General features: G+C 46.0%; 1 protein-coding gene across 1 annotated transcript; it reads left to right on the top strand.

Annotated features, from left to right (window-relative positions):
• Positions 1-51,025: 51,025 nt before the first annotated feature.
• CASTOR1 (cytosolic arginine sensor for mTORC1 subunit 1) lies at positions 51,026-140,153 on the top strand. Its single transcript, XM_069760135.1, has 9 exons — positions 51,026-51,164; positions 54,113-54,183; positions 73,495-73,673; positions 103,321-103,450; positions 105,575-105,698; positions 117,398-117,505; positions 133,094-133,176; positions 136,362-136,456; positions 138,257-140,153. The coding sequence occupies exons 1-9, from the start codon at positions 51,052-51,054 to the stop codon at positions 138,359-138,361; spliced, it is 1,008 nt and encodes a 335-aa protein (XP_069616236.1). The 5' UTR covers positions 51,026-51,051; the 3' UTR covers positions 138,362-140,153.
• The last annotated feature ends 4,026 nt before the right edge of the window (positions 140,154-144,179 follow it).

Genomic DNA, 144,179 nt, shown 5'->3' with positions numbered 1-144,179 from the left:
TTTATTCACAGTCATTATATGTGGGGGGCTGCCTTTTCCTTTGGGGAATTTCTCTGAGGCAAGGTAGGCTTATTTTTCTATCTTCAGGGCTAGCTAGTTTCTCAGGCTGTGCCCGAGGCGCCTAGGTCTGGTCAGGAGCGCTCCACGGCTACCTCTAGTGTGGTGTGATAGGATTAGGGATTGCGGTCAGCAGAGTTCCCACGTCTCAGAGCTCGTCCTATGTTATTAGTAGCTATCAGGTCACTTGTGTGCTCTTAACCACCAGGTCCATTGTGGTTCTGAATCACCAGTTCATAACAGCCGCCCTGCTCGCCGCATTCTGTTCCTGTTTCAGCGAAAGTAGGGAAATCTGGTGCCGAAATAGGGTCAGAATCGTGGTTTGTAGAATTAGTGTAGGTCTGCAACTCTTACATCCATAACTCCTGAGAAACCAACAGTCCTTTTTAAGGCTAATTCGTGGGTCCCGATATTGCAGCGTTAGATAGGCAGGGCACAGCATATCCACATCAGTGCAAGGCCTGCAGGCACTGTATGTGCGTCCATTGCTCCCACTGCATCCTTCCCAAAGCTTCATAACGGCCTGCTGCTGCAGCAGCTTAGGCTTCTTTCACATTTCCGTCAGGACTCTCCCGTCCTGCAGCGTCGCCGAGACGTAGCGATGGACGTTAACAAAATAGTGTCAAAACGTATGTGACAGGTGCACTGGGCCTGTCTTTCTGACGGATCCATCGAGCCTATGTGCACCTGTTGTGTATGTGTCTTCGTAGTGGTTTTCCGCTGCGAAAACGCATACACAACACAAACCAGGTTAAAAAAAAAAAAAAAAAAATCAATATTCTCACCTACCGGCGTCCCGCGCAGCGTTACCGATGCTCCCGGCAGCTAGCGTTCCTAGTAATACATTGTGAAATCTCGTGAGAAGTTGCAATGTATTACTAGGAATGCTAGCTGCCAGGAGCATCGGTAACGCTGCGTGGGACGCAGGTAGGTGAGAATATTGTGATTTTTAAAAAAAAAATTTTTTAACATTATATCTTGTTACTATTGATGCTGCATAGGCAGTGTGGTCAGTCGTCCTGTTGGTGAGGACACGGAAGTCTTGCCAGTTAGCAGTCTGGCAAGCATGGCTGACTTCATGTTGCGCTGCATTTCACGTGACCCTCGGATTATCAAAATTTTGGGTGACACTCATTGCTGGTTGGTGACACTTCTAGTCCCACACTACAAGGAGAACTTTCAATCTCTTCTGCCTGAGGCAGAGAGTTGTACTAAAATGTTGCAGTACCACAGGGCCCTTGTAGCAGAATTACTTAGAAAATTCCCATGTGAGAACGCTGGCAGCAGACGTCAGAGTTTGTTGTACAACCAAGGACTCCAAGCGAGAGAGACAGAAGTACAATACAGCTCAGGCAGGGGAACAATGGCCAAGTTCTGGGACAGTTTTCTCAGACCCTCCCATCGTGGCGGCACAGAGGCAAGGGGTGCTGTCACAAGAAGTGCAATGTTTGTGAAGATGGTGAAGGAGTACCTTGCAGATCGTGCAAACGTCCTCTGTGATTCCACTGTGCCTTTTAATTATTGGGTATCCAAGCTGGCATGAACTGGCTCTCTACGCCTTGGAGGTCCTGGCCTGCCCTGCTGCTAGCGTTCTGTCAGAGAGGGTTTTAGTGCCGCTGGTGGAATTATCACAGATAAGCGCATCCACCTGTCAACTGAAAATGCTAACAGGCTGACTCTTAAAAATGAACAAGGCCTGGATTGAGAAAGACTTCTGTACACCACCAAGTGAGAACAGCGAAACAACCTCAAATACATTCTCTCTTTTGGGGAGGTGTATTCTCATGCACCTCTTCACAACCACACATGGGTTTATGCTTCCAGATTTGGTCTGTTTTTTTTTTTGTTTTTTTATCCTCCTTATCCTCATCCTCTTCATCCAGAACCACTATATCACCAGGGTGTAGTGTATTTTTAAAAAAGGTACCCTCATTGGGGAATTGTTTCGCAGATCATGCACTGCATTAAATGTCTCAGAGACCCAAACCACTACATTGGCCCTAATTCTTAACAATGTCTCCTCCTTATCTCCGACGACATGACCAGGGTGCACGTGCTCAGTACTGTTATAGGCCGTTGATTTTTGGGCATTGGGGCTGTGAAGGCACTATTTCATTTTGTAAAAACAGGACACCACATTGGGGAATTGGGCATTACATTACATTGGACCTACTTCTTAACTGTCTCCTGCAATCTGTTCTGCACTTGTCAGTAGATAACCAGAGTGAATGTGGTCTGTATGGGGCATTTAGGTCTAGGGGGCTGTGATTGCACTATTTTAATCAGTCCAAAAAGGACCCCGCATTTGGGAATTGGGCATGGCATTCCATTGGGCCTACTTCTTAACTCTGTCTCCTGCAATGTCTCTTGAATAACTGCCACTAGATCACCAGGGTGAACGTGCTTTGAACTGTTATAGGCCGGTGAAGTTTGGTCAAGGGGGACTGTGATGGCACTAGTCTATTTTTATAAAAGGTACCCACCATTGGTGAAACCACATTCCTGTTGGCAAATACTTCATAACATTTGTGTACCTTAAAGAGCTCCAGGACAACACAATTAGCATATTCAGACTTCCAGGGCACAGAGGTTACAGTGAAAAACCGGCGCATGCGCAATGATGTGTTGTATGCTTTGCCCACTGTTGGTTAAAGCATACTGCGCATGTGCTAGAGGCTAATGCAATGCGCAAACGCAAAAAATTAGCGCGATCTGTGCTATTCACATATTGAGTTACGTCTGGCACGCCAAGGAGCGGGGGGAGAGACAGCGATTAAGCCCCACCCATCGGACTGGAGCGGGGTGATTGACAGACGAAAACAGCGAGATTAGTAAGGTATTTTCTCTGCAAAGGTGGGGAATCGGGATAATAAAGGTACTAATGTAAAGCAGAGCTCAGGCCCAATTGAACGATATTTTTAGCTCATATTGAAAAAACGGGGTGACAGGTTCCCTTTAATCTCTCTAAATCGTGGCCCGGTACCAATCCATGGCCTGTTTCAACTCTGATACTACAGCCTGATGTGCATAGTACAGAAAACAATACATTCTGGCACATTTCATAGCAAACACAATTATATCTAAAGCATAATTACTATTTTGATCTGAACTTGAGTGAAGCACCATTCTAACCAAAGTGAGGGCTTACACTAGCTGACTGCCATGGTTAAACAGTCATTTAATAGCTGGTTCAGGAGACGCACTTCCATGCACACTTATCGATTGTTAATATGATAGTAATGGTTCCATGTGTATAGACTATCATTGCTCTTGATAGCACCTCATGTGCAAGCCTAAGTGACTTATTAGTTCATCAGGTTATTAGGGGCCTGTTTTAAATGGCGGATAATCTGGTATTGAGTGATCCTAGGTGGGAACCACACTCCTGCTTTGATAAATAGATGTAGTACACATCTCTCTCTGAAAGGCAGTGCTCCGAAGAGTAGACACAGCTCTCTCCCAACTATTATCCTCTGCACTCAAGTACTGTCTGTATCATCTGACTGAGATTTAATGCTTGATTAGCTGCCAGCACAGCCTGTAAATCACCATTGTAGTCCAGATACAAGAAGGCAGGTAAGAAACAGACATTAAAAACACCACATGCTGACTTCCTCTGCCACGTGAGACAGTGATTGTTGTGTAGGGCTGAAATTAATTCAGCTCAATAGTAACAAATTAATAATTATATTAATTGTATCACTTAATATTGAGCAGAACTAAGTATGCTAACACTCCCCCATATACAGTATGTGCTTGCACACATCCCCTAAATACAATAAGAGCTCTCACATGGCCCCTATGTATTGTAGGGGTTTGACTAACTTGGGTGCGACAGGAGAAAAATTGGAGGATCGATCCTTTAAAAGTTCATATGGGTTTCATAAACCCTAGAAGCACAAATGGAAAATAAAACTACCTTTAGATCAGGCAAACAAAGTAACCATGTCCATAGCAGGGCTCTGCTCAGCCAGGACTATGGGCACACAGGTTGGGGTAGTGTCCAGTACTCAGGCTCGGTCTGGAGCCAAACACACAGGAGGCCTTCTCCCTCCCAATACACAGACCATGTGCCAAACAACAGCCTCCATTATATAGGCTGTAAAAACACCCAGAGGTGAGGAATGTAGGTAGCCAGACCCGCCCATCTCTTAGTTACCCACAACCCAGTCCCAGATGCAATAAATGAACCTCTTAGTGCTTTAATGCCTTAGAGAAAATACTCTGGGTTACATCACAGAGACAAACCATCTCTATGACATATACCTCCCATCGACTGTGACCATTAACCACACTACATACCTCCCCCTCTGCCTAAAGCCGTAGGGTTTGGCACTTTTTTCCTACCAAAGGATTCTCCAGAGGGCATCGGCATTACCATGTAGCTTCCCTGCTCTATATGGAAGTTGAAATTTTGTAGGGCTAACAACCAGTGGCTGACCCTAGCTTTTTTTCCCCCTTTGTTTCCCTCATCCATCGGAGTGGGGCATGGTCGGATACCAACCTAAACTTTGTCCTGCCAGATAGTACTGTAATGTGTCCACCACACCACTTTATGGCCAAGCACTCCTCTACGACTGAATAATTCCTCTCACATGAGGTTAGCTTCCTACTCAGGTAGAAAACAGGGTGCTCCTCCCAGTGTATCTCCTGGGAAAGGACTGCCCTTACCCTGACATCTGAGGTGTCTGTTTGTAGAACAAGCTCTTTCTTAAAGTCAGGGACCATCAAAACCGGTTGCTTGCACATAGCCCCTTTCATTTCTTGAAAGGCAGTCTCCACCCCGTCACACTATTTGACTGTTACCGATTTCGTCCCCTTAAGAAGGTCAGTCAGGGGCTTGGCCATCATAGCAAAGTTCGGGATAAACCTCCTGTAGTATCCCACGATCCCCAGGAAGGCTCTAACTTGTTTCTTGGACAGTGGTCTCGGCCATGTCTCCACTTTACTGATACGCGTCGAACTTGGAGACCTCATTCAACTTCCGATAGTTGTTGCAAAAACTCTATTCACCATCGGGCTTTGAGACCAGGACGATCGGGCTCGACCAACCGCTCTTGGACTCCTCAATGGCCTCGAGTTTTAACATGTGCTCCACCTCCTTGGAGATCACTTCCTGACAGGCCTCTGGAATCTGACAAGGCTTCACGTTTACGCGCACAAGCTAGGTATAAAAGATGCCCGTGAGAAATTGGATGCCAAAGAAGAACATAATCTAGAAGATAGGCTCAACTATTTCAAACTCAGATCTTTATCACATTTGCATAAAACAAACAAAAACAAATTAAATGTGCAACAGATCTGTGTTATGTTTGCTAATGACAGGTGTTATGAAGGCAATCCAGAAACACAGTGTGCTTAGCGATCAGAGCGCACACAGTGATCTGACAAATACCCAAAAATACAAGAACGAGCTCTGAGACGTGGAAACTCTGTAGACTGCACACCTGATCCTATCCTAAACACAACTAAAAGCGGCTGTGGATTGCGCCTAACAACTACCTAGGCAACTCGGCACAGCCTAAGAAACTAGCTAGCCTGAAGATAGAAAAATAGGCCTGACTTGCCCCAGAGAAATTCCCCAAAGGAAAAGGCAGCCCCCCACATATAATGACTGTGAGTAAGATGAAAAGACAAAACGTAGGGATGAAATAGATTCAGCAAAGTGGGGCCCGATATTCTAGGACAGAGCGAGGACAGTAAAGCGAACTTTGCAGTCTACAAAAAACCCTAAAGCAAAACCACGCAAAGGGGGCAAAAAAAACCCACCGTGCCGAACTAACGGCACGGCGGTACACCCTTTGCGTCTCAGAGCTTCCAGCAAAACAAAAGACAAGCTGGACAGAAAAAAAGCAACAAAAAAGCAAAAAGCACTTAGCTATACAGAGCAGCAGGTCACAGGAACAATCAGGAGAAGCTCAGATCCAACACTGAAACATTGACAAGGAGCAAGGATAGCAGCATCAGGCGGAGTTAAGTAATGAAGCAGTTAACGAGCTCACCAGAACACCTGAGGGAGGAAGCTCAGAAGCTGCAGTACCACTTGTGACCACAGGAGTGAATTCAGCCACAGAATTCACAACAGTACCCCCCCCTTGAGGAGGGGTCACCGAACCCTCACCAGAGCCCCCAGACCGACCAGGATGAGCCGCATGAAAAGCACGAACAAGATCGGAAGCATGAACATCAGAGGCAAAAACCCAGGAATTATCTTCCTGAGCATAACCCTTCCATTTAACCAGATACTGGAGTTTCCGTCTAGAAACACGAGAATCCAAAATCTTCTCCACAATATACTCCAATTCCCCCTCCACCAAAACCGGGGCAGGAGGCTCAACAGATGGAACCATAGGTGCCACGTATCTCCGCAACAACGACCTATGGAATACATTATGTATGGAAAAGGAGTCTGGGAGGGTCAAACGAAAAGACACAGGATTGAGAACCTCAGAAATCCTATACGGACCAATAAAACGAGGTTTAAATTTAGGAGAGGAAACCTTCATAGGAATATGACGAGAAGATAACCAAACCAGATCCCCAACACGAAGTCGGGGACCCACACGGCGTCTGCGATTAGCGAAAAGTTGAGCTTTCTCCTGGGACAAGATCAAATTGTCCACTACCTGAGTCCAGATCTGCTGCAACCTATCCACCACAGAATCCACACCAGGACAGTCCGAAGACTCAACCTGTCCTGAAGAGAAACGAGGATGGAACCCAGAATTGCAAAAAAATGGAGAAACCAAGGTAGCCGAGCTGGCCCGATTATTAAGGGCGAACTCAGCCAACGGCAAAAAGGACACCCAATCATCCTGGTCTGCAGAAACAAAACATCTCAGATATGTTTCCAAGGTCTGATTGGTTCGTTCGGTCTGGCCATTAGTCTGAGGATGGAAAGCCGAGGAAAAGGATAGGTCAATGCCCATCCTACCACAAAAGGCTCGCCAAAACCTTGAAACAAACTGGGAACCTCTGTCAGAAACAATATTCTCAGGAATGCCATGCAACCGAACCACATGCTGAAAGAACAAAGGTACCAAATCAGAGGAGGAAGGCAATTTAGCCAAGGGCACCAGATGGACCATTTTAGAAAAGCGATCACAGACCACCCAAATGACTGACATCTTTTGAGAAACGGGAAGGTCAGAAATGAAATCCATCGAAATATGTGTCCAAGGCCTCTTTGGGACCGGCAAGGGCAAAAGCAACCCACTGGCACGAGAACAGCAGGGCTTAGCCCTAGCACAAATCCCACAGGACTGCACAAAAGTACGTACATCCCGTGACAGAGATGGCCACCAGAAGGATCTAGCCACTAACTCTCTGGTACCAAAGATTCCAGGATGACCAGCCAACACCAAACAATGAAGTTCAGAGATAAGTTTATTAGTCCACCTATCAGGGACGAACAGTTTCTCTGCTGGACAACGATCAGGTTTATTCGCCTGAAATTTTTGCAGCACCCGCCGCAAATCAGGGGAGATGGCAGACACAATGACTCCTTCCTTGAGGATACCCGCTGGCTCAGATAAACCCGGAGAGTCGGCCACAAAACTCCTAGACAGAGCATCCGCCTTCACATTTTTAGAGCCCGGAAGGTACGAAATCACAAAGTCGAAGCGGGCAAAAAATAACGACCAACGGGCCTGTCTAGGATTCAAGCGCTTGGCAGACTCGAGATAAGTCAAGTTCTTATGATCAGTCAATGCCACCACGCGATGCTTAGCTCCTTCAAGCCAATGACGCCACTCCTCGAATGCCCACTTCATGGCCAGCAACTCTCGATTGCCCACATCATAATTACGCTCAGCGGGCGAAAACTTCCTGGAAAAGAAAGCACATGGTTTCATCACTGAGCAATCAGAACCTCTCTGTGACAAAACCGCCCCTGCTCCAATCTCAGAAGCATCAACCTCGACCTGGAACGGAAGAGAAACATCTGGCTGACACAACACAGGGGCAGAACAAAAACGACGCTTCAACTCCTGAAAAGCTTCCACAGCAGCAGAAGACCAATTAACCAAATCAGCACCCTTCTTGGTCAAATCGGTCAATGGTTTGGCAATGCTAGAAAAATTACAGATGAAGCGACGATAAAAATTAGCAAAGCCCAGGAACTTTTGCAGACTTTTCAGAGATGTCGGCTGAATCCAATCCTGGATGGCTTGGACCTTAACTGGATCCATCTCGATAGTAGAAGGGGTAAAGATGAACCCCAAAAATGAAACTTTCTGCACACCGAAGAGACACTTTGATCCCTTCACAAACAAAGAGTTAGCACGCAGGACCTGAAAAACCATTCTGACCTGCTTCACATGAGACTCCCAATCATCTGAGAAGATCAAAATGTCATCCAAGTAAACAATCAGGAATTTATCCAGATACTCACGGAAGATGTCATGCCTAAAAAACTGAAACACAGATGGAGCATTGGCAAGTCCGAACGGCATCACTAGATACTCAAAATGACCCTCGGGCGTATTGAATGCAGTTTTCCATTCATCTCCTTGCCTGATTCTCACCAGATTATACGCACCACGAAGATCTATCTTAGTGAACCAACTAGCCCCCTTAATCCGAGCAAACAAGTCAGATAAGAATGGCAAGGGATACTGAAATTTAACAGTGATCTTATTAAGAAGGCGGTAATCAATACACAGTCTCAGCGAACCATCCTTCTTGGCTACAAAGAAGAACCCTGCTCCCAGTGGTGATGACGATGGGCGAATATGTCCCTTCTCCAGGGATTCCTTCACATAACTGCGCATAGCGGCGTGTTCGGGCACGGATAAATTAAATAATCGACCTTTAGGGAATTTACTACCAGGAATCAAATTGATAGCACAATCACAATCCCTATGCGGAGGTAGAGCATCGGACTTGGGCTCTTCAAATACATCCTGATAATCAGACAAGAACTCTGGGACCTCAGAAGGGGTGGATGACGAAATCGACAAAAATGGAACATCACCATGTACCCCCTGACAACCCCAGCTGGATACCGACATGGAATTCCAATCCAATACTGGATTATGGGTTTGTAGCCATGGCAACCCCAACACGACCACATCATGCAGATTATGCAACACCAGAAAGCGAATAACTTCCTGATGTGCAGGAGCCATGCACATGGTCAGCTGGGCCCAGTATTGAGGTTTATTCTTGGCCAAAGGTGTAGCATCAATTCCTCTCAATGGAATAGGACACCGCAAAGGCTCCAAGAAAAACCCACAACGTTTAGCATAATCCAAATCCATCAGATTCAGGGCAGCGCCCGAATCCACAAACGCCATGACAGAAAACGACGACAAAGAGCATATCAAGGTAATGGACAGAAGGAATTTGGACTGTACAGTACCAATGACGGCAGACCTAGCGGACCGCTTAGTGCGCTTAGGACAATCAGAAATAGCATGAGTGGAATCACCACAGTAGAAACACAGACCATTCAGACGTCTGTATTCCTGCCGTTCAACTCTAGTCATAGTCCTATCGCACTGCATAGGCTCAGGTTTAACCTCAGGCAGTACCGCCAAATGGTGCACAGATTTACGCTCGCGCAAGCGTCGACCGATCTGAATGGCCAAAGACAAAGACTCATTCAAACCAGCAGGCATAGGAAATCCCACCATGACATCCTTAAGAGCCTCAGAGAGACCCTTTCTGAACAAAGCTGCCAGCGCAGATTCATTCCACTGAGTGAGTACTGACCATTTCCTAAATTTCTGACAATATACTTCTATATCATCCTGACCCTGGCACAAAGCCAGCAAATTTTTCTCAGCCTGATCCACTGAATTAGGCTCATCGTACAGCAATCCGAGCGCCAGGAAAAACGCATCGACACTACTCAATGCAGGGTCTCCTGGCGCAAGAGAAAATGCCCAGTCTTGAGGGTCGCCGCGCAAAAAAGAAATAATAATCAAAACCTGTTGAATAGGATTACCAGAAGAATGAGGTTTCAAGGCCAGAAATAGCTTACAATTATTTTTGAAACTTAGAAACTTAGTTCTATCTCCAAAAAACAAATCAGGAATAGGAATTCTTGGTTCTAACATAGATTTCTGATCAATAGTATCTTGAATTTTTTGTACATTTATAACGAGATTATCCATTGAAGAGCACAGACCCTGAATATCCATGTCCACACCTGTCTCCAGAATCACCCAAATGTCTAGGGGAAAAAAAAAAAGTGAACACAGAGCAGAAAAAAAAAAAAAAATGATGTCAGAACTTTTTCTTTCCCTCTATTGAGAATCATTAGTTTGGCTCCTTGTACTGTTATGTTTGCTAATGACAGGTGTTATGAAGGCAATCCAGAAACACAGTGTGCTTAGCGATCAGAGCGCACACAGTGATCTGACAAATACCCAAAAATACAAGAACGAGCTCTGAGACGTGGAAACTCTGTAGACTGCACACCTGATCCTATCCTAAACACAACTAAAAGCGGCTGTGGATTGCGCCTAACAACTACCTAGGCAACTCGGCACAGCCTAAGAAACTAGCTAGCCTGAAGATAGAAAAATAGGCCTGACTTGCCCCAGAGAAATTCCCCAAAGGAAAAGGCAGCCCCCCACATATAGTGACTGTGAGTAAGATGAAAAGACAAAACGTAGGGATGAAATAGATTCAGCAAAGTGGGGCCCGATATTCTAGGACAGAGCGAGGACAGTAAAGCGAACTTTGCAGTCTACAAAAAACCCTAAAGCAAAACCACGCAAAGGGGGCAAAAAAAAACCACCGTGCCGAACTAACGGCACGGCGGTACACCCTTTGCGTCTCAGAGCTTCCAGCAAAACAAAAGACAAGCTGGACAGAAAAAAAGCAACAAAAAAGCAAAAAGCACTTAGCTATACAGAGCAGCAGGTCACAGGAACAATCAGGAGAAGCTCAGATCCAACACTGAAACATTGACAAGGAGCAAGGATAGCAGCATCAGGCGGAGTTAAGTAATGAAGCAGTTAACGAGCTCACCAGAACACCTGAGGGAGGAAGCTCAGAAGCTGCAGTACCACTTGTGACCACAGGAGTGAATTCAGCCACAGAATTCACAACAGATCTGCACACAGAACTTCAACAGCACTAAATGAAAAGGTTGGATATATAAATATATATATTTATCAACAGAAAAAAAATACCGTATTTTCTGGTGTATAAGATGACTGGGCGTATAAGACGACCCCCAACTTTTCCATATAAAATATGGAATTTGGGATATACCTGCCGTATAAGACGGGGGTCATCTTATACGCCCAGTCATCTTATACGGCGTGTGGTTCCCAGGGTCTGGAGGAGAGGCCTTCAGGCCCTGGGATCCATATTCATGTAAAAAATAAAGAATAAAAAATATGGATATACTCACCCTTCAGACGGACCCTGGCACTCAGCGCTGCAAGTGTCTGCCTCCGTTCCTAAGAATGCAGTGAGTGAATTACCTTCTATGACGTCGCGGTCACGTGAGCAGTCAGGTGAAACAGTGGGGGAGGGGGCCCACAGGAAAATAGAGGTGAAATAGTGGGGGTGGGGCCCACAGGAAAATAGAGGTGAAACAGTGGGGGAGGTGTTGTGAATTCTGTGATCAAGCTCCCTCCTGTGGTCACGAGTGGTACTGCGGTTTCTGGGTTTCCTTCCTCAGGTGACGAGGTTAAGTCGTTAGGTGCTGCTCTATTTAACTCCACCTAGTGCTTTGATCCTGGCCTCCAGTCAATGTTCCAGTATTGGTCTTGCTTCCTCCTGGATCGTTCCTGTGGCCTGTCTGCTCAGCATAAGCTAAGTTCTGCTTGTGTTACTTTTGTTGCTATATTTTCTGTCCAGCTTGCTTTTTGGGGTTTTGCTTGCTTGCTGGAAGCTCTGAGACGCAGAGGGAGCACCTCCGTACCGTTAGTCGGTGCGGAGGGTCTTTTTGCCCCTCTGCGTGGTTGTTTGTAGGTTTTTGTGTTGACCGCAAAGCTATCTTTCCTATCCTCGGTCTATTCAGTAAGTCGGGCCTCACTTTGCTAAATCTATTTCATCTCTGTGTTTGTATTTTCATCTTACTCACAGTCATTATATGTGGGGGGCTGCCTTTTCCTTTGGGGAATTTCTCTGAGGCAAGGTAGGCTTATTTTTCTATCTTCAGGCTAGCTAGTTTCTCAGGCTGTGCCGAGTTGCATAGGGAGCATTAGGCGCAATCCACGGCTACCTCTAGTGTGGTTTGATAGGTTTAGGGATTGCGGTCAGCAGAGTTCCCACATCTCAGAGCTCGTCCTATGTTTTGTGGTTTTTGTCAGGTCACTTGTGTGCTCTGAACTTCAAGGTCCATTGTGGTTCTGAATTACCTATTCATAACAGTACTGGAGGCCCAAAGTACTATGCTTCTCAATAGAGGGAAAAAAGAAGTTCTGAGACCATTTTTTTTTCTTTGCACTGTGTTTTGCCTTTTTTTTCCCCTAGACATTTGGGTGGTTCAGGACACAGGTGTGGTGATGGACATTAAAGGTCTGTCTTCATGTGTGGATCTTCTCACTGCAAGAGTACAAAATATTCAAGACTTTGTGGCTCAGAATTCCTATTCCTGATTTGTTTTCTGGAGATAGAGCTAAATTTCTGAGTTTCAAAAATAATTGCAAACTGTTTCTGGCGTTGAAACCTCGCTCCTCTGGTGACCCAGTTCAACAAGTTAAGATCATTATTTCTTTATTACGTGGCGACCCTCAAGACTGGGCATTTTCCCTTGTGCCAGGAGATCCTGCATTATGTAATATTGATGCGTTTTTTTCTGGCGCTCGGATTACTGTACGATAAACCTAATTCAGTGGATCAGGCAGAGAAAAATTTGCTGGCTCTGTGTCAGGGTCAGGATGAGATAGAGATTTATTGTCAGAAGTTTAGAAAATGGTCTGTGCTCACTCAATGGAATGAATGTGCTTTGGCAGCAATCTTCAGAAAGGGTCTCTCTGAAGCCCTTAAGGATGTCATGGTGGGATTTCCTATGCCTGCTGGTCTGAATGAGTCTATGTCTTTGGCCATTCAGATCGGTCGACGCTTGCGTGAGCGTAAATCTGTGCACCATTTGGCGGTATTATCTGAGCATAAACCTGAGCCTATGCAGTGCGATAGGACTTTGACCAGAGCTGAAAGGCAGGAACACAGACGTCAGAATGGGCTGTGTTTCTACTGTGGTGATTCCACTCATGGTATCTCCGATTGTCCTAAGCGCACTAAGCGGTTCGCTAAGTCTGCCACCATTGGTACGGTACAGTCGAAATTTCTTTTGTCCGTTACTTTGATCTGCTCTTTGTCTTCCTATTCTGTCATGGCATTTGTGGATTCAGGCGCTGCCCTGAATTTGATGGACTTGGAGTTTGCTAGGCGCTGTGGGTTTGTCTTGGAGCCCTTGCAGTGTCTTATTCCATTGAGAGGAATTGATGCTACGCCTTTGGCCAAGAATAAGCCTCAGTATTGGACCCAGCTGACCATGTGTATGGCTCCTGCGCACCAGGAGGATATTCGCTTTCTGGTGTTGCAAAATCTGCATGATGTGGTCGTGTTGGGGTTGCCATGGCTACAAGTCCATAACCCAGTATTAGATTGTAAATCAATGTCTGTGTCCAGCTGGGGTTGTCAGGGGGTACATGGTGATGTTCCATTTCTGTCTATCTCGTCATCCACCCCTTCTGAGGTCCCAGAGTTCTTGTCTGATTACCGGGATGTATTCGATGAGCCCAAGTCCAATGCCCTACCTCCGCATAGGGATTGTGATTGTGCTATCGAGTTGATTCCTGGTAGTAAGTTTCCTAAGGGTCGACTGTTTAATTTATCTGTACCTGAGCACGCCGCTATGCGGAGTTACGTAAAAGAATCCTTGGAGAAGGGTCATATTCGGCCGTCGTCATCGCCATTGGGAGCAGGGTTCTTTTTTGTGGCCAAGAAGGATGGTTCGCTGAGACCTTGTATTGATTACCGCCTTCTAAATAAAATCACGGTCAAATTTCAGTACCCCTTGCCGCTGCTGTCTGATTTGTTTGCTCGGATTAATGGGGCTAGTTGGTTCACCAAGATAGATCTTCGTGGTGCATATAATCTTGTGCGTATTAAACGGGGCGACGAATGGAAAACTGCATTTAATACGCCCGAGGGCCATTTTGAGTACCTAGTTATGCCATTCGGACTTGCCAATGCTCCATCAGTATTTCAGTCCTTTATGCATGACATCTTCCGAGAGTACCTGGATAAATTCCTGATTGTATACTTGGATGATATTTTGGTCTTCTCGGATGATTGGGAGTCTCATGTGAAGCAGGTCAGAATGGTGTTCCAGGTCCTGTGTGCTAATTCTTTGTTTGTGAAGGGATCAAAGTGTCTCTTTGGTGTTCAGAAGGTTTCATTTTTGGGGTTCATTTTTTCCCCTTCTACCACCGAGATGGACCCTGTTAAGGTCCAGGCCATTTATGATTGGACTCAGCCGACATCTCTGAAGAGTCTGCAAAAGTTCCTTGGCTTTGCTAATTTTTATCGTCGCTTCATCTGTAATTTTTCTAGTATTGCTAAACCATTGACCGATTTGACCAAGAAGGGTGCTGATGTGGTCAATTGGTCTTCTGCTGCTGTGGAAGCTTTTCAAGAGTTAAAGCGTCCTTTTTCTTCTGCCCCTGTGTTGTGTCAACCAGATGTTTCGCTTCCGTTCCAGGTTGAGGTTGATGCTTCTGAAATTGGAGCGGGGGCTGTTTTGTCGCAAAGAGGTGCTGATTGCTCGGTGATGAAGCCATGCGCCTTCTTTTCCAGGAAGTTTTCGCCTGCTGAGCGAAATTATGATGTTGGCAATCGAGAGTTGCTGGCCATGAAGTGGGCATTCGAGGAGTGGCGTCATTGGCTTGAAGGAGCTAAGCATCGCATGGTGGTCTTGACTGATCACAAGAACTTGACTTGTCTCGAGTCTGCCAAACGGTTGAATCCTAGACAGGCTCGTTGGTCGCTGTTTTTCTCCCGTTTTGACTTTGTGGTTTCGTACCTTCCGGGCTCTAAAAATGTGAAGGCGGATGCCCTGTCTAGGAGTTTTGTGCCCGACTCTCCGGGTTTGCCTGAGCCGGCGGGTATTCTCAAAGAGGGAGTAATTGTGTCTGCCATCTCCCCTAATTTACCGCGGGTGCTGCAAAAATTTCAGGCTAATAAACCTGATCGTTGCCCAGCAGAGAAACTGTTTGTCCCTGATAGGTGGACGAATAAAGTTATCTCTGAGGTTCATTGTTCGGTGTTGGCTGGTCATCCTGGAATCTTTGGTACCAGAGATTTGGTGGCTAGATCCTTTTGGTGGCCGTCTCTGTCGCGGGATGTGCGTTCTTTTGTGCAGTCCTGTGGGATTTGTGCTCGGGCTAAGCCCTGCTGTTCTCGTGCCAGTGGGTTGCTTTTGCCATTGCCGATCCCGAAGAGGCCTTGGACACATATCTCTATGGATTTTATTTCAGATCTCCCCGTCTCTCAAAAAATGTCGGTCATTTGGGTAGTTTGTGATCGCTTCTCTAAGATGATCCATTTGGTACCCTTGTCTAAATTACCTTCCTCCTCTGATTTGGTGCCATTGTTCTTCCAGCATGTGGTTCGTTTACATGGCATTCCAGAGAACATCGTTTCTGACAGAGGTTCCCAGTTTGTTTCGAGGTTTTGGCGAGCCTTTTGTGCTAGGATGGGCATTGATTTGTCTTTTTCCTCGGCTTTTCATCCTCAGACAAATGGCCAGACTGAACGAACCAATCAGACCTTGGAAACATATCTGAGATGTTTTGTTTCTGCTGATCAGGATGATTGGGTGTCCTTTTTGCCGTTGGCTGAGTTCGCTCTTAATAATCGGGCCAGCTCGGCTACCTTGGTTTCACCGTTTTTCTGCAATTCTGGGTTCCATCCTCGTTTCTCTTCAGGGCAGGTTGAGTCTTCGGACTGTCCTGGTGTGGATACTGTGGTGGACAGGTTGCAGCGGATTTGGACTCATGTAGTGGACAATTTGACCTTGTCCCAGGAGAAGGCTCAACGTTTCGCTAATCGCAGACGCTGTGTGGGTCCCAGACTTCGTGTTGGGGATTTGGTTTGGTTGTCATCTCGTTATATTCCTATGAAGGTTTCCTCTCCTAAGTTTAAGCCTCGTTTCATTGGTCCGTATAGGATTTCTGAGGTTCTTAATCCTGTGTCTTTTCGTTTGACCCTTCCAGATTCTTTTTCCATCCATAACGTATTCCATAGGTCATTGTTGCGGAGATATGTGGCGCCTGTGGTTCCATCTGTTGATCCTCCTGCCCAGGTTTTGGTGGAGGGGGAGTTGGAGTATATAGTGGAGAAGATTTTGGATTCTCGTGTTTCGAGACGGAAACTCCAGTATCTGGTTAAGTGGAAGGGTTATGGTCAGGAAGATAATTCCTGGGTCTTTGCCTCTGATGTCCATGCTGCCGATCTTGTTCGTGCCTTTCATATGGCTCATCCTGGTCGGCCTGGGGGCTCTGGTGAGGGTTCGGTGACCCCTCCTCAAGGGGGAGGGGGTACTGTTGTGAATTCTGTGATCAAGCTCCCTCCTGTGGTCACGAGTGGTACTGCGGCTTCTGGGTTTCCTTCCTCAGGTGACGAGGTTAAGTCGTTAGGTGCTGCTCTATTTAACTCCACCTAGTGCTTTGATCCTGGCCTCCAGTCAATGTTCTAGTATTGGTCTTGCTTCCTTCTGGATCGTTCCTGTGGCCTGTCTGCTCAGCATAAGCTAAGTTCTGCTTGTGTTACTTTTGTTGATATATTTTCTGTCCAGCTTGCTTTTTGGGGTTTTGCTTGCTTGCTGGAAGCTCTGAGACGCAGAGGGAGCACCTCCGTACCGTTAGTCGGTGCGGAGGGTCTTTTTGCCCCTCTGCGTGGTTGTTTGTAGGTTTTTGTGTTGACCGCAAAGCTATCTTTCCTATCCTCAGTCTATTCAGTAAGTCGGGCCTCACTTTGCTAAATCTATTTCATCTCTGTGTTTGTATTTTAATCTTACTCACAGTCATTATATGTGGGGGGCTGCCTTTTCCTTTGGGGAATTTCTTTGAGGCAAGGTAGGCTTATTTTTCTATCTTCAGGCTAGCTAGTTTCTCAGGCTGTGCCGAGTTGCATAGGGAGCGTTAGGCGCAATCCACGGCTACCTCTAGTGTGGTTTGATAGGTTTAGGGATTGCGGTCAGCAGAGTTCCCATGTCTCAGAGCTCGTCCTATGTTTTGTGGTTTTTGTCAGGTCACTTGTGTGCTCTGAACTTCAAGGTCCATTGTGGTTCTGAATTACCTATTCATAACAGGGAGGGGGCCCACAGGAAAATAAAGGTGAAACAGTGGGGGAGGGGCCCACAGGAAAATAGAGGTGAAATAATGGGGGAGGGGCCCACAGGAAAATAGAGGTGAAATAGTGGGGGAGGGGCCCACAGGAAAATAGAGGTGAAATAGTGGGGGAGGGGCCCACAGGAAAATAGAGGTGAAACAGTGGGGGAAAGAGCCCAAAGGAAAATAAAGGTGAAACAGTGGGGAAGGGGGCCTACAGCATATTGGGTGACACAGTAGGGGAGGGGGCCCACAGGAAAATAGAGGTGAAATAGTGGGAGAGGGGGCCCACAGGAAAATGAAGGTGAAACAGTGGGGGAGGGGGCCTACAGCATATTGGGTGACACAGTAGGGGAGGGGGCCCACAGGAAAATAGAGGTGAAATAGTGGGAGAGCGGGCCCACAGGAAAATAGAGGTGAAATAGTAGGGGAGGGGCCCACAGGAAAATAGAGGTGAAACAGTGGGGGAGGGGGTCCACAGGAAAATAGAGGTGAAACAGTGGGGGAGGGGGCCCACAGGAAAATAGAGGTGAAATAGTAGGGGAGGGGCCCGCAGGAAAATAGAGGTGAAACAGTGGGGGAGGGGGCCCAAAGGAAAATAGAGGTGAAACAGTGGGGGAGGGGGCCCACAGCATATTGGGTGACACAGTGGGGAGGAGGCCCACAGGAAAATAGAGTTGAAACAGTGGGGGAGGGGGGCCACAGGATATTGGGTGACACAGTGGTGAAGGGGGTCCTCAGGTAATTAACACCTTTACGACATCAGCCTTAAATGTATGGCGCATATTAAATGCCACTGTCAATCTCTGACAGCAGCATATAACACATGCCAACATGCGTGCGCATCATTCTCTCACCCATTGGCGCTCATGATGTGATCGTGGGTCGCCGATGGGTTGTCATGACAGCCAGGGGTCTTCTTCCTGTAGCCAGGCTTTAAAGGAGACTGTGATTTCTGCTATATGCAGTGATGCTGTGGCATCACTGTATATAATAGCACATGCAATCGGATGATCGCATTTTCATGTCCTCTAAGGGGGCTAACTGTACCAGTGAAAGGTAACAAAAAATGTAAAAAAATTCCTTAAAGTTCAAATCACCCCTTTTTATCACATTGAAAATAAATATATTTAAAAAATAAAAAACAACACATATTTGGTATTGCTGGGTTCAGAAAAGTCCGACCTATCAAACTATGAAAACAATTAACCCGATCAGTAAACACCGTAAACAGAAACAACTCAAGAACGCCATGTCCTTTTTTTTCTGTTCACCACAATTCCAAAAAAAGATATAACAAGTGATGAAAACCACATCTATCCCAAAATCGTTCTAATAAAAACAATGTCTCGCCCCCAACAAAAAGCTATGATACAGCTTCCCTGTGTGTAATAAAATATGCAGCAGCCGCCGTCTTCTGCCGCCGTGTCGTTGCTTCTGTCTTCTTCATTGCAGTGGAATATGGCCACCGGTAAGTATTTTACTACACACACTAGACCTACATTACTGTTCTCGTGTTTAATGTAGTTTATAGAGGATCTGTCAGCTCTCCTGTGTGGTGTAGTATATAGAGGAATCTGTCAGCTCTCCTGTGTACTGCAGTATATAGAGGATCTGTCAGCTCTCCTGTGTGGTGTAGTATATAGAGGAATCTGTCAGCTCTCCTGTGTACTGCAGTATATAGAGGATCTGTCAGCTCTCCTGTGTGGTGTAGTATATAGAGGATCTGTCAGCTCTCCCGTGTGGTGTAGTATATAGAGGATCTGTCAGCTCTCATGTGTGGTGTAGTATATAGAGGATCTGTCAGCTCTCCTGTGTGGTGTAGTATATAGAGGATCTGCCAGCTCTCCTGTGTAGTGTAGTATATAGAGGATCTGTCAGCTCTCCTGTGTGGTGTATTATATAGAGGATCTGTCAGCTCTCCTGTGTGGTGTAGTATATAGAGGATCTGTCAGCTCTCTTGTGTGGTATAGTATATAGAGGATCTGTCAGCTCTCCTGTGTGGTGTAGTATATTGAGGATCTGTCAGCTCTCCTGTGTGGTGTAGTATATAGAGGATGTGTCAGCTCTCCTGTGTGGTGTAGTATATTGAGGATCTGTCAGCTCTCCTGTGTGGTGTAGTATATAGAGGATCTGTCAGCTCTCCTGTGTGGTGTAGTATATAGAGGATCTGTCAGCTCTCCTGTGTGGTGTAGTATATAGAGGATGTGTCAGCTCTCCTTTGTGGTGTAGTATATAGAGGAATCTGTCAGCTGTCCTGTGTACTGCAGTATATAGAGGATGTCAGCTCTCCTGTGTGGTGTAGTATATAGAGGATCTGTCAGCACTCCTGTGTGGTGTAGTATATAGAGGATCTGTCAGCTCTCCTGTGTCGTGTTGTATATAGAGGATCTGTCAGCTCTCCTGTGTGTAGTATATAGAGGATCTGTCAGCTCTCCTGTGTAGTGTAGAATATAGAGGATCTGTCAGCTCTCCTGTGTGGTGTATTATATAGAGGATCTGTCAGCTCTCTTGTGTGGTATAGTATATAGAGGATCTGCCAGCTCTCCTGTGTGGTGTAGTATATAGAGGATCTGTCAGCTCTCCTGTGTGGTGTAGTATATAGAGGATCTGTCAGCTCTCCTGTGTGGTGTAGTATATAGAGGATCTGTCAGCTCTCCTGTGTAGTGTAGTATATAGAGGATCTGTCAGCTCTCCTGTGTGGTGTATTATATATAGGATCTGTCATCTCTCCTGTGTGGTGTAGTATATAGAGGATCTGTCAGCTCTCTTGTGTGGTATAGTATATAGAGGATCTGTCAGCTCTCCTTTGTGGTGTAGTATATAGAAGATCTGTCAGCTCTCCTCTGTGGTGTAGTATATAGAGGAATCTGTCAGCTCTCCTGTGTACTGCAGTATATAGAGGATCTGTCAGCTCTCCTGTGTGGTGTAGTATATAGAGGATCTGTCAGCTCTCCTGTGTGGTGTAGTATATATAGGATCTGTCAGCTCTCCTGTGTGGTGTAGTATATAGAGGATCTGTCAGCTCTCCTGTGTGGTGTAGTATATCAAGGATCTGCCAGCTCTCCTGTGTAGTGTAGTATATAGAGGATCTGTCACCTCTCCTGTGTGGTGTATTATATAGAGGATCTGTCAGCTCTCCTGTGTGGTGTAGTATATAGAGGATCTGTCAGCTCTCTTGTGTTGTATAGTATATAGAGGATCTGTCAGCTCTCCTGTGTGGTGTAGTATATTGAGGATCTGTCAGCTCTCCTGTGTGGTGTAGTATATAGAGGATCTGTCAGCTCTCCTGTGTGGTGTAGTATATAGAGGATGTGTCAGCTCTCCTTTGTGGTGTAGTATATAGAGGAATCTGTCAGCTCTCCTGTGTACTGCAGTATATAGAGGATCTGTCAGCTCTCCTGTGTGGTGTAGTATATAGAGGATCTGTCAGCTCTCCTGTGTACTGCAGTATATAGAGGATCTGTCAGCTCTCCTGTGTGGTGTAGTATATAGAGGATCTGTCAGCTCTCCTGTGTGGTGTAGTATATAGAGGATGTGTTGGCTCTCCTTTGTGGTGTAGTACATAGAGGAATCTGTCAGCTCTCCTGTGTACTGCAGTATATAGAGGATCTGTCAGCTCTCTTGTGTGGTATAGTATATAGAGGATCTGTCAGCTCTCCTGTGTGGTGTAGTATATTGAGCATCTGTCAGCTCTCCTGTGTGGTGTAGTATATAGAGGATCTGTCAGCTCTCCTGTGTGGTGTAGTATATAGAGGATGTGTCAGCTCTCCTGTTTGGTGTAGTATATAGAGGATGAGTCAGCTCTCCTGTGTGGTGTAGTATATAGAGGATCTGTCAGCTCTCCTGTGTGGTGTAGTATATAGAGGATCTGTCAGCTCTCCTATGTGGTGTAGTATATAGAGGATGTGTCAGCTCTCCTTTGTGGTGTAGTATATAGAGGAATCTGTCAGCTCTCCTGTGTACTGCAGTATATAGAGGATCTGTCAGCTCTCCTGTGTGGTGTAGTATATAGAGGATCTGTCAGCTCTCCTGTGTACTGCAGTATATAGAGGATCTGTCAGCTCTCCTGTGTGGTGTAGTATATAGAGGATCTGTCAGCTCTCCTGTGTGGTGTAGTATATAGAGGATGTCGGCTCTCCTTTGTGGTGTAGTACATAGAGGAATCTGTCAGCTCTCCTGTGTACTGCAGTATATAGAGGATCTGCAGCTCTCCTGTGTGGTGTAGTATATAGAGGATCTGTCAGCTCTCCTGTGTGGTGTAGTATATAGAGGATCTGTCAGCTCTCCTGTGTGGTGTAGTATATAGAGGATCTGTCAGCTCTCCTGTGTGGTGTAGTATATAGAGGATCTGTCAGCTCTCTTGTGTGGTATAGTATATAGAGGATCTGTCAGCTCTCCTGTGTGGTGTAGTATATAGAGGATCTGTCAGCTCTCCTGTGTGGTGTAGTATATTGAGGATCTGTCAGCTCTCCTGTGTGGTGTAGTATATAGAGGATCTGTCAGCTCTCCTGTGTGGTGTAGTATATAGAGGATGTGTCAGCTCTCCTGTTTGGTGTAGTATATAGAGGATGAGTCAGCTCTCCTGTGTGGTGTAGTATATAGAGGATCTGTCAGCTCTCCTGTGTGGTGTAGTATATAGAGGATCTGTCAGCTCTCCTGTGTACTGCAGTATATAGAGGATCTGTCAGCTCTCCTGTGTGGTGTAGTATATAGAGGATCTGTCAGCTCTCCTGTGTACTGCAGTATATAGAGGATCTGTCAGCTCTCCTGTGTGGTGTAGTATATAGAGGATCTGTCAGCTCTCCTGTGTGGTGTAGTATATAGAGGATGTGTCGGCTCTCCTTTGTGGTGTAGTACATAGAGGAATCTGTCAGCTCTCCTGTGTACTGCAGTATATAGAGGATCTGTCAGCTCTCCTGTGTGGGGTAGTATATAGAGGATCTGTCAGCTCTCCTGTGTGGTGTAGTATATAGAGGATCTGTCAGCTCTCCTGTGTGGTGTAGTATATAGAGGATCTGTCAGCTCTCCTGTGTGGTGTAGTATATAGAGGATCTGTCAGCTCTCTTGTGTGGTATAGTATATAGAGGATCTGTCAGCTCTCCTGTGTGGTGTAGTATATTGAGGATCTGTCAGCTCTCCTGTGTGGTGTAGTATATAGAGGATCTGTCAGCTCTCCTGTGTGGTGTAGTATATAGAGGATGTGTCAGCTCTCCTGTTTGGTGTAGTATATAGAGGATGAGTCAGCTCTCCTGTGTGGTGTAGTATATAGAGGATCTGTCTGCTCTCCTGTGTGGTGTAGTATATAGAGGATCTGTCAGCTCTCCTGTGTGGTGTAGTATATAGAGGATCTGTCAGCTCTCCTGTGTGGTGTAGTATATAGAGGATCTGTCAGCTCTCCCCTGTGGTGTAGTATATAGAGGATGTGTCAGCTCTCTTGTGTGGTGTAGTATATAGAGGATGAGTCAGCTCTCCTATGTGGTGTAGTATATAGAGGATCTGTCAGCTCTCCTGTGTGGTGTAGTATATAGAGGATGTGTCAGCTCTCCTGTGTGGTGTAGTATATAGAGGATGAGTCAGCTCTCCTGTGTTGTGTAGTATATAGGGGATCTGTCAGCTCTCCTGTGTGGTGTAGTATATAGAGAATGAGTCAGCTCTCCTGTGTGGTGTAGTATAAAGAGGATCTGTCAGCTCTCCTGTGTGGTGTAGTATATAGAGGATCTGTCAGCTTTCTTGTGTGGTATAGTATATAGAGGATCTGTCAGCTCTCCTGTGTGGTGTAGTATATTGAGGATCTGTCAGCTCTCCTGTGTGGTGTAGTATATAGAGGATCTGTCAGCTCTCCTGTGTGGTGTAGTATATAGAGGATCTGTCAGCTCTCCTGTGTGGTGTAGTATATAGCGGATCTGTCACCTCTCCTGTGTAGTGTGGTATATAGAGGATCTGTCAGTTCTCCTGTGTGGTGTAGTATATAGAGGATCTATCAGCTCTCCTGAGTGGTGTAGTATGTAGAGGATGTCAGCTCTCCTGTGCGGTGTAGTATATTGAGGATCTGTCAGCTCTCCAGTGTGGTGTAGTATATAGAGGATGTCAGCTCTCCTGTGTGGTGCAGTATATAGAGGATCTGTCAGCTCTCCTGTGTGTAGTATATAGAAGATCTGTCAGCTCTCCTGTGTGGTGTAGTATATAGAGGATCTGTCAGCTCTCCTGTGTGGTGTAGTATATAGAGGATCTGTCAGCTCTCCTGTTTGGTGTAGTACATAGAGGATCTTTCAGCTCTCCTGTGTGGTGTGCTATATTGAGGATCTGTCAGCTCTCCTGTGTGGTGTAGTATATAGAAGATCTGTCAGCTCTCCTGTGTGGTGTAGTATATAGAAAATCTGTCAGCTCTCCTGTGTAGTGTAGTATATAGAGGATCTGACAGCTCTCCTGTGTGGTGTAGCATATAGAAGATCTGTCAGCTCTCTTGTGTGGTGTAGTATGTTGAGGATCTGTCAGCTCTCCTGTGTGGTGTAGTATATAGAAGATCTGTCAGCTCTCGTATGTGGTGTAGTATGTTGAGGATCTGTCAGCTCTCCTGTGTGGTGGAGTATATTGAGGATCTGTCAGTTCTCCTGTGTGGTGTAGTTTATAGAAGATCTGTCAGCTCTCGTGTGTGGTGTAGTATGTTGAGGATTTGTCAGCTCTCCTGTGTGGTGGAGTATATTGAGGATCTGTCAGTTCTTCTGTGTGGTGTAGTATACAGAGGATCTGTCAGCTCTCCTGTGTGGTGTAGTATATAGAAGATCTGTCAGCTCTCCCGTGTGGTGTAGTATATAGAGGATCTGTCAGCTCTCCTGTGTAGTGTAGTATATAGAGGATCTGTCAGCTCTCCCGTGTGGTGTAGTATATAGTGGATCTGTCAGCTCTCCTGTGTGGTGTAGTATATAGAGGATCTGTCAGCTCTCCTGTGTGGTGTAGTATATAGAAGATGTCAGTTCTCCTCTGTGGTGTAGTATATAGAGGATCTGTCAGCTCTCCTGTGTGGTGTAGTATATAGAGGATCTGTCAGCTATCCTGTGTGGTGTAGTATATAGAGGATCTGTCAGCTCTCCTGTGTGGTGTAGTATATAGAAGATGTCAGTTCTCCTCTGTGGTGTAGTATATAGAGGATCTGTCAGCTCTCCTGTGTGGTGTAGTATATAGAGGATCTGTCAGCTATCCTGTGTGGTGTAGTATATAGAGGATCTGTCAGCTCTCCTGGGTAGTGTGGTATATAGAGGATCTGTCAGCTCTCCTGTGTGGTGTAGTATATAGAGGATCTGTCAGCTCTCCTGTGTGGTGTAGTACATAGAGGGTCAGGTCTCCTGTGTGGTGTAGTAGGCTATGTGCACACGATGCGGATTTGTTGCGGATCCGCAGCGGATTTTTCCACGCAGAAACGCTGCAGATCCGCACTGTGATGTACAGTATAATGTTAATCTATGTAAAATAAAAAAAAAAAGATGTGCACATGGTGCAGAAAAATCCGCGCAGAAACGCAGCGGATTTAAAAGTGCATGTCATTCATTTGAGCAGAACTGCAGCGTTTCTGCACCCATAGACTTCCATTTTGTGTGTCAAATCCGCAGAAAAACTGAAGATGTAAAAACCATCTGCAGATTATCTACGGATTTGGGTGTCAAAAATGCTGCAGGAGGAAGTGATGTCAGTGATGTGGAGGAAGTGTGTGGGCGGAGTGTAGCGAAAATGGAGTTGTACCGTCGTATGGGGATCGATGTGAGGCGTATGGTTGAAATGGTATGTAGTGTCTGTGTGTGTGTCTGTGTATCTATCAGTAGTGACTCATTGTAGTAATTCGTCAGATGGGACTACTTCTGCCATCGAAATGTGACGATGAGATAGTTGTCCCATCGTCAGGCGACTGACTACAATGGGTTAAAAACACAAACACACATAAAACACACATAAAACACACATTGCATACAATATACAGTGCCTACAAGTAGTATTCAACCCCCTGCAGATTTAGCAGGTTTAATAAGATGCAAATAAGTTAGAGCCTTCAAACTTCAAACAAGAGCAGGATTTATTAACAGATGCATAAATCTTACAAACCAAAAAGTTTTGTTGCTCGGTTAAATTTTTATAAATTTTAAACATAAAAGTGTGGGTCAATTATTATTCAACCCCTAGGTTTAATATTTTGTGGAATAACCTTTGTTTGCAATTACAGCTGATAATCGTCTTTTATAAGACCTGATCAGGCCGGCACAGGTCTCTGGAGTTATCTTGGCCCACTCCTCCATGCAGATCTTCTCCAAGTTATCTAGGTTCTTTGGGTGTCTCATGTGGACTTTAATCTTGAGCTCCTTCCACAAGTTTTCAATTGGGTTAAGATCAGGAGACTGACTAATCCACTGCAACACCTTGATTTTTTGCCTCTTGAACCAGGCCTTGGTTTTCTTGGCTGTGTGATTTGGGTCGTTGTCTTGTTGGAAGATGAAATGACGACCCATCTTAAGATCCTTGATGGAGGAGCGGAGGTTCTTGGCCAAAATCTCCAAGTAGGCCGTGCTATCCATCTTCCCATGGATGCGGACCAGATGGCCAGGCCCCTTGGCTGAGAAACAGCCCCACAGCATGATGCTGCCACCACCATGCTTGACTGTAGGGATGGTATTCTTGGGGTCGTATGCAGTGCCATCCAGTCTCCAAATGTTACGTGTGTGGTTGGCACCAAAGATCTCGATCTTGGTCTCATCAGACCAGAGAACCTTGAACCAGTCAGTCTCAGAGTCCTCCAAGTGATCATGAGCAAACTGTAGACGAGCCTTGACATGACGCTTTGAAAGTAAAGGTACCTTACGGGCTCGTCAGGAACGGAGACCATTGCGGTGGAGTATGTTACTTATGGTATTGACTGAAACCAATGTCCCCACTGCCATGAGATCTTCCCGGAGCTCCTTCCTTGTTGTCCTTGGGTTAGCCTTGACTCTTCGGACAAGCCTGGCCTCGGCACGGGAGGAAACTTTCAAAGGCTGTCCAGGCCGTGGAAGGCTAACAGTAGTTCCTTAAGCCTTCCACTTCCGGATGATGCTCCCAACAGTGGAGACAGGTAGGCCCAACTCCTTGGAAAGGGTTTTGTACCCCTTGCCAGCCTTGTGACCCTCCACGATCTTGTCTCTGATGGCCTTGGAATGCTCCTTTGTCTTTCCCATGTTGACCGTGTATGAGTGCTGTTCACAAGTTTGGGGAGGGTCTTAAATAGTCAGAAAAGGCTGGAAAAAGAGATAATTAATCCAAAAATGTGAAGCTCATTGTTCTTTGTGCCTGAACTACTTCTTAATACTTTAGGGGAACCAAACAGAATTCTGGTGGGTTGAGGGGTTGAATAATAAATGATTCTCTGAAAAGACTTTTCACAATTTAAAAAAAAAATAAACAAGGAAATAACATTCTTTTTTACTGCAGTGCATTTCACACTTCCAGGCTGATCTACAGTCCAAATGTCACAATGCCAAGTTAATTTCAAATGTGTAAACCTGCTAAATCTGCAGGGGGTTGAATACAACTTGTAGGCACTGTATATCATGTAGTACATACTCACCACATACATCCCCGAAGGCCACCATCCACGATCATCCTTCCCCCCCCCAAAAAAAAAAACTTTTCCGTCGTAATCCATATATATCGCTTGTCCCACGACGTCCTCCGGTGATACACTGCAGGAGTTAATTGCTCCTGCAGTGCATCGGAGCTTCCCGTTCGTTTCCTGAAGTTAAATGAACTTCGGGAGCTCACTTTACGGCAATTGAACTGCCGTGAAATTTTCTCACGCAGCAGTGTCGTAAAGCGAGAGTCCCAGAGTTCATTGAACTCCGGTAAACTCTCGCACATGCGCAAACACACTGCAGGAGCTTTTGCTCCCGTCAGTGGGTTTTGGCAGCCTGGATATTGGGCCTCCCCCCGGCTACAACTACTAGCCTGCAGCCGGCCCAGAAATGGCGCATCTCCAAGATGCGCCAAATCTGGCACTTAGCCTCTCTCTTCCCACTCCCGATTAGCGGTGGGATAAGGGGTTAACGTCACCTTGACATTGTAAGGTGACATTAACCCCGGTTAATAATGGAGAGGCGTCTATAAGACGCCTCTCCATTATTAACCCCAAATTACTGAACACAAAAAAAAAGACACAGGAAAAAGTATTTTAATATTCTAAGTATTACCATACTTACCAATCACACAATCTCTTCTTGTCTTTTCCGACGTAGTCCATTAATATCGATTGTCCCACGACTATCTGCCATGGAGAACAGCCACATCGGGAGATGTGACTGCTCTCCACGGCTGCCAAAAAGAAAAAAGAAGATAAAACCTCAAAAAGGGTCAATGAGACCATTGATCTTCTTAACAAATCGGCCAGAGAGGATTATCTGGATCTTTTTGGGTCTACTATAGCAAACAAGGCACGGTTATTGGCACCGGAAAGACTGAGCAAATTTATGAGCTCTGTCCATGCCCTTTTGGATGCGTTTGAGGATCCTGCAACAATTGGCCCCCTACCGGACATTGTAACAGGTATCACACAGAGTGTGAGACCTCCACCACCATTGCAGCATGACCAACGGTATCACCGGCCTACCAGCCAGTACTACTCTGATACCAACTCCGACCACTTTAGATTTGGCCCAGAGTATACTGTTACATTAGTTAAAATGTTGACAGTCATAATGCTGTTCCATTATATTCTGTCGCACTATTTTTGAATACCCATACCCGACAAGTTTTTTCTGAAAATCAACTCGTGCTATAATCGAGATTTAGTTAAACTTAATTATTTTATTAATTATTTTTTAACTAAGCAATGACTACTTTTTTCATACCTTATTTTTTTAATGATTTATAAATAAATTTGGATTTTCACCATCCCATAGCTTATATCTTCTATAATAACATAAGGGGCATATGACTTGGATTTTATTAATCACAAATTTTGTTATTATTTACTAAACTCCCTAAAATTTGCCTTTTTTATTTTTAAAATAACATTTCTTTGACCTACAGAATATACGACGAAAAAAATATCTTTCTAGGCCTACAACTAATGACTGGGCCCTGATGAAGCCACTATGGTAACCCTCCGTTCACGGGACCGCACACACACAACAATTGTCACTCAGCATTACATAATCTCTTTTTCCCATCACTCATAATTATACTAAAAAGAAAAAATAAAAGTATAATTTGAAATAAAGCGAAAAATAGTAAGATTATTATTAATAAGTGAAAAGATCCGCAACGTGGGCACATAGCCATAGTCAGTGAAGGTTTCTCTCACACACACCACCAGAGCTGGATGGTCTTCCCAGACCCACGTTGACCACTGGATTAAATACAGGCTGCTAGTGCTCCACATCTATGTCAGTGCTGTAGTCACGAGCATACTTGTGAAGCACACAGCAAGCCTTAGGCTAGGTTCACATTGCATACGTTAAACGGACTGCGCTAACGCAAGTGCCGACTTTGCACAACGCTAGCGCAGATGGAGCATCTGCTAGCTCCATCTTCGCTAGCAGTGACGGACCCGGAAACGCTGCAGCCCGCGTCTCGGGTCCGTCACTCAAATTACGGCACATCGCTAGCGCACGCCCATTGTGGGCGTGCGCTAGCGATGAGTCCGACATTGCAATCTATGGCGGCGTTAATGGACTACGTTACACCACGTTATACGTAGTCCGTTAAACGTACCGCCATAACGCAATGTGAACCCAGCCTTAATCACAGTGTCAACGGTGTCAATATCCAGCTGGATGGGTGTATGAAAGATCCTCCACTGACCGCTCAGGATCCCAAAGGTGCATTCCACATATTCATGCACGACTCAGCCGATAATTAAAAATTCTCCGTCGGGCGTCCAGTCCCCTTCGTGGGTATGGGCGCAGCAGGTTGGTCGTTAAAGCAAAGGCCTCATCCGATACCATCACAAAGGGTACTGGATGTGTGGAACCCGGCAAAGGTCTTGGGGCTGGGAGCGTTCCGGCATCTTCAAGAATTTGCATCCCAATCTGTGAAGTTCGCAACACCCGAGAATCCCCGGTACTACCATAGGCACCAACGTCAATGGCAACAAATTTGTAATGGGCATCAGCCACCGCCATCAGGACCACTGAAAAATACTTCTTCTAATTAAAGAAGCGTGATCCTGATCGTGGTGGCTGCTGAACCCTAACATGTTTACCATCAACTGCACCTATGCAGTTTGGGAAATTGGCCACAGACTGAAAGCCTACTGCAACCTGCAGCCAAGTCTCCTCGGTTGGGGAAGGCATCATGATGGGCTGCAACTTCTGCCAGATGACGGTACATGTGCACCTCACAATTTGAGAGATGGTAGATTTACCAACGGTGCACGGATGTATAGCTCTCTCCTCTGGCCAGAAATCTGCAAGGAAAAGAAAAGATTATTAGTAATGTCACCCTCAAGTTAAAGGAAACCTGTTAGCAGTTAGGGCCGCTATGTCACCTCCTTTCTGTTTTTTTCAATAACATCTTCCAATGCTGCCAATAACTCCCGAGTCAATGTAACAATGCAGTAGATAGGTCGGTTTTCAACATGTTCTATAGCGGCAAAAACTACTGACAGGTTTGTTTCAAATGTCACAATATTAACGGTAAGGACTAATTGACCAGTTATATTTGTGTACAGGTGTGTAACTGTGTCAGACATTAGTAACACATGGATGGCCACCATGGAAGAAGAAAAGCGCTGGTCACCAGCAGCAGGTGATAAAAAGCTCGTGTGCTGAGCCGGGGAGAATAACGCGATCCTCTTCATCACCTTCCGCTGGTGAACAGCACTGTGTTTGTGTACGATGTGCTCGGAAAATGTAAAAAAAAAAGCTAATTTACATAAAACCAAGCTGACCTGCGCGTACACCCAAACATTGGACCGGGATCAGACGCGAGATACGGTCGAATCTCACCGGTGAAATCACTCATCTTGCGTCTGGACTCCGGAGCGGAGCGTGCACACGCATAGCAACACATGGAGCTGCAAGCTCCGCTCATGAGTGCTGGAGCCAGAGGTGGGATTTCACCGGCGAGACTCGGACGTATATTGCGTAGGTGTGATTCCAGCCTTCAAAGGGAACTTGTACCCACCAAAATCGAGGATGAGGTAAGCCCACCAGCATCAGGGGCTTACCTACAGCATTCAAGGATGATGTAGATAAGCCCCTGATGCCGGTGGCCTTAGCTCAGCGTCGATTTTTGGGGGACAGGTTCCCTTTATATGTCCAAATGCAGAAGAAGAGAGAGGAACGCACTCTCCGATCAGGTAAAATCCAATCCTTTATTCAAGCATGGACAAACTTAGCAGGGAGGGGAGTGGAGGATGACGGACCCGTGGAAGCGCTCGTCAGCGTGAAACGGCCGTCGTCCGTCATCCTCCACTCCCCTCCCTGCTAAGTTTGTCCATGCTTGAGTAAAGGATTGGATTTTACCTGATCGGTGAGTGCGTTCCTCTCTCTTCTTCTGCATTTGGATATTTATCATCTTGTTTCCTTGGATACTGCACCACCGAGGTTGTCGGCAAGAACCTCTAGTATTACCTGGCTATCTGACATGGCGATCTAAGTTGTTACAGCTGTGCGGAGGTGCTTTTTTCTTTTTCTTGGATATATTGTTCCCTTTAAATGGTCATCTGTCAGTGTCTCCAGGACATGGGAAAAGTTTCACCACACTTACCAGAGACATGGACGTGTCAAAGAGGACTTAGGACATACAAAACAAAAAATACTTACCGCAAGGTGATGAGCAGCCTTTCCTCAGCAGAGATGGACTTCTGCATGACAGTGTCCGTGTATGTAAGTTCAGCTCGGAGTAAAGACAGTAGTCTATCAAACGCTGGTATGGTGAGCTGACAAAACACCACGAATTTATCTGAGTATCTGGAATACACCAAGGTTACTTACCGGTAGCCAGTTTTTCCGGAGCCCATGACAGCACACCTGAGAGAGGGATCCGCCCAGTCGGGACAGGAAACCTACTGAAATAAAAGGGCAGTACCTCTCCCTCGCTTCAGTTGGTTTTCAGAGCATGAGAGGCCCCCTTGGTTAGTACACATGGCAATCTACCACCACATCATAACAATAACAAAAAACACCCAGCTAAAAGTGTGCACCAAATATACAGGTGCTGTCATGGGCTCCGGAAAAACCGGCTACCGGTAAGTAACCTTGGTGTTTTCCCATCTCCCATGACAGCACATCTGAGAGATTTTTGGAGAAAGAAACACCTTAGGGAGGGACCACCGCTTGCAGCACCCTTCTACCAAAGGTAAGGTCAGTCGAGAAGGATAGATCTAGTCGGTAGTGTTTAAAGAAAATAGATGGTGAGGACCAGGTAGCAGCCTTACAAATCTGATCAATCGATACCTCTGCTTTTTCTGCCCAGGAAGTAGCCACAGCTCTGGTGGAGTGAGCCTTGATCGGGGCACCACGAGAAGCATAGGATAAGGAAATGGCCTCCCTAATCCACCTAGCAATAGTACCCTTGGATACCCCATATCCCTTCCTGCTACCCTGGAAAGTTACAAATAGGGACTGATCCTTCCTCCACTGTCAAAGATATGTACTGCAAAATAGCTCTTCTTACATCCAGTGTATGAAATTTCTCTTCCCCTGGGTTCTTGGGATTATCACAAAAAGAGGGTAATACAATTTCTTGACTCCTATGGATCTTAAGTACCACTTTCGGCAGATACGCCGGATCTGGTCTGAGTACTACTCTGTCATCAAATATTTGCGTGTAAGGAGGGGAGATAGACAGGGCTTGCAAGTCACTCACCCTACGGGCTGACGTCAACGCTACCAGAAGCATTGTTTTAAGAGTGAGTATTTTTACCGATGATTCCTGTAAAGGTGCAAATGGACTTCTAGTTAGAGCCTCTAACACCAGATTCAAATCCCACGGAGGAACCCTCTGAATTACCACTGGTCTAGACCTACTACAAGATTTTATAAAGCGGGACACCCACCTATTGGAGGCCAGATTACAATTATACAAGGCTCCTAATGCCGACACTTGTACTTTGAGCGTATTAGTTGCCAACCTTAGTTGTAAAAACTCTAAAATAGTACCTACAGGAGCCTCGTCCCCCAAAGGTTGCCCTGAAAAATCCAGAAACTTTTTCCATGTTCTACCATAAATTCTTGATGACCGGTTTTCTACTTTTCAACAAGGTGGAGACTAACCCTGGTGAAAACCCCTGCCTACTCAGTAATGCCCTCTCAAATTCAAGGCTGCAAGATGGAAGCCCTTCACCTGAGAGTGGCATATTGGACCCTGGGTAAGCAGGTCCAGAATTTCTGGTAGAATCCATGGATCCGTTATTGACATCTGTCTTGGTTAAAATCTCTTCCCTTGGAGCTTTAGATTTCAATTGCTCCTCTATCTGCTGTAGCCAGACAATAAGGGAGAGTGCGACACAAGTCCCCGCAATCGCCGGTTTTAAACCCCCTGCGGTCGCTTCCCAGGTGTGTCTTAGGAACCCATCCGCTTTTTTGTCTAAGAGATCCCTTAACACGCCAGAGTCTTCTAAGGGAAGGGATAACTTTTTAGATGATTTAGCTACCGCACCATCAATTTTTGGAACCTTATCCCACGTCTCCGAATCTTTCTCCTCAAAGGGGTAACGTCTTTTAGAAGCCAAGGGTAGATTACCCGATTTCTCCGGCTTCTTCCATTCCTTCTCTATAAGGGCTTTTACTTTGGAGTTAACTGGGAAAGTACGCTTTCTTTTTTCCTCTAAACCCCCAAACATAATGTCCTCCAGGGATTTGGCCGCTTTTTCATCTTTTAGGCCCATTGAAGCTCTGACGGCTTTTATTAACTTATCCGTGTTCTCAGTTAGAAAGCACGGACGGCCCCCAACATCGCTATCTGAAGAGGAGCCAGAGGACATGGAAGAGGAGGAGAAGGGAGATAATGGTTCCTCCTGACATTCCTCGTCAGAATGAGAAAACTCGGAAACAGAAACCGGTTCTGGGTTTTTACTACCCTTTTTCTTAAGGGCTGCTTTTACAGAGCCTTCTACTTCCGCTCTGATTATTGCCCTAAGACTAGAGGCAAAGTCAGGGGTCTCTTCCCGGATAGTCTTTTGAATGCAATCTACACAAAGACTCTTCTGCCACTGGACTGCCAACGGAACTCTACAGAGGGCACATTCCTTATGCTTTGACTTGGTGCTAGCCTTCCTCGGCGCCTGCCAAGTAAACAGAAAATGTAGCCCATTACCACCAGGGTGATATTCACGTAGATCACTCACCACTCGCTGACCATGAAGGGTACTGGATTCTGAAGCTGACTAGGAGCGTGGACAACGTCCCTCCTGGAAGCTGAAGAGTCCTGTAACGTCCGGCTAGGACGATTACCGTTCCTTCCACTCGAGCGGCTACTTTTCTTAGCACATTGGTGAGCAGGTGCATCACCTGATAAGGGCTCTTGCTGCTGTAATGGCTGCTGCTCCATACGATCCTCCATCTCTGAAAAGCTGTATGGAAGTGAGCGACGTTCTGTGCAACTCCACCCTCAATAAAGAGTAATTCGCAGTGCTCCCCACCTCTTCCGGTATCCGTTATGCCCCTCTCCCCCTCCTGTATACCACCGGGAAGACTGCATTGTCTCCGGCGTCCGTTCCATGGGCGCCGCCATCTTGGATCCGGCACGCCGCTCTGACGTCACGCAGGCACGCCCATTCCCAGCGTGCCTTGCGCGCAACGTCAGACGCGCACCTGGAAGTCACCCAGAGGGGGAGAGAGTGGCGTGGCAGACACAGAATGGCCCCAAGAGTCCGGACTGTGCTGGCCCGACGCCCGCAGGATCTGCTAACAGCGCTACCATCACCTGAAGGCCGACATACAGGCGCCCTGCCTGCCCTTCCAGCGTCGGGACAGGAGTGGGTAAGTGGAAATCCTCAATCAAGATACCGCCGTGATTCAGCACAAGGGTTTCCATCAGGACAGGAAACCCAACTGAAGCGAGGGAAAGGTACCGCCCTTTTATTTCAGTAGGTTTCCTGTCCCGACTGGGCGAATCCCTCTCTCAGGGAGATGGGAAAAAAAGGAGTAAAGATTCGGTCAGAGATGGATAAGTTTACAGGAAGTCATTTCACATAAGAAAAACGTACCTCCTCAAATCTTGATATAGAACACAAAAATGGAACTTTACAGTCCGTTGTTCAACTATTGGGTGTACCCACATTTTTCGTCTTCTTCTGGTCTGTGACTGTAGGAAAAATATGCGTTACTGCACAACACAGTCAAAAAAAGAGACATGTAATATTATTGTACGCATGGTGTAGCTTAGGCTTCTTTCACACTTCCGTCGGTAGTCGCCTGTCACGAATCATCGGCGCAATGTACTGAAGGAAGTGTGTGCTTTCACGTTTCCACCAGACTGCTGGGTGAGGAAATAGCGTGAGAGCGATATTTCCTGCTGAGCATGTGCAGTCTGAAACAGTGGATGCAACGGACAGAAAATAGTTCCCTTGAACATTTTTCAAAGACGACGGTCCGCCAAACCCGACGCATCCAGTGCACGACGGACGCAACGTGTGGCCATACGTCGGCAATACAAGTCTATGGTGAAGAAACGCATCCTGCGGGCACATTTGCAGGACGCATTTTATTCCCAAAAGGACGCATTGTGAGGGGAAAAAAAAAAGGAAATGTGCAAGTAGCCAAGGCTTCTTTCACACATCCGTTGGTACGCGGCCGTTGCTAAGAGTCATCGCAACGTACCAACCCATGTTGTTCAAATTCTGTGCAACGTGGGCAGCAGACACAGTGTTTCAACACGTCCACTGCCCATAGTTAAGCCCAAGGGAGGAGGGGCTGTAGTTCCGGTAGCACCTGCGCACTTTCAAATTGCAGGACCCAATGTACGAAAAAGGGTTCCGTTGAACATTTTTTCGCTACGACGGTCCACCAAATACCGACGCATCTAGTGCATGACATATGGAACCTGTGTCCATACGTCACGATGTGTCTGTAATACAAGTCTATGGTGAAAAAAACGCATCCTGCGGGCAACTTTGCAGGATGCGTTTTTTCCACAGAACGAGGCATTGCAACGCTTGCCAAAAGCCGGAAATGTGAAAGTAGGCTTACCTGCAATCTTTGCTGATTCAGATACTCCAGTAAAATCCCAAGCATCTGGAGGCGTTGTGACTTCCGTATCCGGACAGAAGTTTCAACATGCTGTTCGGTATGCGGTGGGCTACGTTCTTCCCTGTGTTGTTCAGTACCATTAGCACTCATAGTGAGGCCTGTCAGAAAGTGCTTATATGGCTTTCCAAAATGGAGATTGAGAAGAGGCTGGACTAGGACATGACATCACGTAAATATATATATATTTTTTAAACTTTGTCTCTTTATTTAGCTTACAAAATCTGTCAGCTCTCCTGTGTGGTGTAGTATATAGAGGATCTGTCAGCTCTCCTGTGTAGTGTAGTATATAGAGGATCGGTCAGCTCTCCTGTGTGGTTTAGTATATAGAGGATCTGTCAGCTCTCCTGTGTAGTGTAGTATATAGAGGATGTCAGCTCTCCTGTGTGGTGTAGTATATAGAGGATCGGTCAGCTCTCCTGTGTAGTGTAGTGTAGTATATAGAGGATCTGTCAGTTCTCCTGTGTGGTGTAGTATATAGAGGATTTGTCACCTCTCCGGTGTGGTGTAGTATATAGAGGATCTGTCAGCTCTCCTGTGTGGTGTAGAATATTAAGGACCTGTCAGCTCTCCTGTGTGGTGCAGTATATAGAGGATCTGTCCTGTGTGGTGTAGTATATAGAGGATCTGTCAGCTCTCCTGTGTGGTGTAGTATATAGAGGATCTGTCAGCTCTCCTGTGTGGTGTAGTATATAGAGGATCTGTCAGCTCTCCCGTGTGGTGTAGTATATAGGGGATCTGTCAGCTCTCCTGTGTGATGTAGTATATAGAGGATCTGTCAGCCCTCCTGTGTGGTGTAGTATATAGGGGATCTGTCAGCTCTCCTGTGTGGTGTAGTATAAAGAGGATCTGTCAGCTCTCCTGTGTGGTGTAGTATATAGGGGATCTGTCAGCTCTCCTGTGTGGTGTAGTATATAGAGGATCTGTCAGCTCTCCTGTGTGGTGTAGTACATAGAGGATCTGTCAGCTCTCCTGTGAGGTGTAGTATATAGAGGATCTGTCAGCTCTCCCGTGTGGTGTAGTATATAGAGGATCTGTCAGCTCTCCCGTGTGGTGTTGTATATAGAGGATCTGTCAGCTCTCGTGTGTGGTGTAGTATATAGAGGATCTGTCAGCTCTCCCGTGTGGTGTTGTATATAGAAGATCTGTCAGCTCTCCTGTGTGGTGTAGTATATAGAGGATCTGTCAGCTCTCCTGTGTGGTGTAGTATATAGAGGATCTGTCAGCTCTCGTGTGTGGTGTAGTATATAGAGGATCTGTCAGCTCTCCCGTGTGGTGTTGTATATAGAGGATCTGTCAGCTCTCTTGTGTGGTGTAGTATATAGAGGATCTGTCAGCTCTCCTGTGTGGTGTAGTATATAAATATATGTCTTTTTTCGGCCTTACTAACTATGTTACTATGATCTGGGGATTTATTATGATGGAATATAGGCTGAACTGGATGGACAAATGTCTTTTTTCGGCCTTACTTACTAACTATGTTACTATATAGAGGATCTGTCAGCTCTCGTGTGTGGTGGAGTAACATAGTAACATAGTAAGGCCGAAAAAAGACATTTGTCCATCCAGTTCAGCCTATATTCCATCATAATAAATCCCCAGATCTACGTCCTTCTACAGAACCTAATAATTGTATGATACAATATTGTTCTGCTCCAGGAAGACATCCAGGCCTCTCTTGAACCCCTCGACTGAGTTCGCCATCACCACCTCCTCAGGCAAGCAATTCCAGATTCTCACTGCCCTAACAGTAAAGAATCCTCTTCTATGTTGGTGGAAAAACCTTCTCTCCTCCAGACGCAAAGAATGCCCCCTTGTGCCCGTCACCTTCCTTGGTATAAACAAATCCTCAGCGAGATATTTGTATTGTCCCCTTATATACTTACACATGGTTATTAGATCGCCCCTCAGTTGTCTTTTTTCTAGACTAAATAATCCTAATTTCACTAATCTATCTGGGTATTGTAGTTCTCCCATCCCCTTTATTAATTTTGTTGCCCTCCTTTGTACTCTCTCTAGTTCCCTTATATCCTTCCTGAGCACCGGTGCCCAAAACTGGACACAGTACTCCATGTGCGGTCTAACTAGGGATTTGTACAGAGGCAGTATAATGCTCTCATCATGTGTATCCAGACCTCTTTTAATGCACCCCATGATCCTGTTTGCCTTGGCAGCTGCTGCCTGGCACTGGCTGCTCCAGGTAAGTTTATCATTAACTAGGATCCCCAAGTCCTTCTCCCTGTCAGATTTACCCAGTGGTTTCCCATTCAGTGTGTAATGGTGATATTGATTCCTTCTTCCCATGTGTATAACCTTACATTTATCATTGTTAAACCTCATCTGCCACCTTTCAGCCCAAGTTTCCAACTTATCCAGATCCATCTGTAGCAGAATACTATCTTCTCTTGTATTAACTGCTTTACATAGTTTTGTATCATCTGCAAATATCGATATTTTACTGTGTAAACCTTCTACCAGATCATTAATGAATATGTTGAAGAGAACAGGTCCCAATACCGACCCCTGCGGTACCCCACTGGTCACAGCGACCCAGTTAGAGACTATACCATTTATAACCACCCTCTGCTTTCTATCACTAAGCCAGTTACTAACCCATTTACACACATTTTCCCCCAGACCAAGCATTCTCATTTTGTGTACCAACCTCTTGTGCGGCACGGTATCAAACGCTTTGGAAAAATCGAGATATATCACGTCCAATGACTCACCGTGGTCCAGCCTATAGCTTACCTCTTCATAAAAACTGATTAGATTGGTTTGACAGGAGCGATTTCTCATAAACCCATGCTGATATGGAGTTAAACAGTTATTCTCATTGAGATGATCCAGAATAACATCCCTCAGAAACCCTTCAAATATTTTACCAACAAAAGAGATTAGACTTACTGGCCTATAATTTCCAGGTTCACTTTTAGAGCCCTTTTTGAATATTGGCACATTTGCTATGCGCCAGACCTGCGGAACAGACCCCGTCGCTATAGAGTCCCTAAAAATAAGAAATAATGGTTTATCTATTACATTACTTAGTTCTCTTACTACTCGTGGATGTATGCCATCCGGACCCGGAGATTTATCTATTTTAATCTTATTTAGCCGGTTTCGCACCTCTTCTTGGGTTAGATTGGTGACCCTTAATATAGGGTTTTCATTGTTTCTTGGGATTTCACCTAGCATTTCATTTTCCACCGTGAATACCGTGGAGAAGGTGTTTAATATGTTAGCTTTTTCCTCGTCATCTACAACCATTCTTTCCTCACTATTTTTTAAGGTGCCTACATTTTCAGTTTTTATTCTTTTACTATTGATATAGTTGAAGAACAGTTTGGGATTAGTTTTACTCTCCTTAGCAATGTGCTTCTCTGTTTCATTTTTGGCAGCTTTAATTAGTTTTTTAGATAAAGTATTTTTCTCCCTATAGTTTTTTAGAGCTTCAATGGTGCCATCCTGCTTAAGTAGTGCAAATGCTTTCTTTTTACTGTTAATTGCCTGTCTTACTTCTTTGTTTAGCCACATTGGGTTTTTCCTCTTTCTAGTCCTTTTATTCCCACAAGGTAAAAACCGCTTACAGTGCCTATTTAGGATGTTCTTAAACATTTTCCATTTATTATCTGTATTCTTATTTCTGAGGATATTGTCCCAGTCTACCAGATTAAGGGCATCTCTAAGCTGGTCAAACTTTGCCTTCCTAAAATTCAGTGTTTTTGTGACTCCCTGACAAGTCCCCCTAGTGAAAGACAGGTGAAACTGTACAATATTGTGGTTGCTATTTCCTAGATGCCCGACCACCTGCAGATTTGTTATTCTGTCAGGTCTATTACATAGTATTAGGTCTAAAAGTGCTGCTCCTCTGGTTGGATTCTGCACCAATTGTGAAAGATAATTTTTCTTGGTTATTAGCAGAAACCTGTTGCCTTTATGGGTTTCACAGGTTTCTGTTTCCCAGTTAATATCCGGGTAGTTAAAGTCCCCCATAACCAGGACCTCATTATGGGTTGCAGCTTCATCTATCTGCTTTAGAAGTAGACTTTCCATGGTTTCTGTTATATTTGGGGGTTTGTAACAGACCCCAATGAGAATTTTGTTACCATTTTTCCCTCCATGAATTTCGACCCATATGGACTCGACATCCTCATTCCCTTCGCTAATATCCTCCCTTAAAGTGGACTTTAGACAAGACTTTACATAGAGACAAACCCCTCCTCCTCTCCGATTTTTACGATCCTTTCTAAACAGACTGTAACCCTGTAAGTTAACTGCCCAGTCATAGCTTTCATCTAAACATGTCTCGGTTATTCCCACTATGTCAAAGTTACCTGTAGATATTTCTGCTTCTAGTTCTTCCATCTTGTTTGTCAGGCTTCTGGCGTTTGCGAGCATGCAGTTTAGAGGATTTTGTTTTGTTCCAATCTCCTTGCTGTGGATTGTTTTAGAAATGTTCTTACCTCCCTTCTGAGTATGTTTTCCTGGGTCTTCTTTGTTCGAGTCTAATGTTTTTCTTCCCGTCCCCTCTTCTTCTAGTTTAACGCTTTCCTATAGTATATAAAGGATCTGTCACCTCTCCTGTGTGGTGTAGTATATAGAGGATCTGTCAGTTCTCCTGTGTGGTGTAGTGTATAGAGGATCTGTCAGCTCTCCTGTGTGGTGCAGTATATAGAGGATCTGTCAGCTCTCCTGTGTGGTGTAGTATATAGAGGATCTGTCCTGTGTGGTGTAGTATATAGAGGATCTGTAAGCTCTCCTGTGTGGTGTAGTATATAGAGGATCTGTCCTGTGTGGTGTAGTATATAGAGGATCTGTCAGCTCTCCTGTGTGGTGTAGTATATAGAGGATCTGTCCCTTGTGGTGTAGTATATAGAGCATCTCTCAGCTCTCCTGTGTGGTGTAGTATATAGAGGATCTGTCAGTTCTCCTGTGTGGTGTAGTGTATAGAGGATCTCTCAGCTCTCCTGTGCAGTGTAGTATATAGAGGATCTGTCAGCTCTCCTGTGCGGTGTAGTATATAGAGGATCTGTCAGCTCTCCTGTGCGGTGTAGTATATAGAGGATCTGTCAGCTCTCCTGTGCGGTGTAGTATATAGAGGATCTGTCAGCTCTCCTGTGTGGTGTAGTATATAGAGGATCTGTCAGCTCTCCTGTGTGGTGTAGTATATAGAGGATCTGTCAGCTCTCCTGTGTGGTGTAGTATATAGAGGATCTGTCAGCTCTCCTTTGTGGTGTAGTACATAGAGGATGTGTCAGCTCTCCTTTGTGGTGTAGTATATAGAGGATGTGTCAGCTCTCCTGTGTGGTGTAGTATATAGAGGATCTCTCAGCTCTCCTGTGTGGTGTAGTATATAGAGGATCTGTCAGCTCTCCTGTGTGGTGTAGTATATAGAGGATATGTCAGCTCTCCCGTGTGGTGTAGTATATAGAGGATCTGTCAGCTCTCCTGTGTGGTGTAGTATATAGAGGATCTGTCAGCTCTCCTGTGTGGTGTAGTATATAAAGGATCTGTCGGCTCTCCTGTGTGGTGTAATATATAGAGGATCTGTCAGCTCTCCCGTGTGGTGTAGTATATAGAGGATCTGTCAGCTCTCCTGCGTGGTGTAGTATATAGAGGATCTGTCGGCTCTCCTGTGTGGTGTAGTATATAGGGGATCTGTCAGCTCTCCTGTGTGGTGTAGTATAAAGAGTATGTGTCAGCTCTCCTGTGTGTAGTATATAGAGGATCTGTCAGCTCTCCTGTGTGGTGTAGTATATAGAGGATCTGTCAGCTCTCCTGTGTGGTGTAGTATATAGAGGATGTGTCAGCTCTCCTGTGTGGTGTAGTATATAGAGGATCTCTCAGCTCTCCTGTGTGGTGTAGTATGTAGAGGATCTGTCAGCTCTCCTGTGTGGTGTAGTATATAGAGGATGTGTCAGCTCTCCTGTGTGGTGTAGTATATAGAGGATCTGTCAGCTCTCCTGTGTGGTGTAGTATATAGAGGATCTGTCAGCTCTCCTTTGTGGTGTAGTATATAGAGGATGTGTCAGCTCTCCTGTGTGGTGTAGTATATAGAGGATCTCTCAGCTCTCCTGTGTGGTGTAGTATATAGAGGATCTGTCAGCTCTCCTTTGTGGTGTAGTATATAGAGGATGTGTCAGCTCTCCCGTGTGGTGTAATATATAGAGGATCTGTCAGCTCTCCTGTGTGGTGTAGTACATAGAGGATCTGTCAGCTCTCCTGTGTGGTGTAGTATATAGAGGATCTGTCAGCTCTCCATTGTGGTGTAGTATATAGAGGATGTGTCAGCTCTCCTGTGTGGTGTAGTATATAGAGGATCTGTCAGCTCTCCTGTGTGGTGTAGTATATAGAGGATCTGTCAGCTCTCCTTTGTGGTGTAGTATATAGAGGATGTCTCAGCTCTCCCGTGTGGCGTAGTATATAGAGGATCTGTCAGCTCTCCTGTGTGGTGTAGTATATAGAGGATCTGTCAGCTCTCCTGTGTGGTGTAGTATATAGAGGATCTGTCGGCTCTCCTGTGTGGCGCAATATATAGAGGATCTGTCAGCTCTCCCGTGTGGTGTAGTATATAGAGGATCTGTCAGCTCTCCTGCGTGGTGTAGTATATAGAGGATCTGGCGGCTCTCCTGTGTGGTGTAGTATATAGAGCATGTGTCAGCTCTCCTGTGTGGTGTAGTATATAGAGGATCTGTCAGCTCTCCTGTGTGGTGTAATATATAGAGGATCTGTCAGCTCTCCATTGTGGTGTAGTATATAGAGGATCTGTGAGCTCTCCTGCGTGGTGTAGTATATAGAGGATCTATCGGCTCTCCTGTGTGGTGTAGTATATAGGGGATCTGTCAGCTCTCCTGTGTGGTGTAGTATATAGAGGATGTGTCAGCTCTCCTGTGTGGTGTAGTTTATAAAGGATCTGTCAGCTCTCCTGTGTGGTGTAGTATATAGAGGATCTGTCAGCTCTCCTGTGTGGTGTAGTATATAGAGGATGTGTCAGCTCTCCTGTGTGGTGTAGTATATAAAGGATCTCTCAGCTCTCCTGTGTGGTGTAGTATATAGAGGATCTGTCAGCTCTCCTGTGTGGTGTAGTATATAGAGGATGTGTCAGCTCTCCTGTGTGGTGTAGTATATAGAGGATCTGTCAGCTCTCCTGTGTGGTGTAGTATATAGAGGATCTGTCCCCTCTCCTGTGTAGTGTAGTATATAGAGGATCTGTCAGCTCTCCTGTATGGTGTAGTATATAGAGGATCTGTCAGCTCTCCTGTGTGGTGTAGTATATAGAGGATCTCTCAGCTCTCCTGTGTGGTGTAGTATATAGAGGATCTGTCAGCTCTCCTTTGTGGTGTAGTATATAGAGGATGTGTCAGCTCTCCCGTGTGGTGTAGTATATAGAGGATCTGTCAGCTCTCCTGTGTGGTGTAGTACATAGAGGATCTGTCAGCTCTCCTGTGTGGTGTAGTATATAGAGGATCTGTCAGCTCTCCATTGTGGTGTAGTATATAGAGGATGTGTCAGCTCTCCTGTGTGGTGTAGTATATAGAGGATCTGTCAGCTCTCCTGTGTGGTGTAGTATATAGAGGATCTGTCAGCTCTCCTTTGTGGTGTAGTATATAGAGGATGTCTCAGCTCTCCCGTGTGGCGTAGTATATAGAGGATCTGTCAGCTCTCCTGTGTGGTGTAGTATATAGAGGATCTGTCAGCTCTCCTGTGTGGTGTAGTATATAGAGGATCTGTCGGCTCTCCCGTGTGGTGTAGTATATAGAGGATCTGTCAGCTCTCCTGCGTGGTGTAGTATATAGAGGATCTGGCGGCTCTCCTGTGTGGTGTAGTATATAGAGCATGTGTCAGCTCTCCTGTGTGGTGTAGTATATAGAGGATCTGTCAGCTCTCCTGTGTGGTGTAGTATATAGAGGATCTGTCAGCTCTCCATTGTGGTGTAGTATATAGAGGATCTGTGAGCTCTCCTGCGTGGTGTAGTATATAGAGGATCTATCGGCTCTCCTGTGTGGTGTAGTATATAGGGGATCTGTCAGCTCTCCTGTGTGGTGTAGTATATAGAGGATGTGTCAGCTCTCCTGTGTGGTGTAGTATATAAAGGATCTGTCAGCTCTCCTGTGTGGTGTAGTATATAGAGGATCTGTCAGCTCTCCTGTGTGGTGTAGTATATAGAGGATGTGTCAGCTCTCCTGTGTGGTGTAGTATATAAAGGATCTCTCAGCTCTCCTGTGTGGTGTAGTATATAGAGGATGTCAGCTCTCCTGTGTGGTGTAGTATATAGAGGATGCGTCAGCTCTCCTGTGTGGTGTAGTATATAGAGGATCTGTCAGCTCTCCTGTGTGGTGTAGTATATAGAGGATCTGTCCCCTCTCCTGTGTGGTGTAGTATATAGAGGATCTGTCAGCTCTCCTTTGTGGTGTAGTATATAGAGGATGTGTCAGCTCTCCCGTGTGGTGTAGTATATAGAGGATCTGTCAGCTCTCCTGTGTGGTGTAGTATATAGAGGATCTGTCAGCTCTCCTGTGTGGTGTAGTATATAGAGGATCTGTCAGCTCTCCTTTGTGGTGTAGTATATAGAGGATGTGTCAGCTCTCCTGTGTGGTGTAGTATATAGAGGATCTGTCAGCTCTCCTGTGTGGTGTAGTATATAGAGGATCTGTCAGCTCTCCTTTGTGGTGTAGTATATAGAGGATGTGTCAGCTCTCCCGTGTGGTGTAGTATATAGAGGATCTGTCAGCTCTCCTGTGTGGTGTAGTATATAGAGGATCTGTCAGCTCTCCTGTGTGTGTAGTATATAGAGGATCTGTCGGCTCTCCTGTGTGGTGTAATATATAGAGGATGTGTCAGCTCTCCCGTGTGGTGTAGTATATAGAGGATCTGTCAGCTCTCCTGTGTGGTGTAGTATATAGAGGATCTGTCAGCTCTCCTGTGTGGTGTAGTATATAGAGGATCTGTCAGCTCTCCTGTGTGGTGTAGTATATAGAGGATCTGTCGGCTCTCCTGTGTGGTGTAATATATAGAGGATGTGTCAGCTCTCCTGTGTGGTGTAGTATATAGAGGATCTGTCAGCTCTCCTGTGTGGTGTAGTATATAGAGGAATCTGTCAGCTCTCATGTGTGGTGTAGTATATAGAGGATCTGTCAGCTCTCCTGTGTGGTGTAGTATATAGAGGATCTGTCAGCTCTCCTGTGTGGTGTGGTATATAGAGGATGTGTCAGCTCTCCCGTGTGGTGTTGTATATAGAGGATCTGTCAGCTCTCCTGTGTGGTGTAGTATATAGAGGATCTGTCAGCTCTCCTGTGTGGTGTAGTATATAGAGGATGTGTCAGCTCTCCTGTGTGGTGTAGTTTATAGAGGATCTGACAGCTCTCCTGTGTGGTGTAGTATATAGAGGATCTGTCCCGTGTGGTGTGGTATATAGGATCTGTCAGCTCTCCTGTGTGGTGTAGTATATAGAGGATCTGTCACGTGTGGTGTGGTATATAGGATCTGTCAGCTCTCCTGTGTGGTGTAGTATATAGAGGATCTGACAGCTCTCCTGTGTGGTGTAGTATATAGAGGATCTGACAGCTCTCCTGTGTGGTGTAGTATATAGAGGATCTGTCAGCTCTCCTGTGTGGTGTAGTCAGTGGCGTAGGAAGGGGGGTGCGGGGGGGGGCGGTCCGCCCCGGGCGGCACAATGCGGGGGGCGGCCGCGGCCGGCGCTGCAGGAGAAGGAAAAAAAAAAAAAAAAAAAAAGAAGACGCCCCTTTAAATCTTCGGGCGGCGCCGTCCGCCGCCACGACCAGGGCCAGCTCCCCCCACCCCCGGGCCCCGCCCCCCGCTCTAATACTCACCTCTCCTGGTTCCTGCGGCTTCAGCGTCCTCTGACTCTGCGACGTCTCAGAGCAGAGGGCGCGATGACGTCACTACTGTGCGCGCCGCTCTGCCTCTCTGTCCTGAGCGTCGCAGAGCCGGAGAGACGCTGACTGCACCGGACCTACGCTAGGAACGGGAGAGGTGAGGATTTTACTTTTTTTTTTTTTTCTTTATGTCTGACTGTCTGGGGGCAATGCTGGACACACTGGGGCAATACTGGAGACCATGGGGCAGATTGCTGGACACACTGGGGCAATACTGGAGACCATGGGGCAGAATGCTGGACTCACTGGGGCAATACTGGAGACCATGGGGCAGAATGCTGGACACACTGGGGCAATACTGGAGACCATGGGGCAGAATGCTGGACACACTGGGGCAATACTGGAGACCATGGGGCAGAATGCTGGACACACTGGGGCAATACAGGAGACCATGGGGCAGATTGCTGGACACACTGGGGCAATACAGGAGACCATGGGGCAGATTGCTGGACACACTGGGGCAATACTGGAGACCATGGGGCAGATTGCTGGACACACTGGGGCAATACAGGAGACTATGGGACAGATTGCTGGACACACTGGGGCAATACTGGAGACCATGGGGCAGAATGCTGGACACACTGGGGCAATACAGGAGACCATGGGGCAGATTGCTGGACACACTGGGGCAATACAGGAGACTATGGGGCAGATTGCTGGACACACTGGGGCAATACTGGAGACCATGGGGCAGAATGCTGGACACACTGGGGCAATACTGGAGACCATGGGGCAGAATGCTGGACACACTGGGGCAATACAGGAGACCATGGGGCAGATTGCTGGACACACTGGGGCAATACAGGAGACTATGGGGCAGATTGCTGGACACACTGGGGCAATACTGGAGACCATGGGGCAGAATGCTGGACACACTGGGGCAATACTGGAGACCATGGGGCAGATTGCTGGACACACCGGGGCAATACTGGAGACCATGGGGCAGAATGCTGAACACACTGGGGCAATACAGGAGACCATGGGGCAGATTGCTGGACACACCGGGGCAATACTGGAGACCCTTTGGCAGATTTCTGGACACATTGAGGCAATGCTGGAGACCCTGGGGCAGACTTCTGGACACACTGGGGCAATGCTGGACACTGGGGCAGATTGCTGGACACACTGGGGCAATGCTGGACACTGGGGGTAATATGCTGGACACACTGGGGCAGACTGCTGGACACACTGGGGAAAAGCTGGACACTGGGGCAGATTGCTGGACACACTGGGGGCAGTGCTGGACACACTGGGGCAGATTGCTGGACACACTGGGGGTAATATGCTGGACACACTGGGGCAGATTGCTGGACAACATGGGGGTAATATGCTGGACACACTGGGGCAGATTGCTGGACAACATGGGGGTAATATGCTGGACACACTGGGGGCAGGACTTGAGGCATGGGCAGAATGTAGATACGGGGCATGATTGGAGATACGGGGCAGGATTGGATCATGGGGCAGGACGGATACGATGGAGGCTGGTGGGGCAGGATGGGGAGATCATATGGGGTAGAATGGATACTCATGAGGGCAGGATGCGAGAACATATGGCTGGAGCCAGGAATGAGATAAACGGGGCCAGGGTGGGGAATAGTGTTACCATAGGGGATAATTAAGGGATATTATTACTGCAGTGATGTATTTATTTTATTTTTTGAGTATACTGTTTTAAATGGGGGGGGGCGGTCCTGTTACTGTGCAGAGTGACACTATATTGCCTTTTTATCTTCATGTGGTGTAATGTAGAAGTTGTGAAAAATTAAGTAATGTGTTCTGCAAGCGGAGCTCGAGATAACTGTGTTATTTCCTGTAGAAACGAGTCCTGGCTGGAAGGAATGATGGCGGTCTGTGCTGGATGAAAGATGAAGGACTTCACCTAGAGACATCACTGGTGAGTCAGTGTTACCTATACACTGACACTATACACTGTATACTATATAGAGGTCCTGTGTATAATGTCACCAGTGATCTCTGTATTACCTCTACACAGACACTGCATACTAAGTACAGATCTCCTGTGAATACTGGCACTTATGGTGATAGTATTGTGGTTTTTTTTTTATTACTGATCAGTATTGTAGTATTCAGTCACTATGTGGTGGTAATATGTGGTCTGGAAATGGTGTTGTGGTATTTGTCCCTTGTATGTAGTATTATTCGGTCACTATGTGGCCTGGTCATGGTGTGGTGGTATTAAGTCACAGGTTTGGCATGTGGGGGTGACACCATTAGGCCCAGTTTACATTCTACAAAACAGGAAAACCATTTTTGGTAACCTTTGTGTGTATTGAGTGGGGGGTGGGGGGCGCCAAACTCGGGAACAGCCCCGGGCGGCAAAAGCTCTAGCTACGCCTCTGGGTGTAGTATATAGAGGATCTGTCAGCTCTCCTGTGTGGTGTAGTATATAGAGGATCTGTCAGCTCTCCTGTGTGGTGTAGTATATAGAGGATCTGACAGCTCTCCCGTGTGGTGTTGTATATAGAGGATCTGTCAGCTCTCCTGTGTGGTGTAGTATATAGAGGATCTGACAGCTCTCCAGTGTGGTGTAGTATATAGAGGATGAGTCAGCTCTCCTGTGTGGTGTAGTATATAGAGGATCTGTCCCGTGTGGTGTGGTATATAGGATCTGTCAGCTCTCCTGTGTGGTGTAGTATATAGAGGATCTGTCCCGTGTGGTGTGGTATATAGGATCTGTCAGCTCTCCTGTGTGGTGTAGTATATAGAGGATTTGACAGCTCTCCTGTGTGGTGTAGTATATAGAGGATCTGTCAGCTCTCCTGTGTGGTGTGGTATATAGAGGATCTATCAGCTCTCCTGTGTGGTGTAGTATATAGAGGATGAGTCAGCTCTCCTGTGTGGTGTAGTATATAGAGGATCTGTCAGCTCTCCTGTGTGGTGTAGTATATAGAGGATCTGTCCCGTGTGGTGTGGTATATAGAGGATCTGTCAGCTGTCCTGTGTGGTGTAGTATATAGAGGATCTGTCCCGTGTGGTGTGGTATATAGGATCTGTCAGCTCTCCTGTGTGGTGTAGTATATAGAGGATCTGACAGCTCTCCTGTGTGGTGTAGTATATAGAGGATGAGTCAGCTCTCCTGTGTGGTGTAGTATATAGAGGATCTGTCAGCTCTCCCGTGTGGTGTAGTATATAGAGGATCTGTCAGCTCTCCTGTGTGGTGTAGTATATAGAGGAATCTGTCAGCTCTCCCGTGTGGTGTAGTATATAGAGGATCTGTCAGCTCTCCCGTGTGGTGTAGTATATAGAGGATCTGTCAGCTCTCCTGTGTAGTGTAGTATATAGAGGATCTGTCAGCTCTCCTGTGTGGTGTAGTATATAGAGGATCTGTCAGCTCTCCTGTGTGGTGTAGTATATAGAGGATGAGTCAGCTCTCCTGTGTGGTGTAGTATATAGAGGATCTGTCCCGTGTGGTGTAGTATATAGAGGATCTGTCAGCTCTCCTGTGTGGTGTAGTATATAGAGGATGAGTCAGCTCTCCTGTGTGGTGTAGTATATAGAGGATCTGTCCCGTGTGGTGTAGTATATAGAGGATCTGTCAGCTCTCCTGTGTGGTGTAGTATATAGAGGATCTGTCAGCTCTCCTGTGTGGTGTAGTATATAGAGGATCTGTCAGCTCTCCCGTGTGGTGTAGTATATAGAGGATCTGTCAGCTCTCCCGTGTGGTGTAGTATATAGAGGATCTGACAGCTCTCCTGTGTGGTGTAGTATATAGAGGATCTGTCAGCTCTCCTGTGTGGTGTAGTATATAGAGGATCTGTCAGCTCTCCTGTGTGGTGTAGTATATAGAGGATCTGTCAGCTCTCCTGTGTGGTGTAGTATATAGAGGATCTGTCCCGTGTGGTGTAGTATATAGAGGATCTGTCCCGTGTGGTGTAGTATATAGGATCTGTCAGCTCTCCTGTGTGGTGTAGTATATAGAGGATCTGACAGCTCTCCTGTGTGGTGTAGTATATAGAGGATCTGTCAGCTCTCCTGTGTGGTGTAGTATATAGAGGATCTGTCCCGTGTGGTGTGGTATATAGGATCTGTCAGCTCTCCTGTGTGGTGTAGTGTATAGAGGATCTGACAGCTCTCCTGTGTGGTGTAGTATATAGAGGATGAGTCAGCTCTCCTGTGTGGTGTAGTATATAGAGGATCTGTCAGCTCTCCTGTGTGGGGTAGTATATAGAGGATCTGTCAGCTCTCCTGTGTGGTGTAGTATATAGAGGATCTGTCAGCTCTCCTGTGTGGTGTAGTATATAGAGGATCTGTCAGCTCTCCTGTGTGGTGTAGTATATAGAGGATCTGTCAGCTCTCCTGTGTGGTGTAGTATATAGAGGATCTGTCAGCTCTCCTGTGTGATGTAGTATATAGAGGATCTGTCAGCTCTCCTGTGTGGTGTAGTATATAGAGGATCTGTCCTGTGTGGTGTAGTATATAGAGGATCTGTCAGCTATCCTGTGTGGTGTAGTATATAGAGGATCTGTCCCGTGTGGTGTGGTATATAGGATCTGTCAGCTCTCCTGTGTGGTGTAGTATATAGGATCTATCCTGGGTGGTATTTTTAAAGTGCATCTTGGGCTCCAAGAATGATTTTTCTCTGGTGGGCCCAAGGTACTCCAGTCCAACGCTGTCCATATTCATGCTGAATTTATGTTTGGCGATCATTTTCCGATCAAATTTGCTCATCTCTAGTCTTCAGCACTGGGGAACAGCCCTAACTGTGCCGCTGCTTCCCAGACGCCGGGAAGTGTCACAGTGATGACACAGGGATGTTATCCGTGTGTCGGTGTGCACATGTGCAGGATGTTTTGCTGCCTGCGCTGCTGTTAAAAAAATAGATGTCAGCATATTTTACGCACGTCCGTGGAAACACGCTGACATGGGCACAGACGCAGTCACTTGAATGTGTCCACGTGTGTCAGTGTCTCCGGTACCTCAGGAAACTGTCACCACAGCTCCCGGAGACAAGCCATGTGAACGAGCCCTCCCAGATATTACAATGCGCCTTGCCTCCACAGTGCTAGCTGATTTCTATCCGTTTCCCTTTCTGGATATAAATAGCCAGGACTCCACTCTAGCGATAAGTTCTTGGCTCCTTCAGGTCCCTCTCAATGCAGAGGAATTCCAGCTCGGCCACTCACTGGCTGAGCCAGTCATGTCTGCAGTGCGGGCAGTAGTTGGCCGAGGAGACTACCGCCTTGGAACTATTTATAGTAGAAAATCCGCACAATGTGCATTACCCTAAAGTCTGTGAAGAAGACGCGCCGCCAATCCGCTCCAGCCCCGCCCCTTTACATCCGATCACGTGAGCGCTCGCCGTCTGCCGTTAGCTATATATTGCGTTGCCCGGCTTCTATGGACACCGGCTGCATAGTGAGCTGTGCATAGTGAGCTGTGCATAGTGAGCTGTGCATAGTGAGCTGTGCATAGTGAGCTGTGCATAGTGAGCTGTGCTGCCGCCGAGCGCCTCCCCAGCTCTGGGACACGGCTCATAACCCGGGGGCGTGACCTTTGTAGGCTCCGCCCCTCCACACAAGTTCGGCACCTCATTGCTCGCGCTGCTTCTCGGCTTTTCCCACCATGGACCTGCAGCTGATGGAGCACCGGGTGCGGGTGACGAGCATTGACAAGTCCGGGCTCTGGTTCTACTCTCACCAGATCGTCAAGCTACTGTTCCTGCGGCATCGTACAAGGTATGTGCCCGGGGCTTCTTCCCGGGGAGACTGCTACCCTCATCCCCGGTGTAATGACCAGTGACGGCTGCGCCCATCAGCCAGAGAGCTCGCATACAGCGTGGCCTGGGGAACTACTGCTCCCAGCCGGCTGTCACACCATAAGTGGCCCACGTGGGGTGCACTGATATAATACTCCTGGCCACGTGCCGCTGGGGGATTTGCTTTCCAATGTTTATAACATAATATGCCCCAGCTGGCACGTGCTGCTGTAGTATTAGTGGGCACCGTGGCCCTGGATGCAGACGGATGCCAAAAACGAGTCCACCTTATTCTACCTCCCCCATTGTAAGGTGGTAGCTGTGGGTGAGGTACTCGTCTTCTATGCCCCAGCACGCTACGTGAAGATGGGGGTCCGCCATTGCAGGCTCCATGATGGCTTTGGCTGGCCAGGACCAGATGTTGGCCATTCAGGGAGGGAGACCCCAACCTAAGGTGCTCAGGAGCACATACACTAGATAGCGGGCGCATAGCTTCCTTCTGCCCCAAATGCCTCCTCTGCCCCACAACCCAGCACAGTACTACAGTGCAAGTGGGCGGCTAATTAGCCACTATGGCCGTTACTTAGCTTCTCTGCTTGCCGACGCCTGGGGGCCGCCCTTCGCCTCCCGTTCTCTGGGCCGCCCTTCGCCTCCCGTTCTCTGGGCCGCCCTTCGCCTCCCGTTCTCTGGGCCGCCCTTCGCCTCCCGTTCTCTGGGCCGCCCTTCGCCTCCCGTTCTCTGGGCCGCCCTTCGCCTCCCGTTCTCTGGGCCGCCCTTCGCCTCCCGTTCTCTGGGCCGCCCTTCGCCTCCCGTTCTCTGGGCCGCCCTTCGCCTCCCGTTCTCTGGGCCGCCCTTCGCCTCCCGTTCTCTGGGCCGCCCTTCGCCTCCCGTTCTCTGGGCCGCCCTTCGCCTCCCGTTCTCTGGGCCGCCCTTCGCCTCCCGTTCTCTGGGCCGCCCTTCGCCTCCCGTTCTCTGGGCCGCCCTTCGCCTCCCGTTCTCTGGGCCGCCCTTCGCCTCCCGTTCTCTGGGCCGCCCTTCGCCTCCCGTTCTCTGGGCCGCCCTTCGCCTCCCGTTCTCTGGGCCGCCCTTCGCCTCCCGTTCTCTGGGCCGCCCTTCGCCTCCCGTTCTCTGGGCCGCCCTTCGCCTCCCGTTCTCTGGGCCGCCCTTCGCCTCCCGTTCTCTGGGCCGCCCTTCGCCTCCCGTTCTCTGGGCCGCCCTTCGCCTCCCGTTCTCTGGGCCGCCCTTCGCCTCCCGTTCTCTGGGCCGCCCTTCGCCTCCCGTTCTCTGGGCCGCCCTTCGCCTCCCGTTCTCTGGGCCGCCCTTCGCCTCCCGTTCTCTGGGCCGCCCTTCGCCTCCCGTTCTCTGGGCCGCCCTTCGCCTCCCGTTCTCTGGGCCGCCCTTCGCCTCCCGTTCTCTGGGCCGCCCTTCGCCTCCCGTTCTCTGGGCCGCCCTTCGCCTCCCGTTCTCTGGGCCGCCCTTCGCCTCCCGTTCTCTGGGCCGCCCTTCGCCTCCCGTTCTCTGGGCCGCCCTTCGCCTCCCGTTCTCTGGGCCGCCCTTCGCCTCCCGTTCTCTGGGCCGCCCTTCGCCTCCCGTTCTCTGGGCCGCCCTTCGCCTCCCGTTCTCTGGGCCGCCCTTCGCCTCCCGTTCTCTGGGCCGCCCTTCGCCTCCCGTTCTCTGGGCCGCCCTTCGCCTCCCGTTCTCTGGGCCGCCCTTCGCCTCCCGTTCTCTGGGCCGCCCTTCGCCTCCCGTTCTCTGGGCCGCCCTTCGCCTCCCGTTCTCTGGGCCGCCCTTCGCCTCCCGTTCTCTGGGCCGCCCTTCGCCTCCCGTTCTCTGGGCCGCCCTTCGCCTCCCGTTCTCTGGGCCGCCCTTCGCCTCCCGTTCTCTGGGCCGCCCTTCGCCTCCCGTTCTCTGGGCCGCCCTTCGCCTCCCGTTCTCTGGGCCGCCCTTCGCCTCCCGTTCTCTGGGCCGCCCTTCGCCTCCCGTTCTCTGGGCCGCCCTTCGCCTCCCGTTCTCTGGGCCGCCCTTCGCCTCCCGTTCTCTGGGCCGCCCTTCGCCTCCCGTTCTCTGGGCCGCCCTTCGCCTCCCGTTCTCTGGGCCGCCCTTCGCCTCCCGTTCTCTGGGCCGCCCTTCGCCTCCCGTTCTCTGGGCCGCCCTTCGCCTCCCGTTCTCTGGGCCGCCCTTCGCCTCCCGTTCTCTGGGCCGCCCTTCGCCTCCCGTTCTCTGGGCCGCCCTTCGCCTCCCGTTCTCTGGGCCGCCCTTCGCCTCCCGTTCTCTGGGCCGCCCTTCGCCTCCCGTTCTCTGGGCCGCCCTTCGCCTCCCGTTCTCTGGGCCGCCCTTCGCCTCCCGTTCTCTGGGCCGCCCTTCGCCTCCCGTTCTCTGGGCCGCCCTTCGCCTCCCGTTCTCTGGGCCGCCCTTCGCCTCCCGTTCTCTGGGCCGCCCTTCGCCTCCCGTTCTCTGGGCCGCCCTTCGCCTCCCGTTCTCTGGGCCGCCCTTCGCCTCCCGTTCTCTGGGCCGCCCTTCGCCTCCCGTTCTCTGGGCCGCCCTTCGCCTCCCGTTCTCTGGGCCGCCCTTCGCCTCCCGTTCTCTGGGCCGCCCTTCGCCTCCCGTTCTCTGGGCCGCCCTTCGCCTCCCGTTCTCTGGGCCGCCCTTCGCCTCCCGTTCTCTGGGCCGCCCTTCGCCTCCCGTTCTCTGGGCCGCCCTTCGCCTCCCGTTCTCTGGGCCGCCCTTCGCCTCCCGTTCTCTGGGCCGCCCCCTCTGAGCGGTACTGTTAGGTGTCCCGTCCCAGGGCCGTCTCCGGTACATCTCTCTACCTCCACGTGTCACTGCAGTATGGACCAGGGAGCATTGCTGCTTTTATTGACTTTTTCTTTATTTTTGTTTCTCTTCATGAAACATCTGACTTCACAGTAAATGTTTGTTTTCTGCCAGATGCAAGTTTTTCAGTTTGACAGAGTCTCCGGAGGATTACACGTTGATGCTGGATGAGGAAGCATTTACAGGTACGGTTACCTCACAAATTTGTTCAGTGCTAGTTATATCGGGTCATGGCCTATAGACGCGGTGACAGACGCCGACAGTCCCTTTGGTGTAGTGTGTGTGTGGTCGTACTGCCTGCCGTCATTAGTAGGGGTTTTGCATCTAGGTATAGAATTGGGTCACACTGTTCACAAGCTGTCATATTATTGACATAATTGCCTCATACAAGTGCTGGTTAAATGGCTATAATGGTGATTGTCGCTCGATGGGTAATTTATCTGCACACGTCAAAGGACCATATGGCCATGTGCACACTAGCTGTATTTGGTCAGTATTTTACCTCAATATCTGTAAGCCAAACCCAGGAGTGGAACAGAGGAAAAGTGTAATAAATACAGAAGTGGTGGTGTGTTTCTATCACCACTCCTGGCTTTCAGATATTGAGGTAAAAAACTGACCAAATACTCAATGTGTGCATGTGGCCGACTATGTTCCCAGGCCGCATCTTCCCTGCGGACCAACCACAGCAATAAATGGAGAGATGGGGAAAGTACAAACTGACACCTGCTGCATAAATTGATTTTTTTTTTTTTTTTTTTTTTTTTTCCAATCTCAGTTTGCGTGTGTCCACGCTGAGTAAGGGTGTGTCCACGCTGAGTAAGGGTGTGTCCACGCTGAGTAAGGGTGTGTCCACGCTGAGTAAGGGTGTGTCCACGCTGAGTAAGGGTGTGTCCACGCTGAGTAAGGGTGTGTCCACGCTGAGTAAGGGTGTGTCCACGCTGAGTTTCTTTGGCCTTTTTTGAGTGGGTTTGCAGCGGATACTGCGCTACCAAAACTATCAAAAGAATGATTCTATTAACTTCTAAGGAAAAACAACTTGCTGCTCATATGGTTAGGCTATTTAAACGGCTCGGGGTTTAACCCCTTTACCCCCAAGGGTGGTTTGCACGTTAATGACCGGGCCAATTTTTACAATTCTGACCACTGTCCCTTTATGAGGTTATAACTCTGGAACGCTTCAATGGATCCTGGTGATTCTGACATTGTTTTCTCGTGACATATTGTACTTCATGACAATGGTAAAAATTATTTGATAGTACCTGCGTTTATTTGTGAAAACAACGGAAATTTGGCGAAAATTATGAAAATTTCGCAATTTTCCAACTTTGAATTTTTATGCAATTAAATCACAGAGATATGTCACACAAAATACTTAATAAGTAACATTTCCCACATGTCTACTTTACATCAGCACAATTTTGGAACCAAAATTTTTTTTTGTTAGGGAGTTATAAGGGTTAAAAGTTGACCAGCAATTTCTCATTTCTACAACACCATTTTATTTTAGGGACCACATCTCATTTGAAGTCATTTTGAGGGGTCGATATGATAGAAAATACCCAAGTGTGACACCATTCTAAAAACTACACCCCTCAAGGTGCTCAAAACCATATTCAAGAAGTTTATTAACCCTTCTGGTGCTTCACAGGAATTTTTTGAATGTTTAAATAAAAATGAACATTTAACTTTTTTTCACAAAAAATGTAATTCAGCTCCAATTTGTTTTATTTTACCAAGGGTAACAGGAGAAAATGGACCCCAAACATTGTTGTACAATTTGTCCTGAGTATGCCAATACCCCACATGTGGGGGTAAACCACTGTTTGGGCGCATGGCAGAGCTCGGAAGCGAAGGAGCGCCATTTGACTTTTCAATGCAAAATTGACTGGAATTGAGATGGGACGCCATGTTTCGTTTGGAGAGCCCCTGATGTGGCTAAACATTGAAACCCCCCACAAGTGACACCATTTTGGAAAGTAGACCCCCTAAGGAACTTATCTAGAGGTGTGGTGAGCACTTTGACCCACCAAGTGCTTCACAGAAGTTTATAATGCAGAGCCGTAAAAATAAAACAAAATTTTTTTTCCCACAAAAATTATTTTTTTAGCCCCCAGTTTTGTATTTTCCTGAGGGTAACAGGAGAAATTGGACCCCAAAATTTGTTGCCCAATTTGTCCTGAGTGCGATGATACACCATATGTGGGGGGAACCACTGTTTGGGCACATGGGAGGGCTCAGAAGGGAAGGGGTGCCATTTGAATGCAGACTTAGATGGAATGGTCTGCAGGTGTCACATTGCGTTTGCAGAACCCCTAATGTACCTAAACAGTAGAAACCCCCCACAAGTGACCCCATATTGGAAACTAGACCCCCCAGGGAACTAATCTAGATGTGTTGTGAGAACTTTGAACCCCCAAGTGTTTCACTACAGTTTATAACGCAGAGCCGTGAAAATAAAAAATCTTTTTTTTTCCCACAAAAAATATGTTTTAGCCCCGAGTTTTGTATTTTCCCAAGGGTAGCAGGAGAAATTGGACCCCAAAAGTTGTTGTCCTATTTGTCCTGAGTACGCTGATACCCCATATGTTGGGGTAAACCCCTGTTTGGGCACACGGGAGAGCTCGGAAGGGAAGAAGCACTGTTTTACTTTTTCAACGCAGAATTGGCTGGAATTGAGATCGGACGCCATGTCGCGTTTGGAGAGCCCCTGATGTGCCTAAACAGTGGAAACCCCCCAATTATAACTGAAACCCTAATCCAAACACATCCCTAACCCTAATCCCAACAGTAACCCTAACCACACCTCTAACCCTGACACACCCCTAACCCTAATCCCAACCCTATTCCCAACCGTAAATGTAATCTAAACCCTAACTGTAACTTTAGCCCCAACCCAAACTGTAGCCCTAGCCCTAACCCTAGCCCTAACCCTAATCCTAACCCTAGCCCTAGCCCTAACTCTAACCCTAGCCCTAATGGGAAAATGGAAATAAATACATTTTTTTAATTTTTCCCTAACTAAGGGGGTGATGAAGGGGGGTTTGATTTACTTTTATAGCGGGTTTTTTAGCGGATTTTTATGATTGGCAGCCGTCACACACTGAAAGACGCTTTTTATTGCAAAAAATATTTTTTGCGTTACCACATTTTGAGAGCTATAATTTTTCTATATTCTGGTCCACAGAGTCATGTGAGGTCTTGGTTTTTGTGGGACGAGTTGATGTTTTTATTGGTAACATTTTCGGGCACGTGACATTTTTTGATCGCTTTTTATTCCGATTTTTGTGAGGCAGAATGACCAAAATCCAGCTATTCATGAATTTCTTTTGGGGGAGGCGTTTATACCGTTCCGCGTTTGGTAAAATTGATGAAGCAGTTTTATTCTTCGGGTCAGTACGATTACAGCGACACCTCATTTATATCATTTTTTTATGTTTTGGCGCTTTTATACGATAAAAACTATTTTATAGAAAAAATAATTATTTTTGCATCGCTTTATTCTCAGGACTATAACTTTTTTTATTTTTTTGCTGATGATGCTGTATGGCGGCTCGTTTTTTGCGGGACAAGATGACGTTTTCAGCGGTACCATGGTTAGTTATGTCTGTCTTTTTGATCGCGTGTTATTCCACTTTTTGTTCGGCGGTATGATAATAAAGCGTTGTTTTTTGCCTCGTTTTTTTTTTTTTTTTTTTCTTACGGTGTTTACTGAAGGGGTTAACTAGTGGGCCAGTTTTATAGGTCGGGCCGTTACGGACGCGGCGATACTAAATATGTGTACTTTTATTGTTTTTTTTTTTTTTTTTTTTTTTATTTAGATAAAGAAATGTATTTATGGGAATAATATTTTTATTTTTTTTTTTCATTATTTTGGAATATTTTTTTTTATTTTTTTTTACACATTTGAAATTTTTTTTTTTTACTTTTTTACTTTGTCCCAGGGGGGGACATCACAGATCAGTGATCTGACAGTTTGCACAGCACTCTGTCAGATCACTGATCTGATAGGAGTGCAGGCTGCTTCACAGTGCCTGCTCTGAGCAGGCTCTGTGAAGCCACCTCCCTCCCTGCAGGACCCGGATCCGTGGCCATCTTGGATCCGGGGCTGGAGGGAGCAGGGAGGGAGGTGAGACCCTCGCAGCAACGCGATCACATCGCGTTGCTGCGGGGGGCTCAGGGAAGCCCGCAGGGAGCCCCCTCCCTGCGCGGTGCTTCCCTGCACCGCCGGCACATCGCGATCATCTTTGATCGCGGTGTGCCGGGGGTTAATGTGCCGGGGGCGGTCCGTGACCGCTCCTGGCACATAGTGCTGGATGTCAGCTGCGATAAACAGCTGACACCCGGCCGCGATCGGCGGCGCTCCCCCCGTGAGCGCTGCCGATCGCATATGACGTACTATTGCGTCCTTGGGAAGTAAAGCCCACCCCACATGGACGCAATAGTACGTCTAATGGCAGAAAGGGGTTAAAGACTCCAAGTATTTAAAAGAAGTAAGTATCCATTCTTCTGGCGTTTTTCCACTAGGAAGATCCTCAATAATTTACAATAGAACTCAGTAGGAAGTCCAAAGAAAACATCCGGTCGTATGTTTGAGAATTGTCTGTTTTTGCCTGGGGAAAAAAATGGCTGCAATTTAATTGTTTAATAGATATCCAGTAAAAAGATGATAGAAAGCACTGAAAAAAAAAGTTTAAAAATTCAGGCTGTTTTTTTTTTTTTTTTTTTTTTTTTGGGGGGGGGGGGGGGGAGGGAACCCAACCCAAGGCTCTACAGGTTTACAAAACTCTAGAGAAAATGAGCAAATCCTGACCTATCTTCTGTTTGAAGAACCAACGAGAATGAACATAACCTAAAGTTCCATCACTGCCCCTCCACTAAAGAAAAGCTGCGCAACTCCTATTGAAGTGGCTGTACGCGCGCCCTCTCTGGGCGGGGGGGTGGTGGCTGTACGAGTCCCTTCTGGGCAGGGGTGGCTCTATGCACCTTCTTTATGTAGTGCTTCATTTTCCACAGATAGTATCCGCCTATTCTTGCATATCCCTCAAGTTTCCTGTACCATAAATGATTGGTGATGTTTCCTGGATGATGTATTGTCTTATATTTTGCCGTATCGCCTTGTATTCTCATGGCTTGGCCTGTTTCCTGTGGTTTTTTTTTTTTTTTTTTCCCCCCCCCCCCCCCCCCCAAAAAAAAAAAAATTTCGTTTTGCTATGGGACTTTTTAAGGTGTAAGTGTGGGAATAAAGCATCTGTCCAGTAATGTAATGGCTGGCATGTGAACAGGATGGTGTTTTCTCACGTTTTGCTCATGGTGGGGGAGGAGTAGAGGGTAGACAAGATTATTTTTTTTAATTTTTTCATATCCCTAAATGATGTGTTTCCATGGTGGTGCCCTCTGCATGTGCAGTATGCTATTCATATGCTTAGACACAGTGCAGATCCAAACGATCCGTTCACAACACATTAGGAATGTTGATACTGGAAAGCATCAGAGCTGGGCAGGGAAAGGAAATGTGCCAGGAAGGAAATCGGAACCCTCGACTCTGTAATGGTGCAGCGAGCTCCTTCTTGCAGGGATTTGTACTGACACGATTGGATTTCAGAAGCGGACAATTACAAGCTACAGTACTTAAGTCTGATTCATTTTGATGTTCAGTGGGTCTCCTTAAGTAATAAAGTGTAGTTTGTTTATGAAGTAAATCGTCTCCTTGGCAATGGGCAGCATTCTGTGATACTGCTGTGACTTTAACCCCTTCATGACCCAGCCTATTTTGACCTTAATGACCTGGCCGTTTTTTGCAATTCTGACCAGTGTCCCTTTATGAGGTAATAACTCAGGAACGCTTCAACGGATCCTAGCGTTTCTGAGATTGTTTTTTCGTGACATATTGGGCTTCATGTTAGTGGTAAATTTAGGTCAATAAATTCTGCGTTTATTTGTGATAAAAACGGAAATTTGGCGAAAATTTCGCAATTTTCACATTTTAATTCTGTTAAACCAGAGTTATGTGACACAAAATAGTTCATAAATAACATTTCCCACATGTCTACTTTACATCAGCACAATTTTGGAAACAAAATTTTTTTTTTGCTAGGAAGTTATAAGGGTTAAAATTTGAGCAGCGATTTCTCATTTTTACAACAAAATTTACAAAACCATTTTTTTAGGGACCACCTCACATTTGAAGTCAGTTTGAGGGGTCTATATGGCTGAAAATAACCCAAAGTGGCACCATTCTAAACTGCACCCCTCAAGGTGCTCAAAACCACATTCAAAAAGTTTATTAACCCTTCAGGTGCTTCACAGCAGCAGAAGCAACATGGAAGGAAAAAATGAACATTTAACTTTTTAGTCACAAAAATGATCTTTTAGCAACAATTTTCCATTCGCCATGACCGCACCCACGAGAGAGAGAGGGGATCCGCCCCTAGGAACAGGAAACCTACAGAGAGATAAAAGGGGCGGCCCCCCCTCGCTCCTCAGTTGGTTTCCTGTTCCTAGAAGGGAACCCACAGAGGAACTCTATGGAGTACAGATGAAGAGGAAGGTCCGCCTGGATGCCGCCTGTCCGTCTCTGCTGAGAGACAGGGGCTCCAGGACGGATGGACAGTCGGGGGTTCCTGCTGGCTCCCCCCTCATCTGCGACAGCTTGGAACAACAATGTCCCTGCTGGGGCATCGTTGTAGGTTTTAACCAAGGAAGGTACCTCAGGTAAGGGGCTGATTTCGGTGCTGCCTGGCAGATCGGCGACGCTTCTCCGTTCCTTGATGGCGGTGGAAGCGGCCGGCAAACAGCGGGGACGCCAGCACAGGCACAGTGCTGCGGCGCTCCCGGGGCTCAGTGTCATTTCCGGTGCAGCCTTGCAAGAGCGGCCGGCAGGTGAGGACGCCGGCGCCTGCGTAGTGCAGCAGCGCTCCAGGACTCCGAGGGCAGGGCCTGACAGGGGTCGGCGCTTAATGATGAAGCGGCCGGCAAGCTGCGGGGACGCCGGCGCGTGCGCAGTGCGGCGGCGCTCCCTGAACTCCGGGGTCGCGCTGTCATTTCCGGGGGCGTCGCCATACTGATTATTAGAAGCGATCATCCCCCTCCCCTCCCCCCCGAACTACACTACGGAACTGGTAAAAAAAAAAAAAAAAAAAGGGGAGGGGGTGTGTGGGACTGGCGTTATAAATTACAGCTCAGCTGTGTAGGAAGTGCGTGTGGAAGGGAGAGGAATGTCGTCCCATGAGGAGATTTGTGAGCGCCCTATGGAGGAGTTAATTGTACCCAGTGAGAATGTCAGGAAGAGAAGTGGTGCAAAAGTGAGCGACTCCACTGACAAGTCAGGGAGGAGGTCGTCCCGTGGCACACCCCAGGCCGAACAAAATCGAGACCCGGTATATACAGATACTTCGGGGTGAGTGTTTTCTTAAGCTTTATGAAGGCTTATGTTGGTCTCCTCTCCTTATGTATTTGTAGGGGAAGAGGACTGGAAAGACCAAGCACGTGCAGTGTGCAATATGTACTGAGCCCTTACCTGATGCATATAGCAAAAAATTGTGCCAAGCCTGTATAGATAACACCCTGCGGCAGGAAGAGTCTGTTAAAATGAACGAAATACGTCTTATGATTCGGGAGGAGCTTCAGAATTTACGAGGCAGTCCGTCTGTAAATATGGAAAGGAGAGTTAGCAGGGCATCCTCGCCTAAAGCTGACACGTCGGCAGAAAGTGGGGAGGTCGAGTCAGATGTCTCTGTTATCGGGTTCATCAGATGAGGAGGACTATGTCTGCTTTCCTACTGATGGCATAAATAACTTGGTTAAATCCGTAAGGAGTACTATGGGGGTTTCTGAATTAAAGGAACCTCAGACTCAGCAGGAAGTAATGTTCGCGGGTCTGTCTCAGCGAAAGGGCCATGTGTTCCCAGTGAACCAGGCTATAAAAGACCTGGTCAAGAAAGAATGGAGTAAGGGTCAAAAGGGGTTTGTGCCAGTGTCCTGTAAGAGACGCTACCCCTTTGATGATGAGGACTTGGCCACCTGGGCTAAAGTACCGAAGGTTGATGCGGCTGTGGTATCTACCGCTCGCCGTTCCGCTTTACCGGTAGAAGATGCGGGTTCTTTGTCCGACCCAATGGACAGAAAATCTGATGCGCTTCTCAAAAAATCATGGGAAGCCTGTGTGACTGCATTTAAGCCTGCAATCTCCGCTACTTGTACCAGTAGATCCATGTTGGTCTGGCTGGAGCAGCTAGATCAGAACATCAGAAGTGGCATGTCCAGGGAGAAGTTGCGAGCCTCCATTCCATTGATCAAGGGGGCTGCGGCATTTATATCTGATGCCTCAATAGACTCTCTCCGCCTGGCAGCGAGATCAGCTAATCTCTCAAATACGGCCCGTCAGGCATTGTGGCTAAAGAACTGGAAGGGAGATGCCCAATCCAGAGCTAAGTTGTGTGCCATTCCCTGCCAGGGTGAGTACCTCTTTGGAGCTGTCCTGGATGACATGCTCACTAAGGCGGGCGAAAGGAAAAAGGGGTTTCCTAATCCCTTTATTCCTTCCTACAGAAGGGCGTTCAGGAAGCCACCATTTGGAAGGAAAGGAGCCTTTAAAGACCGCTGGAGTAACAGGGAGTTCAGGCAGAAGGGCAATTTGTTCAACAGGCGACCCTTCAAACCAGCGGATAAGTTCCGTGAACCCTATTCCACCGGTGGGCGGTAGATTGCTGCAATTTATAGGACAATGGAAAGAGATAACGGCCAATACATGGGCCTTAAATTTAATTTCGTCAGGTTTCACCTTAGACCTCATCCGAATACCTCCGGATTCTTTTCTTCTTACCTCCCAAAAATCCAGGCTGCAGCAAGAAGCGCTGGAAACTGAAGTCAAATCTCTTTTGTCCAAACAAGTATTAATAAAAGTTCCACCATCTGAAATAGGAAAGGGCTTTTATTCTCCCTTATTTCTGATAACTAAGCCTGATGGGTCCTTTAGGACTATATTTAATTTGAGGAAGTTAAACACCTTCATAAGACCTAAAGCCTTTAAAATGGAGTCCATTCGGTCAGCCATAAAAAATTTATTTCCCAATTGTTACATGGTGGTACTGGATCTTAAGGATGCTTACTACCATCTGCCTATACACCGGTTACACCAGCAGTTTCTTAGAGTGGCAGTTGTATTAGATGGTCAGGTTTGTCATCTGCAGTATAGGGCAATGCCCTTTGGCTTATCTATGGCTCCGAGGGTGTTCACGAAATTGTTGTTGGAAGTAATGTCTTTTTTACGGTTAAAAGACACACTAGTCATCCCGTAGCTAGATGATCTACTAATAGTGGGAAAAGACTCCCTACAGTGTGAACAGAGATTGGAGGAGGTAGCTTTTTCATTGCAATCTCTTAGTTGGATTATTAATTGGGAGGAATCCAGACTCCGGCCTGTTACGTGTCAGAAGTTCCTTGGCCTCCTTTTAGATTCAGTTGAACAAATATGTTGTCTGCCAGATAGCAAAAAGACCTCCATAATTGATAAAGTGAACTTAGCAGTCAATAGGCGTAGTATGACTTTGAGAAGTGCCATGTCATTACTAGGCTCGTTAACTTCTTGTATTCCTGCAGTTGAGTGGGCACAGTTTCATACCAGGCAGCTGCAGAGATTTATATTACAGGAGAGTATTGAAAATCAGGGATGTCTAGACCAGATAGTTTTTCTTCCGTCAGAAGTGGTACACTCCCTCACTTGGTGGTTAGATTGGGGAAATCTGTCAAAAGGAGTCCTGTGGGTAATCACTCCTTCAAATATAGTTACCACAGATGCTAGTCCTGATGGTTGGGGAGCACATTTTCGGGATCAGATGGTCCAGGGTCTCTGGTCCACATCAGAGTATGGTAATTCTTCTAATGTAAAAGAGTTAAGAGCTGTATATTATTCCCTGCTCCACTTTCTTCCTCAGCTGCGAGGCTCTCACACAAGGGTCCTCTCCGACAACACCTCTGCGGTGGCCTATCTAAACCGTCAAGGAGGTACAAGGTCAGACACTCTTATGAAGGTGGCGTCAGACATCATAAGGCTAGCCGAAGGTCATCTGTTGTCCTTATCAGCGGTACACATAAGAGGGGTAGACAACTTTCAGGCCGATTTTCTATGTCGTCATACTCTTCATCAGGGGGAATGGATGCTCAACAGGAACATTTTCAGAATGATAACATCTCGATGGGGCATGCCTCAGATAGACTTGTTCTCAACAAGATCCAATCGACAGGTCAGGATGTTTGCCTCCCTGTGCAGGCTGGACAATCCAGACATATTAGATGCCCTTCAGGTACCGTGGACATTCGACCTGGCATACGCATTTCCCCCATGGAATCTATTACCCACGGTGATAAGGAAGATAAGAGAGGAAGGGGCAAGGGTTCTGCTAATAGCCCCCTTTTGGCCTAAGAGGCCATGGTTTTCATGGCTCAGAGCCATGTCGGTGACAGATCCGTGGATTCTGCCTCTGGCCGACAACATGCTGTCTCAAGGTCCGTTTTTCCATCCTCAGGGGAAGGGCATGAACTTAACTGCCTGGAATTTGAGAGGCAATTACTAAGCAAGAGAGGGTTTTCTAGTGGTTTAATAGATACCCTTATGAAGAGTAGAAAGCCTTCTACCACCAGAAGTTATGTTAGAGTCTGGAAAAAATTTCTTCAGTTTCACACTACACAAATTTCTTCAGAGGTGCCTATATTTTCAATACTGGAGTTTTTACAAAAAGGGCTAGAATTGGGACTTTCAGTTAATACTTTGAAAGTTCAGGTTTCAGCGTTAGGAGCCCTCTTCAGTTATGATATCGCAGGTGATAGATGGATATCCCGTTTTATATCCGCATGTGAACGGTCGAAGCCAATAAATATTCCACAGGTGCCCCAGTGGGATTTAGCTTTGGTCTTGGATGCATTGACACAAAGCCCATTTGAGCCTATCCATGCAGCCTCGTTAAAGAACATTTCATTAAAAGCGATATTGTTGGTAGCTTTGGTGTCAGCTAGAAGAGTGAGTCTGCAGGCGTTGTCAATCGATCCTCCATACTTATCTATAACACCTGATAGAATAGTTTTAAGAACAGACCCATGTTACCTACCTAAAGTGGCTTCTAGTTTTCATAGATCCCAAGAGATCCTATTACCTACCTTTTATAAAGACCACTCATCTCCAGAAGAAGTAAGACTTCATACCCTAGATGTTAAGAGGACTATTCTAGCCTACTTAGAGAGAACTAGGGACTGGAGGAAGAGTAGGGCCCTGTTTGTGTCTTTTCAGGGTAAAATCAAAGGATCCAGAGTCACGAAGGGGACGTTATCTCGTTGGATCAGAGAAGCCATAACCTTGGCTTACAGAGCCAAAGGAAGAGATCCTCCGATGCATGTGGGGGCTCATTCCACAAGGGCCGTATCAACCTCCTGGGCAGAAAGGGCGAACGTGCCAATAGAACTTATATGTAAGGCCGCAACTTGGGCTTCACCAGGCACCTTCTATAGGCACTATAGGTTAGACCTATCCGCAGCTTCTGATCTTACCTTTGGGGTTTCGGTTCTTGACTCTGTTAACCCACCCAGTCTATAGTCTCTGAAATTCTCTCGTGGGTGCTGTCATGGCGAATGGAAAATACCGGATTACTCACCGGTAATGCTCTTTTATAGAGCCCATGACAGCACCCATTCACATCCCTCCCTTTTCTGTATATAGTTGCACGTGGTGCTTTGTTGGTGAGGTGTAAATATTAGAAGGATATAGTATAAGGTTGTAAATATGTATATATACCTGAACCTATTAACTAAAAAACCTGGCGGCGGTTCCTCCTATTCTCTGTAAAACAACTGAGGAGCGAGGGGGGGCCGCCCCTTTTATCTCTCTGTAGGTTTCCTGTTCCTAGGGGCGGATCCCCTCTCTCTCGTGGGTGCTGTCATGGGCTCTATAAAAGAGCATTACCGGTGAGTAATCTGGTATTTTTTTTCCTATCGCCACGACAGCACCCACAACGAGAGGGGATCCGCCCACCTTCCGGACAGGAACCTACAGGTTAAAAAGGGGCGGTCCCCCTCACCCTCCAGTTTTGGGTTCCTGTCCAGACGGCGGGAGCCTACAGGTTTCGTTCGTCTTACCCGGGTCCGCCAAGCCTCTGTGCGGTGTCCGGGGAGAACGGCAGAGTCGGGGGCCCGGAAGCAGCGTCGGGGGAAGTCCTGTGTCCAGCTTCCCCCCTCATCTGGCAAGGAGCGGTGACGTTCCCGGGGGATGGCACGCCGCCCTGGGTCGTTCACACGCGCGTGACGCTGCAGGAGCAGGTCGGCGCTTATGACCCGGAAGTAGAGGTAACAACTTCCGGAGGAGACCGGGAGGAGGAGCGCGGGACTTTTGAAAGGAAGCAGCGCTCAGGTGAGTGTGTGTGCGGCAACATGTCTTCGGCAGGAGACGCCGAACACCGACAGATAGGAGAGCACAGGTCTCATAGCGGTGAACGTGGGCAGCAGGACCCTGGCAACCCGACGTCACGTCGCACCTCATCCCCTCAAAAACCGGTACTCTATATTTTGTCAGCAGTGGTGAGTGTAATATGTAAGCCATTGCCTGGTACAGCTGTTTTTTCTATACTATGCTTTGTTATAGGGGAAAAAAGGTCTCCAAATCTAAGCATAAGCAGTGTGCATTATGCACGGAGCCACTACCTGACACCTATGTAAAGAAATTATGCCAAACATGCATATGCCGTATGTTAGAAGAAGAGGCCCCTCTCCGGGTATCGGATTTGAGGGAGGTAATTAGGGAAGAAACAAAATCATCCCTTAAAACCAGACGGCATGAAAAAAGCAGTGTGGAGTTGGTGTCCGATCCAGCCCTTCGGTACAAGAGGGCGAATGCTCGGAAAGTTCTTCGGCATCCTCTTCAGATGAGGAGGGAAGGCCTTGTTTTTCCACGGATGGTATGGAGACCTTAATTAAGGCAGTCCGTGCAACTATGGGGGTTGCAGAGAGTAAAGAACCAAAAAAACAACCCAGGAGATCATGTTCGCAGGGCTGAGCCAGAGAAGTCGGAAAGCTTTCCCAGTGGTGGATTCAGTTAAAGATCTGGTCAGACGGGAGTGGGACAAGCTGGATAAGGGGTTTTTGCCTTCAGCCGCAAAAAGAAGGTACCCCTTTGAGGATGACACTTTATCCCAGTGGATGAAGGTTCCGAAAATAGATGCGGCAGTAGCCTCTACTTCGAAAACAGCCTCACTTCCGTTAGAAGATGTAGGGCTGCTCAAGGATCCTTCAGACAGAAAGGCTGACATGCTCCTTAAAAAACTATGGGAGTCATCATCTGGAGCCTTTTAAGCCCGCTATCGCAGGCACCTGTACGGCTAGATCAATCATGGTCTGGGTGACTCAGCTGGAGGAACAGCTCAAAGCAAAGGTACCCAGGGATAAATTGTTGAATTCCCTGTCTCAGGTCAGAGAAGGAGCAGCTTATCTAGCGGATGCCTCGATTGATTCTCTGAAATTGGCCGCAAGATCGGCAGGTCTTTCGAATGCAGCCAGACTGGCACTATGGCTAAAGACCTGGAAGGGGGATGCTCAGGCTAAAGCTAAACTGTGCTCCATTCCATGTAGGGGTGAGTACCTATTCGGCCCGGTGCTGGATGACATCCTTGCAAAGGCAGAAGATAGGAAGAAGGGATTTCCTAAAACGTTTAATCCCACTTTTAGGAACGCCTTCCGAAGACGCATGCCCTTCAGAAGATTCCAGTCAGACCAGCAGGGATATAATCGCGACTGGGAAACATCGGATCAAAAGAAGAAAGGTGGATACTATAAGAACCCTTCATCTTTCTCAAGACGTAGGCGTAATTACAGATAAAACAGATCTACCAGTAAGGGGAAGACTAAAGTTCTTCTCAGATAAATGGAAAAAGATTACTTCTAGTGCCTGGATAATGGGGGTGGTTGAGTCAGGATTAAAATTAGAATTTTTGAGAACTCCCCCAGATCATTTTGTGATAACATCACTGGACATTCCGGCCCAACAACAGGCCTTAGAATTAGAGATTCAACAATTGCTTACAAAGCGAGTTATTGATGAAGTACCAAAACATCAGGAGAAGACGGGCTTTTATTCTCCGCTATTCTTAATCTCTAAACCTGATGGGTCCTTTAGGACTATCATAAATTTACGTAAATTGAATAAATATCTTCAGTACCACGCTTTTAAGATGGAATCCATTAAATCAACAACTAAGCTTGTTTCCTAGGTGCTACATGTCGGTCTTGGATCTAAAAGATGCGTACTACCATCTTCCAGTTTACAGAAATCACCAGCAATTCCTCAGGATGGCAGTATGGGTAAACCATCAGATTAAACATTTCCAATTTTTGGCAATGCCCTTTGGCCTGTCCATGGCACCTAGAGTTTTTACTAAGGTTGTTTCGGAAGTAATGGCCCATATCAGGGAAAAGGAAACCCTTGTGGTGCCCTATCTAGACGATTTTTTGATAGTTGGAAATTCAATTGCTCAGTGTACGTCTAGGGTAAATGCCATAATATCATCCCTACAGGAACTCTGATGGATAATCAACTGGGAAAAGTCAAAACTGGAACCCACAAGACGTCAAATGTTCCTAGGAGTTCTTCTAGACTCAGAAGATCAGTCATCCTTCCTACCAGAAGAAGCAGAAGATCATTCAAAGGATCATGGCAGTAAGAGTTACAAACTTAAGTTTAAGAGACGCAATGTCTCTACTAGGATCTTTGACTGCGTGTATATCGGCGGTGAGATGGGCTCAGGCTCATACCCGAATGCTTCAATACGAAGTTCTTCAAGCAGAAAAAGATCTTCATGGTGCTCTGAGCAGAAAGTTCAAATTATCACCCGCCACTCTTCACGATCTGAGATGGTGGCTCAATCTAGCACATTTGTCAAAAGGAGTTCTCTGGACCATCACTCCGGACAACGTAGTTACAACAGATGCCAGTCCGTTCGGTTGGGGAGCCCATATGGGAGACATTCTAACCCAAGGGCGATGGTCGATTCAAGAGTCCCAGAATTCCTCAAATCTAAGAGAGCTTGCTGCAGTCAATCAGGCTCTTTCCTTACTACCATCCCTGAGGAATATGCATGTACAGATACAAACAGACAATATGACTGTGGTAGCCTACATCAATCATCAGGGGGGACAAGGTCTCGATCCCTGACCACTACAGCACAGATATTGTCTCTGGCCGAGAAACACTTACAATCCCTGTCGGCAGTTCATATAAAAGGGGAACTCAATATAGAGGCGGACTACCTCAGTCGCCATTCCCTTCGTCAGGGAGAGTGGTCCCTAAACCAACAGATATTCGATCAATCTGTGGGGGTTGCCTATAATAGATCTATTTGCTACGAGGAAGAACAGGAAGGTCAGAAGGTTCGCATCTTTACACATAGCAGACCAACCATTTATAGTGGATTCCCTTCGTGTCCGTTGGGACTTCCAGCTGGCATATGCCTTTCCCCCAATATGTCTGATTCCGATAGTTCTCAGGGAGGAAAGAGCCAGAGTGATCTTAATCGCCCCCTTCTGGCCCAGGAGGCCTTGGTTCTCTCTCCTCAGGACAATGTCTGTGACCGATCCCTGGGTGTTGCCAGTGGTTCTGGAACTCCTCTCTCAATGTCCATTTCATCATCCAAATTTGGAGACTCTTCACTTAACGGCTTGGAACTTGAGAGGGAGCTTCTGAAGGAGAGGGGGTTCTCTAATGCTTTGATAACCACCTTATTGAAAAGTAGGAAGGAGGTCACTACAAAGATCTGCACAAAAATTTGGAAAAAATTCCTTATGTTTTATCAGCAACCATTAGGAGATAAGGCTCTGATTTCAGCTATTTTAGAATTCCTTCAGAAGGGCTGGGAATTGGGTTTAGCAGTCAACACTTTAAGAGTTCATGTTTCAGCCTTGGGGGCTCTGTATAACAGTGATATAGCTGGTAATAGATGGGTTGCTAGATTTATTAAGGCATGTCAGCGTTCTAACCCAATCCATATTGTAAGAATACCCCCTTGGGATTTAAATTTGGTGCTTGAGGCATTGACTGAACCTCCTTTCGAGCCATTAGACTCTATTTCGATGAAAAATTTAACCTTAAAAACAGCTCTACTTTTAGCATTAACGTCTGCCAGGAGGGTCAGTGATATACATGCGTTGTCAGTAGATCCTCCCTATCTAATAATTCTCCAGGATAAGATTGTCTTAAAACCTGATCCTGCATACTTTCCAAAAGTAGCAACTAAATTTCATAGAAGTCAGGAGATTTATTTACCATCTTTCTATGAAAATCCAGGTTCAGAAGAGGAGAAAAAATATCATACCCTAGATGTAAAGAGGGCGATATTAGAATACTTGGATAGGACTCAAAGCTGGAGGCAGAGTAGGGCTCTGTTTGTTTCTTTCCAGAATCGGAAAAAGGGTTCTGGTGTCACGAAGAACTCTATCGCTAGATGGATTAGAGAAGCGATATGTCTTGCCTACTCTGCCAGGGGAGTAACACCACCAGAAGGCATCAGGGCGCACTCCACTCGGGCTATGGCATCATCCTGGGCGGAGAAGGCAGATGTCCCCATTGAAATGATATGTAAGGCGGCAACTTGGTCATCACCTTCCACCTTTTATAAGCACTATCGCCTTGATCTATCTGCTAATTCCAGCTTACAGTTTGGCCGTTCAGTACTTAGTGCTGTGGTCCCTCCCAGTTAAATAGTCTTTGAAAGTCTCTCGTTGTGGGTGCTGTCGTGGCGATAGGAAAACCGTTTTTTACGTACCGGTAATAGGATTTTAGAGTCCACGACAGCACCCATACATTCCCCCCCCCCCGTATTTAGTTACTTATTCTTGCACTCTGTTGGAAGGTGTGCCTTAGAGATCACTCTATAGAGGTGGTGGTATTTAGTAGTGTTTAAGATAATATTGTCATGTACTGATTCATTGGCGGTATCCCTTGTACTCTGGAACACAAACTGGAGGGCGAGGGGGACCGCCCCTTTTTAACCTGTAGGTTCCTGTCCGGAAGGTGGGCGGATCCCCTCTCTCTCGTTGTGGGTGCTGTCATGGACTCTGTAAAATCCTATTACCGGTACGTAAAAACCGTTTTTTTATTTTCCCAATGGTAAAAGGAGAAACTGAACCACGAAAGTTGTTGTCCAATTTGTCCTGAGTACGCTGATACCTCATATGTGGGGGTAAACCACTGTTTGGGCGCAGTGTTTCCAGCCATGGCAGATGATATTGCAGCATCGGCCATGGCTGGATTGTAATATTTCACCAGTTTTAATAGGTGAAATATTACAAATCGCTCTGATTGGCAGTTTCACTTTCAACAGCCAATCAGAGCAATCGTAGCCACGGGGGGGGGGGGGGGGGTGAAGCCACCCCCCCCTAGGCTGTACTACCACTCCCCCTGTCCCTGCAGATCGGGTGAAATGGGAGTTAACCCTTTCTCCCGATCTGCAGGGACGCGATCATTCTGTGACACAGCATATGTGTCACAGGTCGGATTGGCACCGACTTTCATGACGCATACGCTGTCACAGGTCGGGAAGGGGTTAATAGCCTTTAATTATGGAATACTCCTACAGATGAAATGGCTAAGACATTTATGGTAGTTCTTTGTAATTGACAATGAGCATCTAGTAGTAGTTAGTCCAGGTGACATGCACGTCATCACAGGAGATGTCGCCTCATCTCCTCCTCTGACCTGCACTAAAAATATAAGTTTTTGATCTGCGAATGTCAATTGGGAACATCTGTTGGGATGGAAACCATTTTTCTGTTCCCATCCTAGTGAAATGTCTCCATGTGAGATTTAAATCCAGATCATTGAAACGCCCATCTTTTTGGAGACCTTATTGCTGTTTGTAAATCCAGTCTGTGATCATTTAAGGGGTATCTCAAGTTCCCGTCTTCAGGAGCGCAGCGCTCCTCAGCCTCCTGCTGGCCTCGGGGTGGCGCACTCCCGAGGATTGACCGGTTGGGGTGGCAGCATTTCTGAGCTGGTGACATGACCTTTGTGCTCCCCCATGCTGATAATAGAGACGACTTAGTCCCCACAGCATCAGAGTAGCGCAGTAAGGCCACATTCACACGTTCAGTATTTTACATCAGTATTTGTAAGCCGAAACCAGAAGGGGGACAAACACGTCACCATTTCTGTATTTCTTTTTACCCACTCCTCCTCCTGGTTTTGCCTTTACAAATACTGATGTTAAATACTGAACGTGTGAAAATGGCCTAACACCGTAGCTGGCTGGATCGAGCAGTCCGAACGATTTAGTGCAAAATCTATAGGGATCAAATTATAAGAGGTAGATTTCATAGCTGTTTGATTTTACAAGCCCTTTTGCCTATTTATGGTAATTGGATGAGAAGACCTTCTTTAAAAGAACATTACACCTAAAAATGACCTGTTAACAAGCATTTTTTCCGTGTTTCTTTTAACACGATTTGTTAGACGCATGCAGAAAATCCGGCAGACTGGCAAACCATTTATAAATCGTGCAGGGAACGCAAGGGATGATTTCATCCTTTGTCATCAGACAAACTGCTGATGGTGATAGCACTTTGCTGTTGTGTATGACTCAATGTGCCTGGTTGTCTTCTGCTCAAGTAGTGGAGGATTGGTGAGGAACCTGTAAATTTTTATTTTTTTTCCTTAACGCAAATCTACTGCTACTAATAAACAGTATAGGTACAAGAAGAGTAAAGGATTCAGCTTCCTGTGTGTATGTATGTATATGTGTGTGTGTGTGTGTGTATATATATATATATATATATATATAATATAATATAATATAATATAATATAATATAATATAATATAATATAATATAATATAATATAATATAATATAAATATATATATATAATTATAATTTTCTCACATTTTATTTAATACATGTGTACATACTTTACATAGGGTGAAGTGAATACCCTCCCATCAAAACCAACACGTTTCGAGCAGTACAGCTGGATTATTTTTATTTTTTTTTTCCCACTGGCAAATAATTTTGGCAGCAAACACATAGCAACCAGGATGCATGATTGCTGCCATACACGTCATAGCAGTGCCCATAGTGGTGTCAGTAATACGTCGCCCACTCTCTGCAGTGGTAGCAGGGCATTTATTTTCTTTACAACTTAGTCTGATACTGCTACAAATGCCATCTTCCACTCTCCTACCCCTGTAGTAAGTACACCAGCAGGGCTCCATTCTTCTGCCCCAATGTCATTGCCAACCTCTGCCGAGTTGGAGGGAATTGATGCGCTCAGTGGTTGTGGGTGACTGCCTTTAGTGCAGGGAGGAAGCCCCTGTCACCAGGAATAATTAGTGACCATACTTTATCCAGTCCTTATACAATATATTGTATGCCATGGTACGTTTTACCTTTCAGGGATGTTTGTATATTTCCTCTGCTTCTCTTTATAGAGTCATTATACTTTGAGTCTAATGGAAATCTGTATTTGACAGAGTTACCGCAGTCAGATTTCCTACATGTGGCAGACCATACTTGGAGGGTCCTAAATGTGCTGTCCAATGGGATGCATACTGGAGGCGTTATGAAGGTTGCCAAGTCTGTCATTGCTCCACTGGCAGAGCACAACGTCTCCGTTCTGATGCTTTCCACATACCAGACTGATTTCATTTTGGTAAGTTGGTGAATGTTGAAGTGGTTGTCCGATCATATAGCAAATGATGTTTTTTTTTTTTCAGTGATCACATCCCTTCTCTCCACTCCCCATATCGACTTTATCTGAGCACCGATGTAAATAAATGGCATTTTCAGTTCAGGGGTATATTTCTATTTTCTGCAAGATGCTGATAGAGCAGAACCTGCCAGCTCTCTCCGCTTCTCTACGGAGCACGAGTGGCTTATGTTCCACCGTGGAGCGGCTATGGATCAATTCCAACAGTCCCATCAGCCCATAGTCACCCCCAAGAATTGGGGAAATGCAGCAAAATGTTATGTATGTTAATTGAAAAGTGACTTTTTAATAATTTGGAAAAAAGTGGTCAGACAACCCTTTTAGCTTAGATGTATGTAGTGTAATAGGCTTGCTGTAGAACAAGAAATAAACTGTTCAATTTTAACTTAAAGGGGGTTTTCCCACAAACAATGTACATTTTAATAGATCTTGGAATAATTAATTCCACAATTGGATGTATTTAAATAAAATGTTCCTGTGCTGATAATCTTATAAATGTGCCCCTGCTGTGTACTGTGTAATGGCCGTGTCTGACCGTGCAGGAACATGGTCTGATCACACCACAGCTCCTGGGCAGTGGAGGATGCAAAAAGTATATAGACAGGACAGCAAGGGGCACAGCTGATTCTTTCTGTCAAGTTTTTAAGCAGGCAAGTGAAATGTTTAATCTCTCAGAAAAAGTAATTTGCAGTACCATGCTGTAATATCTGTGTACTACTTTCCTTCCTCCACTGCCCAGGAGCTGTGGTGTGATCAGACCATGTTCCTGTACGGTCAGACACGGCCATTACACAGCAGGGGCACAGTTATAAGATTATGTCTGCACAGGGATATTTTTAAATACATCCAATTGTGGAACTGATTATTCCAAGACTATTAATTAAAGTTTACTTTGTTCATGGGACAAAACCTTTTAACACGGTTTGTCAGTCTGTGAAAGTAGTGCATTCTGGCATATCAGGCAACATGGTGTGCATTTGGTAAGGACTGTAAAAACCCAAGCATTTTCAATGGGAAAACGATCAGGGAAAACAAATCAGATTTTGCCTTGCTGTGACTGCACATCTGCCCACTTACCGTATATACTCGAGTATAAGCCGACCCGAGTATAAGCCAACCCCCCCTAATTTTGCCACAAACTGGGAAAACTTATTGACTCGAGTATAAGCCTAGGGTGGAAAATGCAGCAGCTACCGGTGAATTTCAAAAATAAAAATAGATGCTCCATACCGTTCATTATGGCCCCATAGCTGTGCCATATAGTGCTCTGCACTGTTCATTATGGCCCCATAGATGTACCATAGAAAGCTGTGCCATATAGTGCTCTGCACCGTTCATTATTGCCCCATAGCTGTGCCATATAGTGCTCTGCACCGTTCATTTTTGCCCCATAGATGCTCCGTATAAAGCTGTGCCATTGCTGCTGCTGCAATAATAAAAAAAAAAAAAAAAAAAAAAAAGCCATACTCGCCTCTCTTGCTTGCAGCTCCCGGCATCTCGTCCCAGTGTCTCTCTGCACTGACTGATCAGGCAGAGAGCGGCGCGCACACTATATGCGTCATCGCGCCCTCTGACCTGAACAGTGAGTGCAAGAGGACGCGAAGACTGAGCGGCGCCCGGCAGGTGGAACGCGGACAGGTGAATATAAAATACTCTCCTAGTCCTGACGCTCTCCCTGCCTGTCACACTGTCTCCGGGTGCCGCAGCTCTTCCTGTCAGCAGTCAATGGCACCGCTCAGAGGAATGAATATGTGGCTCCACCCCTATGGGAGTGGAGTCCATATTCATTTCTCTAATGAGCAGTCCCACGTGACCGCTGAAGAGGGGAAGAGCTGCGGCACCCGGAGACCGTGGGATGGGCAGGGGGAGCGTCAGGAGCAGGTAAGTATGCCTCAGTGCCCTCTCCCCCCTCACCCGCTGACCCTGCCGCCCACCGTGACTCGAGTAAAAGCCGAGAGGGGCACTTTCAGCCCAAAAATTTGGGCTGAAAATCTCAGCTTATACTCGAGTATATACGGTATTTAATTGTGCTGTGATCATTGTAAAAAAGAAAAAAATGGTGCAATCCCTAGTTATAGCACTCAGCCAAGCCTGGCTTTAAAACAGTGGCTACTCTTTAGGCCACATTCACACGTTCCTTTTTATCCTGCGGGTTCTCCCGCAGCGGATTTGATAAATCTGCAGGGCAAACCCGCTGCGGTTATCCCTGCAGATTTATCGCGGTTTGTCCTGCGGGTTCCGCTGCGGGATTTACCCCTACTATTGATGCTGCATATGCAGCAATATGCAGCATCAATAGTAATGTTAAAAATAATAAAATCATGATGATATACTCACCCACTGACGTCTCAATCTCCTCGGCGCTGCAGGCGGCGGTCCGGTTCCAAACATGCTGTGCGACCAGGACCTTCGGTGACGTCGCGGTCACATGACCGTGACGTCACCGAAGGTCCTAATCGCATAGCAAACCTGAGACCGGACGGCCACGTGCAACGCTGAGACTTCAGAGGTGAGTATATCATGATTTTTTATTTTAATTTTTTTTTTTTTTTTTAATACAAATATGGTTCCCGGGGCCTGGAGGAGTCTCCTCCTCCACCCCGGGTATAACCCGCACATTATCCGCTTACTTCCCGCATGGTGTGCACAGCCCCATGTGGGAAGTAAGCGGATCAATGCATTTCTATGGGTGCAGAATCGCTGCGATTCTGCACAAAGAAGTGACATGCTCCTTCTTTTTTTCCGCAGCAATTCTGCGTGGTTTTTTTCGGGTTTTTCCGCATCATGTGCACTGCGGTTTCTGTTTTCCATAGGGTAACATTGTACTGTACCCTGCATGAAAAACAGCTGCGGACCCGCAGCGGCAAAATCGCCACGGTTCCGCAGTAAAAACCGCATAGTGTGAACATGGCCTTAAGGTTTTTTTTTCTACATAAGTCAATAGTATGTTAAGATAAAGAAAAATAATAAACAAATAAGATAAATGCTTCTTTCTCATCTTGGACTGCTGAAATACTCAAGTTATTAAAGATTGTTTAGTTGTAACCTAAGACTTTCAGCTTATTTTTCTTTTTTAATATCCTAGTAATGGCCCCATGTTTGATGGTGGGCCAGGCAGACTACACAGCTACATCTCTTTACACTGCTGCCTTTACCACTCCTGCAGTCTAGCAGGAGCAGGGCTTGTCCTTCTCTCAGCCAGGGACCTTTTGAACAAGATGGAATCGGTTTATAAAAACTTCTGTCTTCTTAGGAAGGAAAAAAAGTAGTGATAATGAGCGCTCTGTAGTGAATAGAAGCATCAGCAATTCCTCTGCTTTTATTGGAGCCAGGGACCATGTAGTCACCAACGATCTCTCTGGCGTAGCTATACTCTGCCAGTGACTTCTGTCATGGCAGGGGTGGCAGTTCTGTTCCGGTTACTCCTATGAGAGGTCCAGTTATAGGAAATCTGCACAATAAAAGTAAACAAAATTGTCCCCTAGAGATCTCCTCTATACTAGCATGTCTCCTACAAAATATGCAGCAATAGGATTTTTCCCTTCACCATGACAGCGCCGCACGTGAGAGATGGCATCCGCCCCCAGGAACAGGAAACCTGTAGCAGAGATATAAGAATGGGGCGGCCCCTCTCTCCTCAGTTTGGTTTCCTGTTCCTGCAGGTGGACGCCTGTCGCAGAGCTCCTACCTCCGGAGGGATCTCCCTCTGATGATTCCGGTCCGGAGGCCGAGGTCCGCGGGGGGGCCAGCCATAGTCGGCGGCATCGCGTGCGGTGCTGTCCGGTGTCGGGCTGCTGGGTCCGCGCCATCACTTTCCCTCGCTGGACTCCCCGGCGACCGCTCTGTGCAGGAGGCCGGTCCGGGGATATGGGGGCGTGTCCTTCACTGACGCTGGCGCCGAAGTGAAGGATGACGACTTCCGGTCGCAGTAAGTGACGTCACACGCCGAGGGAGCCGATGTGCTGGACACTTCCGGGCGGAAGCTGATCCAGTGGCGCGCACACCGCTCCTCTATAAGATACAGCAGCAAAGAGGAGTCGCTGGTCCTGCTCTTCAGACGGAGATGACCGAACCAGCGGTAGATCCGGAGCTGCTGATGCCTGCGCCCAGAATGTCGGAAGACACTCAAGCTGCAGCGGTACCCAGGGTCCTGGAGGGGTGAGTGCCTTTGTAAGGCAAGCTACACACACACTGATACCCTGTGCACTATGTTTTATAGGAAGGGAAAGCCACCTCCAAGCAAAAGAATAGGGTCTGTCCACTATGTAAAGAAAAACTCCCTAGGCTTTACAGCAAAAAGATCTGCCAGCCCTGTATCGACAGAACAGTTGCAGAGGAATCTTCTTCCCTATTACAAAACATTAAAACAATTATACGGGAGGAAGTTAAATCTACAGTTAAAGAACAGTTGAAACATCACACAAAGACACCCCCTCCCCCAACAAGTGAACAAGGGTCGGACATAGATTCAGGGGATGAGCCGGGAGCCTTAACCCCCTCTGATGCCTCAGATTTAGACTCCCCAGATGAGGAGTATGGCCACCCATGTTTTCAGTCGGAGGACATTGGGAAGCTGCTCAAACTTGTCAGAACGACTATGGGGGTAGAGACCCCTAGAGAACCACGGACAATCCAAGACACCATGTTTAGCAACTTGGAGGAGAAGAAGCGAAAGTTTTTCCCCTTCCATGATAACATAATCAAATTAATAAAACGTGAGTGGAAAAAGCCTAATAAAAAGATGTCCGTCCCTCAGGCATTAAAACGCAAATACCCCTTTGATGAGGAGGTCTGTGAAAAGTGGGATAAGGCTCCTAAACTAGATGCAGCCATTGCTAGCACCTCTAAAGGGGTTGCGTTACCATTTGAAGACATGGGAGCCCTAAGGGACCCCCTCGACAAAAAAGCAGATGCTTTTCTAAAGTCGGCTTGGGAAGCAGCGACATGGTCATTTAAACCCGGGGTTGCTGCCACTTGCACGGCACGTGCTATGGTCAAGTGGCTAGAGGAGTTAAGTGACCAAATCAAAAACAAATGCCCGAGAGAGAGGCTTCTGGAAGCATTGCCCTCTCTGCAAGGCGCAGCAAGATTCCTAGCAGACGCCTCGATAGATTCAGTTAGAAGTGCCGCACGTGTGTGTGCGTTATCCAATTCAGGAAGGAGAACATTAGGGCTAAAAAATTGGACAGCTGACTTCCAATCAAAGGTCAAACTCTGCGGAGTACCCTGTGAAGGGCAATACCTTTTTGGAAAAGCTCTAGACGAGATCCTTGAGAAAGCGTCGGACAAAAAGAAGCGGTTTCCACCTCCTTCCTTTCCCAGGCGCCGATGGGATACCTCTCGTTCGTCCTTTCGTGGTGGATATAGAGGGACCCGCGGCCGATCAGATGACAGGTCTAGTCGAGGCAGACCCTGGAGAGAGCGAAAGGAAAGGGGATTCCTTTTCAACAAGCCTCCCCCCCCCAAGCCTGATCCCAAAAGTCAGTGACGCCAGCATTCCGGTGGGGGGAAGACTCCGGCGGTTTGTCCATCACTGGGCAGCGCTGCCGGCTTCTCAATGGATAACAAATTTGTTGTCAGAGGGTCTGAGGTTCAAGTTCTCCAACCTCCCACCAAATCGTGTAAAAATGACCCAGGTGGCAGGAAAAAATCAGGCTATATTAGAAAGAGAAATTTATCTCCTCATGCAAAAAGAGGTGTTAGTAGAAGTACCCCATCAAGAGATAGGGAAAGGGTTCTACAGCACTTTATTTCTAACACCAAAACCAGACGGCTCGCTGAGTAATATTCAACCTAAAGGCCCTAAACCATTACATTCAAATAGACAAATTCAAGATGGAAACTTTGAAGACTGCAGTGAAAGTACTCGACCCAAACTGTTACATGGTAGTGATCGATCTTACAGATGCTTACTACCATGTGCCAATCGCTGTCCAACACCAACAATATCTAAGATTCGTGGTAAATCTGGGGGAAACCCCTGTCCATCTACAATATCAATGTCTTCCTTTTGGGGTAGCCATAGCGCCCCATATATTCACAAAAATTATTTCCGAAGTAGCATCTTTCGTCAGAAAAGAAGACATAATGTTGGTACCCTATTTAGACGATTTTTTGATAATAGCAAAAAACAAAGAAAGTTGCGAAAAAGCGGCCGCAAGAGTACTGGAGGTGCTGACCAGTTTGGGATGGATGATAAACCTGAAAAAATCAAGGCTTGTCCCAACTCAAACTCAAGAATTCCTCGGAATCGTGTTAGATTCAGTCAAGCAGGAGTGTGTCCTCCCACAGAGGAAAGTTCAATCTATTCAGCAGAGAGTACAGTCATTCCAACTACAACAGACTATCTCTCTGAGGAATGCAATGTCACTCTTAGGAGTCCTAACGGCAACAATTCCAGCAACGCGATGGGCACAAAGCCACACACGAGAGTTACAATGGCAGATACTAGCCGAACAAGAAAGAAATCCATACAATCTGAATCGGAAGATTCTTCTATCACCAAAGGTTCAAAACTCACTAGAGTGGTGGCTGAAAACAGAAAATCTAACCAACGCAGTGCCATGGTCAGTACGAGATCCAGTAGTCATTACTACCGATGCGAGTCCGTGGGGTTGGGGGGCACACTTAGGAGATCAGGTCCTACAGGGTCAATGGGGGAGCCCAATGACAACAGCGTCCTCCAATCTAAAAGAATTGTCTGCGGTAAGACTAGCACTTCTTCATATAGGAAAAAGGATTCTGGGAAGACATGTGGTGGTGTTGTCCGACAACAACACAACGATGGCTTATATAAACCGCCAAGGGGGCACAAGATCAACATCCCTTATGGCAGAGGCCAAAGAACTTTTTATATGGGCCGAAAACAACCTTCTTTCACTAACCGGAACATACTTGAAAGGATCAGAGAATCAAGTAGCCGACTACTTAAGCCGTCACACGTTACATCAGGGGGAGTGGTCCCTGAACCAGCAAGTATTTGGGAAAATATGTGCCAGCTGGGGCGTTCCAGACATAGACCTGTTCGCCACAAAACAAAATCGGAAGGTGAAGAGGTTCTATTCTCTGAACCCAAGAGAACACCCGGAGGGGGTAGACGCGTTCCTATATCGGTGGAACTTCCATCTAGCATACGCATTCCCCCCCCAATACCATTAATCCCGACAGTCCTCAGGAAAATTCGGGAAGACAAAGCACGAGTGATCCTCATAGCTCCCTTTTGGCCGAAAAGAGCATGGTTCACGTGGCTCAGGCGCATGTCTATCTCGGACCCGTGGATCTTTCCGGATGCCCCGGATCTCCTATACCAAGGGCCAGTTCAACACCCCCAAGTTCACAGGTTGCATCTCACCGCCTGGAACTTGAAAGAGGACTTCTGTTAGCAAAAGGATTCTCAAGCCCTTTGGTGACCACATTGCTCGCTAGCAGGAAAAAAGTCACCTCAGACAAATACCAGAAAATCTGGCAAAAATTCCTAGATTTCTCGGGGCGACAGTTGTCTAACTCTGGTCAACAGGTCCCGGTAAAGGAAATTCTTGAATTTCTCCAAAAAGGGTTGGAAAAAGGTCTGTCTACTAGCACCTTAAAGGTGCAAGTCTCTGCCCTTGGTGCACTGTTTGATCATAAACTTGCTGACCACCCTTGGGTCTATAGGTTCATTCGAGCCTCCTTTACTTCCAGACCCTCAAAATTAATACCTAAGGTAGCTCCCTGGGATTTAAATTTAGTTTTAAAGGCTCTAACCGTTTCCCCCTTTGAACCTCTTGATTCTATATCCATAAAATCCTTGACTCTAAAAACGGTTCTCCTAGTTGCCTTAACGTCTGCCCGCCGTACTTGTGAGTTACAAGCTATGTCGGTGAACCCTCCTTACACTACTTTCCATGATGACAAAGTAGTTATTAAAACCGACCCTGCCTTTCTGCCGAAGGTCAATTCTAAATTTCATAGAGACCAGGAAATTATTCTGCCCTCTTTTTGTTCCCAACCAAAATCCCAGGGGGAGAAAACCTTCCATTGTGTCGATGTCAGACGCTGCCTCCTTCAATACTTAGAGGCCACAAAATCTTGGCGTCAGTCATCGGCCCTTTTTGTCACCTTTCAGGGGACAAACAGGGGAAAAAAGGCCTCAAAGGCAACTATTGCACGGTGGTTGCGTACGGCTATTTCACTTTCATATTCTTTTTCTGGTCAAGTTCCCCCACAGGGTGTTACGGCTCACTCCACGCGTGCTATAGCCACTTCCTGGGCGGAAAGGGCTAACTCCTCGATAGAACAGATTTGTAAAGCGGCAGTATGGTCATCACCCTCTACCTTCTTCCGACATTATAGGTTAGACTTGGGTCAATCAGACTTGTCTTTTGGGAGAAAGGTGTTGTCTGCTGTCGTCCCACCCTAGGAATCTTCTATTTCTTCCTCTCACGTGCGGCGCTGTCATGGTGAAGGGAAAAATGATAATTACTTACGGGTAATTTGATTTTCCAGAACCATGACAGCGCCGCATTAATTCCCGCCCTATCTTGGTGATGGTTGTGTGATTCGCAAAAAAAAACAAAAAAACTTATTGTATATAAGTAAATGTATATATGCAAAACGTGTGTAGACAGAAGCTAACAAAAGATTATACAAGTGTAAATATGATACATAACTGTGTACTAACAAAGCGGTCATCTTCCATACTCTGGAAACAAACTGAGGAGAGAGGGGCCGCCCCATTCTTATATCTCTGCTACAGGTTTCCTGTTCCTGGGGGCGGATGCCATCTCTCACGTGTGGCGCTGTCATGGTTCTGGAAAATCAAATTGCCCGTAAGTAATTATCATTTTTTTTTTTTTTTTTGACCTTTTCTCCTGGTTGGGTGGAAATATTGAAAAAAGATTTTGTATTTTTGTTTAAACTCGTTTTATTGAAGGTAATACATCCTAACAAGGTTACACAATAGAACAGAAGAACAAACGGTATTTCTCATTGCTCATTAATACTGTCTGACAATGTTAACCTTGCCCTTAATGTACCACGGGTCTAACATCTTAACCAAAACCATAAGACGCCCATGTCGGGCACCAAATATGACAAGACTTATCATGAGCTATGAAGGACTATAGCGTTAGTTCTAATGTGCACTTTGCTGTTCATACTACAAACCCTAATTCTATAGCTACAAAGCGGCACTATCCACAAGAACCATTTATTCCTGGTGATACATGTGCTGCTCAATGAACGTAAGGTCAGTGATTGTGTATACTGTATACAGGAGAACCCACTAGTGCTATTATCGTATTGTAGAGCACTTCCTGAGGAAGTTTACCAAAACTCATGACTTTGGCTATCAAACGATGAGGAGCGTCCCATGAGATCAGTGTTTCAGTATTTAGTTCTGCTACAATATAGACAGTCTTAATGTTGTCCATCTATTCACATAAGCTCCTACTCTAGGTGCTGTTAGAACAAGGTGTCGTTATCCAGCCGGCAGCAGGTCCCCATGTGGAACCAGGAGACGATCATGCGAGAGCGCAGCAATGCAGCATTTATGATGAATTCTCCCCATGTTGGTTTTTCTAAGTGCATATATTTGATACTTCAGACTCTATACAGAGGTAGCAGGAGCCGCCAATCTGCTGCATAGTTCTCCTTATTTGGGGCACTTGTGCATTATTTTAAAGATACATTTATATTCTAACTGCAGTACTTCCCATCCTTTCAACTGAAGTAGGTGAATTTCCTTTATTTTTTTTCAATTACTATGAATTTTTTTTTTTTTCCCCCCAGAACATTGATCTTTTTGGACAGGTTTGGCTGTCTTTCTAGAAAAACACTACTACAGGCCGTCTGTACAGAATAATTGGTAGTGGTTAATTAATCCAGGGATTTAGTCTGACACATTTTTTTTTTCCTTCTCTAATAATTTATTTTTTTCCCGTGACAGAGGACCGTTGTCAAACGTCTGCAGAACAAAAAAGTTAACTAATTAAACGTGTGACTTTTTTTTCAGTTCTTTTGACTTTAACTGCATAACTACATCTTCTTTAGCCATCATGTTAACAGAAAAGGGCAAAGGACAAATTAAAAACCAGAAAGTAAAGTAAATAATTGTCAACTTGAGGTTAATAACATTGATAGAAAACTTGCGGTTGCACTCATTAAAGGGTGTAAAATAGAAATGCTAAAATGTGACATAGTATATTGGATACCTAGACTGTTCTTACCAACAGCAGTTCCAGGGAGAAGAGCACTGGTAATACTGATCATAATAATGGCCAGGTGTGGACTGGGACTATAATGCAGCCTTTACACACAAATCCCACCAGTCAACTTACAATGTTACCCCCCCCCCCAATCTCAGGAAAATCTTGCTACTTTATCAAAAAGTGATCTATTTCAGGTGTTTTTCTGTTAATGTTGATTATGGCTTACAGCCAATGAAAACCCAAGTCATTATGTCGGTAAATTAGAATACTTTATAACACCAGCTTGAAAAATCATTTTAAAATCCGAAATGTTGGCCTACTGAATGTATGTTTAGTACTTGGTTGGGGCGCCTTTGGCATCAGTTACTGCATCAATGCAGCGTGGCATGGAGGCAATCAGCCTGTGTCACTGCTGATGTGTTATGGAAGTCCAGGTTGCTCTGATAGCAGCCTTCATCTCGTCTGCATTGTTGGGTCTGGTGTCTCTCATCTTCCTCTTGACAATACCCCATAGATTATCTGAGGTTAAGGTCAGACGAGTTTGCTGGCCAAACAAGAACAGTGATACTGTTTTCAAACCAGGTATTGGTACTTTTGGTAGTGTGGCAGATGCCTATTCCTGCTGGAGAATGAAATGCACCGACTTTAGTCTTGATAAAACACAGTGGACCTACACCAGCAGATGACATGGTTCCCCAAACCGTCACTGATTGTGGAAATGTCAAACTAGACCTCAATCAAGCAGCATTGATTGTGTGCCTCTCCACTCTTCCTCCAGACTCTGGGACCTTGACTTCACAAGGAAAGTAAATTTAGAATTTCATTTGGGAGTGTGACAATGACTGCTTTCTGGACAACTGTCAAGTCAGCAGTCTTCACCATGATCGTGGAACCTACTGAAGGAAGCAGACTAAGGGACCTTTTTAAATGCTTAGGAAGCCGTTGCAGGTTTTTTTTGTTTTTTTTACTGAAATAATGACTTTTCGGTTTTCATTGGATATAAGCCATAACCAACATTAACAGAAATAAACAATTGAAATGGATCACTCTAATTACTCTATGTAAAGAGTTTCACTTTTTGTATTGAACTAAAATAAATTAATATTCTACAGGGTGGAGCGCGGTAATTTGCTGATTTGGGAATGAAATAAAAAAATTATGATCATTAGAAAAATTTATTTTATATTTTAATTATACTGAACAGTAATGGAATTTTTAAATTACATGGTTTTAAATAGTGTATCTGGCAAATGTCGACCTTCGCTATCCAGACACTGCTGCATACGTTTTCTGAAGTTTTCATGAACTCTAACAAGCATGTCCACTGGTATTCTGCCAATTTCAGCTTCAATATTGTTCCTTAGGTCTTCCAAGGTGTTGGGACGGTTGATATACACCTTAGACTTCAGGTAACCCCAAAGGAAAAAATCGCATGGGGCTAAATCTGGTGAGCGTGCTGGCCAGTTCACATCTCCCCTCAAAGAGATAAGCCGTCCAGGAAACATTTGCCTCAAACAATTCATGGTAACCCTTGCTGTGTGTGCAGTGGCACCATCCTGTTGGAACCATGTATCCTCTAGTTCCATTGCCTCAAGAGCCGGCTGAAAATAATCCTGTATCATAGACAAGTACCGTTCGGAGTTCAGTTATGGCACGATCAGTATCCTGAAAAACACGTCCGCGTGGAGGAACAGCGAATTGTAAACGAAAAGCACGCTGCACTGCAATGATCGAGTGGGCATTTGAAAAATACGCTTCAACACAAAATGACCTCTCCTCACGTGTCCACTGCATGATGGCAACTGAAAGGCAGAGGAATACAAATCTCCCATCAGCCACTGTAAGCCACACCCACTCTCCCCTCTCTCGACCGACAGTTCCGCCACAGCATGCAGTGCAAAAAAGCAAATTACCGCGCTCCACCCTGTACTTCTGAGAAGCACCTGTACCTTGCAGTCCACTTGCCATCCTGGTATCTCTTGTCTGAAGTTACTCCAGTTTTTCAATGTCTTATTAAAATGTGGTGCCCATAACTGCACACAGAATTCTAGATGAGGTCTGACCAAGGAGGAGTAGAGGGAGGGGGGGATAACTACTTCACATGATCTAGACTGCATGCTAGAACTGTTTGCATTTTTTTTGCTGCTGCAGAACGCTGACTCATGTGCAGACTGTGATCTATTAGTATATATTTATTAAACCCAGCACGCAACTTAAGTGATCAAACAGGATTTTTAATGTGTTCCACTGTAGTAAAACGTTTTGGTCTTGGTTCAGACCTTCATCAGTTAGTGTGAAATAATTCAAATTCACTGAGGGCGTAAGATCACTAGGTCAGAATTTCTATTAGAGGTGAGATACGACAGTGTTTAAGCCTGATTTCAGACATAACGCTGCATGTCACGGTGGTGCTAGGGCCTATTAAGGTAAGGGCCAACTTCTGCAGCACTAAGGCTGCATTCTGTGAAGGTGGCTGGTATGTTTTTATCCCTGTTACTGTAGAAATGACTTCTATAAATTTGGTGCCATACCTGTATTGAGTACATTTTCTCCCCCTGACTCAAGCCCACGCATCAGTCAATCATCCCCCTTTGGGCACTGTCTCCTCAGGTCACCGGCGCCTGTGCTGTGCAATCATTTTTCGGGCATGCGCACTTCCCTGCAATTTGCATCAACTGATGTATGGAGATCGCACCTGCATGTAGCGCAGACCCCATATCCCACCCTGCAGTGTTATGATTTATTCACACCGCGGGGACTGAGAATCTGGCGCAGTGAGTCTCTCTGTGCAGGTGCCAGATTGCCTGCCCCACAGGATGGAGATGGGGACAACCGCAGAAAGACTCACTGTGCATGCGCCAGATTCCCAGCCCCCAGTTTAATAAATGCTAACACACTGCAGGGCTGGATCTGGGGCCTGCGCTACACGCAGGCGCGATATCCATACATCAGTTGATGTAAGTTCCAGGGCAGCACATGACCGATTAATGATTGCACGGTGACGTGAGGAGACAGTGGAGGCAGCGCCTGGTGGCCAAAGGGGGATAATGGACGGATGCGAGGCGCTTGAGTCAGTGGGAGAAAACGTTCTCCCTGGACTCAATACAGGTATGGCGGCAAATTTATAGAAGTCATTATTTCCAGGTCACCACCTGACAGCACCATGGAGGACGTCCTTCTTATACACAGTGGGACAGGAAACACGAGAGTTTAAAAGGACCCTCCCCCTTCCACCCTTCAGTGTTTTTCCTGTCCCACTGTGGATAGGAACGACGAGAGCGTTGTCCCTACAGAGCGTGCGGATCGGGGGGGCTCAGCCTCTTCCTTCCCACGGGGCCGAATTTCTGTATCGCCGACACCCAATTAATTGGGTCCCTCAGCGACGCCGGTGTAGCGCTGCTCCTGGCGAGGAGGTCGCTTCCCCCTGGGGGGCTCTCGACCTCGGATGGCTACCCCAAGCATACCTGCGTGGAACTCTGCAGGGTGATCCCTTTGCAGACAGTCCGAAGGAGGGGCAGGTACGGCAGAGCGCTCCGGACTCAATGTTCATCGGCGGTAAGCGTGCGTTGGACTTCCGGTTTACCGCTGCCGCGTCACTTCCGGGTCACAGCGGCAGCAGGGGGGCGGCCTTCCTCATCGCTCCTGTAGGAGCGCCGGGACACAAGCGAAAGGAATAAAAGGTAAGTGAGAATAGCGCTAGACACCGCAGCTGTAATGGATCCAGGCACTATACCGGCTGTCAGCGTAGAGGCCCTGGGGAAACAGGATTCCCTTACACATGTGAGTCCCCACTAAAAGGTGCGCTCCTTATAGTCCTTTTAAGGTACTAGCAGTGGTCCCTTTATATATTCCAGGGGCGTCCTTCATCTGGGGATAAGACGGGCAAAACAAAAAGATGTCCTATATGTGCCACAAAACTTAATGCCTTGTGCCAGAAGCCTCTGTGTGAATCCTGCACCGCCCGCATTGTAGGAGAGGAACAGGCCTCTCTAATAACAAGCATGAGAGCTATGGTTAGAGAAGTGCAGGCTTCTATATCTAACCTATCTGCCGCCCAGCAGTTCCAGCCTGAGGTCCAGGATCTACCCAGGTCTAGGAAGAGGCAGAGCGAGTCAAATTCGTCTTCTGAGGACAGTCAATCAGAATCTGACATGGAGGAAGAGGAAGAAGTGTGTAGAGATCCTCCCCAGAAGGGGAAAAAAAGTATCTTTTCTCTTCCAATGATATCGACGAACTACTGGGAGCGGTCAGACAAACTATGCAGGTTGAGGAACCTTCAACCTCTCTTTCCGTGCAGGATGAGATGTTCGGGGGGCTGCGTTCGCACACTTCTAGAGTCTTTCCGGTTAATGCCCACATTCGGTGAGTCCGAGTTCAGTCTCGGCTTTGCTCAGAGATTGCAGCTACTGACCCCTTCTTCACCTCTTCCCGCAGCTCAATGATTTTGGAAGAGTGGGAGGAGGCAGAGAAGAGGATATCGATACCGAGAGACTTTAGACTCCGTCTTCCCTTTGACCATGAGGAGGTCAAAGACTGGGAAGATGTACCAAAAATTGACATCCCACTAGCAAAAATGTCTAAGAGAACTGCCATACCATTCAAGGACTCCTCGAACTTAAAAGAGCCCATGGACAGAAAGGCAGATGGTCTCCTTAAAAAAGCTTGGGAAAGTTCAGCCGCGGTGATCCGCACAAATATTGCGGCGACATCCGTGGCGAGAGCCATTCATATGTGGGTTGATGATTTAAAGGATCAATTGTCAGCCAAAACTTCTAGGGAGTCTATCATCAGTGCTATCCCTTTACTTAAACTAGCCACAGGTTTTCTAGCAGATGCTACGGCAGAATCGGTCAGGTTTTCAGCCAGAGGGCAATCGCTATCTAATGCAGCCCGTAGGGCTATTTGGTTAAAAAGCTGGTCGGGGGATGTTCCTTCTAAGAACAAACTGTTCCATTCCCTTTTCAGGTGGCCGGGTTTTTGGCCCTGTATTAGATGACATTTTGGAAAAAGCTTCTGATGAAAAGGGGTTTCCAGAAGAGAAAAAGAAAAAATTCCAGCCCTTTCGTAGACCCTATTACAGTCAGAGATCAGACTATAGGAAAGGTAAACGGGGGAGATGGAGTTACCAGAAAGGGGGGGAAAATAGGAACCGAAATGGAGATCCAGGTCCCTCAAACCCTAGGTCTGAGTTCCGGAGAAAATGACGCCACCAGGATTGGGGGTCGGTTGTTGAATTACCGGGGGAATGGGAAAAAATTACCTCAAATCCATGGGTCCTTCAGGTTATATCACTGGGTTACAGGATAGAGTTCGTATCTTGTCCCCCAGAAAGATTTTTCATCTCCAACGCCCGTCTCTCTTCAGTCTCACCGATGTGGTCAGACATTCAGGATCTCCTCTGGATGGAGGCAATATCTCCCGTACCTCCTCACCAAATAGGAACAGGTCACTACTCGGGTCTCTTTTCTATAATAAAACCATCAGGAGAATCCCAAACCATTATAAACCTCAGGCCACTAAACAGATGGCTATCGTATAAAAAATTCAAGATGGAGTCCATTCGCTCCACAATCCCCCTATTAGGGAAGGATGTGGTAATGTGCACTTTGGATCTAAAAAGTGCGTATTATCACGTTCCAATTTTTTCGCAACATCAAAAGTATCTAAGATTTGCCATAGAGAAAGACGGTTCAGTCCTCCATTATCAGTTCCGTTGCCTTCCGTTTGGTCTAGCATCGGCTCCAAGAGTTTTTACAAAACTCATCATAGAGATCGTATCTTTTCTAAGGAGACGAGGTATCTTTATAATACCATATCTAGACGATTTCCTGTTAGTGGCAGACTCAGTATCCCAACTCAAGATCGATTCTCAGTTAGTGATCTCCACACTGCAGAAACTAGGTTGGGTGGTGAATTGGAAAAAATCACACTTAACCCCAAGATCAAGGCAACAGTTTCTGGGGGTAATACTAGACTCAGACATCAGGAAGTCTTTTCTTCCGGACAGAAGGCGGTCAGACCTGGTAAAGAAGGTTCGACAGTTTGCAAGAACTCGAGTGACAATAAGAGATGCAATGAATATCCTAGGCCTGATGACAGCCTGTATCCCATGTGTCAGATGGAGCCAATTCCATTCTCGTCAATTGCAAAGAGCGGTTCTAACGACTTGGGACAGAAGACAGTCTTCGTTGGACAGACAGTTTGTCCTATCCTATCGAGTCAGAAAATCCCTACGATGGTGGATGGTGTCAGAGAACCTTCAGGTGGGGGTCCCATGGGTCCAAACCCCAGCAGTCACGGTAACCACGGATGCAAGTCAGCAAGGTTGGGGCGGCCAGGTACTCGGAAGATATTACCAAGGACAATGGAATTCGGAAGAGAGCAACAATTCTTCAAACCACAGAGAGCTACAGGCAGTTTGGAAGGTTCTGTGTGCAGCCCGGTCCCTATTAAAGAACAAACATCTGAAGATCTTATCGGACAACATGACGGCGGTAGCTTTTCTTCGCCATCAAGGGGGCCCGAGACATCCGAAACTGCAACGTCTGGCGGATCACCTCTTCGTATGGGCAGAAAGTTCGGTTCTTTCAGTTTCAGCAGTCCACTTAGAAGGCTCAAAGAATCAGGTTGCGGATTTTCTGAGCAGAGAAAGACTATCACCCATAGAGTGGGAACTGAACAGCAACATTTTCGATACCCTGTGTCAGCGCTGGGGAACCCCGTCCGTGGATCTTTTTGCGACCAGAAGGAATACAAAGATAAAGACCTTCTTCTCCCTAAATCCTCAGGAAAATCCAGCAGGGGTAGATACCCTTTCTCAGTCGTGGAGCTCGGGTCTGCTATATGCCTTTCCCCCTCTCGCATTAGTACCAAGGGTACTCAGGAAAATTTGCGAGGACAGAGCTCGGGTGATTTTGGTGGTCCCTTTCTGGGCCGGAAGGAGCTGGTTTCCCCTTCTGAAGAAGCTGGCAGTGGACAGTCCTTACCATCTTCCAGTCAGGGGGGACTTACTTTCTCAGGGTCCGATCCTCCATCAGAACCCAGGGAAGTTACGGTTAACAGCTTGGATCCTGAGCGGCAGATCCTAAGGGCAAGAGGCCTTTCAGAAGGAGTAATTTCGGTTCTACAAGCAAGTAGGAAACCGGTGACTTCAGCAATATACCTCAGAACCTGGAAAAAATTCTGCAGTTTTTGTGGAGACACAACAATCGATGTTGATCACCCTAACATACCCAAAATTCTTGATTTCCTACAGCAGGGATTTAAGAAGGGGCTCAAACCAAGTACTTTGAGGGTTCAAATTGCAGCCCTCAGTGTATTTTATGACACTTCCCTTGCTGCCCACCCTTGGATCGCTCGGTTCTCTAGAGCGGTCTCGAGGCTGAAGCCTCCAATCAGGAAGTCTGTGCCTCCCTGGGACCTTAATTTAGTCCTTAATGTTTTATGCAAAGAGCCCTTTGATATGAACAGGGATATAAATATCGCTAATCTTTCCCTAAAAGCAGTTTTTTTAGTAGCCATTACATCAGCCAAAAGATTGGGGGAACTTCAGGCCCTTTCCATCCAAAACCCTTATCTACAGATATTTGATGATGGGTTGGTTCTGAGGCTTGACCCAGGGTTTCTTCCCAAAGTAGCCTCTGTGTCAAATATTAACCAAGAGGTCGTTCTTCCATCTTTTTGCCAATCTCCTAAAAATCAAAAAGAAGCCTTCTTCCATAACTTAGATGTCAGGGAGACGGTACTAAAATACTTGGACATGACTAGGGCCTGGAGACAGGATAGTAATCTTTGTCCTATACGGGGGTCCTAATAGGGGAAAGAAAGCATCAAAATCCACTATTGCCAGGTGGATTAGATCCACTATTACCACGGCCTATCAGGTACAGGGAAAAGATCCTCCAGATAGTCTTAAAGCTCATTCATCCAGGGCTATGGCCGTGTCTTGGGCTGAGAAAGGTGGGGCCTCAGTAGATCAGATTTGTAATGCAGCATCATGGTCTAACATTAGCACTTTTTCAAAACGCTACAAATTAGACGTAGTCTCTTCTCAGTTAGCTTTTGGCAGGAAGATGCTTCAAGCGGTAGTCCCACCCTAGAACTAGGAAGTTTCCTTTGGTACTTCTCCATGGTGCTGTCAGGTGGTGACCTGGAAAACGGTAATTAATCTTACCGATAATTGTATTTCCAGGAATCCATCCTGACAGCACGGATAGTTCCCTCCCTAATGTAAATGTGTTATACTTATGTGAAGTAACATTGCTGTTAATCTTGTTATGTTCAAAATAATTTTTCTGTTTGCATCCATCCAGATGTGTTACTTTGGAAAGTCACTGAAGGGTGGAAGGGGGAGGGTCCTTTTAAACTCGTGTTTCCTGTCCCACTGTGTATAAGAAGGATGTCCTCCATGGTGCTGTTAGGATGGATTCCTGGAAATACAATTATCGGTAAGATTAATTACCGTTTTCTGCAGTAATGGGGATAAAAACATAACAGCCATCTTCACAGAATGCAGCCCTTAGTACTGCAGAAGGTGGCTTTTACCTTAATAGGCCTGGGGGGGTGGGGTGTGTGACAGGTTCACTTTAATAGAACTCCTTCCCGTTCCACAAACGATAATCAGACTTTTTCCCTGGATCAACATCCTATCCTAACATACAGTAATTATACTCAGTAAAATGCTTTTCAAGAAAGGCATGTAGGCCCTCTTTGTTTTTTTTTGTTTTTTTTGTAGCATCAAATCCGTCATTACAACATATTTTGCCACCTGATTACGATTATACCTTTTCACTAGATGTAGAGGATGTCCCCTTGTTGTCACAGGCCTAGATGTAAGGAGATCATTAGAAAGATCTGTTCTGTCCCCTTCATATATTTGTCCATTGTAATAACATTGCCCCTAAGCCCTAAAGATACTAACACTCTTGGTTTCTCCATATTTGTGCTATTCTGAATATCTAACACCCGTTTTACTATACAATTAAAGGGAGCCTGTCATGTCCCTCATGGTCTCCAACCCAGCATCATACCCTTATGTGTGAGTAAATTCTTAACCAGCCCTGACTAATGGTTTTCTGTAAAAATTAGGTTTAAAAAAAAAAAAAAAAAAAAGCATTTATATTGTCCTGTTTGCTATTCTAATGAAGGCTTTGACTAGCCGATGGGGCGCTCGTTGCCCCCCGACTAGTCAACATGAAAAAGAGCTATCATGCCCCTGTGGTTGAAGTGTGCTTCTGAAGCTGGGTGTACTCTTCCAGGCTTCAGAAGTGCGTACTGCACATGTCCAGATGTTCAGAAGATGGCTTCCGGACATGTGCAGTGCGCCCCTCTGTAGTCGGGAAGCATACACCTAACTTCAGAGATAGTGACGACGCTGGAATGAGTGGCGTGCATGCGCCAGATTTGCATGAGTGGCAATGACGCCAGCTCCTGCAAATTGTGATCACACCCACAAAGGCGTGATCACATGGAAAGAGCTGACTGGTCTGGGGCAACTACTGCCACATGAACTAGTCAAAGCCCTAATTGGCATAGGAAACAGGGATAATATACTTTTTTTTTTAATTTTTTTTTTTTATCTATTTCTACAGTAAAACATTATACGGGGCTGGTTAGCAGGGAACTTACTCATATGTGAATTCTGCTTGCTTGGAGGGCATGAGGATTTGAGGTTCTCTTTAACTGAGTAAAAGCAGAACCCCCATATAACAAAATTGCAGAATTCCAATCTTGTACTTACATTTATATTCGACTAGGAATCTTCAAAATTTTTCCCATTTTTCAGGTTATTGCATTGTAACGTTAATGGTGTCATTCAAAACTACAACTCATTCTGCAGGGATAAAAAAAGCCATCATATGGCCATTTTTAAGAAAAGTAAAAAAGTGCTAGGTTTTGGAAAGGGAGCAAAACATGAAAGCATAAAATGAAAATCAGCCCATTAATGGGGCTGAAATGTAAAGACAAGCACAACCATTAGAAAACACATGGGGCTGTGAAAATTGAACATTCAGCTAATTTGTGGTGTTGGCACAAGTCCAATTCAAGCCGTTCTCCTACGTGAGGTGAACATTGAAATGTCACCTGCAGCAAGAAAGTGAAAAACTACCTTGACAATCTGACTGGAGTGGAGGTTCAGCTTGTGCACCTCCTCTCTATTCTTTCTGAGACTGCTGAAGATCACAAGAACGTGGTACTGGGCTCAGTTATCTCATCAGACTCCTAGAGAATGAAAGGAGAGGAGGTTCAAAGACATTTATGCTTTACCTCAGCTTGATTCAATGGGGCTCTGTATAACCCCATTCTCAAGATCAGTGGCGATACAGCAGTCAGACCCTTAGTGATCAGGAAGTTAACGTTTTTAAACTTTTTACTGATAAATACATCAAGTTTATATAAAGAAAATCAATATTTTCAGCGTTTGAGTTTTATATTTCAAGACTCCTGCAATTTGCCCTATGTAGCTAGATATCTGCTTCTGGGCCAAATCTGGACTGATGACAACCCATTCTTGTCTAATCAGTGCTTGGAGTTTACCACAAGTCCTGTGTTTTTGTCGATCTGCTTTTTGAGAATTGAGATCTGGAGTTTCCTGGCCATGGACCCAAAATTTCAATGTTTGTTGACCGAGCCACTTATCAGTTTTACCTTATGACATGGTGATCCTTCATGTTGGAAAAAGCATTATTCATCACCAAATTGCTCCTGGATTGTTAGAATCTGCTCTTGGAGATACTTGGATACTATTCTTTATTCATGGCAGTGGTCTTAAGCAATATTGTGAGTGAGCCCTCTCTTGGGCTATAGCAGCCTCACACATGAGTGGTCTGAGGAAGCGTTGATGTTGGTAATACACAGGAGTCATGGTAGTGCTCACCTTTTTTCTTTACCGTCATTCTTCCAGATGTCCCAAATAGTCTGAATAAGGCTTCATCAGAGAAAATAACTTTACTCCCAGTACAGTTACTAGTCTATAGTCTGTCGTTGGTGGTTATTTTATAATTTTTAACCTTTTTGATGTTTTGATCATCCAATAAATGATTGATTACAGGGCTACATCAATGCCCTTGCCTGTAAACTTTTTGTGCAAAGCAATGATTACTGCACATAGTTACATAGTTAGTAAGGCCGAAAAAAGACATTTGTCCATCCAGTTCAGCCTATATTCCATCATAATAAATCCCCAGATCTACGTCCTTCTACAGAACCTAATAATTGTATGATACAATATTATTCTGCTCCAGGAAGACATCCAAGCCTCTCTTGAACCCCTCGACTGAGTTCGCCATCACCACTGCCTCAGGCAAGCAATTCCAGATTCTTACCGCCCTAACAGTAAAGAATCCTCTTCTATGTTGGTGGAAAAACCTTCTCCAGACGCAAAGAATGCCCTCTTGTGCCCGTCACCTTCCTTGGTATAAACAGATCCTCAGCGAGATATTTGTATTGTTCCCTTACATACTTATACATGGTTATTAGATCGCCCCTCAGTCGTCTTTTTTTCTAGACTAAATAATCCTAATTTCGCTAATCTATCTGGGTATTGTAGTTCTCCCATCCCCTTTATTAATTTTGTTGCCCTCCTTTGTACTCTCTAGTTCCATTATATCCTTCCTGAGCACCGGTGCCCAAAACTGAACACAGTACTCCATGTGCAGTCTAACTAGGGATTTGTACAGAGGCAGTATAATGATCTCATCATGTGTATCCAGACCTCTCTTAATGCACCCCATGATCCTGTTTGCCTTGGCAGCTGCTGCCTGGCACTGGCTGCTCCAGGTAAGTTTATCATTGGACAAAAGGCAGGGAGCCAGCACACCGAGGAAATGCAGGACGCACGGATGCAACCAATAAAGTGTTTAACTGGAATGAAGGCATAGACTCCTCTAAAACACCCAGATCCATTCTGCGGTTTTCCAATCGCCGCAAAAAACAGAACAAGCGTTTTGTAAGCTTTAGCTCGAGAGGGGGATTCTGACGATAATGGCTGCAGCACATCGGATGCCTCCCTCAATGAGCTCACAGATACCAGTCCCATTAGACATGTGAATAAGCCAAAAAACACAAAAGGCGCGGTGGGAGGAAGCACAAAGTTTATATGGTGTGCAGACCCGCCGCAGGAAGGGTGCAATGAGATGAATAATAATGTTATAAACTTATCATCTAGATCTTTTACACAAGACCAATTGGAAGTATTGTCTTTTGGTTTAAATTTTGCGCCAGATCAAGACTTTAATCTTTTTACAACAATTTTGGACATCAATAAATTCATTCGGAATCTTACAATTAAAAAACATTTTTTTTTTCAGCCGAACAACAAGAATATTTGTCTGAGGAAAATTATGGTACAACAAATGTTTTTCATTCTTTGGATTTTCATGAACAAATGTCCCTTTTGATTCTGCAGGATTTACAGGATCAGGATACTGAATCCAATAAATTTGGTCAATCGATCTCTAAATTTGGTAACAAAGAACCCCTTTTTTTATCCTTTGCAGTCTCGGGCTGAATGTATGACTAAATTTCAAGAAATAGTGGAGCGAGATCTTAAAACCCTGCAGAATCAAAGGGTTTCAGTTAAACACAATTTATCTATAAACCAGAAACGAGCTATTCAGGAGATAAAAGATATGAATGACATAGTTATAAAAACTAGTGATAAAGGAGGCATAATTGTCATCATGAATTCCTCTGACTATAAAAATGAAATTTTAAAATCTTTAGCGGACACTAATATTTACAAAAAATTTAAATCATTTAAATCTGAAATTGACAAAATTATTGAAGAGGGAATATCTTTGTGGGTCCTGACCATTAAACAGGCTGATTTATTTTTTTTTTTTAAGAGTTTCTCATCGTTATGCCCATTTTTTATATGGGCTTCCTAAAATTCATAAACAAGCCGCTTTTCCACCTATGAGACCCATAGTCTCTAGCGTAGGATCTCTGAATGAATTTCTTGGCCAGTGGCTTGATTCTTTACTACAGCCATTGGTATCCAGGACCCCAGGATATATTAAGGATACCAAAGATATACTGGGTATCGTAACAAAAAAGAAATGGAAATTGGAGTATACTTGGCTAAGTTGCGATGTCGTTTCTTTATATACTTGTATCCCTCACAATGTTGCAATTCAAGCGTTACAATTCCATCTGAACAAGTATAGTTCATATTCAAGTGATCTGATTAATTTTATTTTACAGGTAACTTATTTTCTTTTGACGCATAATTTCTTTTCTTTTGATTCTGAATATTTTTTACAATGCACAGGTGTGGCCATGGGGGCTAAATTTTCACCTTCCCTAGCAAATCTGGTCATGTCTTATTGGGAGTATTCACACCTTTTTGCAGTTTCCAATCCGTTTTCTGCATGTATTCATTGGTATGGCAGATACATCGATGATACGCTGTTTATTTGGCGTGGCGATGTATCTGCCATACAGGACTTTGTAAATTACATTAACGACAACAATTTGAATTTAAAATTCACATATGTTCAGGCTGTGTCCAAAATTTCCTTTTTGGATCTGGAGTTGACAGGTGTTCCTAATGAACTTATTTCCACACGAACTTTTATAAAACCAATGGCAGGTAATGGTTTACTTCACGCTAAAAGTAGTCATCCCAGGCACACAGTTAAGGCAATTCCTGTAGGTGAATTCACGAGATTGAAGCGAAACTGTAACAATAATAATTTATTTAAAGATCTAATCCAATCACGAAACAAATTTGTAAAACGTGGATATCCACATTGGATGCTAGACAGAGCAGCACATATAGTAAATCAGAAAGAGCTATCAAGTCTTATCCCCTCAGATACAGTGGAACAAGCGATAATAAAAAAAAGAAAATTATAAATAGAACTAATATAGGCAACAAACCATACATGTGTCTACAATTTAGTCCACAGTTCAATAAAATCAAAACTATTATTAATAAAGCTTTGCCCATTTTATTTGAAGATCCCACTCTTGCTCAGATTCTGTCTAAGGGATGCAATATAGTAGCCAGAAAAGCGCCTACCTTAGGCAACATAATATCTCCTAATCACTTTTCTTCTGAACATTCAACTAATACTTGGTTGCATTGTATAGGTTGTTATAAATGTAATGTAACTAATTGCACTACGTGCAGACATCTTACCACCGTCAAGTTTTTTGGTACCGGAGGAAATAAAAATCAATACAAAATTCAAACATTTATAAACTGTAATACACGATTTGTAGTCTACAAAATTGATTGTACGATTTGTGACAAATCATATATCGGGTGTACTACTCGGAAATTAAAAAACCGCATATCGGAACACTTGTATGACATCAAATGCACTACAAATAATAGTCGCACCATTTCCTCTGTGGCGAGACCTCCGCGCGGTGGGGGTATTCAGAGCGTTACTTACCAGAGAAGCGTTCTGGATCTTTAATCTAGGTACAAGGTTTCCAGGTGGTTTGAACAAACGAAATGAACTAATGTTTCATTACTAGCAATGTCCCTCCCTCTGTATTTCTTCATTTTCTTTATGTCTTTATTTTTTATTCATTGTGCATTGTTTGTTGTTCATTATCTATTGTATATATCCTTCTGCACATTATTGTTTTGAATTTATTGGTTACATTTTGGAATTTTATTTATTTTTTTTTTTTTTTAGACCTATGTATCACATGACGTTTTTATAGCATTTGATTGGTGCTATATTGTGTATATATACCAGATATGTCATTTAGCAGATCAGCTGTGATAAAGACCGCTTGGTCGAAACGCGTCTACTATGTGTATGATGCCGTCCCAGGAGTCGTCTCCTTATTTTAATATGTTGGATTAAACTTTTATATTTTATTTGTAAGCTGGATCATCTTTTCGTTTTCTTGGATAAGTTTATCATTAACTAGGATCCCCAAGTCCTTCTCCCTGTCAGATTTACCCAGTGGTTTCCCGTTCAGTGTGTAATGGTGATATTGATTCCCTCTTCCCATGTGTATAACCTTACATTTATCATTGTTAAACCTCATCTGCCACCTTTCAGCCCAAGTTTCCAACTTATCCAGATCCATCTGTAGCAGAATACTATCTTCTCTTGTATTAACTGCTTTACATAGTTTTGTATCATCTGCAAATATCGATATTTTACTGTGTAAACCTTCTACCAGATCATTAATGAATATGTTGAAGAGAACAGGTCCCAATACTGACCCCTGCGGTACCCCACTGGTCACAGCGACCCAGTTAGAGACTATACCATTTATAACCACCCTCTGCTTTCTATCACTTAGCCAGTTACTAACCCATTTACACACATTTTCCCCCAGACCAAGCATTCTCATTTTGTGTACCAACCTCTTGTGCGGCACGGTATCAAACGCTTTGGAAAAATCAAGATATACCACGTCCAATGACTCACCGTGGTCCAGCCTATAGCTTACCTCTTCATAAAAACTGATTAGATTGGTTTGACAGGAGCGATTTCTCATAAACCCATGCTGATATGGAGTTAAACAGTTATTCTCATTGAGATAATCCAAAATAACATCCCTCAGAAACCCTTCAAATATTTTACCAACAATAGAGGTTAGACTTACTGGCCTATAATTTCCAGGTTCACTTTTAGAGCCCTTTTTGAATATTGGCACATTTGCTATGCGCCAGTCCTGCGGAACAGACCCCGTCGCTATAGAGTCCCTAAAAATAAGAAATAATGGTTTATCTATTACATTACTTAGTTCTCTTAGTACTCGTGGGTGTATGCCATCCGGACCCGGAGATTTATCTATTTTAATCTTATTTAGCCACTTTCGCACCTCTTCTTGGGTTAGATTGGTGACCTTTAATATAGGGTTTTCATTGTTTCTTGGGATTTCACCTAGCATTTCATTTTCCATGTTATGCAGTCAAATGGTTGACATAACAATACAAAGATTTCGAGCACCAGCTTTATTTTTAAAGAAACCAGCCTGCTAAAAAAAAAAAAGTCCCTCTTTTAGCTTAACCCCTTCACAACATGCGCCGTACTAGTACTGCGCATGCCGTGTCACCCCCTTTGATGTGGGCTCCGGCGGTGAGCCCACATCAAAGTCGCGACATGTCAGCTGTTTTGTACAGCTGACATGTGCGCGCAATAGCGGCGGGTGAAATCGCTATTCACCCGCCGCTATTAACCTGTTAAATGCCGCTGTCAAACACAGACAGCGGCATTTAACTACCGCATCCGGCCGGAAATGACATCGCCGACCCCCGTCACATGATCGGGGGTCGGCGATGCATCAGGAAGGTAACGATAGAGGCCCTTGACCTCTATGGTTACTGATGCAGGCCTGCTGTGAGCGCCCCCCTGTAGTCGGCGCTCACAGCACACCTGCATTTCAGCTACATAGCAGCGATCTGTTGATCGCTGCTATGTAGCAGAGCCGATCAAGTGGTGCCAGCTTCTAGCCTCCCATGGAGGCTATTGAAGCATGGCACAAGTAAAAAAAAAAAAATGTTTTTAAAAATATGAAAAAAATATAATAAAATATAAGTTTAAATCACCCCCCCTTTCGCCCCATCCTAAATAAAACAATAAAAAAAAAATCAAACATACACATATTTGGTATTGTCGTGTTCAGAATCGCCCGATCTATCAATTAAAAAAAAAAGCATTAACCTGATCGCTAAACGGCGTAGCGAGAAAAAAATCAAACGCCAGAATTACGTTTTTTTTGGTCGCCGCGACATTGCATTAAAATGCAATAACGGGCGATCAAAAGAACGTATCTGCGCAAAAATGGTTTCATTAAGAACATCAGCTCGGCACGCAAAAAATAAGCCCTCACCCGACCCCAGATCACGAAAAATGGAGACGCTATGGGTATCGGAAAATGGCCCTTTTTTCTTTTTAGCAAAGTCTGGAATTTTTTTTCATTACTTAGATAAAAAATAACCTAGTCATGTTTGGTGTCTATGAACTTGTAATGACCTAGAGAATCATAATGGTTAGTTTTAGCATTTAGTGAACCTAGCAAAAAAGCCAAACAAAAAAGTGTGGGATTGCACTTTTTTTGCAATTTCACCGCACTTGGAATTTTTTTCCCGTTTTCTAGTAAAAGACATGGTAAAACCAATGGTGTCGTTCAAAAGTACAACTTGTCCTGCAAAAAATAAGCCCTCACATGACCACATTGACGGAAAAATAAAAAAGTTATGGCTCAGGGAAGGAGGGAAGTGAAAAACGAAAACGCAAAAATGAAAAAGGTCCGCGACTTGAAGGGGTTAAATTTTGCATCCCAATGAGCTGAATGTGTAAATATATACCTGAAATGAATAAACTGCTCACACAAATTTATACCATTGAATAAATTGCATAAATACCTGAAAATAAAAAACCATGAACATAAATATATACTAGCGGTAAACAAACTGTATACATAGATATTGGATAGACCTGGGTGGGCCATGTATATGGATTACACCTAAATAAAATGGGAATGGTTGGTGATATCATCTTCCTGTTTGTGGCACATTAGTATATGGGAGGGGGAAAACTGTTCAAGATGGGTAGTGACCATGGTGGCCACTCTGAAGTCAGCCATTTTGGATGCAACTTTATAAATGGCCCACCCTGCAAAACATGCAAACATATGCCAGCAGTGAATAAACGGAATACATAATTATGAACAGTAGCAAATAAACTAAAAATTTACTAGCAGTGAATAAACTTTTTTTTTTTTTTTTCCCTCACTGAAATTTTGCTTATCTGGTGATTATAAACCCTTCCCTTCCCCTCCCGGGTTCCCTTTAGTTCTCTAAATGGCAGATGTGGCCCTGGGTTCACAGGAGTTTCACTCCCACCAATTAAATATTCATGACCCAATCTCATGATGACCCAATCTCATGATGACCCATTTAAGCACATATTCGTTTATCCTGCATGTATTCAACTTGCTCCCAAATATAATCTATTGCTTTCCATTTTCGCCTCTTTTAGGCCTGGGAGAGCAGGATTGTAGTGGTCGTTTTCCTGGGTGGTTGTTCAGTTTATTTTTTGATTCTGAAATCCTCTAGAAGGTTTTATCTATAGATTTCTGAAGCATATTTACCGCTTCAGTGTCGAGTCTTGGCCGCGCTCTGTCTGGGTTGCCATAGACCTCAAACTTCCTGACCTGTACAAAATTGTTCACCCTGACAACCAAGGAAACAATGATTCAACTGTTTCTTTGTGAAGAACATGGCAGAATCTTCTGCTGAAATATGCGGTCTTTGTGCATCTGAAACTGTGGACTGATCCTTGTCACCTACTTTGTTTTTCAGTGTTTCATTCTCACATTTCATACTTGTGGTATGTGCACACGTTGTGGATTCTCTGCGGATCCGCAGCATTTTTTGCAATGCAGATCCGCAATTGACTTACAGTACAATGTAAATCAATGAGGAAAAAATGCTGTGCACACTTTGCGGAAAATCCGCTGCGGTTTAAAAAGTAGCATGTCACTACTTTTTTGTAAATCTGCAGCGTTTTTGTACCAATTCCATTATAAAAAAAAAAAACGCAGCAAAACCACACAACGCTGCGGAACCGCACAAAACGTGACATCCGCAGGTGCGTTTTCTGCCAGGAGAGGCAGAATCCGCACCAGAAATTCCTAAGCCTAATCCGCAACGTGTGCACATAGCCTTATACTGCAATATCAGCACATAATAATGTCCACTTCTGCAATGCATGCTAACAACTTTTACTTCTTTTTAAAAAAAAAAAAAAAAAAAAAAATTTTTATTAAACTTTTTAATTTTTTTTTTTTTAACAAGGGGGGGGGGGGGACACTGGGAAGGGGAGGGAGTTAATAAAAATTAGAACTCGGACAACATTTTTCCAATTGGCAGTGTAACAAAGTTTACAGCATTAAACTGTATTTCTAAACATGTACAATATTGGTTATGGTTAGCAGAAGAAATAAACAAAATAAAATAAAAATGTGTGAATCTGCTGATCATGGTTTGTCCAGAGTTATTTATTTTTTAGCCTTCTTTAACACTCAACCCCTAACTCCTGTTTTCTCTTCTGTAGATGAACGGATGTTGATTCATCAGTTTACAATCTGGAATCTGACCTATTTTCTTTCTATATAAAGCAAATCTTCTGTATTCCCCACGCCTGATGCAATAATTTCCTTTTAAGCTGCTTGTTCCTGTGCTAGTCATACATTCGTAATTTTTTTTTATTGTTTTTAATTCTCTATGGACATGGAAAAAGTTAATATAACCATAACCTTTTTTACTTTGCTGATATGTTATTCTGACTTCTCAAAGGTGTCACAACCTGGACTTGGTGATGCCTCAATCTGTCGCCATACTCTACTCCACTTTTCCTGACTTTGCAATCCCTTTAAGATAAGTGCATTTTATTTAATTGACCCTTTTGCCCCTTTTACAGGTGCGGGAGGATGACCTGCCTCTGGTTATCAAAACTCTTTTAGCAGAACTTACAATTTACAAAGAAGAGAATGGAGAGTTGGTCCGCATGAGTCTTAGCGACGTCTCCGATAACTTGAAGGTCAAGAGCAGTAAGTGACTTGTCACCAAAATGTTGTCCATAATATTTGGACAGTTACCGAAGCTTCGTGACTTGGACTTAATATGGAACAACTTGGATACAACTGAAGTGTAGCCTTTCCGGTTTAAAGGGAACCTGTCACCTGAATTTGGCGGGACTGGTTTTGGGTCATATGGGCGGAGTTTTCGGGTGTTTGATTCACCCTTTCCTTACCCGCTGGCTGCATGCTGGCTGCAATATTGGATTGAAGTTCATTCTCTGTCCTCTATAGTACACGCCTGCACAAGGCAAGATTGCTTTGCGCAGGCGTGTACTATGGAGAACAGAGAATGAACTTCAATCCAATATTGCAGCCAGCATGCAGCCAGCGGGTAAGGAAAGGGTGAATCAAACACCCGAAAACTCCACCCATATGACCCAAAACCAGTCCCGCCAAATTCAGGTGACAGAGTCCCTTTAAGAGTAAAACCTAAAATATCCTGTGCTACGTTTAGGAATTGCAACCATTTTTCTACAAAGCCGCCTCATTTCAGGGGCTCAATATAAGTAATTGGACAAATTAACTTTAACATATATAAGATGTTCATTGTTAATGGTTTTGCAGATAATGACTGCCTGATGTCTGGAAGCCATGGATGTCACCAACTGCTGGGTTTCCTCCTTTGTGATGCTTTACCAGACCTTTACTGCAGCTGCCTTCAGTTGTTGCTTGTTTCTGGGTCTTTCTGCATTAAGTTCTCTTAAAGTGAACCTGTCAGCAGGATTTTGCTATGTGAACTACAGACAGTCATATAGGTTGTTTAAAATGACACCTGGGGTGAAGAAATCAGTCTTGTGGTTCTTGTGTAATCGGTGTTACAAGTTTTCAGTTAATGAGATGCCAATGCTTTGGGCAGAACTGTAGGCAGAATCTTATCTTCCTGCTCTAAGCCAGAGAAAGCAAGGGACGACCTGTCCACAGGCCGCCCCGAAGCACAAACGTGGGAAGGTCTTTGCTTGTTTTCTCTGGCTTATAGCACCAAGATAAGACTGCCTACAGTCCGCCCTGGAGTACGTCATATCATTCGCTCCACCACCCCTTTGTAAAGATCAAAAATTTACACGATTAAAAAAGGTCAATATCTTTTGAACTATATGATGGAGTTAAAAATACTAAGGGGAGAGTAGAAATAAAATGAGCAAAAACTGGTTAGTCTTGACCTGGTGGCAGATCCTATTTATATTACATAAAGTAATTACATTTTGGAGTTTGTCAGAGCGTTGTTGAGCATATATACACCTATAGCATATGTAGAAGTGTGAAGGAAAAAACAAAAAAAAACTAATTATTCAGGTCTATATTTCTCTTTAAAAAACCAAAGTACTCCTTTTGACACTGGATTCTATGCCGGAGATGCCCAATAGTGTGTTCTAATGCAACTGCCTATTCCTATTGTAGTTGCAGTGCTTCACCACTAGATGGAGGTCCAGACCACTTCTTTTCTTCGCATTGGCGATTTCTTTTCTTTCACAGGCACAGGGGCTTTTCCAGACTTAACATATGGGAAAAGTGTGAATCCGGAGTGTTTGTTTTTTGCAATGTACTGTTTCAAATGACATTTGTAGTTGCCTATTTTTGCATCTAGAGAGTAACTACATTTTAAATACGAGAGGGTGCTGATATGTAATTGGCCTATATTAAAAAAAAAAAAAACTAAACCACGACTCCATAGCATCAATTACCAACTTTTACATTTTTGTCCTTTTTGGGGAGATGGAGGGGGGGAGAAATATTGGCATAAACATGTGAAGGTGAGCTATGCAAAAGTTTCTGGTAAAGATGTACACATGTATTGTCCTCTACATGCAGAGCTGAACCATCAGCATGATATACAGAGGGAGATGTAGGGTCTGAGGACAAAGATGCATCTGCCCCCTGGACAGTGCATAGACCCCCTGGGAATAGTCATTGTACCAGAAGATGCTGGATAATGTTAGATCTGAAAACCAAAGCTCAGGTGAAGTGAATTTTTTTTTTTTTTTTTTTTTTTGACATTTCTAGAATGTGCAAATGAAATGTTAGGACATCCTGGCAGGACAAACTGTGACCGAACACTTACATGCTGTCTGTCTAACCTTTCTACTGTCTTTTTAGTGTTTAATGTGAGAGTCCATCCTGTGCAAAGTCCTGCAAACCGATTTTGCATTCTGACATTGGACCGTGACACCCTGCCATCCATCTCTACCATCCTGCTGGATGTCCTCTTCTACTCCCATGAGTGAGTCAATGAAACTACCGTAATTTATTTTAATGAATTAATCTGTATTTTTCAGGGACGGGAAATGCTAATCTGTGCATTACTTGCCATGCACACCCCCTATTGCAGCAGTGCTGCCCGGTTGGTCACTGCTAGGTCTATAGTGGTGACGCCATGTCCAGCTGCATGTGACCGCTGCAGCCAATCTCTTGCTTCAGCAGTCATGTCTCGCTGGCGTGTACTGATGAGACCAGTAATTGGTTGTGGCTTTCATCACTGCAGAACCAGCATGACCAACCAAAGGCTGTGTTTTTGGAATGATGGCGCTTTGAGGAGAGGAGTATTGCTCATTTTCTTACGCTCTATCCATTGCTGTACTTGGCCTCATTATCTGCCTAATTTAGAAGAATGTTCTTTCTGTCACAGACCTTGGCCGTGTAGAAGTAACCTATTACAATGGCGGGTACAATAATCTGTATATAGTTTGTATGAGGATATTATACCATTTGTTAAATAGTCTCTGCAGCAAAATGCGATGCCTCGCTATGTCAGGCTTCTTCCAGATTATTCCTGGATATCACATCTTCACAGGGTGAAATTTGCTACAAAACCCAAGCAACAGAGCATTGTTTAATTGTAACCCTCCAGAATGTAATCAGGGTAACTTGCATCCATGGCACTGTTCTGCATATTTTCATAGTTGGCACATCACACTGACGGCTGAATGGCTTGACGTTTCACCGTCATTGGCAAGTAGCTGCAAATGCGATTGGTTAAAGCCCTCACCAAAAAGCTTACTGGAGTTGTTCAATTATAGACTGTGCAACACCGAGGCCGAAGACGGGAAATGGTACAAGATTTTTAATATTCAGCGGGAGCAGATGAACGAAGGGGGCTCAGCAGCTGAGCCTGACCCATTCCGGCATGCGATGAGTGTGTATGCAGCCATCATCTGCCTCTAGTGGTGCTGTGCCTGTGAAATGCTATGGTCACTGTCAAATATCATTTACAGTGCACTTCATCGCCCCCACATAACAATGACAGCCTGCTGAAGACTCTTGTGCTTGTCAGGGCAGCGCTACTATGAACACCTTTTATAGGAGGTTGTGGCTTGTGCCATGTAGTATAAACTGTCTGACGATTGCAATTTCAAGTCCTCTAACCCCATTTGCTATATAGATCTACTATATAATTGTCTAAGGGTCACTTCATCTGTCTGTCCTTCTGTCTGTCATGGTTGTTCATTGGTCGCAGCCTCTGTCATGGAAATCCAAGTCTCTGTTTGGTCGTGGCAAAACAATCAGCGACGGGCGCAGTCCGGCGGCAACATGGCCGCTCCTTCCTCCCCGCAGTCAGTGCCCGCTCCATACTCTCCTCCAGTCAGCGCTCACACAGGGTTAATGGCAGCATTGACCGTGGTGTAACACACTCGGTTAATGCTGCTATTAACCCTGTGTGACCAACTTTTTACTATTCATGCTGCCTATGCAGCATCAATAGTAAAATGATCTAATGTTAAAAAAATAAATAAATAAATGAATAAAATCGTTATATACTCTCCTTTCCCGCTCCTCGTGACACCCCTGTGACCGCTCCATGTATTGCAGTTTTGCGGTCTCGCAAGACTGCTACATCATCCTCTCGCGAGACTGCAATGAACTCTTCAGACCAGAGCGTGCAAAGAGCGTCGGTAACCGCTTCGATCCGGGGGCGAATAGAGGGTGAGTATATAACTTTTTTTTTTTTTTTTTAACAGGGATATGGTGCCCACATTGCTATATATTGCGTGGGCTGTGCAATATATTATGTGGGCTGTTATGCAGCTGGCCACGCAGTGTGAACAATCAGCGACAGGCGCAGGCCAAATGTATTCTAAAATCTTCATAAATAAACTACATGCATATTCTTACCCGATGCCTTAGAATCGGGCTACCATCTAGTGTATGTGTGTATATATGTACTCATTGAAGGGAACTTCCCCCATCAATGCAGCATACAGTACATACGTCATGTCAATAATGAGATCACGTGACTGAACGCACTGTGCTGTTTCTGACAGCAGGACGCTGGGACTTGTAGCCGTGGGGGGGGGTGTCAAATCCCCCCCCCCCCCTCTCGCAACTATGATCGCTGTGACTGGCTGTTCGATTCTGAACATCCAATCAAAACAATTTCAGTGTTCAGACATTCCTGATCCTTTCCTGACCTGTTCTTGTCCCCAGCTTTTTCCTAACCCCTTGCCCACTCCCCCTTCTGCAACAGAGCACTGAATCAGTACTTGATCGCTTTTTTTTTTTTTTTTTTTTTATTTCACTCTTATTCCTACCCCCACCCCCTGCCCTTCCTATTTTGCACCACCTCTGTGGCTGCGTCCTTCATTTGGAGAGTGCTGGTCAGCGACACATTACTGATGGGCATCCTGTTTTTTTTTTTTTTTTTTTTTTTTTTTTTCCTGTTAAAAAAAACCCAAAAAAATCAAATTAAAATAATTTATAGTGCTACATTAGGGACCTTGTAATCCACAATAAAAATATACTGTAGTGCAGGCTCTTACAAAAGAGTGTCTGTGTAGTAAATCTGCATCAGATAGTTGCAGGCGCTTGGTAATTTGTTTTTCGACATCCTTCCAGGAATTGTAGTTTCATATTTGTAGTGGTATATTTTTGTACTAATTGCACTAAAGTTATTTTCTACTGCATGGATTACGATTAGCATAATTTTTTTTGCGGGCACTCAGTATTTGTTTTTACTGTTCACTGACAGCGGTATTTAACATGTGCTTCTGGCAATTGTGCCGGAAATCTGCCCATCGGTGACCCCGATAGGTTGTCATGACAACCAGAGGTCTCTTGGAGACCTCTATGGTTGTCATTGCCGGCTTGCTGTGAGCGCCACCTAGTGGTCGACGCTCATAGCAAGTGAGTATTTCGGCTACATACAGGTGAACTGATCATCGCTTGTATGTAGCAGACTATCGGGTTATGGCAGCTTCTAGTCTCCCATGGAGGCTATTAACCCCTTTCTGACCTCGGACGGGATAGTACGTCTGAGGTCAGAAGCCCCGCTTTGATGCAGGGCTCCGGCGGTGAGCCCGCATCAAAGCCGGGACATGTCAGCTGTTTTGAACAGCTGACATGTGCCCGTAATAGGCGCGGGCAGAATCGCGATCTGCCCGCACCTATTAACTAGTTAAATGCCGCTGTCAAACGCAGACAGCGGCATTTAACTACCGCATCTGGCCAGGTGGCCGGAAATGACAGCATCACCGACCCCCTCACGTGATCGGAGGTCGGTGATGCGTCTCCATTGTAACCATAGAGGTCCTTGAGACCTCTATGGTTACTGATTGCCGGTAGCTGTGAGCGCCACCCTGTGGTCGACGCTCACAGCACACCTGCAATTCTGCTACATAGCAGCGAACAGCAGATCGCTGCTATGTAGCAGAGGCGATCGCGTTGTGCCTGCTTCTAGCCTCCCATGGAGGCTATTGAAGCATGGCAAAAGTTTTAAAAAAAAATGTGAAAATAAAAAAATATAGTTTAAATCACCCCCCTTTCGCCACAATCAAAATAAATCAATAAAAAAAATCAAATCTACACATTTGGTATCACCGCGTTCAGAATCGTCCGATCTATCAATTAAAAAAAAAGCATTGACCTGATCGCTAAATGGCGTATCGAGAAAAAAAAAATCGCAACGCCAGAACTACGTTTTTTTTTGGTCGCTGCGACATTGCATTAAAATGCAATAACGGGCGATCAAAAGAACGTATCTGCACCAAAATGCTATCATTAAAAACGTCGTCTCGGCACGCAAAAAATAAGCCCTCAACCGACCCCAGATCATGAAAAATGGAGACGCTACGAGTATCGGAAAATGGCGCAAATTTTTTCTATTTTTTTTTTTTAGCAAAGTTTGGAATTTTTTTTTTCTCCAGTCACCTTCCACGACAGCGGTACTGGAGGATGTCTCCCCGCCCTAATGGGGGACAGGAAACACAAAGAGGTTAAATACCCTCCCCTTCCTGCCATCTCCAGTGTTTTTCCTGTCCCCTATTGGGGCATGAAGAGGTCCTGCGGTAGTGCTGCCGTGGCCGGCGATCGGAGCACTCAGGTCTTACCTAGCCGGGCAGCCTGGGTCGGGATGTCTCCTCCCTGCGGCGCTGCTCCCGTCTCCCCACATGGTGCGGACTCGGGACCCTTTCTCCGCTCCTCCCGCGCTCCTTCGGGAGTAAAGCGGAGCGGTGTGGTGCGGCCGGGGTCCCCGCGCGGCTCCCTGGCATTTCCTTCTCTCCTCATGGCCGGAAACAGTGGACGCGCGAACCGGAAGTACCCGAACTTCCGGTTCTCGGCATGTGCGTTCCAGCGGTGGAACGCACGCGCGTCGGACTGCAGTTTCTGTTGGCGGCATAGCGGTCTTTCCCCTACGCCTGGGACCGGGAGGAGGAGCACAACATGGGACGCAACTTCCACGGTATTTAACCCTGGTAGTCACCTCCAGGTAAGGCCCCCTGTCTGACTGACTGGACTACAGTGCTGACTGACCATGGAGGGTGACAGATCTATCTCTGCTTCTGCCGAGCCCTGCGTCCTCCCTCCTACTGTGAGTAGTGGGTTAAGGTCCCTTTATCCCTGTATTCCTTAGGGTGCCATATACTTAGTCCCCATCTCTCTCTTATTTAGGGAGACAACGCCTCTGCCCCTAGGAAGGACAGATCTTCCAAGACAAAATCGGAAGATCGTAAATGTGGTGTTTGTGCATCAAAACTACCTTCTTCTTACAAGAAGAGACTATGCCAGCCCTGCACCGATGAAATAATTCGCTCAGAACAGCCATCCTTGTTTGAGAGCATTAAATCCCTCACTAAACAGGAAGTGCAATCCTCGGTATCGGCCCTTTCCCAGTCTCTGTTACCTCCGCCACCTCCTCCTAAAAAAAGGAAGACGGCGGCGGTTACTTCTGATTCAGATTCTGGTGAAGTTCATTCCTCCGGCTCGGAGGATTTGTGGGAGAATGAGGGCTCCACTTCCACCCCCAGAGAGGAGAGTAAAAAATATTATTTTTCCTCAGAGGACATACAGGAGTTAATCAGTATGGTCAGGGGGACAATGGGTGTTGAGGAGGAGGAGAAGCAATCGGTGCAGGATGAGATGTTCGGTGGGTTGAAACCTAAAAAATTAAAAGGGTTCCCTATACATGAGAATGTACAGAGTCTCATCCTTCATGAATGGGAATCACCTGAAAAAGGTCTTTCTGTTCCCTCTGAACTTAAAAATCGTTTTTCTCTCGATGGAGATGTCTCTCTGTGGGATACCCCTAAGGTAGACATGCAGGTCTCTAGAGTGTCAAAAAACACAACCCTCCCTTTCGAGGATTCTTCCCAACTCAGAGACCCTATGGACCGCAAAATGGAGAGTTTACTAAGAAGATCGTGGGAGACTTCTACCAATCTCCTTAAAACAAACATTGCGTCCACCTGCGTGGCTAGATCCCTATTTCGTTGGCTCCGCACGCTGGAAGACCACCTTACCCAGGGAACATCTAGGGAAATAATCTTAGATTCTCTCCCGCTTCTCCAGAAAGCTACGGGCTTCCTGGCCGATGCTTCGGCAGAATCCGTAAGAGTGGCTGCCAAATCAGCAGTTCTCTCTAACTCAGCCAGAAGAGCTCTATGGCTCAAGTCTTGGAGTGGGGATATAACGTCCAAAACAAAACTGTGCCATTCCCTTTCAGGGCCGCTATCTGTTCGGGCAGGCCCTGGATGATATTCTGGATAAAGCAACGGACAAAAAGAAAGCGCTTCCGGAACAGAGAAATCCGAAGAAACGTTTTTTTCGTCCCTCAAAAGAGCAACCCTTCCAACGGGAATTCAAAGGGAAAGGCAAATCAGGACGCTGGAGCTATCCTAAAGGGGGGAAAGGTAGGAACATCCTGGTTCCCCAGTCCCAGCAGACCCCAGAAAAGCAGTGACTACGCCCAGGGCGTTGGGGGGCGTCTATCGAACTTTATCAACCAGTGGAGGTCCATTTCGTCGAACCAGTGGGTACTCGACACTATTCAGAATGGACTAAAATTAGAGTTCGAGAGCCCTCCCCCTCATCACATGAGGATAACCTCATTACAGAGTCTCAGCCCTCAGGGCGCATTCCTTTCCGGCCTACAGAACTTACTCCAGGAAGGAGTAATTTCCCCAGTACCTCAGCAAGAAATTGGCAGAGGACACTATTCCCATCTGTTTCTGATCAAGAAGCCTTCGGGGAAGCCCCGAATAATAATCAACTTGAAGCCCCTGAATCAAGTAATAACCTACAGAAGGTTCAAGATGGAGTCGGTCAAGACAGCGATCCCTCTGATAGGACAGGACTGGGTGATGGCTACAGTAGATTTGAGGGACGCTTATTACCACGTCCCAATCCATCCAGAATTCCGGAAGTTCCTAAGATTTGCAATATCTCAGGATCGGGAGATAGTACACTATCAGTTCAACTCCCTTCCCTTCGGAATCGCCTCAGCACCCAGAGTCTTTACAAAAATCATGACAGAAGCCATTATATTCATCCGTCTTCAGGGGATCTGCATAGTACCCTATCTAGACGATCTTCTCATTGTCGCTCCCTCAGTCTCCCGCCTCAGTGCCGACTTAACAAGGTCTCTAGAAATCCTAAAATCATTGGTTTGGATCCCAAATCTAGAAAAATCGGACCTTCATCCCTCCAGGAGGAAGAAGTTCCTAGGAGTCCTTCTGGACTCGGAGGCGAGGAGATCCTTTCTGCCCAGAGAACGTCAATTCGATCTGGTACAGAAGATAACGGCATTCAGAACCCTGAAGGCTCCTACTCTACGACATTCCATGTCTGTGCTGGGATCTCTAACATCTTGTATCCAGATGGTACCTTGGGCACAAGCCCACACGAGAATCCTCCAAACCCATGTCCTATCATCCTGGGACGGTCAGCAGAGTTCTCTCTCCAAGAGAGTTTGCCTTCCCAATCATGTCAAGGCATCCCTAGCATGGTGGCTACGGGTTCGAAACCTCCAAAAGGGGGTCAGTTGGGATCAGATCCCACTAAAGACACTAACATCGGATGCCAGTCAAAGGGGATGGGGAGCTATAGTCGAGGGAACCCATTTCCAGGGCACCTGGGGCCCAGACATCAGAGCAAGCTCTTCAAACTTCAGAGAACTGAAAGCAGTAGAAGAAGCATTAAGAGCTGCATCCTCCCTTGTTCAAGGACACCATGTCAGAATATATTCCGACAACATGACCACGGTAGCATACCTTCGTCATCAAGGAGGCACAAGATTCAGGAAACTAAAGACCTTAGCCTCAAACATATTTTTTTCTGGGCAGAGAGACACGTTCTCTCTATCTCAGCAATTCACCTGAAGGGGTCAGCCAATACCCAGGCAGATTTCTTGAGCAGAAGGGATGTGCATCCAGGAGAATGGTGTCTGGACCAGGAGGTCTTTCTCTCCCTGATTTCCAGATGGGGGATCCCAGAGGTGGACCTTTTTGCCAACAGTCAGAATGCCAAGCTGCGAACTTATTTCTCCTTAAATATGACAGACAGAGCACTGGGCATGGATGCGTTCTCTCACCCATGGAGGTTCGACCTTGTTTATGCATTCCCTCTGATCCCATTAATATCGAAAACTCTACAGAAGATCCGATCGGAACGAGTTACGGCGATTTTGATAGCGCCAACATGGCCAGGGAGGAGTTGGTACAGCGCCCTGTTAGACATGGCCCAGGAAGGTCCAGTGTGTCTACCTCAGAAGGAAAATCTTCTTCGTCAGGGTCCATTGCTGCATCCAAACCTTCACAGATTGAATCTTTCAGCATGGCTTCTGAGGCCGAGATACTAAAGGCAAGAGGTCTCTCAGATGGAGTAATTCATACTCTCCAGAACAGTAGAAAACCCATAACAAATGCCATTTATGCCAAAATCTGGAAGAGGTTTTCATCGTGGTATCTTCCAGACATTCCTGATCCATTTCATCCAAATATTGCCAAAATTCTGGACTTCTTGCAAAAGGGTCTAGAGTTGGGTCTTAAGCCGAACACCTTAAAGGTACAAATTTCAGCACTTAGCTCCTATTTCGATCAGGATCTAGCCAAACATCGGTGGATCAGGCGCTTTGTTACTTCAGCAACTAGAATCCGTCCCAGAGTTCTCAACAATACTCCTCCTTGGGACCTTAATCTGGTCCTTAAGAGTCTAAGGGTACCGTCACACTATAACATTTCGATCGCTACGACGGTACGATTCGTGACGTTCCAGCGATATCATTACGATATCGCTGTGTCTGACACGCAGCAGCGATCAGGGATCCTGCTGAGAATCGTACGTCGTAGCAGATCGTATGGAACTTTCTTTCATCGCTGGATCTCCCGCTGTCATCGCTAGATCGGTGTGTGTGACACCGATCTAGCGATGCGATCCAGCGATGCGTTCGCTTGTAACCAGGGTAAACATCGGGTAACTAAGCGCAGGACCGCGCTTAGTTGCCCGATGTTTACCCTGGTTACAAGCGTTAAACTAAAATAAAACAAACAGCACATACTTACATTCTGGTGTCCGTCAGGTCCCTTGCCGTCTGCTTCCCGCACTGTGACTGCCGGCCGTAAAGTGAAAGCAGAGCACAGCGGCTGTGCTTTCACTTTCACTTTACGGCCGGCAGTCTGCGAGTGCGGGAAGCAGACTGCAAGGGACCTGACGGACACCAGAATGTAAGTATGTGCTGTTTGTTTTTTTTTTAGTTTAACGCTTGTAACCAGGGTAAACATCGGGTAACTAAGCGCGGTCCTGCGCTTAGTTACCCGATGTTTACCCTGGTTACCCAGGGACCTCGGCATCGTTGGTCGCTGGAGAGCTGTCTGTGTGACAGCTCCCCAGCGACCACACTACGATTTACCTACGATCACGGCCAGGTCATATCGCTGGTCGTGATCGTTGGTAAATCGTATAGTGTGACGGTACCCTAACTCGAGATCCTTTTGAGCCTTTATCTCATATTTCATTAAAGGTTCTTACCCTAAAAACGGTCTTTTTAGTGGCTATTACCTCGGCCAGACGGATAGAACTGCATGCCCTATCCATACAAGAGCCTTACTTAAGGGTAACATCTGATAGTATAATCCTGCGTCTAGATCCTACCTTCCTACCTAAAGTAACATCAGACTTTCATAGAGGTCTGGACATAGTGTTGCCCTCGTTCTACCCAGATCCTTCTAATGTGAAGGAAGAGTCCTTCCACACTCTGGATGTCCGCAGAGTGGTGTTACATTATCTTTCACAAACAGAGAGTTGGAGGATTGACCAAAATCTCTTCATTCAACTCTCCGGGAAGAACAAAGGCAGAAAGGCTACGAAAAATACTATCGCCAACTGGATTAAACAAGCCATATCTCTGGCATACTCATCCCAGAATCTACCACCTCCTCCATCACTGAAGGCCCATTCTACACGGTCGGTGTCAACATCATGGGCAGAGAGGGGTGATGCTTCTACGGAGCAGATTTGCAGAGCTGCCACCTGGTCATCAGTACATACGTTCACCAGGCACTACAGGCTTGATTTCAACCGGGATTTAACTTTCGGCAGAACAGTTCTGCAGGCGGTTGTCCCCCCCCCTAGAAATTATTTGTTGGTACTACTCCAGTACCGCTGTCGTGGAAGGTGACTGGAGAAAATAGAATTATTCTTACCGTTAATTCGGTTTCTAGGAACCTTCCACGACAGCACTAATTTCCCTCCCTATCTGATGATTTTATTGGATGATTCCTGCACTTAAGTGGTAACTATACATACTACTGTGTCCAGAAAAAACACTGGAGATGGCAGGAAGGGGAGGGTATTTAACCTCTTTGTGTTTCCTGTCCCCCATTAGGGCGGGGAGACATCCTCCAGTACCGCTGTCGTGGAAGGTTCCTAGAAACCGAATTAACGGTAAGAATAATTCTATTTTTCACCACTTAGGTAAAAAATAACCTAGTCATGTTAGGGGTCTATGAACTCGTACTGACCTGGAGAATCATAATTTCAGGTCAGTTTTAGCATTTAGTGAACCTAGCAAAAAATCCAAACAAAACAAGTGTGGGAACGCACTTTTTTTGCAATTTCACCGCACTTGGAATTTTTTTCCCGTTTTCTAGTACACGACATGCTAAAACCAATGATGTCGTTCAAAAGTACAACTCGTCCCACAAAAAATAAGCCCTCACATGGCCAAATTGACGGGAAAAATAGAAATGTTATGGCTCTGGGAAGGAGCGGAGTGAAAAACGAACACGGAAAAATGAAAAATCCCCAGGTCATGAAGGGGTTAAAGCATGCCAAAAGTGAGAAGAAAAAAAAATTGTTATGGCTCTTGGAAGAAGGGGAGATGAAAACAAAAACTGAGCCCTGAAATTCAAGACTCCTTCACAGCAGAGCCAATTTACTGAGGCAAGACTCAGATGGGCAGGCTTGTTCCAATGTGACTTTCTTTTTTTTTTTTTTTTTTTAAGATCTCCTTATCCCATTTATACAGATTTAAGCAGCTTTTTGCAATGTATTCTGAGAACCGCACGAGGTAGGGAATAAAACGCTGCATTCAATGTCGCTTATCAAGCTGTGCTGTGGCTTACTTAGTTTTATCACTAGTAGATTATCATTGCCCTGACAAGAAGGCAAGTGCTCGCTAGTCCCACTCCGTCCCCTCCTGTGATAAGGAGCTAATTGTCCATACACGGTGTACACAGAGCTTGGAGTGTGCAGGTCCTGCCTTCTCAGGTCTGCTGCATTCTACATGTAAAATTCTGCTGCACCCAGTAAGCTAAGTGATACATCATTGGACTCTGGGTCACTCTTCCTATATTGCGCTGCTCTCAGATGAAGTATCAAATACCTGCTGACAAATCATTTTAAATAAGTCTGGTTGTCAGAAATGTATTGAAACCATGAGCACTACATATAGATACAGGAATGACTTTTTTTTTTTTTTTTTTTTTTATTTTCCCCTCAAGAATTGAGTACATCCGTAGAAGTAGTTTAGTATTCAGTTCTGGTTTCACGTTTCTTAGAACAGGAAGGCTTGTTATTGGAGGCTGCCAACAGATCGGTGCCCAGACAGGATAGGAATAGACAGGAAGTGGTCATTTATATATACTGGAAACATCAAAACACCACGGTGTTGAAAATGTCAAGGTCCTTTCGAAATCGTGAATGTTTTGTTCATAAAGAAGCATTCCTGACAAATTGTATCCACTAAGGCTTTCTGATTATGTATGCAGTGTAGTGTTTTTATTAAAATGCGTGCCCATGGCTGTCTTCTGTTTCCAGCGCCACTCCGCTCCTCTTCTGAATCATGTGACCTGAACTCCAACTCTCCAGATCACATGGGGGTTTTTAGTGGCCCAGAAGTCATATGTTCTGAGGCTCCATAGGGTTACATTCTAAGGCTGGTGTCCCACTTGTAACTACAATGTGAGAAATTCGCACCTCAATACCCGGCACCAGAGTGTGCGGCTGCATGTATTTCTATGCAGCTGAACGCTCCGGTCCGAACCGCTGGTGGCCGTGCCGATTATTGAGGTGAGACTGACGCGAGTTTCTCGCATTGTAGTTACAAGTGCGACAGCGGCCTAAAAGTGACTTCATGTCTGGCATACGTGTGTCTTCTACACTTAACCTGGTGACACGTCATCTTTAAAATGTTTTTTTGCAATTTTGTTCTAGGTCACATGAAGGGACTGCTGCGCAGGACAGTGAATCCTTTCGTTTTTTTGCCTTCTCCTTGATAGACGGATATATATCCATTGTTATGGATACAGAGATACAGAAAAAGTATGTAATATTCAGTTACATTTATATCATATAAGAGGATTTTTCTGACAAGTATTTAAGTTATGTCAATGCATATAGTCAGACATGTTAGAGCACAGTGGTAAAAAATGACCAAATTTTGTCGTGGGGGGGGAATTTATGGCTCACTCGAGTGAAAATTTTTATTTTTTTTTTTGCCCCCCCCCATTGTTGGGTGTAGTGATGGTAGTCACTTGGCTATCTTCTAGTTTCAGCGGCGCTCTAGTCCGCTCCAGCACTGTGACTGCATTTTTAACCTGCCGGATCACTGTGTGTAACAGTGGTCACTTTCTCAGTGTAAGGCTGCCGTCACAAGCAGTATTTGGTCAGTATTTTACATCCGCATCTGTAAGCCAAAACCAGGAGTGGAACAATTAGAGGAAAAGTATAATAGAAACATATGCACCACTTCTGCATTTATCACCCACTCCTGGTTTTGGCTTACAAATACTGATGTAAAATACTGACCAAATACTGCGAGTGTGACGGCAGCCTAAGTCTGAGGCTCAAAGCAAGCCTCTCTCCCGCTGTTCTGGGCTGCACACTTGCAATGGGAAAAGTCAGAAAGTGACCTGTGCGCCACACAGCAACCACTGTGATTCAGCAGGTCACAAATGCAGTCACATGGTGCTGCAACGGACCATAGCACCGCTGAAACCGGGATAGAACGGCAACTGGTGAGCAGGTTACTATGACACTTATACACATGATATCCAGAGAGGAGGAAAGAAAAATCTGTGGAGTGGGGCTTTCAGAAAAAACTCCACTGTAAACTAACTTTAATGCTTTGTACCTGTCTTGGTGTCAAAGGTGACTAAGGTGCCAAAGGTGAATATTTGTAAGATATTTGATAGAAAGCTTTGCCTCTTTTTGGGACGACACTCTTGCAAAAAGCATATTGCATGGCCTTCAAGCCAAGTGATTTTTGGGATGTTCCAGTGTTCCTTTTTAACACTAGATCTTTTTGCTATTGATGCTGCTTAGGCAGCATCAATAATAGTTAGTCACACTTGTCAAACACTAAGTTTGACAAGTGTGACCAACCTGTCAATCAGTTTTCCAAGCAATGCTACAGATCGCTTGGAAAACGCTAGTATTCTGCAAGCTAATTACACTTGTAAAACGCTAGTGTTTAGTGCCAATTCCGCATGCGTTTTACCCACGGCACAGTTGCACACGTCTGGAATTGCCATGGAAATTTTTGCGGCAATTCCGGACGTGTGCACGTAGCCTTAGTATGTCACTTACCACAGGTGCAGGGCATTGCATTTGCTTAGATAGCCTTAGTGCTCTTAACAATGGATATGTTCACTCTTGCATTTTTGATGCTTTTTTATGCAAATCTTAAGCTGCGTTTTTCAGTACTAGAAATCCGTTCAGAAATCTCATGCGTGTTTTTTTTTTTTTTTTTTTGGGCACTAAATTTTCAGCTTGTACTAGAGACAAATGTACCAAAAAATAAAAATAAATGCAGCAAAACCTGCTTTTTGTAAGCAGCTTTTTTACTGCCGAGATGGCAGGTTTTGCCTGCCCAAAAAGCATAACGTGTGAACATAGCCTTACTGTCATTATGAATGGTCATAACTAGGTATCCAAACCCATGGATGTTCAGGTTCAGCTGATCATTTTAAAATACGGTAGTTTTGGTTAAGGTGTCAGAATAGTACCCAAACTCTAATCCGAACCCCATTCAGATGAATGGGAGTCCTGAACACCCAATGTTTGCCACCTTGTCAACTAGGTAACAGCATGGCAAACACGGGCTCTGATCCGCAGTGTTCTTACAGACACTTTTCCATTACTAACCTCTAGGCTTGATGTCAGCGGCCATAAAACAGCTGAGGTAAACACCAGCCGTATTACCCCACTTTCTGCCACCACACCCCAGGGCAAGTGGGAAGAGCCAGGAAAAACGCATCTAATAGATAAAACTTTTCTTGGGTGTCTGCAGGCTGCTATTTTTAGGTTGGGGGCAATATCGAAGGCCCCTTCCGTGTGAGAATGCCATCACCCAGCAGCTGGCTACTTTAACTCAGCTGGTTGTCAAAAATGGGGGTACCCTGTGCCATTTTTATTTTGAATTATTTAAATAAAAAACAAAACCGCGTGGGACCCTTATCTCATCAGCCAGAGACCTGTGACCATCAGTAACCTTTTCACCGCCGGTCACAGGTGCTGGCTCACACCCTGTCATTTGACGGTGTGGGGACTGCAGCACTCTGACCGGCGGTAACTAACTTACCGCCAATCAGAGCTGCAGTAGTTTCTCATGCAGATGACAGCATGGAAATCAGCCGGTTGTTCGGGCTTCCAAACCCGAACAGTAAGGCCGGAGACACACTTGCGTGTCGCATCCGATGTGAGCAGCGGATGCGATATGCTAATGACACTCGGCGCCTGCACTGCTGCAAGCATGAATTCAGTTATCTGTCCTCCGCTACTATCGCATGAGGATCGCAGCACAGCTGCGGAGGAATCGTAGAAATTTCTCCATCTCTGGCGTCCGTGAGAATCGCACTGCAGTTGTGATATTTGAGTTCAGTGTGATGTTTCACTCGAACCCATAGACTTAAATGGGTGAATGTGATTTATTTTTTTTTTTGTTTTTTTTTTTGTTTTGTTCCCCCAAGGAAATAAAAACGACAGAATACAAGCATTGGATTAAATTGGTACAATTGCATTTGTTCAATTTTAATCACTAATGAGTGTGAGACATAACATCCCTGTTCGGGGTCCATGCCCAGAGACTAGGTGTTGGCTACAGATCCTGATATTTACTGTTCGGGTTCACCCATCACTAGTCGTAACCATGGAAACTTTAGCTACTGCAACCCCCTGCATATGGGGTAAGAGACATAGTGAATCAGAACTATACTACACTTCTAGTAGGAGGTATTTGCTAGTGTTACTTACTGCATTAGATAGGATCTTGCAGATGGCAATACCTCTTTAAAAGGGAACCTGACAGCTGATTTATGCTGCCTGATCTACTGGCAATATGTATCAGACACTAATTGTATGAGCTCAGCCAGGTATGTTTGACTCTGAAATGCTGCAGCGTTTCAGAGAATACCATAATTTTAAAAGCCGCTGGGGACGAAGCTCCATGGACTACTAGTCGGACAGGTGGGTCCCTGGCAGTTTCTCCCTGCCTGCTGCCAGGTCTTTTCCTATACTTGCATGCAGGGAAAGATCTGTCACTCAAGGGGAGTGAGCGGGGAGAAGCTACAGGGGACCTGTCTGACGAGACTCCTGTGCGTCTTGGGCCTCTTTCACACCAGTTTATTGCCATCAGTCACAATCTGTCGAATTTTTTGGGGAAAAAAAAAAACAGATGCGCCACAGATTGTGAAAAACTGATGCGATGGATCTGTTTTGCACCTGATCAGACTAGCTGATCCAACGAATGGGATCCTAAAAAAATCGGAGCATGCTCAGTTAAAAAAAAAAAAAATCGATCGCCAGATTCAGTCATTTGACAGATCTGGCGCCATAGGCTTCCATTCTAGCAAACGACGGATCCGTCACTTTTTTTTTTTTTTTTTGGCAGACACAAAAAACTTTACTATGTCGTCTCCAGCCACTGGACAAACTATTTTCGAAGGATCCTGCGAACGACTGATATAACGTGAGGCCATCCGTCGCTAATACAAGTCTGAGAAAAAAACGGATTCGGCAGCATCAGTCGCCGGATCCGTTTTTTTCTTTTTTTGTTTTCTCCTTCGCCTCATTGGGGGACACAGGACCATGGGTTATGCTGCTGTCACTAGGAGGCTGACACTAAGCTGAGACAAAAAAAAGTTAGCTCCTCCCCTGCAGTATACACCCTCATGCTGGCTTCCAGAGACCCAGTTCAAGCTTAGTGTCCGTAGGAGGCACACTGTTTTTTAATCTCACTGATTTTTAACCTTCCTATTCCGGAAGAAGGGGGCGACGGATTCTTTCAAGGTCCGATCTCCCCCGAACCAACAACAGGCGAGCACGGGAGTTTCACCTCACCGTATCCTCTCCTGCGACGTGGGAGCCACTGCCTGAGCTGACCTTTTTTGGGCGGCTGTCTTTTTCCTGGGGCCGATCTCCCCACGTTGTACAGACGAGCACTGGTTTTTACCTCCAGTATCCTCTTCTGCAGCCAGGCCTTTTTATTGCCGGACATCTGCCCTGTCCACCAGGTTCTCCCTCGGCTGTACAGAGGCTCTATTCCCGTGGCGTCCGTGCAGACCACACTGCATCACCAATGCCTATGCGTGATTCAGGTGGTGGACGGTTCCTCTCCACCCCCCTGTCTGGGGCTGGTGGATGGAGGCTTCCCAACCCCTGCACCGTCCCTGCCATTCCAAGGCACTCCTCACCTCCTCGGGGTAAGTGTCTCGTGGGGGATGGGGGGGGGGGGGGGAGGATCGCCGGTTTTGCGGTCCGGAGGGCTCCTCCTAAGTAGCGGCACATCGGTTGTCTGGGCCCCTTATTTTCGGCTCTTTGCGGCCGCGCGCTGGGCCGAAGCCGCAGGACGCTGCCGATAGGCTCTGCCCATCCCTTCGCGTCATTCGGCGGCGCCGCTCCCCGGTCCTGGCGCTTCTCGCCGCCTCCGAGATCTCTCTCCTGATCTCGGCGGCCATCTTGGTCCCTCACTGCACGCCGCAGCTCCAGCTCTGCTGCAGCCTCTAGGCGACACAAGCGCCCACGTGCAGCGTTTTTTTTTTTTTTTTTTCCCCCCCCCCGCTCCTCTTCTCAGGACAGCGGGACACAGGACCTGGGTAACGAGACCTCGTCAGCCTCTCCTCTGCAGCGTCGCCCTCTGCTTCCCTAGCTTATAGACCCTGTGGTCTATTTTTTTTTTTTTTTGCATTAGAATCATGTCCCAGTCAAGGTCTAAAAAATCCTCTAAGATGCATACGACCTTTTTTTTTTTTCTGCGTGTACCACCTGCCAGGCCCCGCTTCCTCGGCCTCAAAGTTCTCCCCTCTGCTCTGCCTGCGATGCTCCATGTGCCCAGGAGCCCTCCACCGCCACCGACTCCGGCGTACCTAGTCCCCCCCCTTCCCCCGTGGGTCGCTTCACTTTCGCAGTCCGTGGATTTTTTAGCCAACGCCATCAAATCCATTCAAAATCCTCCTGGGGAACGGGGCGATCCGTTACAGGTCCTAAGAGATCCCTCCGTAACAGGGGAATTGTCGGCCAGCAGGGGCCGCTCTCTCCATAAAGAGGCACGGTCATCCAGAAAACGGATCCGCACTACCTCTCCTGAGCGCTCACCTCGCCACTCAGACTCTGGCAGCTCCACCTCTCGCTCACCCTCTTTGGGGGCTCGCAGCGTTCACGACTCTGAACATGAGTCCAAAGTATCATTGGACCCGGAGGCTCCGGAGTTCAGAGCTACGGTTGACTCCCTCATTGTAGCAGTCAATCATGCACTTAAGGTGGATGATGGCTCTAATTCCGCTCCGGAACACGCTGTCTCTTTTACCAGAACCAAGCGTTCTCACAAAACTTTTGCCTCTCACCCAGATTTTCTGGATATAGTCAGGCAACACAGGGAGCGTCCAGATAAGCGTTTCACGGGAAAGAAGGACCTGGTATCGAAGTATCCCTTTTCAGCAGATCTCGTGAAGGACTGGATGGATTCCCCCTATAGTAGATCTTCCGGTCTCGCGCCTGGCTTCTAAAACGCTTCTTTCCAGGTCACCACCTGACAGCACCATGGAGGACGTCCTTCTTATACACAGTGGGACAGGAAACACGAGAGTATAAAAGGACCCTCCCCCTTCCACCCTTCAGTGTTTTTCCTGTCCCACTGTGGATAGGAACGACGAGAGCGTTGTCCCTACAGAGCGTGCGGATCGGGGGGGCTCAGCCTCTTCCTTCCCATGGGTCGTATCTCTGTACCGCCGACACCCAATTAATTGGGTCCCTCAGCGATGCCGGTGTAGCGCTGCTCCTGGCTAGGAGGTCGCTTCCCCCTGGGGGGGGCTCTCGACCTCGGACGGCTACCCCAAGCGTACCTGCATGGATCTCTGCAGGGTGGTCCCTTGACAGACAGTCCGGAGGAGGGGCAGGTACGGCAGAGCGCTCCGGACTCCATGTGTGTCGGCGGTAAGCGTGCGTTGGACTTCCGGTTTACCGCTGCCGCGTCACTTCCGGGTCACAGCGGCAGCAGGGGGGCGGCCTTCCTCCTCGCTCCTGTAGGAGCGCCGGGACACAAGCGAAAGGATTTAAGGTAAGTGAATACCGCTAGACACCGCAGTTGCAATGGATCCAGGCCCTGTACCAACTGTCAGCGTAGAGGCCACGGGGAAACGGGATTCCCTTACACACGTGAGTCCCCTCTAAAAGGTGCGCTCCTTATACTCCTATTAAAGGTACTAGTAGTGGTCCCTTTATATATTCCAGGGGCGTCCTTCATCTGGGGATAAGAAGACTGGTAAAACCAGGAGATGTCCCATATGTGCCACAAAACTTAATGCCTTGTGCCAGAAGCCTCTGTGCGAGCCCTGCACCGCCCGCATTGTAGGAGAGGAACAGGCCTCTCTAATAATGAGCATGAGAGCTATGGTTAGAGAAGAAGTGCAGGCTTCTATATCTAACCTATCTGCCGTCCAGCAGTTCCAGCCTGAGGTCCAGGATCTACCCAGGTCTAGGAAGAGGCAGAGGGAGTCAGATTCGTCTTCTGAGGACAGTCAATCAGAATCTGACATGGAGGAAGAGGAAGAAGTGTGTAGAGATCCTCCCCAGAAGGGGAAAAAGTATCTTTTCTCTTCCAATAATATTGACGAACTACTGGGAGCAGTCAGACAGACTATGCAGGTTGAGGAACCTTCGACCTCTTTCCGTGCAGGATGAGATGTTCGGGGGACTGCGGTCACAGACGTCAAAAGTCTTTCCGGTTAATGCCCACATTCGGTGAGTCCGAGTTCAGTCTCGGCTTTGCTCAGAGTTCACAACTACTGACCCCTTCTTCACCTCTTCCCGCAGCTCAATGATTTTGGAAGAGTGGGAGGAGGCAGAGAAGAGGATATCAATACCGAGAGACTTTAGGCTCCGTCTTCCCTTTGACCATGAAGAGGTCAAGGACTGGGAAGATATACCAAAAATTGACATCCCACTAGCAAAAGTGTCTAAAAGAACTGCCATACCATTCGAGGACTCCTTGAACTTAAAAGAGCCTATGGACAGAAAGGCGGATGGTCTCCTTAAAAAAGCTTGGGAGACTTCGGCCGCGGTGATCCGCACAAATATTGCGGCGACATCCGTGGCGAGAGCCATGCATCTATGGGTTGATGATTTAAAAGATCAACTGTCAGCCGAAACTTCTAGGGAGTCTATCATCAGTGCTATCCCTTTACTTAAACTAGCCACAGGTTTTCTAGCAGATGCTACGGCAGAATCGGTCAGGTTTTCAGCCAGAGGGCAATCGCTATCTAATGCAGCCCGTAGGGCTATTTGGTTAAAAAGCTGGTCGGGGGATGTTCCTTCTAAGAACAAACTGTTCCATTCCCTTTTCGGGTGGCCAGGTTTTTGGCCCTGTATTAGATGACATTCTGGAAAAAGCTTCTGATGAAAAGCGATTTCCAGAAGGAAAAAAAGAAGAAATTCCAGCCCTTTCGTAGACCCTATTACAGTCAGAGAGCAGACTATAGGGGTAAAGGTAAACAAGGGAGATGGAGTTACCAGAAAGGGGGGGATAATAGGAACCGAAATAGAGATCCAGGTCCCTCAAACCCTAGGTCTGAGTTCCGGAGAAAGTGACTCCACCAGAATAGGGGGTCGGTTGTTGAATTACCTGGGGGAATGGGAAAAAATTACCTCCAACCCATGGGTCCTTCAGGTTATATCACTGGGTTACAGAATAGAGTTCGTATCCCGTCCCCCAGAAAGATTTTTTCATCTCCAACGCCCGTCTCTCTTCAGTCTCCCCAATGTGGTCAGACATTCAGGATCTCCTCCGGATGGAGGCAATAACTCCCGTACCTCCTCACCAAAGAGGAACAGGTCACTACTCGGGTCTCTTTTCTATAATAAAACCATCAGGAGAATACCGAACCATCATAAACCTCAAGCCATTAAACAAATGGCTATCGTACAAAAGATTCAAGATGGAGTCCATTCGCTCCACAATTCCCCTATTGGGGAAGGACGTGGTAATGTGCACTTTGGATCTAAAAAGTGCGTATTATCACGTCCCAATTTTTTCGCAACATCAAAAGTACCTAAGATTTGCGATAGAGAAAGACGGTTCAGTCCTCCATTATCAGTTCCGTTGCCTTCCGTTTGGTCTAGCATCGGCTCCAAGAGTTTTTACAAAACTCATCATAGAGATCGTATCTTTTCTAAGGAGACGAGGTATCATTATAATACCATATCTAGACGATTTCCTGTTAGTGGCAGACTCGGTGTCCCAACTCAAGATCGATTCTCAGTTAGTGATCTCCACACTGCAGAAACTAGGTTGGGTGGTGAACTGGAAAAAATCACACTTAACCCCAAGATCAAGACGACAGTTTCTGGGGGTAATACTAGACTCAGACATCAGGAAGTCTTTTCTTCCGGACAAAAGGCGGTCAGACCTGGTAAAGAAGGTTCGACAGTTTGCAAGAACTCGGGTGACAATAAGAGATGCAATGAAGATCCTAGGCCTGATGACAGCCTGTATCCCATGTGTCAGCTGGAGCCAATTCCATTCTCGTCGACTACAGAGAGCGGTTCTAACAACATGGGACGGAAGACAGTCTTCGTTGGACAGACAGTTTGTTCTATCCTATCGAGTCAGGAAATCCCTACGATGGTGGATGGTGTCAGGAAACCTTCAGGTGGGGGTCCCATGGATCCAGACTCCAGCAGTCATGGTAACCACGGATGCGAGTCAGCAAGGTTGGGGCGGCCAGGTACTCGGAAGATATTACCAGGGACAGTGGAATTCGGAAGAGAGCAACAATTCCTCAAACCACAGAGCTACAGGCGGTTTGGAAGGTTCTGTGGGCAGCCCGGTCCCTATTAAAGAACAAACATCTGAAAATCTTATCGGACAACACGACGGCGGTAGCTTTTCTTCGCCATCAAGGGGGCCCGAGACATCCGAAACTGCAACGTCTGTCGGATCAGATCTTTGAATGGGCAGAAAGTTCGGTACTTTCAATTTCAGCAGTCCACTTAGAAGGCTCAAAGAACCAGGTTGCAGTTTTTCTCTGCTCAGAAAATCCATCACCCATAGAGTGGGAACTGAACAGCGGAATCTTCAATACCCTGTGTCAGCGTTGGGGAACCCCGTCCGTGGATCTTTTCGCGACAAGAAGAAATACAAGGATAAAGACCTTCTTCTCCCTAAATCCTCAAGAGAATCCAGCAGGGGTAGATGCCCTTTCTCAATCGTGGAGCTCGGGTCTGCTATACGCCTTTCCCCCTCTGGCATTAGTACCAAGGGTACTCAGGAAGATCTGCGAGGACAGAGCTCGGGTGATCCTGGTGGTCCCTTTCTGGGCCGGAAGGAGCTGGTTCCCCCTACTAAAGAAGCTGGCAGTGGACAGTCCTTACCATCTTCCAGTCAGGGGGGACTTACTTTCTCAGGGTCCGATCCTCCATCAGAACCCAGGAAAGTTGCGGTTAACAGCTTGGATTTTGAGCGGCAGATCCTAAGGTCAAAAGGCCTTTCAGAAGGAGTGATTTCGATTCTACAAGCAAGTAGGAAACCAGTGACTTCAACAATATATCTCAGAACCTGGAGAAAATTCTGCAGTTTTTGTGGAGACACAACAATCGATGTTGATCACCCTAACATACCCAGAATTCTTGATTTCCTACAGCAGGGATTTAAGAACGGGCTCAAACCAAGTACTTTGAGGGTTCAAATTGCAGCCCTCAGTGTATTTTATGACTCTTCCCTGGCCGCCCACCCTTGGATCGCTCGTTTCTCTAGAGCGGTCTCGAGGCTGAAACCTCCAATCAGGAAGTCTGTGCCTCCCTGGGACCTTAATTTAGTCCTTAATGTTTTATGCAAAGAGCCCTTTGATATGAACAGGGATATAAATATCGCTAATCTTTCCCTAAAAGCAGTTTTTTTTTTAGTAGCCATTACATCAGCCAAAAGATTAGGGGAACTTCAGGCCCTTTCCATCCAGAACCCTTATCTACAAATATTTGATGATGGGTTGGTTTTGAGGCTTGACCCAGGATTTCTTCCCAAGGTAGCCTCTGTATCAAATATTAACCAAGAGGTCGTTCTTCCGTCTTTTTGCCAATCTCCTAAAAATCAAAGAAGCCTTTTTCCATAACTTAGATGTTAGGGAGACGGTGCTGAAATACTTGGACATGACTAGGTCCTGGAGACAGGATAGTAATCTTTGTCCTGTATGGGGGTCCTAATAAGGGAAAGAAGGCATCAAAATCCACTATTGCCAGGTGGATTAGATCCACTATTACCACGGCCTATCAGTTACAGGGAAAAGATCCTCCAGATGGCCTTAAAGCTCATTCATCCAGGGCTATGGCCACGTCTTGGGCCGAAAAAGGTGGGGCCTCAGTAGATCAGATTTGTAATGCAGCATCCTGGTCTAACATTAGCACTGTTTCAAAACACTACAAATTAGACGTAGTTTCTTCAGTTAGCTTTTGGCAGGAAAGTGCTTCAAGCGGTAGTCCCACCCTAGAACTAGGAAGTTTCCTTTGGTACTTCTCCATGGTGCTGTCAGGTGGTGACCTGGAAAACGGTAATTAATCTTACCGATAATTGTATTTCCAGGAATCCATCCTGACAGCACGGATAGTTCCCTCCCTATGGCAAATATGTGTTTTACTTATGTGAAGTAACATTTGTATTAATCTTATGTTCAAAATAAATTTTCTGTTTGCATCCATCCAGATGTGTTACTTTGGAAAATCACTGAAGGGTGGAAGGGGGAGGGTCCTTTTAAACTCTTGTGTTTCCTGTCCCACTGTGTATAAGAAGGACGTCCTCCATGGTGCTGTCAGGATGGATTCCTGGAAATACAATTATCGGTAAGATTAATTACCGTTTTCAGTCCCGGACGGCGCTTCAATTAAGAGTCCCACTGAACGCCAGCTAGACTCTCTAGCTCGCTCAGTGTACGAAGCCTCAGGTTCTTCCCCATCCCCCTCCTTCGCCGCGGCTTGGGTGGCCAAGGCAATGGTTTCCTGGGCAGATGCTCTAGCGAAATTCATTCATGAACAGGACCTCCCGTCTGAGATGGCGGACCTGGCTAAACAGATAGCCATTGCTAGTGATTACGTGATGTACGCATCCCTCGACGCAGCGAATTGCGCAGCATCGGCGGCTTCTAACGCCATCTCTATCAGAAGGGCACTTTGGCTCAGAGAGTGGCGCGCAGATTCCTCCTCTAAAAAATCTCACATCTCACTCCCTTTTCAAAGCGGGCGCCTTTTCGGTGAAAAGCTTGACCAGCTTATTTCCGACGCCACAGGGGGAAAGAGCAAGTTCCTTCCCCAACAGAGGCCCAAGGCGGCCTTCCAGCGCCAGCCTTGCTTTCGGCCCTTTCGTACCAGCCCAGCCTGGTCCAATCCTACCGGTCTTTCCAGATCGGACCGATCCGCTCGCACAGAGACGCTCGTCCCTCCTTCAGGCCGAATCCGTCCTGGCGCGGAAAGCCGATGCAGCCCAGAACCAGAGGTTCGAGCCCCCCCCCCCCCCCCCCAGATTCCCGTCTCAATGACTCGGGAACGGCGCCAGTCGATACCACCAGAGTAGGCGGACATCTACTCCTTTTTCAGCAAGCCTGGCTCTCCGTCATTCACGACGAATGGGTCAGGGATCTGGTGTCATCTGGCTACAAAATAGAGTTCTCCGCTCCTCCTCCAACTCGGTTTTTTCCCTCTCGTCTCCCCAGTTCGGGAGCTCAGTCTCGCGCCCTCCTTTGCACCATTCACTCCCTCCGCCAGAGTGGGGTCATTGTTCCGGTTCCGGAACACGAGAGGTTCAAAGGTTTCTACTCAAACCTCTTCGTCGTGCCAAAGAAGGACGGAAAAGTGCGCCCCATTTTGGAACTGAAGCTCCTGAACAAGTGCGTAAGAGTACGGCACTTCAGGATGGAATCGCTCAGGTCGGTCATCTCTTTGATGGAAAGAGGGGAATTCTTGGCATCGATAGGCATCCTTGATGTCTAATCTTCACATTCCGATATTCCCGCCTCATCAGAGGTTCCTCCGCTTTGCCGTTCTAGAGGACCATTTCCAGTTCACGGCCTTACCCTTCGGTCTTGCCACGGCGCCCAGGGTATTCACAAAGGTCATGGCGGCTGTCATGGCCATTCTTCATTCTCGAGGAGTCGTCGTGTTACCTTACTTAGACGATCTCCTCATAAAGGGCCCGTCTTTTCAGGCCTGCGAGTCAAGCGTCCACATTACCCTGGATTCTCTTTCGCGCCTGGGCTGGTTGATCAACTTGGACAAGTCCTCTCCCGTTCCTGCCCGTCGGATCTCCTGGGAATGATCCTGGACACTTCCAGGGGGCTGGTCTTGCTTCCTCGGTCCAAGGCCCAAGCGCTTCAGCAGGGAGCCCGAACGCTCTGCCATCCTCGCCCGCGAACCATTCGGTTCGCCATGAAGATCCTGGGAAAGATGGTTGCAGCAATCGAAGCGGTTCCTTTCGCGCAACTCCATCTCCGCCCCTTGCAACAGGCTTTGCTGGACAACTGGGACAGGAGTCTCCCATCTCTCGACCGCCCTTGCCCCCTGTCCCCGCGGGTCAGACAATCTCTCGTATGGTGGACCCTGGGTCCATCTCTTCTCCAGGGGAAGTCCTTCCTCCCGATCCGCTGGTTAGTGGTAACTACCGACGCCAGTCTCCTCGGCTGGGGGGCAGTGTTTCTTCACCACTCTGCCCAGGGCCGTTGGACAGTTCGGGAATCCAGACTCCCCATCAACATCCTGGAGATTCGTGCTATCAGACTTGCCCTGAGTCGCTTTCACGCCCTGTTCGCGGGTCACCCAATACGAGTCCAATCGGACAACGTCACGGTGGTGGCTTACATCAACCACCATGGGGGTACCCGCAGCAGGGCGACGATGCAGGAAGTCTCTCACATCCTTCGTTGGGCCGAAACCAACCATTCCACCATCTCTGCGGTGCACATTCCGGGAGTCGAGAACTGGGCGGCGGACTTCTTGAACCGCCAGGGCCTTGCCTCGGGGGAGTGGGAACTCCATCCGGAGGTCTTTCGACAGATCTGCCTTCGCTGGGGGACCCCGGACGTGGATCTGATGGCGTCCAGATTGAACACCAAGGTCCACAACTTCATTGCACGTTCTCGGGATCCCCAGGCCATAAGAGTAGACGCGCTGATTTCTCCGTGGCATCAGTTTCAACTCCCATACGTGTTTCCTCCCCTTCCCTTACTGCCGAAGGTGATCCGAAAGATCAAGACGGAGGGAGTTCCGGTCATTCTGGTCGCCCCAGACTGGCCACGCCGCGCTTGGTACGCGGAACTCGTTCAGCTCGTAGCCGACGCTCCCTGGCGGTTACCAGACCGCCCAGACCTGCTTCGCCAAGGTCCGATCTGCCACCAGAGCTCAGGGGCCCTACGTTTAACGGCGTGGCTGTTGAAAGCTGGATTCTAACTCGAGCCGGTTTTTCTCAGCAGGTCATTCCCACCATGTTAAGTGCTCGCAAGGCGTCTTCCGCCTCCATTTACCACCGCGTCTGGAAAACTTTCTTCTCATGGTGCAGGCTCCGAGGTCACCCTCCGCTCGCTTTCTCTATCCCTTGCATCTTGAATTTCCTTCAGTCTGGTCTGGACTCCGGCTTGGCACTGAGTTCCCTCAAAGGCCAGATCTCAGCGTTATCCGTGCTGTTCCAGCGCAGGATCGCCGCCAACCTTCAGGTCAAGACCTTCATTCAGGGAGTCTCCCATGTGGTTCCCCCCTACAGGATGCCGTTAGAGACCTGGGATCTCAACTTGGTCCTGGGGGTTCTTCAGGAACCTCCGTTCGAACCCCTTCAAGACATTCCGCTCTGTCCTCTCATGGAAGGTTTCCTTCCTGGTAGCAGTGACGTCCATCAGAAGGGTTTCAGAGCTGGCCGCTTTATCCTGCCAGGCTCCTTTCCTTGCCTTTCATCAGGACAAAGTAGTCCTACGCCCTTCCCCGGCGTTTCTTCCAAAGGTGGTCTCATCTTTTCATCTTAACGAGGACATCATTCTTCCCTCCTTTTGCCCGCAGCCCAAACATAGGGTTGAGAAGGCTCTCCATACCCTGGACGTGGTATGGGCCCTCAGGAGGTACATTTCCAGAACGGCTCATTTCAGAAAATCGGATGCCCTTTTCGTGCTCCCGGAGGGTCACAGAAAGGGTTTGGCTGCGTCTAAAGCCACGATAGCCAGATGGATCCGATCTGCTATTCTGCTATCCAGGAATCCTATCGGGTCAGGGGCAGTCCTATCCCGGCGGGGATTAGAGCACACTCCACTCGGTCGATGGGTGCTTCCTGGGCCATCCGGCACCAGGCAACAGTGGAGCAGGTTTGCAAGGCCGCAACGTGGTCCAGCCTGCATACTTTCACAAAGCATTACAATGTCCACATTCACTCCTCTGCGGACGCGACCCTTGGCAGGCGTATCCTGCAAGCGGCCGTTGCGCATTTGTAGTCAGATGGTACACGGAGTTATTTGGTTGTATTGTTTCCCTCCCAGGGACTGCTTTGGGACGTCCCATGGTCCTGTGTCCCTCAATGAGGCGAAGGAGAAATAGGGATTTTTGTGTGTACTCACCGTAAAATCCTTTTCTCTGAGCCACTCATTGGGGGACACAGCACCCACCCTGGTAGCCTTACGGCTCGTTACCTTTTTTGGTCTTTGACTGTTTGTTTGACATGCTATATTCTAATGTTACTTGATATATTGTTATTATCCTACTGCTTTTGCACTGAACTGGGTCTCTGGAAGCCAGCATGAGGGTGTATACTGCAGGGGAGGAGCTAACCTTTTTTTTTTGTCTCAGCTTAGTGTCAGCCTCCTAGTGACAGCAGCATAACCCATGGTCCTGTGTCCCCCAATGAGTGGCTCGGAGAAAAGGATTTTACGGTGAGTACACACAAAAATCCCTTTTTTTTTTCTGTTTGTTTTTCAAAATTGGACGGATTATGACTGACAAAAGCCCTTTCCAAATATGAGGTTGGCACAATGTGCTCCAGAAGTAGGTAAACTAATGTGGAATCAATTAAATTTTTATATGGGTAAATGTGTACAGCGATACACACAAAATGAAAGATACCATTATATATTCTAATATTATAACAGTACTTACTTTTGGGCCACCCTGTAGATCTTTAGTGTGGCTAAGTGAGTGTTTTCTACTTTAGCAGTTAGAAGTGCAATCCCACTTATTACATTATTCTCATTGGATCTTTTTTTTCCTATGATATAATCTGATTTATATTGAAAAAAGGAACTTGTGTGTTGGTGTAGATTATATATAGAGAAAAAGCACAGAGGGAAGGAACTTGTATTTTGTGTGCTATTATCTGTTCATTTGTAATGAGGTCAGAAGGTGAAAAGGATGCGTGAGCCTAGTGTTAGTATTCTGACGTTAATGTTTTGCAACTTCCTTCAGATTCCCCACAGACCTACTTCTAACAAGCTCGTCTGGGGAACTATGGCGCATGGTGAGAATCGGGGGGCAGCCCCTGGGCTTTGGTAAGTTTCAGCTTTTTTTTTTTTTTTTTTTTTTTAAATCATTAGGACATCCGAAGAGGAAGAAATGCACACCCCAACTAATGGAAATATTTCCTGTGTCGTACTTGGTGACAGTCCTGGTGGGGTAGATGTGATCCGCTCTGACTGTTTCTCACTTAGGATTGCATGTGATGCTAAATGTCACCAGTGTTTTGTGGCGCCGGTCATGGCAACAGATGTGACTTCAGACTTGGTAGCAGTATGGGATTGGGGGGTCTCCGCTCCTGTCTGCACTGACTCCTTGTTCTGGAAGTCAGTGGCATTGCACTACACGTGTTTCAGATGCAGGATGCTTGCTGTGTTCTCATGTATTTTATGTACTGTACTTTACAGTGAAACTGTAAAAACTAATGGTCATGGAACATATCGGGTTAGATGACCTAGCTCGTTAGCGGTGGTCCCTTAATTGCCACCCCAGGCTTATGAAGAGTGATTGGCGCTCTGTGTAAGCGCTCGCTAAGCCCCATAGGCAGTGCCGCACGCCACGGGGGCCCTCCACTTGCACGCAGTGCCGCACGCCACGGGGGCCCTCCACTTGCAGGCAGTGCTGCATGCCAGGGGCTGATTGAATTTCCTTGTTATGACATTAGATGTTTCATCATATGGACACATGATGAACTTTTCTAACACACATGATGAGAGTAATGTACTTCCCATCTCTCACTTTAATATGCTATTTATATTTTGTTCTATTTGGCAACCTTTATTTTTCAGTCTAACTTTATTTTTTGAAGTTCTTACATTCCCAGTTGTTGGTAGCAATTTAATCAGGTTGCTGCTTTTAAGCAGTTGTCTTTGGTGTATGCCAAGGTGTAGCTAGGGGTTTGGTTAAGGGGGCAGAACTTCAAAGTGGGCCCCTAACCAGATAACCCTGATTACAACTATAGTGGCACCCCTTAATAATGGGTTTGGAGGAACCTCTGCACATCACCGACCTGTTAATAAAAATTTGCTATACAAAGACCAACATTGATATTACAGCCATATAGTGGTAGATGCCAGTGCTGCAGAACATGTAATAGATTACAGTACTGTTATTGATGGTGACTTCAAGCTGACATTCTTTCTGGTGGTGTCACTCACTTTTACAGTCTTTTCCTACTGGCCCAGACAGACATAACAGCTCCTCCAACCAGGACTCGTTTGCAGAGATTAAAACACATATCTGACTTCTCACATTTTCAGCACCGTATCCATCTATTTACAACCTCCACAAACTCCATATCCTGCTCCTGCCCCAATGCAGAGCTGCTGCTGCTGCCATACGAGTCCCTATTACTGCACCTGTGTGCTGCTGTGTGCCTATAGATGGTAAAACAAACCTCTAGAATATATTGCTTACCTGTGCAAGTGCCCTAGAAAACAATGTCCACATTTTGCCCCTAGGAAGTAATAATGCCCTCTGTGTGCCCCTTTGACAGTAACAATAACCGGAGTTCCCCTAAAACAATAAGGGCCCACTTTACATGTATAAATGTCCCGAGTCTCCGCTGTACAGCTCCCCTATACACAGTATATTGGCCCCTCACTGTGTAGTACCCTCCACACAGTATAGTGATCCCTTAGTAGCTCTTCAACTGTATGTTGGCCCTTTCACTGTTACCCCACACTGTGATGGTCCCCTAAATAACCTCAACAATATAATTCACGCCCCATAGTCCTCCATACATTATAATGCACTCCCCATAGTGCTCCATGTAGTATGATGCCCTCCCCATAGGCTTCCTTGTTCCCCCACTGCTTCAGTCTCTGCAGCGAGCATGCTCAGCACAGTAGGTGCCATGCAGTGATGTTATTGCCAACACCTGAGATGTCAGAAGCAGAAGGGAATGATGGAAGAGGGAGTATCTGCTGACGCTCCCTCTCTCATCATTGCTTTCAACTGTATAAGCATCCAGGCCCCATAGTGTCTGCGTAGCAGTGCAGGGAGATCGTTTCTCCCTGCTCTGCGTGACTGCACCTCTGATAGCTATGCATGGTGTATGGCATTGCCTATTAAGCAGTTGTCTTCATTATATTAATAGTTCAGATCTCTCCCCATCCATTGATCCATCCCATCACCCATGTCAGTGAGGGTGAGTGGGGGATAATCCTTATTAGGGCGGGTGTAATGGTGCTTTATGCATTGCTTCTATTCCATGCAGTGTCCTATACAGGAGATGATGCTAGATGTGAAGCTGTGGGAGGGGTGTAGGCAGATTTACAGGAGGTGTGGTCACAGCTGGCTTACAGCCAAGCACAAGGAGAGATGGGAAATGTAGTCAGAGAGCAGAGGATTCTAAACAGGAAGTGATGGCCATGACAACAGAGCTAGCGCCAGGGCACAGGAAGCAAAGCATAAAGGCATAAAACTGACAGGAAAAGGATTAGGGATATTTAGGGGCATTATCCGTAGGCATTTCTGGCAAAACTCCTAATTGAGTCAAGGTAGTGGACAACCTCTTTAAGTATACTTTTTTTTTTTTTTTAATTCTCCCTCCCCCCTCCCATATGGGTCATACTAACAGATAAAAGGTGATTTCCATCAGATAAAAGGTGATTTCCATTATTTCCTGCCGTATCGCTCCAGTGTTTGCTAGGGCAATCCAGAAGTCACACCTCAATGCAATTCTTGAGAGCCAGAACAAGGCCCTCATGGACTTCCATAGAGAATTTGTGGCCGTTATGACTTCTGATCAGTCGGAGGTTGTGGCGACAAGATGGCAGCATGGGACCGGAAGGGTTGTCTGGTCCAAATAGATAGTGTGACTGCACATTCTTCTGGCATTGAGCAAATATTAATAATTATGGTAATCCTAATTCTTAGTTATGGGTATTAGGTTCTGGGGTTGGGCCTTTGATCCAGGAAACTAGTCTGATTGCCATATGTGTAGTCGGTAATTAATTTTCCCCCTAATTCGTGGCAATTTAGCATCTACCTTATGGGACTTTTGCCTTCATCTGTATCAACACGTAATATATCAATGTTCTTCCCAGAACAATGACTTCTGTTTGTCATGAACATGGACTTGGCCCCACTTTTGCAAACAATGTTTTGGAATGGGGTATAGATTAAGTACATATGTAAGTACTTTTCACCATGTAGTTTCTAGAAAATATAGTTCCTTGTTCACACTTAATTATTTTATTCTTTCCTATTTTTACAGATGAGTGTGGAATAGTAGCACAGATAGCGGGGACCCTGGCTACAGCAGATATATCCGCTTATTATATTAGCACCTTTAATTTTGACCATGCATTGGTAAGTTGACAGCCTTTTAGAAAAAAAAAATATATATATTTTTTTTTTGGTATAATGAATTGTTTTAATAGTAATTCTCTTCAGGATGACCTTTTCTAAGGGCAGGCATGAGTCTGTAAATGAGCAACTGTGTGCCGTATGGTCACACTGAGTCCTCCTGCATGGTAGACAGTTTCCTAAGACTTCAGCTTTGACTAATGGTTACCTAACGGCACATAATGACAGGGTTGTCCGGATGAGTAAGCCCCATTTTATATAATCTCATGAATCATGTGATCTTGGCCCCTTTTGACATTTGAGAACAGTAGCTGTAATTATGTCTTCAACCTGTTCACGTATCTGTCTAGGTCTGAGAGAAGAACTTTTTGACCACAATTTAGTAGCAATTTCCTTTTGTAATGGTGACCTTCTCTCTGGAGTGCACGTGGCATCCTTCAGAATGTGTTTCTCCCAGACATGATTGCAGTTGGTTGGGGTGAGCTGTATTTAGTATTGCTTCCTACAACTGTGGAACCCCGACCTCTTATCACTTATTACTAAACTGAGCTCCTTTCGACTTAAAAGGAACCTGACGCACAATTCATATTGCCCAGACCATGTGCAGCTTGAATTGGAGACAATCATTACAAATATCTGTTTCTCTGAAACGGTTTCCGAAAACAAACACGATGGAGAACAATGCTGTGGTCAAGGTGACCACTAATATGCCATGCCAGCATTTCGCTACTTGCCACCTTAGATTGACAGGTCTCACACTATGGGTTCTATTTACTAAGGTGTTTACTCCAGAATTTTGGCATAAGACTCCTCTAAATGTTGCAAATTTTTGGTGTCTTTGGCAAAGAGGTCTAGGACTGCTGTAAAGTGGTCAGAGCTTGGACGGAGAGTCTGGAAGCCCACCTGGAAAATGTATCAAAGTTACTCCAGAAATGAAGTAACATTTCTGGTTGAGATGCACACCATTTGTAATGTGCACCTCATTAATTTTGTCTATTAATGACTTGGGTGCATCTTACTCCAATGGTACCTTCATTATTTCTGGTGTTTTTCTTTGAAACACTGCGGCATTTCAGAAAATGACAGTTAAAAATGGGGCTCATTAGCTTCCCCCCCCCCACCTGCTTTGTTAGGTTGGCAGGTCTCACACTGGGCACTATTTATGAAGACTGGCCCTGGCGTTGTACATACTAGCTTTAATAAGTGTGTGTAGTATGTGCCAAATTCATACCACTTGGTGAATTCACATAATGAATTCAGTGCATCTTCTCAGTTGTGTGCGCCACTGGAGTAACCTTTCTAGCATAAAAAAAACGCTGCCACTATTGACTTGATTTCCAATCCCAATCTCCTCTCCAGTTCTACCTGTTTTGGCGGGCATTCGTGAAACTGGCATGGAAACGGTTGCAATGTGTTTGCTCTATTGAATGCTGCAAATTTTTAAAAACATTTTCAGTGTTTTTGCCAGTTTTCTGATGCAAACACTTTGACATGATTTTCCCTATGACACACAGGCCCTGATTCATTAGTCTAGATGAGTGGGCAGGGACATGCCTCTTACCAGTCAACTTGTTCCCGACAACGTTTTCAATTGTGTTTTTTCTTAGAAATTTACAGTAGTGTTTATTAAAAGGAACCTCTCAAATTGCTACATTTCAAAGTTTGTTCATGATTTAAAGGGATCCGATTTTGATTAATCAAAAAACTTCTTGTGTCCTTTTTATGTGCATTAGTTCTTGAAAATGACAGGTTTTGGTTGCCTAGAAGGTGGGGATCACATTAAGTTTCTTTCTTTTGTAATAGGTTCCAGAAGACGTCATTGACACTGTGATCACATGTTTACTTGAGCGTGAAAAAAATAAAAGCGAATGTATAGCCCCTGTCTTGCTGCATCAGTGGCAGACATGAGAAGTATTGACTAAGCATTTGAATGTTCTCGGCCCTCTCCACTTTTGATATTGGAGGTATGCGATCTCAATCAATAGTATGGACTATGAAGAGAACTGTCTACCTGCTGCACAGCAGTATATCCAGTGCCAATGAGCCAAAGGCTAAAGCAAACAATCCATGGATCAGATAATTTGAAGGATATTTCTTCTTAATCAGTGGAAATGATCAGCAATTTCCCTGTTGGGTTTTCCTAAATAGCACTTGTGGAGTTTGTTGTAAGCAATGCTCCGATTTGTGTGGTGTTTGTGTACTACCTCCCTGTTGTCTCAAACAAAACACATTTGTATTTCATGACATCTAGTTGATTTCTGTGTTTTCTCCACCAACAATAGGGCTTTAAATTTTAAGCTTTACAGTGTTTTTACTTCTTGTAGTCCACCATGACCATATTCTGGAGTGCACAGAAATCCTGCCCCTGGGTCCTGAAGAGTGGTAGCCGTTCTGTTGTACACGTAGTACTGCAAACACATAAATTGACATATGGTGGGTTTCCCACTTATTACATACACTCCATTTTTGCATTTAGTTCAGAAATTGATTGTTATCCTACTAAACAGTATAAGCTCTGCTTGTTCTGAAAAATAAATATATACCTCATACATTTGTAAGCTCCACCCGGTTGTGTGTGGGGTCATTTGTATTAAGTGCCTTATTTCACAGAGCTACAGGGGCTACTTTAATGTAGTTCTCGATATACTTGGTGGTTACTTTTTCATTTATACCAGTGCCTAATAACACTAAGACTGTAAAAGGTAGGCATTCCCCATCGTAAGAGGGCTATTTAAAATCCCATCTTCATAGATGGGTATTGTCTGATTGTGCTTGTAAATACAAGCACTTTTGCAATTTACTGCTTATTAAAATTTGCTGCCGTTCTTGATAGATCAACTTTTTCTTTTCACAGCTTTGTTTAGAAGACCAACCACCACTGCTGTCTAGCTTGTAAGCGCTGTGCTGAAGCTGGCTGGGATTAGATGGTAGTGTCCTTATCTAGGAGACTGACCACTACTGCTGTCTAGCTTGTAAGCACTGTGCTGAAGCTGGCTGGGATTAGATGGTAATCGTGTCCTTATCTAGGAGACCGACCACTGCTGTCTAGCTTGTAAGCACTGGGCTGAGACTGGCTGGGACTAGGAGGCAACATTGTGCCCTAGCAATGCTTGCCTACTTACAAACTCAATAGTTTGTAAGCACTACACATGTTCTGCGGTCTAGCAGCAGTGGCCGGTCTCCAAAGCAATTAGTTAAGTATTAAAATTTACAACCATTCTTGAGATATTAATAAGCAGTAAAAGGCAAAATTGCTAGTATTTAACAGTTCTATCTGACGATACCCATTTATGAACATGTGGATAACTGTTTAATGGATATAGTTTAGTTGTTGGGTCATGTTTTGGAGGGGTGTTCTTTTTCTGTCTTTAAGTAAAAAAAAAATGCAAGTTCTTGTTACACTTCCAGTGTAAGTTCTGATGAGTTTCTGTACATTTGCAGATATTGTTTAAGCTAATCAGTACAGATGTCACTTTTTTTTTTTTACTTAATCAGATCACATTTTTTAAGGGAAAATTTACAGATCAGCTCAGTCAGCAGTTTATTGCAAGCTGCTTACTAAGTACTCTTTCTACTGTGTATACCAGTGTCACGATAGCACATTTATATATAGATTTATCTCTGTATAGAGGAAGAATGTATCCTTGTATATTTGGTGTTTGTAGCAATAATATAAAATTAAAAATTTAAAAAATGTTGTAACTCTTTATCATTTTACTTTATACATGCATTACATATTCTGGAACGGTGTTCCCATTGTTACATTGTGGCATGAGGAATTGGTCACCTTGGGACACCCCTGCTTTGTGTGAATTTCCACTGAAATCAGTGGTTTTGATCTGTAAGTATGCATATGACTGAGGTTTTAACCAAAGCCTATGCAATTCTTCCTGCCAATAGCCTTTAGAAAGCATTACCAATTATCAGCTAACAGGATATATAAGCATTGAGGACATTTCAGTGTGTATACGTCAAGCAATGATGGTGAACCAAATAACCTTGTAAATTTGTCATGCACCCACAAGGGGAATTTAGGTATATATTGCGAATTTGCCGTTGTCACGAATTAAGTAGCAGATTGCGGGAGGTTTTTGTCCAACACAGGCAAAGTATATGCAGCGCCCCAGAGATCTGGTCGTTGCAGTAGTGTCACTCTGCCACTAAGGGGAGTGATGGTACGTCTGATGGCACTAAAGGAGTTCTACTGACCAGGTATCACCAAGCACACACTACTCTTCACACTCCGGCCACTAGGGGGAGCAAAAGGCTTATTTATTGGGCCACTTCTCACATTGGTAAAACTAGGGGTCCGACAGGAAGTTAGGCAGAACGAAGCCTGGGAGAGTTCCAGGGAGGATCTGTCAGACCTGGGAAATCTTGCAGGTACCTATAGAAAGGACAGATGGTTACGGGACTGCGCCTGCACTACCTTGCGGCGGTACCCTAAGAAAGACAAGAAAGGAAGGATATTGTGGAGCAGTGTAAACGAGATCAGCACAAAGGAGATCCAGTAGGAGTCGTGCCGAGAGAGGCGCAACATCTTACTGAGGCGCATAGTCGGTGGCCGGAGCACCGAGGAAGTAAGTCTCCACGCATTACTCCAAACAGCGGCAGGATAGTTAATTACAGGTTGGCTGTCTACCATACAACACCTAAGAAGGACATAGGAGGCAACGTGGGAGAATGGCGACACTAGGGTCCCAGAATACCTCCAGGCCTACCCGTCATAAAGGTGCGTCCTAGCCATATCATACCTGGGGGACGGAGAAGAGAAAGATCTAAAACTGATGAGAACAGCAGTTGTGAGGACTATCCTGAATGCTCAGCAGGGAAGCACTACAACACACAGGCGCTAGTGGGTAGACACTGATTTTTCACCTGGAAAGGGAACCCTGGATGTGCCTTTGGACCGGCCGGTCTCAGACAGCCCTGGTCAAAGTGCCCCGGATTGAGGATCCTAAAACCTTCAGTAAAAGGTAAAGAAACTGAACTGTGTCCTCGTTATTCCCCGCACTTCGCACCACCATCTTTATTGGACGCCCCTTAGCAGGGTCACGGACCGGGTCTAGCCACCGTGACAGCCTCAGAACCGAACCAGAGAGGCCCGGTACCGAGAACTCGTGGCCCTGTGTCTGGGGGTGCTCCATATAATTCAATGAAGAGATCCATTGAAAGGGAATAAACTAGTGATGAGCGAAGTGCTCGGGTGATATCTGGGAGTGCTCCTATATTATGTTCGAGCCCCTGGCTTCATGATTTGTGGCTGTTAATTCCTGCATGTGTTGAGTCTGTTATGCAATCCCCACATGTGTTGAGGCTGTCTAATAGCCGCAAATTATGCAGCTGCAGGGACTCGAGCATGATATCCGAGCACCTTGGAGTGCTCAAATAAGATCATGTCCGAGCGCATTTGCTCATCAAAAGTTTAATACATGCTCATTTTTTGAAGATGGTAGGCTTTGTTCACATTTCATTTTTTTTTTGCATATGTACCGGTAAAGCCGCCAACACATATGCCAAGCATATTTATAGGCCGCAGTCACATGATGGAGGTGAAAACTGTCTTATGGCCTATATTAGTCTATTATGCATTGGTATTCCTTTTTATTGTATAGGAAAGAACAACCTGATTCTGTTAGGGTTCAAAAAAGTAGAATCTGCTGTATACTTCTTCTTTTCCACCTGCTTAGTGACTTATGTCTGAGTTCTCTGGTATATTCTCCTGACATACTTCTGACAGATGCCTTGAATAATACATGAATAGATTAGTTATATAATAACCAGATAGAGACCCGATGCGATCGCATCGGGAGGGCGATACTGTCATAATGGGGGCAGGCTTTGCAGCGTTGCGAAGCTTCCCCCCCCCCCCCCCCCCCCTCCCATGTGCTCACCCACCTTTCCATTTTGTGAGGTAGAATATTGTTTAAGTCTGTGAAATATTTTACCTGACAAAATGAATCCTCTGTGATTTCCTGCTGTAATGTCAGTATTGTCTTTTGCTTCCTCCCCTGCCCAGGAGATGTGGAATTTTACTTTCTTTCGTGGGAAAACCCCAATGTGAATGGCTTCCTCTGCCTGTAGACACGTCACGCATCTGACTCTGGGATCAGCCAAATGATTCACTGCGCCTGTGCAGTTAATGAGACCACCGGCATCTTTGTGCAGACAGCAGCGGTCACATTAAAACTGCGCATGCGCTCCTCCTGTACAAAGATGGCGGCGGTCAGTGAATCATTCAGCTGATCCCGATGGCGTGTTTGCAACAGTGTTCCGCTGGTGGTACGGCGTATACAAGGTGTGTGTGTGTGTGTGACGGTGTTCCACTGGTGGTACCACGCAAGACATCACTTCGGTGTCCCAATATGGTGATTGATGAACTTCCGCCGCTTGGAATTCTGGGATCCAGACACATGTTGACGGAACAGGATGTGAAGACATCACAAGGCAAGTATATAGTAAGACTTGGTTTACCTCTGTTCACATAAGGACATGTAACCGTCTTATCAATGTACAGTACTGTATAAAACCTAGCAGATGTGGAGAACTTGCTGCAAAGTGCTTTCAAAAATCAGTGTTAATTTTTATCAATTAACCAAATCAAAAGAAATCTAAATCAAATCAATATTTGGCTTGACTACACTTTACTATAATCTAATAAAATCACTAACTTAGTACAAGTGTGCCTTCAAAACTGCATCAATTCTTAAGTAAAGTACAGTCATTAAAGGGAACCTGTCACCCCGAAATTCGCGGGTGAGGTAAGCCCACCGGCATCAGGGGCTTATCTACAGCATTCTGTAATGCTGTAGATAAGCCCCCGATGTATCCTGAAAGAGGAGAAAAAGACGTTCTATTATACTCACCCAGGGGCGGTCCCACTGCTGGTCAGGTCAGATGGGCGTCTCTGGTCCGCTGCGGCGCCTCCCATCTTCATTACAAGACGTCCTCTTCTGATCTTCAGCCACGGCTCCGGCGCAGGCGTAATTTGCTCTGCCCTGTTGAGGGCAGACAAAGTACTGCAGTGCGCAGGCGCCGGGCCTCTGACCTTTCCGGCGCCTGCGCACTGCAGTGCTATCCTCTGCCCTCAATAGGGCAGAGCAAAGTACGCCTGCGCTGGAGCCGTGGCTGAAGATCAGAAAAGGACGTCTTGTAATGAAGATGGGAGGCGCCGCAGCGGACCAGAGACGCCCATCCGACCTGACCAGCAGCGGGACCGCCCCTGGGTGAGTATAATAGAACGTCTTTTTCTCCTCTTTCAGGTAACATCGGGGGCTTATCTACAGCATTCTGTAATGCTGTAGATAAGCCCCTGATGCCGGTGGGCTTACCTCACCCGCGATTTTCGGGGTGACAGGTTCCCTTTAAGTGAAAAAGAAACCGCTGTACAAGAGCATTAAAATGGAGAGGAATAATAAAAAATATCTAGAAAGGTGATACACCATGACTAAACTCTGCAGTGCAACAAGACAAAAGGTACTGTAATTATACTGCATCAATAAGATCTCTCCCAGGCAAAGGTTTCAAGGCAGGCTAGGGTATCAAGATGGGCTGTTGAAGCACTTTTGAAGAAGCACAAATAAATGGAAACTTGGTACAGCAGACGAAAGACGTTGTTTCTTTCCTTTCAAAATCATGTTCAGAATGGGCAGCAACAAGTGATCTAGATATACCCCTTTACTGTTTGGCGAGATGTGGCTAAAGGTGTTCTTCGTTGGAAGAATTG

Source organism: Ranitomeya imitator, chromosome 1 (assembly GCF_032444005.1).
Source record: "Ranitomeya imitator isolate aRanImi1 chromosome 1, aRanImi1.pri, whole genome shotgun sequence".
NCBI lineage: Eukaryota > Metazoa > Chordata > Amphibia > Anura > Dendrobatidae > Ranitomeya > Ranitomeya imitator.
This window is presented reverse-complemented; position numbering and strand designations above follow the sequence as displayed.

What these genes read in the sequence shown, in the direction of transcription:
- CASTOR1 (XM_069760135.1), top strand. Translation starts at nt 51,052, where the DNA reads ATGGACCTGCAGCTGATGGAGCACCGGGTGCGGGTGACGAGCATTGAC. An exon ending in TTCCTGCGGCATCGTACAAG is followed by an intron (nt 51,165 to 54,112) that starts GTATGTGCCCGG and finishes GTTTTCTGCCAG; the next exon opens with ATGCAAGTTTTTCAGTTTGA. An exon ending in ACCAGACTGATTTCATTTTG is followed by an intron (nt 73,674 to 103,320) that starts GTAAGTTGGTGA and finishes CCCCTTTTACAG; the next exon opens with GTGCGGGAGGATGACCTGCC.